Source organism: Drosophila persimilis, unplaced genomic scaffold, assembly GCF_003286085.1.
Source record: "Drosophila persimilis strain 14011-0111.01,24,50 unplaced genomic scaffold, DperRS2 tig00000676-arrow-arrow-pilon, whole genome shotgun sequence".
Taxonomy (NCBI): domain Eukaryota; kingdom Metazoa; phylum Arthropoda; class Insecta; order Diptera; family Drosophilidae; genus Drosophila; species Drosophila persimilis.
Genome location: NW_020825332.1, coordinates 493,673 through 610,000, shown reverse-complemented (window position 1 = coordinate 610,000; position 116,328 = coordinate 493,673). Strand labels below are relative to the sequence as shown.

General features: G+C 46.6%; 8 protein-coding genes across 22 annotated transcripts in view; 4 read left to right on the top strand and 4 right to left on the bottom strand.

Moving 5' to 3' along the window:
* Positions 1 to 42,061, bottom strand: part of LOC6599865 (hepatic leukemia factor) — a 54,538-nt gene extending 12,477 nt beyond the window's left edge. For 2 of the 8 annotated variants that reach the window (XM_026991435.1, XM_026991439.1), the window contains exon 1: positions 28,786 to 29,043. In XM_026991435.1, coding sequence (XP_026847236.1) covers positions 28,786 to 28,888 — 103 coding nt within the window. In that variant the 5' untranslated portion in view covers positions 28,889 to 29,043. Of the gene's footprint in view, positions 1 to 3,401; positions 4,102 to 4,200; positions 5,075 to 5,590; positions 6,152 to 8,586; positions 8,657 to 28,785; positions 29,045 to 42,027 lie in introns of those variants that run through there. The other 6 variants (XM_026991432.1, XM_026991438.1, XM_026991434.1 and 3 more) reach the window with 6 other exon arrangements.
* A 24,142-nt stretch (positions 42,062 to 66,203) lies between these two features.
* Positions 66,204 to 71,020, top strand: LOC6599867. Its single transcript, XM_026991574.1, has 4 exons — positions 66,204 to 66,215; positions 69,541 to 69,914; positions 69,979 to 70,379; positions 70,689 to 71,020. Exons 2-4 carry the CDS (start codon positions 69,559 to 69,561, stop codon positions 71,018 to 71,020), a joined length of 1,089 nt encoding a protein of 362 aa, XP_026847375.1. The 5' UTR covers positions 66,204 to 66,215; positions 69,541 to 69,558.
* A 385-nt stretch (positions 71,021 to 71,405) lies between these two features.
* Positions 71,406 to 72,469, top strand: LOC6599841 (eukaryotic translation initiation factor 4E1). Its single transcript, XM_026991527.1, has 3 exons — positions 71,406 to 71,872; positions 71,947 to 72,134; positions 72,207 to 72,469. Exons 1-3 carry the CDS (start codon positions 71,538 to 71,540, stop codon positions 72,365 to 72,367), a joined length of 684 nt encoding a protein of 227 aa, XP_026847328.1. The 5' UTR covers positions 71,406 to 71,537; the 3' UTR covers positions 72,368 to 72,469.
* On the bottom strand, positions 72,463 to 88,748 carry LOC6599842 (protein ECT2). 2 transcript variants are annotated; one of them, XM_026991525.1, is made up of 12 exons: positions 88,144 to 88,748; positions 83,345 to 83,558; positions 78,805 to 78,940; positions 78,623 to 78,729; positions 78,312 to 78,561; positions 78,063 to 78,132; positions 76,570 to 77,942; positions 75,102 to 75,233; positions 74,675 to 75,034; positions 73,549 to 74,601; positions 73,299 to 73,454; positions 72,463 to 73,219 (listed from the first exon to the last, which is right to left on the bottom strand). In XM_026991525.1, the coding sequence occupies exons 1-12, from the start codon at positions 88,172 to 88,174 to the stop codon at positions 73,076 to 73,078; spliced, it is 4,026 nt and encodes a 1,341-aa protein (XP_026847326.1). In that variant the 5' UTR covers positions 88,175 to 88,748; the 3' UTR covers positions 72,463 to 73,075. The 2 variants fall into 2 exon arrangements, with proteins under 2 accessions (XP_026847326.1, XP_026847327.1); XM_026991526.1 differs by lacking the exons at positions 76,570 to 77,942; positions 78,063 to 78,132; positions 88,144 to 88,748 and adding an exon at positions 86,537 to 86,714.
* A 992-nt stretch (positions 88,749 to 89,740) lies between these two features.
* On the top strand, positions 89,741 to 91,146 carry LOC6599843. The gene has a single exon (XM_026991477.1). The coding sequence runs from the start codon at positions 89,948 to 89,950 to the stop codon at positions 91,037 to 91,039; it is 1,092 nt and encodes a 363-aa protein (XP_026847278.1). The 5' UTR covers positions 89,741 to 89,947; the 3' UTR covers positions 91,040 to 91,146.
* LOC6599844 (transmembrane protein 43 homolog) lies at positions 91,056 to 92,478 on the bottom strand. The gene is made up of 3 exons (XM_002024957.2): positions 92,113 to 92,478; positions 91,453 to 92,045; positions 91,056 to 91,394 (listed from the first exon to the last, which is right to left on the bottom strand). Exons 1-3 carry the CDS (start codon positions 92,436 to 92,438, stop codon positions 91,183 to 91,185), a joined length of 1,131 nt encoding a protein of 376 aa, XP_002024993.1. The 5' UTR covers positions 92,439 to 92,478; the 3' UTR covers positions 91,056 to 91,182.
* Positions 92,479 to 94,943: 2,465 nt separating this feature from the next.
* On the bottom strand, positions 94,944 to 105,859 carry LOC6599845 (JNK-interacting protein 3). 7 transcript variants are annotated; one of them, XM_026991641.1, is made up of 15 exons: positions 105,098 to 105,859; positions 103,661 to 103,681; positions 102,902 to 103,138; positions 102,681 to 102,836; positions 102,188 to 102,602; positions 101,914 to 102,018; positions 101,661 to 101,696; positions 101,092 to 101,109; positions 100,601 to 100,658; positions 100,349 to 100,527; positions 100,054 to 100,276; positions 98,361 to 99,989; positions 98,081 to 98,298; positions 97,818 to 98,018; positions 94,944 to 96,443 (listed from the first exon to the last, which is right to left on the bottom strand). In XM_026991641.1, the coding sequence occupies exons 1-15, from the start codon at positions 105,197 to 105,199 to the stop codon at positions 96,340 to 96,342; spliced, it is 3,702 nt and encodes a 1,233-aa protein (XP_026847442.1). In that variant the 5' UTR covers positions 105,200 to 105,859; the 3' UTR covers positions 94,944 to 96,339. The 7 variants fall into 7 exon arrangements, with proteins under 7 accessions (XP_026847442.1, XP_026847443.1, XP_026847445.1 ...); XM_026991643.1 differs by lacking the exon at positions 94,944 to 96,443 and adding an exon at positions 97,634 to 97,698; XM_026991642.1 differs by lacking the exon at positions 103,661 to 103,681 and having other exon boundaries at positions 95,234 to 96,443.
* Positions 105,860 to 106,308: 449 nt separating this feature from the next.
* On the top strand, positions 106,309 to 107,022 carry LOC6599846 (signal recognition particle 9 kDa protein). Its single transcript, XM_026991647.1, has 2 exons — positions 106,309 to 106,482; positions 106,572 to 107,022. The coding sequence occupies exons 1-2, from the start codon at positions 106,342 to 106,344 to the stop codon at positions 106,662 to 106,664; spliced, it is 234 nt and encodes a 77-aa protein (XP_026847448.1). The 5' UTR covers positions 106,309 to 106,341; the 3' UTR covers positions 106,665 to 107,022.
* The last annotated feature ends 9,306 nt before the right edge of the window (positions 107,023 to 116,328 follow it).

Sequence of the window (116,328 nt, the reverse complement as noted above, 5' to 3'; positions counted from 1 at the left end):
AGGCTCGCTCACTTTTTGTTAAAGATACAAGAAATTCTATATTTTACACTGCACTACAAATAAATTGCAATCCAGGCGGGAGGATCGGGCGGGAGGATCTCCTCTGGCCAGCGCAGCTTCGGGGAGGGGGGCAAACGAAAGTTCACAAGTTCGCACGATTTCGAGTTCGAATTCGAAAGCTAAGGCCGTGCTAAAGACGAAGACACGCGTCGTATATTTTGTTGTATTTTATGGGTTTTTCGGCTCGTTTGCATCTGTGTGCAGAGAGTGAGTGTGCGGTGCGGTGCGGTGCGATGCGGTGCGGGGTGGGGTACGGTACGGTACGGTTGCGGGTTGGTGGTCTTCCGTTTTTGGGTTTTCAGTTTTGGGTAGCGCCGTAGAGACCGAGAAACGAACCGGTGCCGCCGGACTGCGAACGCTGAGTGAACGCGCGCGGCGTCGCCAGGCCAGCCTCATGCAACGCAGCTTCGATGGTGGGGATGGGGACCCCCGACGCCCCGCCCTCTCCCCCTTACAGAGGAGAAGCAGCAGCGGGAGCAGCGGGAGCAGCAGCAGCTGCAGTAACCGAAATGTTGCGACTGCGCAGCCAACGTCAAAGCCAAACTTGAAACCGAAAGCATAAAAGCGGCAGTCGCAGCTCTGCTCCCGCTTTCTCACTCTCTCTCTCCCTCTGTCGCTTTTTTGCGCATTCTCCGCCTGTTTACTTTCTTTCGTGCAGCGCAGCCTGCCAAACTTCGGGTCGGCGTTCCATCTCTGTCTTTCTGCCTTCGTGCGCTTCGCCACGCTTCGTGTGAGCTGCGCTGCCGCTGCACTAGATGCGGAAGCGTAGATTTTCCACACGCGCATGCCAGGCAGCAGCAGCGACGCCAGCGCCGGCGCCAGCGCCAAAGCTAGCGTAAGCGTAAGCGAAAGCGTCAGCGGCAGCAGCAGCAGCTTTGTTTTGAGTGAGATGAGCAGCCAAAAGCTTTCGCTGCGTTCGAGTGAATGTGAACGCTTTTTGCAAGCTTGCCAAGCCCTCCCACATTTTCCCCGCCCACGATGGATGATACGAATACGAATGAAAAGCTTACCAGCCAAAAAACAACACACAAATGTTTCAAAACTCACAAAAAACAAGAGCCATTCCAGAATTTTTCAAGTCGATTGAAGCTTACCTGGAAATGAAATAAAACAGAGAAATAGTTAGAAATTGTCCGCTTGGAGAATCATTAGAAAATTTATAGAATAACGATCGTCGCAGTCAAGGCTGCCAGATATATATATGTATATACATACATATATACTATATGTATTTTCCCATGCATGGGGGGCCCACCCACAGGCCGCTAAAACTGTCATTTATCCATTTTACTCGCAGCTTTCCCCACACTCGGAGCCCACACGAATCTGGCCGTACAAATTATTATTCATTCTGCCTTTAAAAGGTCATTTCCAGTGGATTCAATACAGCACAAATTTCACCGCTCAAATGATGAATAGAATGGTCGAACAGGAGGCGTAGGCAGGGGGAAGGGGGGAGGGGGAGGGGCGCACAGTAGGTGCAGTCCACCCACATTTGCCATTCATTTGGCATATGCATATTTCCATCACTTGCCATCAAAAATCTCATCAGCCTAATTCCGAAATCTAATCAAACCGAATGCATCATCCAACTGACCTCAGCGTGAAAGGAACAAAAAAAAAATGGAAATGGAAAATGCTGGTGGCAGCCTAGTCGCGCTTTTCAAAGGGAAACCAACTAAAAAATACAAAAAATACAAAAAAAGGACCACCAAAATTTGTGCCAAATGCATTGACAAAGTAGATCAAAAAGCGCTGAAAGGGCCAGAGAAAGGATCAAATACAATCAAAACAAAACAAAAACAAAAACAAAAACAGAACAGAAAAGCCAAGTCTTTTATGGCACAGACCGTTTCAAATGTCAGGTGTACATTCCATATAATTCTCATTAAATGGAAAATTTAATGGAATATCAAATAATTTTCCAGCACTAATTGCCAGCCATAAAATACAATGATGTTGGAATAGAAAAAAACACAGAGGGAGACAGGCAGACACCGATCGAATAGAGAGAGAGAGAGAGAGAGAGACTGATAACAAATTGAATTACAACGCAGTTTGTCATAGGTCGCCAGAAAGTCTTATCACACGAAAAGAAAATAAATGAAAGGTTCTTTGAGTTGAACAAATAACGAAAATCTCATTGCGGTAGGGCAATGAGGCAGACATTGGACCTGACAAACGCTTTAAAAAATTCCAAAAATACAGATACATATCTGCAGTGACAGTCGCAGATACATGTGCCTGCATCTGTATCTGTATCTGTATCTATATCTATATCTGTATTTCGTTTCGCATTCGATCCAGACGACAGACGACGTCAGTCCACTCACGTGTGCGCCGCAAGCTTTCTTGACTTTGAGCTGGAAATGCGCAAAGTTGTACGCCGCTGACGTCCGATGATATCAGCTATTGGAATGAAAGGGATGGATGGATGGGTGGATGGATGGATGGACGGAAAGGGGGGTGGGCTGGGGGTTGCAGTTAGAGACAAACAGCGAGGGTGTGGGAGCAGGAGAGCGACATCTACTTTGTAGAGTGAGTGGAATTCTCGGGATCTCCCCAATGGAAAATTTTCGCAAAAGAAAATGAAACATTCAGTACATTTTGAGCACCTTAAAACTTGTATATGGACATTCCTATTATATCTGTGTATTAGGGGGTCTCATTGGAGCTGCTTTAAACCACAGTTTGCCATTAAACGATACATTTATCTCCCTATGGCTAAAGGCTTTTCCACCATATTATTTAATTAACTTTGATCTGAAAACTTCATGTTTTCGGTATTTCTCGGTATTTTTATGGTCATGCTTCCCTTACTATTTTCTCCTAGAAGAAAGATGTGATGCTTGATCTAAGTCTTTCCCCAAATTCTCTCTAACAGATTGAACTATCTGAAGAAAATACCAGAAAATTCGCCCAATCTCTGTTAAAGGTATATTCCTTAGCCTGTATTAAGCCAAGAAATATCTGTGCCGTGCGACAGAGGTTTAAATTTCCTTTTTAAAAATCAGAAATTCGCATCAATATATGGCCTTGAGTTTACCTGAAATCGGAGCTTGAATTTGAATTGATCTCCGCGAAAACCACGTGTACTTTTGCCCGGTGCGAAGGCCTTGGTTTATTGCAAAAAAAACCTCGAAAACGAATCGAACTTAGAACCAATTATGATAGAAAAATCATTTGGAAAGTGCGTCTTACTTTGACCTTTTTAGCACTTGCAATGCGTACATCTGGGAAACACCCATAGATATATCTGTATATTTGTGCAGAGATATTCCCAATCAATGCCAATCCCGATCCCTTTCAATCCCTTTCAATCGCCTTCGACCGCCTCTCACCTGAGCTAGATGGCTGAAATCTCGCCTTGAGGCTGTTCAAATGGGTCTGATGCTCGTTGGCAATCACTGCCGCTGCCACTGCATTTGCCACATGATCCACGGAGGACACATTCGTGTTGGTGTTGGGGTTGCTGCTGCTGTTGTTGTTGCTGTTGCTACTATTTTGCCTGGCCACCACATTGCTGTTGGGATTGAGGGCTCCCGCTGATGGAGTGTTGCTGCTGGAGCTATTGGAGCTCGCATTGACGACGGCCTGACCGCCACCAGCGACATTGGCAGCCGCGGCCGCAGCTGCTGCTGCCACATTGCAGCCGGCAGCGGCCACTGCTGCTGCTGCTGCTGCCGCCCCATTCCCCTGGGGATCCATGAAGGCGCTCCGCTGGTAGTGGGGATTCTCCTGGTAGAGCCTCTGGTACGTGAGCGTCGGCAGGGTCCACGAGTTGTTGCTCTTGTAGTGGAAATTTCCGGTTCCGAAGATGGAGTGGGTGCTGCCGCTTCCACTTCCACTTCCACTTCCGCTGTTGTTGTTGTTGGGGGCGGGGGCTGCCGCTGCCGAGGAGAGGGTGTGGGCCAGTTGGGCGGCGTGATGTTGCTGCTGTTGGGCGTGTTGCTGCTGCTGTTGCTGGTGATGATGATGTTGCTGCTGCTGCTGTTGCTGTTGCTGCTGTGGGTGGGTGTGGTGCGGGTGCGGGTGCGGGTGCTGGTGCGAGTGGGGGTGTGGATGCGCTGGGTGGCTATGGGGCGGTCCATGAGGCGGTCCATGGGGATGGTGCTGCTGCTGCTGCTGCTGGGCAGCGGCATGCTGTTGAGCGTGATGTGTGTGTTGTTGCTGCTGGATCTGCGCGGCAGCCACAGCGGCAGCATGTTGCTGGTGTGCATGCGCCTGCTGCTGCTGTTGTAAATGTTGCTGCTGTTGCTGTTGCTGCTGTTGCTGCTGGTGGTGGTGCAACGCTGCCGTCTGTTGCTGCTGCTGCAGGGCCCAGGCATTCACGCCACTGGTGCTGCCACTGCCACTGCCACTGGCACCGCCTCCACCGCCAGCGCCCTCTGCACTGCTCTTGCCCGAATCATTGCTGCTGACGCTGCTGCGATGGTTATCCAGGGTGCCCGTGGATCCGGTGAGGCTGCCATCGTTGCCACTGTCGCTGTTGCCGCTGCTATTGTTGCCACTGCTGCTGCTGCTGTTGTTGTTGTTGTTGTTGTTGTTGTTGCTGCTGCTGGGGGCCCCGCCACTGGCCACGGCCGCAGCGGCAGCCACCTGAGAGTTGAGCTGCTGAAAGTACTGCGACAGTGTGGCATTGGTATGCTCCTGGGCAAAGAAGCTGGCGCACGAGTTCGTATCCGACGACATGATCGCTAATCACTGATTACTGATCACTGATTATTGATCTCTGATCACTAATCACTGGAATGTGTGGCCTATCTGATGCTTTAGCTGGGACTATCACTGGGTTCTGTCACTGCTTTTCGATTGTTAGAGCCTGTGGCCTGTGGCCTGTGGGCTGTGGGCTTAGGTGATCACCTCCTTGTGCTGGACGCTGTTGTAGCTGAACCTTGGGCCACGGCCGATAGTTGTGCGCATTGTTAGCCAACACTGGTATTCGTTCACTGTGGTTTCGTTAAGTTTATGTCTTGGTTTGGTTTGGCTTTCGTTCAGCTCTGAAAATAGTGCGCTTTCATTTTGAAAACTCAAATTAGATTCATTCCGGTGTTTCTCCCTCTCTCTCTCTCTCTATCTGTGCTCTCTGTTTAGCCAATTGTCGGGAATGATCATGAGGTGTGGCAGTGTTGGGTGATGATTCAGTGATTCGTTGATGATTGTTGATCGATTAAAGATCACTTCGATAGATTGATTATGTGTGTGTTTGTGAGTGTCCAACTGAATGATTGCGATTGTTGTTTGTTTGTGTGATAATGGAATGCACTTTGATTTTGAGTTTGATTTGCTTTTCGCTCTATATAGAGATTGATGATCGTTTGGCGATAACGAATAAGAAAAGGCATTTCTGTGTGTGTTTTCTTTTGCTTTTCAATCAATAATAATACGTTTTTCTGTGCAGTTTTCTTCGGGAAATGGCATTCTCTGCACTTTTCTTTTATTCCACATTAAAAAAAACACAACAAAAAAATGTACTATTATGTTGTTAATTAATTGAAATAGAAGTCTTCTTCCTTTCTTGTGGTAATACCTTTTCTTATTCCCTTAAGAAAACCTTGATTTCTGGGCTTTTCTTTTGCTTTCTGTTGTTTGTTTGTTTGGTTGTTGTTTTAGACACAATATTATTCCATCCGGAAATTGGATCCGTAACTTTGGTGCCGCTGAAGTTGCGAAAAAAGAGAGATCTTTCGTTGCGATCGCTGATAAGAGCCCCACTGGCTCTCTCTCGCCCTCCCTCGATCTCGCTCTCTCTCTCTCTCGCTCTCTCTTTGTCTCTCTATTTTTATAGTTTTGTTTTTGCACGCCCACATGCACACATTGGCTGGATTTCACAATTGTTGCACTTGAAAATGATTATTAATTATTTGCACATACAAAAAAAAAAATAGTTTTTTATTTCCATTTGCTGGCAAATTTCTTTCTAGAAAATTTCCCTATGGAGAAATCAATTAAGATTTATTTAGATTCGGTTGCGTTTTTCCTTAAATGTTACTACTACAAAAAAAAAATACAAAAAAATTTTTAGATTTTTGTTTGATTTCCGCTCGAGGAGGAGCCACAAAGAACGGAGCAACCGCCGACGATGATTTTCACATGAGAACGCGATGCGACCGAATGCCGGCCGCCGATCCAATAGCCAGGGTCTCCGGTCTCCGATTCTACGGGCCCTCTGCCGCTGCCGCTGCCACTGCCTCGGCTGCAGTCGCTGCCGCCAGCCAGCCGAGGGGTGGGGGGGGGGGCTACTCTCAGTGTAAATTACAATTTTCTGCAAGTAAGTCAAAGGCTTACGTAAAGGGCGGAGCGGAGGTCCACCAAAACAACAAGCGACTCCCTCTCTCTGTCTGATATTTGTTTTCTCAGTTTTATCAAATAAAATATTGGCATATACGGCTATATACTTAACAAGGAATACAACAAGTATTCATATATTAATCAGCCCCCAACAGCAGCTGCAGCAAAAGCAGCAGCTGAGACTGCGGCGGCGACTGCGGCGGCGGCTGCGACTGCGACTGCGAGAGCCCGAGTGGCCAGCGCAGCCGAGAGCTCGAGAGCTGAGGACAGCGGCAAAGTCACGCGGATTTCAATATGACCCAAAGCCCACTGTCTAGCAAAGTTCTAAGCACGTGTTGCGGACACACCGGCCACCCATACACGCTCAGAATTAATTGAGAGAGAGAGAGTGAGAAGCAGGGACAGGGAGTGCGAGCGGGAGAGGGAGGGCAGACAGCTAGCGAGCGAGCGATAGAGAGAGCAGGCAGTAGAGGGCACGTTGGACGACGCTTGCATTTGGCATACACTCACCGATACACAGATACAGATACACAGATACAAATCACTTTGACAAAAAGCTAGAAAAATTTCCAAAGCTGCCGCTCTCCCACTCTACCCTTCGCTCCCGTTCACGCTTACAGCTACAGTGGGCCTTGGCCACGCCAGGCCGTTCGCAGCAGGGCCTCCCTTCCGGGGACACTGTACGCAGGCCTCACTGTGTCCCCAGCCCACGGATCACAAGTGCGTGCCAATCTGTGTGTGGCATTGATGCGTGTGCAACACGTGACGTAGGCGCAATGTGATGCGACTGAGTCTCTGCCGCAAGCTGATTAAATGCCAAGTCATGGCGGTGGAGGGGAGCAAGGGCTAGCAGTGGGAGTGGGTCACTCTCTCTCTCCCTCTCTCTGTGTGCATGGTGTGGTCGCATCTCAAGGGGCAAGGCTGTAAGTGGGTGCCACTGCGCAAAATGCGTCATACAGAGCGTATACTTGATCTTTTTAGCAATTAAAAAATAGTGCTTTAAAGTCCCCTACCCCATAGCCTAGACGAGTTCGATATCCTGGCATTTCCAGCCCCCTCCAAAGGGAAATCCTTCGCATATTCTCGAATAATTCTATAAATATCTCGGGGAAAAGCATTCCGTTTATTCTATTTATAATCCCTGTCTTGAGACCTGTCGCACAAGCCCTTTTTGTGTTGCTTTCTTTTGTTGCGTCAAAAGAAAACCTTCTCCCCAATCAGTTGTGCACCTGCACCTGCACCCTTCCACCCTCTGGGTGGGGAGGGGGGGGTGTCACCTGTTCCGTCACTTCAAAATCGAACATCGGTTATTGGATATATCGTGTATACGCCCTGTGGTCCGGCCACTGCGACTATTTTAAGCAACAAGTCAACATTTAGCTTCGGCTCATCAGCTCCTCGGCTCGTCGGCTCCTCGGCTGCTCGGCTGCTCGGCTTCTCGGCTCCTGGGATCCTGCCAATGGCAGCAGGATGCGCCACGGTCGAAGCCCATTGGCCGGGCTTATGTGCCGAACGGCCGGAGCCAATGGCAGGCCACGGCAAACGGCAACAGGCATACGGGCGCATACACGGGCATACGATGCGGAAAAGCGACGCCAACAGAGCCACGGCGGCAGAGGCAGCGACGCCGGCCGAGACGGCCGGCGGCGGCCGAGGCAGCGACAACGTTGTCAGGTTTTCTGTTTGTTTTGTTGTCAGTTGTTGTATTTTGTGTTATCACGTTTCGCTACCACGTGCGCCGGCCTCTGCTTCTCGCTCTCCCACTCTCTCGTTCTCGCTCTGTGGGGAGCCGTGCAGCTGTGTGCGTGTGCTTCTGAGTACCACACAGATACAATGAGTGGCGCTTGCCAGTGAATGAATGAGCCCTGCCGTTGGGGCAGCGGGAGCGGGAGCGGGAGCGGGAGCGGGAGCGGGAGAGCACACAAACAAACTCGAGACGAAGCTCTACTGCTGCTGTTGCCTCTTCTGTGGGTTTGTTTCCCCCCTTGTCAGCTCTTGTCTCACTTCCCCGTTTATAAATAGCCAATTTAAAGCACACTCACACACACACACACCCAGTGACTCACACACACACACACACACGCACACGTTGGATGTTTTTTCAGATACGTTTTGCATCTGGGAAATCGAATAAGAAAACTGGCTATCGGACTGATGAAAACAAATTAATTGCCGAACAAATTGAGCAGCATAGAGGGCATCCCCACCCTCGCATTGGTAGGGGTATTTCCGCACCACAAAAGACGACTGCACTTCCAGGGCAAAGTCGCAAAATACTTTTCCATTCCATTCGGTTGTGTTTGTGTGTGCCGTCTGGGGTTCTCTCTGGGTCTCCGATTCTCAAGTTCTCTGGCGACGGCCATGGCTGTGGCTCCGGCTCCGGCTCCGGCTATGGCGACGTTAGTGTCGCGTTTGCACGTGTTGAGTGCAGCAGGTCATAAATTAACGTTTTGCTAAATAATTATTTAGAAATGCTGAAATGTTTAAACGCTTTTTACGACAGCCACCCCGTGTGCTGGGGCTTATTAAATCCGAAAAACCAGTTGACCCAGATAGGGGTTCTGTAAACGACACCACAAACGCCACGAGAGGTGTTAACGAGAGCGAGAGCCACAGTGGGGATGGGGATGGGGATGGGGAGGGCGATGGGGGATGGGGGATTGAGCAAAGGGTGACTTTTTGCTCTAATTACTTTTGTTATTTATGCACTCAGATCTACAGATCTTTCTGGGTTGATGATCGTATATAGATAAAAGATAGATAGATAAACGACTGATAGTACAGCAGATTGAGGTATCTATAGAGTGTCACCAGACAGAATCGATAGATGGATAGATCGATAGAATTCATTGTGGTTTCCCCTTTTCGTTGGTGGCACTTGGGACTCTTTCCTTTTGGACTCTTTGAAATGCCTCTGAACACGCGCGCTCTGTTGTCTATTGGGTCGTACATTTTATGGCCTCTCGTGAAACTAGTTGGCGATTTTTTTAGGTTTAAGAAATAAAAATTATATAGCAGGTCGGCTTATCAGAGGGGACAACCGGTTCGATCCATCGACTTAGTGCTGACCGCACGAAAGACAGCATAAAACAATAAAAGTGCTGCGATACGGGTATCAGTTGCCCCGACCATGACAGTGACAATGATTCGAGGCCACTTTCCATGCGAATGCGGTGCAAATTGGGGGAATCAGGTGAAATGTAGGTATTTCTAGAGCATCGGAAATGGAAATGGAAATGGATTTAGTAGGTGCTAATATTACAACCGTGTGGAAGGGGGCACAGGGTGGGAAAAACGCTGACGGTCTGGAGGCACTGGAGAAGGCACTGAAATTTGAGTAGTGTCCAGACGGGCCCATTCCATGGAAATCCAAGAAAAGTCCAAGAAACGTTCGACACTCTGCTGACGTCGGCGTCGAACACACTGCCCAAACATGTGACCCACGGCAGAAGGGAACGGAGGCAGAGACAGAGACAGAGACAGAGAGGCAGGGAGGCAGACAGAAAGAGAAAACAACAAACGAATAACGATGAACGAATAACGATGAACGAATAACGAGCGAGAGCCAACGTCAGAGATTTCAATTCTAATTGTTGTCGTAGGCAACGGCAACGGCAACGGCAGCGACAGCGACAGCGAAAACGATGAGGGAAAAAACAAAGATTCTAATTAATTGTTAACGCGGCGTATGAATGATATCGAGGCGGTGTGATAGAGAGAGACGGAGAGGGAGGCCACGTGCTACTGACTCTAGTTTAATGATGGCTGGCAGAGGAGGGGAATATTCATAGCAAAGCGCCAGACTATTTGCCTACAGCAGCGCCAGAGACCCTCGAACGGAAAGCACGCAAAGCTTTCTGCTGGCGGAGCTTTCCGCGTAAGCCCTAGTCCAGCCGCCGCCAGAGGGCGCACGCTGAAAGCTTTCGCTTGCGGTTCAAGGCATACAAAAAGCATACAAAAGAGCTTTTCATTGCATTCCCATTTCCCATAGAAATCTACGAACAAAAAGGTAATTCTAAATCACTCCAATCAATAAACAATGACATTCGAAATGGGAAACAAAAGCTCGGAATAATTTCCGACTAAATTTGATTTATTTCCCTGTCAATCAAATATTTAATTATAATTTTATACGAATTTCGGACATCGCCTTCAATTAGTAGATCAATTAGTATCCACTATACAATATATATGTACATATATATATTCTCGATACAGATACCCGAAAAAACCAACAATTTCGCCCCATTCAAACAATGCCAAACGAATTGGAGTGAAAACATTTTTTCTCATTAGATTAGGCATGAATTAAATGTGTTTTTTGTGTGTTTTGTGCGTTTTGTGTGTCTATATTTAATGGGCGGCCCTCTTCGGCTCGTTCTGTTTATTTATAACCGAAATTCATTCAGAAAATGTCAATGGTTGACGTGTCGTTGCCACTGGCAGTCGTCGGAGGGCGCCACACCGCTAGAAAATCCAATCAAATTTTTCGTTGGGCAGCTGCTGCCCAGAACACCACGCGTTCAAATATTCCAAGTAACAAAAGAGTTTCAGCAGAATGTATATCTACGGTATATATCTGCGGTTATTTATAAACGAAGATGAGCTTCCACTTTTCATGTGGTTTTATTTTCTGCCAAAGAATTTCCCCGAACACCCAACACCCAACACACTTTGTCTTCTGACAGTTTTCGAAATGTGTAAAACATCGTTTAAAACGCACAGCACAGAACAGGGCAGGGCAGGGCAGGGCAGGGCGCACAAAATCAAAGGCGCTTTTCCACGCGTTTTCACGCGGTTTTTCTCACATTTTTTTGCGCCTTACTAAAAATATAATTTCGAATATTTAAACATTTCTAACAATATATCTATTTGCCTGTACTTTATTTTGTGTTCTGTTTTCATAATTTCATATTTCGGCCTCAATGACAGTTTCCTCCCCCAACCCCCCCATCCATCCATCCATCCATCCGTCCGTCCGTTTCGCTCTCAATGAGCACGTAATGGGGAATGGAATTAACCCTTTGTTGCCGTTAACTATTTTGTGTTTTCGGTTCGGTTCGGTTCGGGTATCCATGATGTAACCGCGTTTTCTAATTGTCGTTCACATGACAAAACTACTTCGAACTAGTAAAAATGTCTGTTGCCGCTGCCGATGCATGCACATCCCCCACCCCCACCCTCCCTCCATTGCCTGAACCCCTCGTGAGTGGCGTTAATTGAGCTGTTTATTGTGGCTGTTTTTTTTTTTTTTTTTTTGTATTTTTGTGTGTGTTTTTTTATTTTTTTGTAATTGCCGGCGAGTGTTAATTAACTAAGCTGTCGGCTGGCATGAACAAAAACAAAAAAATGGAAGCGAAAATCTGCCAAACGGGGGCTGAGGGAGGGCTTTTATTTTGTGGTGAAATAAGGCAGGGGCTTTAAAAGGGTTAACAAGTCGTTCAGGGGTCTTGGCATATGCATAGGAATCCACATTAAAGTCTCTAAGTAAATCAGACGTACACCCCAGTGAAGGAAAAGCTGCCTAAAAGATGCGAATGGTGTATCCAGAGATCAATCAATCTCTAAATTATTACTCAATGCTTGGATTTGTTCAATTAATTCTATGAATAGAACATAGTAATTCCATTAATCAGAATAGAAGTCCAACCCATACAACTATTAATATTATTATTGTTTAAGGTAATATTTAAAAATAAAAATAATCAAAATTGTTATGATCTCATCTCGCAGTTTGTAAACACAATTCCACATAATCATGATTGCAATGATGTGTGCTGGAAACCCCCTTTTGGAGCCGCACAATGTCCGAGCTTGAGATCTTTCATTGGAATTTCACTTACCCCTTGGGACTCTTAAATCATATATTTTTCAAGTAGTATCAGTAGCGTCGAAAACTCACCTGCAAAAAGGGAAAGAGAGAGAGAGGGTGGATGTTTAATTAAAACACATTTTTAATTACCGTTTTATGTGGAAATCAAATAAATATACAATTTGCAGACCACAGAAATGACATGACAGAAGACCCCACATGTGACTTTTTTGGCAAAAATCTGATTTCGGGAATGCGTACATTTTTGGGGCAATTAAAATGTGTTAAGCAGGGCCCAAGCACCACCCCAAAAGGGAGAGAGAGAGAGAGAGAGAGGCAGCAATTAATTTTGCTGTATTTATTGCTCAATGGGCAAAGGCAAGGCAGGGAAAGGCACGGCAAGGCAAGAATTCATCAGAGCAAGAACATGAGAATTTTCATGTTCGAAAAGTGGGCAAAAGCAATCAAAAGAACAAAAAGGGCAATCAATAGGGTGAGCGAGCACTTGAGGCCTTTCCCAAGACATACATATTTTGAAATATTTCACTCCCCAAACCCCCTCCACATGTGTTTCCTTTTTCTTTTTTTTGACACTTTTCCAAGTAATTAACAACCCCATTCCACCCTCGAGCCCCATGTCTGCTCTCTTGCAATTGCATTTGCAATTGAGAAACCATTTAAGCCATAACAAACAGCAACAAAAATACTAAAACCACAAATGAATATAACATTTTAGAATTTATAAATACTGTAGAGGCGAAGGAAAGACCGAAGGAACGATACGAAATGAAATGAAACGATGTTTTTATTGATTTAGCTGTGGGGGAAAATGTGTACGAGGCGGCGGCCAACACTTTTATTGGCTCATTAAGTGTGCAAACATCTACGAATACTCATTCTTTCGTATTCTATTCATATTTGTATCTGGCATTTGTCCCGCGAGCGAAAGAGAGCGCACATTACGCATACGCCGCGTTGTACCGCTTTGAGCCGTTTACAGCACATTTCATAGTAATAAATCCTCTCAACAGCCCCCCCCTCCTCCAGCCTCTCTGTGTCTGTCTCCTTTTGGACTGCAATTTCATCTTTGATCAAAGGCCAAATTGAATTTGCCTCGTTTTTGGCATGAATTTGCAAATAGAAATGGGTCTTAAATATGTTTTTCCCAGCCACACAGCCGCACATCCATCTCGAATGGCATTCTCCAAGTAATGTACATACACATTTATTGTTCAGTTTTCACCGAGTTTTTCCCGTGCCCGAGGCAGGTGTACGGGCAAATAGATCTCTTCGCGTGGGTGGGCCCCAGCGAAATGTGTTTTCTATTTTCTGTTTTCTGTTTTCTGTTTCGCATAAATCTTATGGGAAATCGTTTGATGATTTACCTAACTGGAAACTAATTGTGCAGCAAATTAGCCGAAACGAAACATTTGAGTGGCCAAGGATTCGCCCCATTAAATGCGATATCTTTTGGCCCCAAAACCGGAGTGCCGGAGTGCCTGCCACTTGATCCACTTTCCTTCCCCCTTGCAGGCGGCATCCTGCTTTTTTCCTGGTAACCAAACAATGGCTTTGATTTCGGCTGGAAACCGCAACTTAATTGAAATGAAAAACAAATTTTAATGAAGCAAAGCCAACGCATGAAGCGACACCAGACAGTCCAAGGGGGGCGGCGGGGTTAGGGGGGTTTAGGGGGGGTTGGGAAGGGTGCCACTGAAGGGTGGCTGCATTTTCATTTCAACGTTTTCTCTTTTGTTTTTGTCTCCTTGCCCACTTTTTATTCTGTGTCCAACATTGTCGCAGTTCTCGTTGCCGCTTTAAGTGTTTTTCTGTCTTTCTTTTTCCTCCGTTTTTTTTTTTTTTTTTTCAATGAATTGAGTGTGGCAGTACAGTGGGCACCGGCTGCCCCCGACCGGCTCTCGAATCGACTTTCGTCAAATGGAAACCGTTTCGCAGCAGTCTCTTATGCAAATTTTTGCTTTCATTTCTTTTCCTTTTTGCTGCTCTTTCAATTTGCGGTTTTGTCGTTTGTTTTTTTAGTGGCACTTGCCACTTGCCACTTGCCGAATGCGTTTGCATCTCACTTTTTGATAGGCTGCGCCACCCAGAGGGGGATGAGGAGGAGGAACTCTGACCTGACCAGAAGTTTTCCCTTGGAACAGAGGAAGGCACTTAGGTCATCTCCGTCTGTCCTTTGGGCAGCCTTTTAAATTGAGGTAATCCCTCTCTCCCTCTCTCTCTCTCTCTCTGGATCAACGCAGGGATCCGGGGCAGCAGTGCAGAAAGGATTGGTGTCGCTTGTACGATAGTTTGAGGAGGCACTGCTGTCCATAACTAACCTTTTCGCCCCCGCTAAATGTCAAGGATATGCCACATTCTCTGTACTGTTTCCTCTCCCTCGTTCCCCGTTTCTCTTCCAGGTTTCTGTTCTTTCGCTGATTAAAACCATTGAAATTTGCATAATTCGTAATGCTCTTTCGGCCCGTAAAGAAGTAAAAGTTTCTTCCTATTTGGTTTGGCTAATTAACGGATTATCTCGATTACATGCAACATTCCACCGCCCCATCCCCACCCCTTACTGCCACTTAACCCTCTTTCAGCCAACCCCCTCGGGGAGAGGGTTCTTCTCGCTCTTCTTCTTTGTTTTCTTAACAAATTAAGTCAATTTTTTGGCAGCTGCCTGAGCTCTTGGCTCAAATTAATGCATGAACCCCCTGCCCTCCCACCGCCTCCGGGGCTGGCTCTTCTCTGGTCTTCTCGCTGTGTTAATTGAATAAAAAGCACGTGTGTGTGTGTGTGTGTGTGTGTGGGCCAGGGGCAGCCTTAGACGTGGCTTGAGGGCTGCAGGGAGGGGGTTGTGTGGCCAGAGTGGGGAGGGGGGTAGGGGAGACACAGGTGTGGCAGCAGCCAAATAGTTGAGCACGCTCTGCTGCTCTCAAGTGCTGCTGCTGCTGCTCTCGTCCCGCCAGCTGTGACCCAAGTCATTCACATATCCCCCACACCTTCCCCTCCCCTGGCACACCGCTCAGGTATCCATAGCTCAAGCCTCGCTTGCGCCAGTGCCAGTGCCTCGTGTGTGCATCTAATAAACGCAAATTGACAGCCAGAGAGAGGGAGAGAACTATAAAAGATGATGCGAGAAGGAAAGCAGAGAGCAGATCTAGAAGAGGGACAGGCACAGAGCACACTGGGAGCATTCGTGACAGTTCCCCCTTGGGGCACCACTGGACTGGACACACAATGATCTCAACGACTGGACTGGGCAAATATTACGAGTACTACGGTTAGAGGAAGGTGCCACAGTCATCGATGAGGTAAGAGCGAGAGAGAGAGAGAGAGATAGAGAGAGGTGCGCACCAGCCGATCCCAGACCGGGCGCCATAGTCCGTTCTCGTTGTTGCACCGCTCGCACCATAAATTAGTCACTGATTATTCTGTCGAAATCGAAATCAATCACTTAAATATATAATATTAAATATTAGCCACATAAAACATGCTTTATGGCAGCCCCGAGACCACTCGAATCGAATCGAATCGAAACCGAATCCGAATTGAAAAAAACTAAACTGGAAATTGATAAGCAAACACCGGACGAACAGAGGAACAGACGATGGGCACTCGACGGTCGTTCGAATTATTTACGATCCCATTCCCCCACACGGCACACACTGTATCCCCAGTGGATCCCAGTGGAAAGGGCTGTAATGCCACTCAGACCCCGGCCAATAAATTACACAAGAAATAGAAGCCATTGTACATTGTATTCCCGATTTGATGAGCGATACGTACACATATATAATCTGCTGAAATGAATCTCGTCTCGTTTGGCACTTGCACTTTCTGGATAGAATGGGCTCTACTACTACCGTATGCTCTGGGGAGCCACACCTCCATGACACCGAAATGCAACCTTTGTTCTACAAGTCTATGGCTGGTATTTGCACAGCCCAATTTATTGGCCCCATGCCAGGCAGAGCCAGCAATCTCTGGTATTGTATAATGTCCATCCATATCTCGCTCGTATCTATATCTCTATGGCTGCCACATTTGTATGGAATGTGTATCTGTATCTGTATCTGTATCTGTATCTGTATCTATAGAGTGTATATGGTGTAATCAACCTGTGTATATGTCTGTCTCTCTGTCTCTCTGTCTCTCTGTCCCTCTGTCGCTGATGATGACTGTAATCAAGACAATCAAAATAAACACTCGCGACCCACGGACGCAACGTCCGTTCGTCTTTTCACACTTTTATTGCCCCTCGACTGCAAGTGATTTGTTTTTTTTATTTGACTAATTTTCGTTTTTGGAATTCTCAGTATATCCAAGATATTTATTTTCATTTAATTTTTTCAACATTTTTCATATCGGGACGGACTTTCTTTTGTGGCTCCGAGGAATGGAGGAATGGAATTTATTTGGGCGTTTTGCTGCTGGCTGACATATATTTTTGATGGCAGATTAGCTCAAGATATAGACAGCTACTACGTGTATATATACTATAGGCACATGGGCACATGGGCACATAGGTATATAGACATTAGTCAGGGCCCCACAAACTGCGTCACGCAGTGATTTATGTTTTTATGTGAATTAAAGACCCAACATTTTCGAATATTCTTTCGAATTTCCGAATAATTTCCATGCCCATAATTGTTTGTCCCGTTATTTCGGGGGGGGGGGAGGGAGGTTGAGAGAGAGATGGTGTCCCCGTGTCCTGTCCTAAAAAGTTTATATTTTCCTTTTCTTTGCCATAAAAGTTTATTCCGCATAAAACTTGAATTCCAGCGGAAAATAATGTTTCAACTTCTGTTTCCGTTGCTGCTTCTACCTCTGTTTCTGCTATTGGGGCAATCTTATCAAACGTCCTTGACGGGGCCAGCAGTCGAAACGTTATATGGCCCCTAGAACCCCAGGCAGAAGTAGAAGGCCATCAAGAACCATCAGCAGGGGAGCGATGGTTCAACTTTTCCGGCAATCAACAATAAGCCAGGAGCCGAATATATTTCTCTTTTAATGCCCGATACCCAAAAAAAGGGGGGGTAAGTTGGACTATATCTACCAGATTGTCGAATCAGTCTCTATCTCTCTCACTCAAGTGTAATCGTCGTGCAATGTGTGCGTCCTGTGGCGGAGAGCAGCCATACTGACTGACGCAACGTTCCCCCTCGTCTTAAAGTCTTAAAGTAGGTTCAGAAAAGACTAACAAACGATTGAGTTCTATTAGGACTCACATAACGCGCAAAATCCGCAAATTTTTCACTGAAGACCGCTCGACGACCTCCTTCACACACTTGACCATCAGGCCAAGCAGACAAGTGAAGATAATGGGCAGTACCATGCGCAGTGTGAGCCCGTAGAGCCGAGATACGATCTCGCGCCCAATCAAACAGCTGTTGAGTAGGATCCAGGGGTGCATCAACAGCGACTTGGCCGTTAGGAGGGCCGCGATGAGCAGCATAGGTATCGGGTGCGACGGAGAATTTCCAGGTGGAACGTGCGGTGCCACATCTGCCGACTACATTGCCGGCATATCCAGAGCTTTGACAGTTGCATGTGAGTGAAAACGGCGACGATGCTTGTGCTAAAGATCCTGGTCCCACATTGATTACCGATTTGACAAACATATCTACATGACATACGACTCTTTGGGGGGAATTCCTGATCAGCATTGAGCCCTGTGTGTCCCTGTCTGTCCGTCCCGATGACCGCCTAGATCCCAGAGTCCGCAGAGTCGAAAAGAATGCCCATATCCACAAGACTGAAATCGATTTACACGTCTCGCTCTCACACACTCTTCGTCGTGCAATGTGTGTGCGCCCTCTGGCGGAGTATCGGGTACAAATTTCGAGTGTCGGTCGCAGCAGCGACTCACAAAAGCCCCCCTCGTTTCTAACTCGATTTAATGGTGGAGTGGAAAATTCCTTCGGTTTTGCCAAACTAGAAAAGGAAGCACAAGTAGCAAAGACAAAAGAACACACACAAATAAAAGCAAAAGCAAAAGCAGAAAACAAAAGCAAAAGCAAACGCCCCGAGCGAGAATTATGAGAGATGAATGACGTCTAAATGTTTCTTGAAGGTTGAAAGACAAATGGCACATGTTGTCGCAGCGAACCCCGTTGATACCCTCAGAAAATGCTTAATGCTTAAGAGCCAGCCCCCTTCCCCGCCCCCCTTGCTCCCCCCCTTTGCTCCTCTGGGGAAATGAAAAATTGCGCCAAGATAAATAATTCCAAAAAGGAAAACAAATTTGTTAACGAAAGCACACACAAGAAAAAAGAGACAAAAAGAATATCAAATAGAAAATGGAAAATGGAAAATAGAAAGGCGAAAAGCGAAAGAAATGACTCATCTGAGTGGTGGAGGTAGAGGTGGTGGCAGGGAGGAAAAGTGGGTGGCATAGAAAACAGCTCTCATATTTTCATTCTCAAAAATTGTCTACCAATTTCGACTTTTTAGCAATTCACAAAAAAGAAACTCCTTCGCTTCACTCCTTCACTCCACCGAAAAGTGTGGCCAAAACTCAAGGTGTACCCCCCCCCCCCCCCCCCCCCCCCCTGTCCCCGTCTTCTACTAATTTCGGGGTAGGTACACAATTTTGTAGTTTTGTGTGCACTTTTGCCGCTGGCTGGCGGGCTGGCTGGCTGGCTGGCTGGGAGCCAAGGCGTCTGCCATCTTGATAAAGTGTTGGCCAAAAAACGTACGCCACATTAGTGGCAGACTATGCAAGGGAGGAGAGGGGGAGGGGGGAGGGGTCTGTCCTGGCAACACACTAATACACTCGCCCAGGTGCATAGATATATGTATGTGTCTGTGTGTCTGAGTGACTCGAAGAAATAGAAATGTCATTTGACAAAAGCGAATGCACGAGATATTGTCGCAAGAGGAAGACAACCATCTACAGGGTGGTGCCACCGGGGTGTAGGGGGGGGGCTGGGGTGTGTGTGTGGCAGATGGTTGTATGGGGCACGGCAAAATGTCAAACGAATGCAAGCCAAACTAATTGCAGAGCCAACAACAAAGCAAAAAAGAAAGAGCCACAAAACGATAGCCAACTAATATAATGACCCAAAACAGAGAGACAGAGAGGGATAGAAAGGGAGCGACAGAGAGAGAGAAATGGGGAACCACAGTGTGTGTGTGTGTGTGTGTGTGTGTGTGTGGGGCGAATCATTCATTCTAGTGTATGGGAATGGCATTTTAAATATTTTATAGAGACCCTCCCCACCCCCACCCTTCGGTGGCAAGTCTCTGGCCGGCTTCGGGGCTCAGCCATCAGCCATAAGCCATAATCTTTGTGGGCTTAATGGCCAGCAAATTGTGGCTATGACCTGACTGTCAGTGCAGTCATGACCATTCTTACAGCCCCCCCCCAACCCACCCCACCCACCATCTTTGTGACCTTTCAGACAATGTACAGTGGCAGACATATTGATATAGCAGTCACGCACAGAGAGCACAGCGCACACGGAGAACGGAGCACAGAGCACGGAGCACAGAGCAATTCAGTGGCCCACTCAAAACAAATTAAACCTCAATTTGCCTTCGTTATAAACTAATCAATTTTTGATGCGTCTCCCCCGGCCCCCCTGTGTCCCCCCTGCTCTCTGTCTTGCACTTCAGTTTTTTATTGAAAACTTGATTGAAGGAACAAAATGAGGACACAGTCCAAGAATGACATTTAGTAGATATCGTTAGGAATATAGCTTGGGGATTGGGGATTGGCGTTTTCTGACAGGCAAACAAATTAAAGTTCAGGCAGGTTGACTTGTCTTCGACCTGAAAGAAAGACCACGCTTCAGTGCAAAGCCACACTGGGAGAGAGATAGTGAGCACGAGGTCACAAGGCGAGACGGGGCACACGATGGAGTGTACTTCTCTTTGAAGAAATCAATCTTCAACAGGAATACTCTCCATTTTCCAGTTTTCCATCTGGCTTTCCTTAAATATTGTACCCCCCCCGATTAAAGCTGAACTATTGGTAGAATTATTTGAATTTTTATCACCCGCAATACAGGAAATTGTATCTGTATCTGTACCAATTTCCATTGCAAATTTAAGCCCAAAAACTATATTTCGCAGATACGTTCCTGCACCTAGCCGGCGGCTCCTATCTGCACACCTATACACTCCACATATAGTGTATATATATTCGTTTGGTATTTCCTGTTTGGCGATGGTATCGTTTCGAACCCTCGGCCGAACGGCGGCGCCCGTCTGTGTCCATAATCATATTTCATTGAACCAAAAAATTTTTATTTCTCTTCAGGGTTTTTTCGCCTCTTTTTTTTTGTACTAATTTGTACCCATAAAACCCATAATCTTTTGTTTATAGTATCGTATTAAACGCAAATCGCCTCTCAATTGAAAAATAAACTCTACCCCAGCCGCAACCCCAGCCCCAGCCCCAGGCCCTGGCCCTGGCTCTGTCTCTTTTGTCTGTATTTTTTTCCGATACTCTGATAAATATTGCAATTCCTGCACTTTGATTTATCGTCGGATTGTGTATATTGTGTGTGTTTTGATAAAGCCTGTCTGTAGATACAGATACAGATACAGAACGGACACTGTTTATATCGAAAAAGGAACGCAGACGACGACACAAATTGTTTGTGCAACAAAAGGCGGCTTCGGCTTCGCTTCTTTTTTTTGACAAATGAGCCAAGAAGTAAAGAAAAACAAATAAAATTTCAGCTCAAGGAAGTCTGATTATGAAGATCGATGTGCAAAGTACATATATGGCGGACAGCTAGATAGGGGGGAACCGAACCGAACCGAACCGAACCTTTTTGAGTGAAAGATAAACACTAAATGAACCGATATCGTATTGCCAGATATCGAATGTACAATAGACGGCACAGACCTTCTGGTTAATCTAAGAGCCGTGCCGCCAGGCATTTGCTATATCTATAGAAAAAGTGTGGAGAGAGCTCTTGAGCGATTCCTGGAACCGCATTGGAGCCCCCCACAAGCCATAAAACAGTCAATAACAATGCAATTTGTGCCAGAATTCCACACGAGAGAACGATAAGAATTATTGAATTATGGAATTATGCTTGGGAACCGCAGCCCCGCCCCCCCCCCCCCCCCCCCTTCCGGCACACCCCTGCACTTTTGCTGCTTCCTGTGGAGCCTTATCAGCCTTATCACAAAACCCGCCACAGCCAAGAACAGACGGGCCAAAAGGAATGTCCATAATGCGGTGCCTATAAATAGATCGAAAACAATTGAAGGTGACGATTTATGCGCGCGGAAAACTCATTCGAAATGAGATTTTTTTCCCATGAAAAGGAAAAACAATTGATAATTGCGTCAGCGGCCAGCGGCCAGACGAATACTAATTGAAACGCAAAGAAAAGCAACGAAAAGGCCCCAAAAATAGATGCTCCAAAAATATTTTCATTTTCGAGAATGAAAAAAACATTTTAAAAGGTAAATTAAGCAAATGTATCTCTCGGAGGGGGGCGGTGGGCTGGAGGGGGGCCTGCAATTACTTGTTGCAGCAATTTCCATTTGAAATTATCTTTGGCTAATTTTAGTTATTCTTTAGCTCTTTTTTCTTTCGTCTAAAATGCTGTGTTCTTTGCTTGTTTTTTTTCCCCCCTCGGAATGGAAGAACATTTTTCATGCTTTCCTTTTTTCATTCTTGAATTCTTGAATAGTTTTTGCTTTATTTTGATTACTTGTTAGCACATGATCTGTCCGAGTGCCTGAAAAACTGCGTCAGCAGATGGGAAAAGCTGATTAGCGGCGAGTCGGGGAAAACTGATTAGGAAAATCCATTCGGCAACGATGGTGCGGCCTCGCGCATGTAATTTGTCAAAGGCTGGGGGCCCAGAGCCGGGACAGCAGTGCGTATGATTGAGCGGAAATTGCGCATACGCCGATTGGTACAGGGATCAGCAGCAGCAGAAGCAGCAGTAACCTTGAAATGGCTTGGGGTCTTGTTTACATCGTTGATTCCCTGGCAGATTAAAGGCTTTGCCAGCGTCTAAGGACTGCATTGCGTATACGCCATGGGTGTCTCTTCAAAAAAGCGGTGCCTTGTGATTGAGCCAAAGACTAATCGAAGAAACCGCACTTTGGGCTAATAATTCAAGCACGCTTTTTGCAACAGCGGAGGGGGGAACAGAGGAGAAGGAGGAGGAGGAGGAGAAGGAGAGGGTAGAGCAAAGCTCTCTGTTTTCTTAGTGTTAGTTGGAAAAACAAGCAAGAGGCGACGGGGCACTAACTTGGCTTAAGATGCTTAAGTTTGACTTACATTTTGCCCAAGGGGAAACGCACAGAGAGAGGGAGGGGGAGGGGGAGAGGGAGAGCGAGAGCGAGAGAGCAGATAGTATTACCGGCTCATAAAAGACAATAACAATTACAGACCAAAAGCAAAGCCACGCACAAAAACGAAAACAAAAACCGAAAAAAAACTTGGAGGGAGAGAGAGTGAGGCGATCTGCGCATGTGTTGCCTTCTCGCTCTCTCGCTCTCCACTTGCGGAGACTTTTACTCTCTCTTCCAAGTCTCCAGTGCCTCTCTCTGCTGTGCCTGTGTGTGGGCGCTGTCGTGTCGTGTCGTGTCGTGGGCGTCGTGTCTCGAACATGTCCTTCGAATTTCCGGGTTTTGCTACTTTGACATTTGCAACATGCTACAAGCAGGCGAGCAGAGCACCAGGAGGGGCACGAAGTGCCACCAAGGGGCACCGAGGGACAACGAGGGACAACGAGGGGTGTCGAGAATGTGGCACAACATTCTTCGTTCCTTCGCTCCTTCGTTCCTCGTATTTCTGCGGGGTCCCAGCTGCTTCGGCTTGTGCCACTGCCGCTGCCGCTGCCGCTGCTGCTTCCTGTTTACAACCAACACATGTTCAGTCTGAGGCACGGCTCTGTGGCAGGAGTGTGTGTTGGTTGCGAGCTTGAGAGCCGTACATTCCACACTGAAAATCTGTGCAAAAAGCGGTGGGGCCGGAGGGGCCCGAAGGGGGCCGGACGGGGCGGGGGGCACTCTGCCGTATGTAGGTCTGTGTGTCTTTTGTGTGCCGCGAGGTTTTTGGCCATTACAAGCGGGGGCTGGCAGGGGGTGGCAGGAGGGTGGCAGAACTTCCCGTTTTGTATTTTTTTAGTCGATTTTCTTTCTTTTTTGTTTTTTTTTTTTTTGCCATTTGGCGAACTTTGTATTTCCTTCTTTTCTTATTCTTTTTTTTTTTTTTTTTTGCTTTATTGTTGCCATTTCTATTTCCCTTTTTCCGGTTTCCTTATTCCTTTTCGCTTGCGTTTTTTGACGTCATCAGGCAAACAAATGAAGGAGCAACATTATTTCATTTATGGATTTTGTTATTAATGTTGCACGAACTGTGAACTCTGCTCGTTGTGCCAGCTTTTGGGTATTTTTAGTGCCTCAATTTCAGCCTCTTCGGGGGGCCCCCTTAGGCTCTGCCCAGGAGTGGGTTTCGTGACTGTTTTCCCATCCTTCCTGGCACTTCCTGGCAGCAGTTTGTTTTGCTGTGTGCCAGTTGTTGTTGTCCATCATTTTGCCAACAGAAATTCCGGTGGCAACGCCTACGTGAAAAAAAGGAACCTTTAAGCCCGAGCCAGAGCCAGAGCCAGAGCCAGAAGAGGAGCCACAGGAAACGGTGTGTGGGGAGGGGCGGTAGGGACGGTAGGGGTCTAAAACGAAGTCAGCGGGCGGGGCGGCAAGGGCAAAAAGTGTTGCCTGCTTTCAGGCGCCGCCAAAGAGGGACGACACGTGTCCGTGTGTATTCCCCGCGTCTGCAACGGTGTGTGTGTGTGTGTGCTTAGTTTCGGATTTAAGTTTCAATGTATTGGTAGAGTGTACACTGTGTGTGTGTGTGTGTGTGTTTGCTCGCTTTGTGGTATTTAACCTTAATTTGATTCGTTTTTCCTTATTTTTCTGCGCTTTTTTTTTCGCCCGCTGCCTGCTGCCGTATTCCTTACTTGAATTTCCAGGTAGCGACGTCCTTGCTGGCCCACACACACACACACACACACAAAAAGGACATATGTATGTATGGGTGTGTGTGTGTGTGTGAGTGGCATGGCCAAATGCCAGCGCAAATATTTCCCATAATTTCCTTTAAAGCCCAAACTCAGCTAAAAATTGATTAAACAAAGTCTCTGGTTTCTGGTCTCTGGTTTTTGGCATTTGCAGGAAACTTCAAGCGGCCCCAAAAAGCCAGTTGAAGATACAGATACCCATGGTGCATGGCTACAGATACGAGCATGTATCTTTACATATAGTTATATCTTTTGTTTAAAATAGAAACCATCCCCCGCCCCCTCGAAAACAAATTGTTGTGACCGCAATTTCGGTGTGTGCTTCAGGGGTGCTGGGGGAGCGGGTTAGGGGGGGGGGTTTGGGGGATTCTCGATTCTCGATTCTCCCTCCTCGCAAGCAAAGACAAAAAATGACCACCAGCTGCTGCCTGCCTGCCTGCCTGACTGCCTGGCGTGACAAATTTCTCACACGCCACACACACACACACACGCACACACACACACACCAATTTTCTTGTGCTCAGTTTTCAGTTCTTCTTCAAATGCATTTGACAAACAACCCCCCCCCCCCCCCTCACCCCTCTCCCAACCATAGTGTGGATATTTATGAAAATATTTTTCACACTTTGTATTCACTTTTGTGCGCGAGCTTTTCACACTTTTCACGCTTTTCACTCACTCGCTTAATTATGAAAATGCACACAAAAAATATCGCTCATACGCAAAGGCAAACTAAACGTGGCTCCTCCTCCCCCCCCCCGCCGAAGGAGGGGCTGTGGGATTTTTCAATTAAAACTTTTAATTGCCCCCAAAGAAAGTCAATGAATCAATGCAAAACTTTTCCCCCAAGAGAGAGGGAGAGAGAGAGGGAGAGACAGGTGAAGTTTCCACCGAAAGGCTTATCAATGCATTCCTTTGGCGGATTATATATATGTACATATATACAGTACTTGTACTGGCATTCCCTTATCAATTGACGCCACACGCTGGCCACAGTTGGTGCCCGGGTATTATGTCATTGCAAAATATTCTAGATTAATGATTAGCAGGCCAATTTGCAATCAATAATACTTGGATGGAGGGCGGCAGAGAGGAGACCAGTAGGAGAGAAGATAGCTCCACTCTGCTCCCTCTTTCGGCGTGTGTGTGTCTCTTGTTTACTCGGGCAAACAATACAACAATTCGCTCTAGAGCTCTACAGTTGTACAGTTCTATAGTTGTACAGTTCTAGAGCTGTCTGTCATTTATTTATGCCAATTGCCGACACTGGCGCTTCGTTTTATGCAACATTGACATGCAAATCAAATAAAATATAATTGCACATCGGTGCCCCCAGTGGAGCCCCCACTGGCACACAGAGAGAGGGATGGGGGGGGGGGGGGGGGGGGGGGGGGGGGGGATTGTTGTCATTTCAGTTTTCCACTTAACATAATTCATTCGTTTCATTGCATTCCATATTTCAATTGGCCAAAAACGAATGAATGGTGGATGGTGGATGGTGGATAGTGGCCTGGCATTCAATTAAATTCCATTTTCAAAATGATTTAAATAATGCACAAATCGTGGAGATAAACGGCAGATAAACAGGTGGCAGAATCATCGGATTTCTTTCAGCAATTACCAGGACCTCCATGGCCCATTCCTTGTCCTCTTCGGCATTGATTGCCCAAGGCTATTCATTGATGATGGAATTATGAGAAATAATTGGAAACTGCATTCGTGGAAACTTGAAAACTCTTGAAAGCGCTCAAGTTTCTTTATCTATGGGTTTCTCAATCAATCTCTGAGTAAGATGACTTTGTGTGCCAGTGTTCTTTGGTTCTTTTTCCCCTGGAAAATCCACCTCAATCGTTGGCTCTGAAGTGGACTTGCGTTTCATTCGATTTGGACTTTTGGTTTCGACTCTTCCCCAGCGACTCATCGGCGAACTTTGCACTGCCTCGCCCACTCCCCCTCTGCTGTTCTAGCGCTCTGTTCTCCTCCCTCGTTCAGCCTCTTGGTGGATGGCTAGATACAAATCAAATGCTTTTGCTTATCAAATAAACTTAATCAACTTTTGAGCTTTGTACTCGACGGAACACGACACTCGCGTCCAGCGTTTCTCTCGCTCTCTTGGCAGTCGTCTCTCTTTATGGTTTATGGGGCAGTCAGTCAGGCCATAGACGTAGACGCAGACCCAGACCCAGACACAGACGAAGACGGAGACGGAGACTCCTTTCCGGAGAATTAACACCGAGTCCCACTCCGATTCGAACAATCTTATCTACGAGACTTTTGATGTCCATGTAAGATTCTCCTAGTTCCAGTTGTGGCTATGGGGCTTATCGCTCGATTTGACCCTTCCCTCCGGCACCCCGGCATTAGGCACCCCTTCCTTCTTATCGGAGCAGTGGCTTATCAGCCCCCTGTTCGCCCCTCTGCCCTGTCTCCGTCTAGCCTGTTTGCCGTGGAGCATTTCATGTGTTCTCTTCTTTCTAATGCGGCAATCAAACGCTTGTTAACACACAGAACGACACGGCCCACGAGGGAGACGCATCGAGCGATAAGAAAAAGAGTTGGCACTGGAAAAAAACCTCAAAAAATTATGCTACAATAAATTCCAAAAAGAAAAACGAAAACCCAAAAACGTGGCGCAGAGAAGCTTTTCCCCCCATATAAGGGTTTCCGCATATTGATTTATGGAAAGCGACTTGAGGGACGGACACAGAGAGGGGTTGAGGGGTGTACGAATGGCTGGCACTGTACGGGCGAATACTTTTCATTATGCTGACCGATTATGACACTTTTTAATGGCATTTTCTCGTTCTGCTTTTATGCTATTGATTTCTGGTTACGTTGCGGCCCAGCAGACAGCCAGAAGGGGGCAAGGGGCAAGGGGAGAGGCGAATGCTTTCCCAATTGAACATTTTTCCCCCAGCACCTCCCCGCCACAGAGAGAGATGTACATACATGCAACATTTTGTCTGGGTTCTCGGTTGTTTCTTTTTTGAAGCCATATGCTGGTCAAGTCCAATTTCTTTTCTTATGCAAATGCCTTTTCGAACAGATGGAGAGGGTCTCGGATGGTGGGGGGTGTGAGGGGGGGGGGGGGCCATCCACAAACCAAGACAGTAGCAAAAATTGCTGTGTAATTGTTTGGAAAAAAGATTGAGGGAGAGGAAGGGAGAGAGAGAGAGTGGGAAATTGGAATTGAAAGTGCAATGAAAAATGCAGATGGAAAATTGATGCAAAAGATAAACGACAGCCTTGAGTCCTTTCCGCCCAATGGCGAACGAATCTCACGATTCTTAAATGGATTTATCCCAGAGATACAAAACTGCACAGATGTGCTCGGGCTGCCCAAAAGCGTAAGTAGTTTCCATTCAATATTTTCTAAAAAAAAAAAAAACAGCTCCCGATTTCCTCAAAAAATTCCATTAAAAATAAGCAATTACAAGTTTGATTAGCCATTAAAAAAGCACTCGTACAACCCGCACTACTCGGCGTTCTGGCATTCCGATTACATCGATTGGTGTCCCAATCGGTTCGTCCCCCCTTTTCGAGGCAGTGGGCTGGGGGGACTGATAACACGCCTCGCTCCGAGAGTGGCAGGGGCGGGGGAATTGGCTGCTGAAACGGGGGGTCAACTCACGTTCAATGTGCTTCAATGACCTCCAACCTCCTCCGCCTCCTCCTCCTCCTCCTCCTCCTCCTCCTCCTCTGGCCCATCCACAACCGACAATCACTGCCGGCGACAGATACTCTCGTGCTCTCGTGCTCTTGTCCTCGTGGATGACCATATGCCACACTTTAACCTTGTGACAACCCTCAGCGCCTCAGTGCCTCAGTGGCGGCAGTGGCTTCTGGCTTCGTGGAGGAAGGGGGTTAATAACCTTATCAATTCGGATTCTGACTTTGATACGTCCCATTTGACATCCCATCCGTTGTCGCATCTATTGGAACTGTACGTTAGATCATCGCGTAAGCCCTGGCATTGCTCCCTTAAATGGGTCATTACGGGTACTCGCGCTCACAGCCCCCTCCTGCATACCCTAAATACCCCACATGCCCCTGAATTCCCTTGATGGCACCACCCCCGCTCCCTGCCAGTGATTTATGTTGTTGTTTTTTTTTATCGGAGGGGGGCATGAGAAATGTTTTGATTTTATACCAAACATTATTTTGCCATTAATTTGGAACGTGTCTAAATCTGCCACTCCTTACCCTCTGCCTGCCCTCTACTGCCCCTGTGCTTCCCCACTCAAACATTTTGCATATTTCCGGTCATGCACTGACCCCCCAATCAAAGAATAATTCATTTTTTATGGTTTTTCTTGGCTTTTTTTAGAATTTTATTTGATGTGGCTCGCATTTTTGGGAAGTTTTTCAAGTGGAAACAGATTGCCAGCACTTGGCATTACCCTTCGAATACTGGAACCCATTAAAGTCGGTATTTTTTAGTATTTTTAGTAGTAAGTAACGTGGAAGGGGGACATATCAACATATCAGTATCCTGAAGATCAGTATATATCCTGAATTGAGGCACTCTCTGTGGTATCTGGTATTTTTCGTTATATTTCGGTAGTTTTTTCTTTTTTTTTCTGTAGTATTTTCTTGAGTATTTTCACTGAAACTTACCATTTATGCCGCTGATCAGTGGATAATTACCATCACGGCCGCCAATTAAGTTTTTTAAACCAGTTTCGATCAGTGTTGGGGACGATCGCTCCCTGTCGCTCATTTTTTCATAAAAATTTTCGAAATTTTGTGATTATACACGAACAAAAAAAAGTGTCTCGTTGCGGTTGGGCTTTTGTTGGTTTTTTGTTTGTTTATATTTTTTTTGTAACAGTATTTCGAATATCAATTAATTTAGTATCTCACAACAATAACAATTATTTTAAATATAGAAAAACAGAATTTGTTTCTCACTTTTGTGGCTGTTTTGCTTTGTTTGTTGTTGTAATATTGATATTTTGATTTGTTTGCTTAGAGTTTAGTTACTTGTTAATTTGTTGGTTGTTTTGTTTTTTGTTTTTTTGTTTTTATTTTGAATCACAATTGAAAATTAATTTAATTAAACCTTTGAAAATATTGCACGTTTCCGTTACGATTTATTGCTTTGTCTATATATATACTATATGTATATACTTTCTCTATATAGGTATATGTATGTATGTATGTGTGTTACTTGATTTGTTGTTAAGACTTTGTTTCTTTTCTATATGCTGGCTATAAATAAAGGCACCGCGAATTCATTCAACAATTTATACGCTCTTTTAACTTTTGCTTTTTTTTGGTTTTTTTGTTTTGTGTTTTTTGTTTTTAACTATGTAAAACTATTTTAACTTTCTTTGAATAACAACATTTGCGAGTACAACAAGAAATTTCGATTATTTCTATAGCTTGGCTGTGGTTTTTTCTATATATCTTTTTTGTTTTTTGTTTTTTTATATTCTATTCTATTCCGTTTCGATAGAGGGAGGAGGTTCTTTCTGCTGACTTTTTGGTTACTTTTTAGTTGAGTTTTGTCGTTGCTGTTGCTGTTGCTGTTTCTGTTGCTGTTTTATCTTTTGTTTAATTGAATTTGTTGTTGTTTCATTGGCTAATTAAGCTATTTTTATAGCCTTCCCTCGTGCGTTCCTGCTGCTGTTGCTGCTGTTGCTGCTGTTGCAAATGCCGAGTGCGTTTTTGCTGGGGTTTTTCCTTTGGGGCGATTTTCTTTCTCTTATTTTTTTTTGTTGCCTTGGCTATTTTTTGGTTCTTTTTGTTGACAATTTTCCGTTTCGAAAAACGTTTAACGCTGCTGCTGCTTAAATGGTGTGTTGTGGTTGTTGTTGTTGCTGCTGCTGCTGCTGTTGCTGTTGCTGTGATTTTTTTAGTGGCGGCACTAAAAATAAAATCAATTGCTTTTCTGTTGTAGAGTTCTCCTTCTGGTGGTGCTGCTGCTGCTGATGCGGCTGCTGCTTTCTTTGATTTCTTGTTCAGATGTATGTGTGTATCTCTCTGTGTGTGTGGGTTTGTGTGTTGTCGATATATATCTTATTGTACAGTTATAAAGCACTAATATGGCATTTGCATAGACTTGAAGTCCCGCTATTTAGCCCGCACGCTCGTCACTGGTTCGCCCGGCGTGCGATAGAGATGGAGGCAGAGCCAGAGTCAGAGTCAGAATCAGAATCAGAGTCAGAGTCACAGCTAGAATCAGAGCTTTGGCTGTGGTCGAGCTTCAGCCTGGCTGGCGTGGGTGTTGATCAGGCAGGATGACAGCCCCGGAGAGCCAGAGAGAGACGGAGAGGCAGGGGGAGAGAGTGTGTGAGAGAGAGAGAGAGCGCCGAGCGTTGGAAACGAACTACGAACGACGACCGCACGACAGGGAAAATCGATGGAAAATGTTGACAGCTCCTGCACACACACACTAACACACTAGCACACACGGACGCACGCACAACCACAAAAAAAAATGTTACAAGACACACACACACGCGCGGAGTAGGCGGAGTGGGCGGAGGGGGCGGCAGTAGTCGTACTTTTTGCTTAAATATTTTTGCAAAAATTATTGAAATAACTGTAATTGCTTCTGGGGGACTATGGTTTACAGTTAACAGTTAAAGGTTTACGGTTTAAGGTTTAAGGTTTAAGGTTTACGGTTCGGTTGGTTGTGTTACGGTTTTCTTGAACGCGCGGCGTATCCGTGGGCCTCTCCCGTGGAAGTATGTTTGTATCTCAACGAACGCTCGACTAGTGTCGACCGCTTCGTGTCGCTCGCTCGTTGTGGGTGTCGTTCGTGTAGCTGCTGCTGCTGCTTCTGCTGCCGCTGCTGCTGTCGCTGCTGCCTCTGCTCCTATCGACTGAGCGCGCATGTGACAAGCGCCGCTGCTGCTTCTGCTGCCGCTGCCGCTGCTGCTCCCCGCGTTTCGAAGTTCGAAAGGTCGAAGAGGATGCGGAAGCAGAGAGAGCACGGCCAAAAGTCTACACAACTGACAGAGAGAGAGAGAGAGGCAGAGGGAGCGAGAGAGCGAGGAGCTTCCGTTGCAGTTTTAACGAAATGCACTTTTGACAGACAGAGAGAGAGAGTGCGCACAAGTCAGCTGATTGTTGTTTCTGTTTGTTTTTTACTTTGCTTTTTGCACTATGAAGCACACACTCTCACGGATACACCACACACACACACACGCACGCACACACACACACACAGATACACACTCTGGCAGAAACACGCGCGCCGTGTCGTGTCGTTCACTTTGTAGCTTTTTTGGTTGTCAGGCTAATTTTTTGTTGCCTTGTTTTTTTTTTGTATTTCTTTTATTTTAATTCTCGTACTTTGTGTTTTACTTTGATTTTCCTTACTTTTACTGCTCACACGTGCTCTTTTGGCAGCGGAGAAGCTTTTCCCTTTAGCGGAGAGTACTCAGTTTTCATTCTATTTCATTTGTGCTGCACTTTTTGTGGCATTAATTTTGAATTTTAACAATATTTTTGATGCTGTTTTTCTTCTTTATTTTTTTTTTTTTGTAGTGTAGTTGTAATTAATTTGCCTTTAGACGGCACTGAATGTTGAACTAACTCTGACTGGCACACGCGCTCGTTGCAAAGTGTAGAAACACGCCGCTGCCGCTGCTGCCCGATGCCCGATGCCGATGCCGCCAAGACAGAGAGAGAGAGAGAGAGAGAGAGAGAGCGAGAGCGAACGCAAACACAGAGCTAAGGGCAGACTCACAGATACACGGATACACGGATACACGGATACGCGGATACACGGATGTGCTCATGCTTGAGATACACGGCGACAGCTTAGAACCATGTGCTGCGCTGCTCTCTCTCTCTGTGGAGACACTCTCTCTCTCTCTCCCTCTCTCTTTGTGGAGGGGCATTATTTTTGGCAAAGTTTTTGTCGTTTGCATGGCGCGCGCATCTAACTAAAAGCAACAACAAAAGCTACAGCTGTGGAAGATTAAGGCAAAGGGAGCTTTGAGTTGAGCTTAAGTGAAGCTCTCGCTCTCACGCCGCTCTCCCTCTCTCCGCTTGAAGCACACTTCTAATTGCCTTCTAATGCACACGCACAAGCACACACACACACACACACACATAGATCTTTTGGCATTTTCCACTGCGTCCCAAAGTTCAATTTGATATTCGCGTGCTCTCTCGCCAGGCGCTTGCTCTCCCTCGTTCGCTCTCTCGCTCTCTCGCTCTCTCTCTCTCTCTCTGAGTGGATGGATCGCCGGTCGGCCGCTTCTGGTGCTTTTTGTATTTATTTTACTCATGCAAAAGTTTTTGTTGTTTTGTTTTTTTTTTTGCTGGTGGCTTGGCTATTACGTCAATGGAACAGAAACGCTGACGTTTGTAGTTGTATCTGTATCTGTATCTGTATCTTTTGCCTGTGTTTGGCACTGCGGCAACTAGCGTTCATTTCAATGTTTTTACGTTCCATCTCCCTCTCTCTCTCTCTCTCTACCTACCTCCCTACCTCCCTCCCTCCCTTGATTTATCTGCGTTTCTTTATTTTTCACTATTTCGGTTGATTTTGTTTCTTTATTTCTTATATTATTTCTAATATGTATTTGTGACGACGTCGCCGCTGACGCTGACGCTAACGCCAACGCTGACCGCAGCAGCGCTCACGTGAGTGGATTTCAGAGCTCTATGAAAACCTTTTTAATGTGTGGAAATTTTTGTTTATTTGGGAATATTTTTTTGCTCGTTTTTCCTCGCTGTAATTTGTATAAATAAACATTCGGCGGAACTCGCACAGAGAATCATCTCCACCACGAGAGAAACGACAGAACTTTGTTGCAATTCACGGGGTGAGTGCCAGAGGGGGGGTTTGGGGCGCACGGGGTGTGGCAGCAATTAGAGCGCCTTGAAATTCGTCTGTAAATGAGGGGCCAAAACACGAAAAGTCTCACTATTGATAAGAGCCTCTCCCCCCCCCCCCCCCCCCCTCCCCACGATCCCCGCACCGCAGCGTGGAGGCCCCCACAGTAAACAAAATGATTAAAATATATGTACGTACAAGTGTTAATATAATAAATTCCTCGACGAATTTGTTTTTAATAGTTTTTATTGAAATTTCGTTAAAGGTACAGTCACCGCATGTCTCACAGCTCGACCACATGACTAATCGATTAGTTATCGATGGAGATCGATAGACGGTAAGTGTTAGAAATATGTATAAGCGTTTAATTATCGATAGGCATTTAAATTATAAATACCCGAATGACCTTTGTAATGGCTTTGATCAAGACATTGCCCGATCTCCACCAACTCCAACCCAGTGACCTTCCCCTAGAGCTAATACTTCCACAAGACAACCTTCAGATCGGCCAGAACTAGAACTACAAAGCACATCAAATGCAAATAGTTTAACCAAATTTGAACGTACCGAGAGACCCACTGGGATGCGGGATGGGGGGGGGGGGGATACGTACTATTTTGGCCATTTGTGAGATGGGGCGATGCTGGTGATTCAGGGCTGAGCTATGCCAGAGAACATACAGATACAGAATATACAGATATGTTATGGCCTATGGCCGAGGGTGGAAGGTAGAAGGAACCCAAAAACTCAATTTCTGGGAACGAAACAGAACGAACACCCCCGAAAAAGTGTCGCCTGTCATCATGTGACATGAAGAACTAGGAAACGACGCGACGACAGGAGAGGAGCGCCATTGCCTTCCGAAAACTACACAGAAATATCTTCTATATATTCCCATATACTATATGTGTGTTTGTGGGTATCTGAAGATAAAGATGTATTTGGTGGATAGATGGATGTACTTTTCGACTGGCGGAAACGTCATTCCCATTCAAAGTATAGCCATAGTCCTCTGTCCCTCTGAGCAAAACGAAACGAAACGAAACGTGTTCGAGCGCAATAAATTATAAATGAGCCGAGCGACGAGGCGACGCAACTTTGGCAGATGGGTTTGACCCCCGCTAACCCCCTTCCGGTAAATGCAACAAAGGCAGCACAAAGCTAGAATGTATCTCAAAGTGTGCGGGTGTACAGTGTTTTGGTTGGAACGCATTTCGAAGAGGAATTCGGAATTTTCAAGGCAGATCCATCCCAAAAATACGAGTAGTTCCACCACCACCACCACCATCCCACACCACGGCCGCCCATCACGACGACGACATGTCACGACTGTCAAGGAACTGGCTACAAACACCTACCTATCTTTCCCCAGATATACGTACGTACGTATATGTAGTGTATCTCTATATACATATCGTGCATATATCCATGTATATCTGCAGCACCTAAAACGAAAACTTATTTGCTTTGGCATTTCATTTCGGAAATGTCGCAGGCAGCATTTCGAATGGATTTTCGGTTTTTTTCAGACGGACGAGGTATGCTTAAGTACTGCTCTTGTTGCTGTTGCTGTTGTTGTTGCTGCTGGCAAATATTGTCTCGCCCACCTTATCGCGGGGGGACTACCATCAGAACACGCATTGCACGCATATCAGTTGGCAAACATCAGACCCGAAAACCGAAAGCCGAAAGCCGTACACCCGAAAAACCAAAAGCCAAACAGCATTATTATTTTTCTTATCAAAATCCATCAGCAATCGTCCAGCCTTGGGAACCCATCACATCACAACTTGAGGTTGAGGAGTTTTTTGTGAAGAAAACCGAAAACCGAAAACCGAAAATTGAAAATTGAAATTCGTTTAATTAGTGGAAATTAACAGGGTCTTGTGAGGGATGGATCCTACATAGATGTTCGTGTTTAGCGATCATCTGTGGGATCATCTACTAGAGCAGCCCGGCCAGCGTCTGCCCTCTCCCTCCCTCTGTTTGTTTCTCTAATTTGTCTCACACACACACACAAGAGATTACCCATTATCAGCGTATGCACACACACACACACACACACATGTACAGACATGTACTCGTACACAGAGATCTCTGAAAGATCTCAACTGAACTACATTTTGCTCTATTTGAAATCTCGCACATTTATACGAAACGAAACGAAACGAAAAACGGACGACGACGACGACGACGACAAGTTGTACAAATTAACGTACAAATGAATGACGGAATTAGTACGTGTGCTCTTTGTTGATCTACAAAGGGGGCGGTGGGTGGGGGGGTGTGGGGTTGGCGACTTAGATCTCTATCTAGAGGGTCATCACAGCAGGGCAAGCAGGGTGGAGGGGAGGTAGGGGAGGTAGGGGAGGTAGGGCCTCCTCCCTTTCGTAAGTCAAGCAAAGTAAAGTGGTCTTTAATCTGTAATCTCGATGTAGAGCACTATCTTTCGGTCAACGTTGCATCTGTGTGCCGGCAGTGTGTACACTGTACAGTGTATCTGATGGATACACTTCACTACTGCCGTGGCAATTCATTAGCAACACGCAAATGAATTAATAACACCAAACTACGAGAATATCCAACATACGAGTATCTTTCAAGTTTTTCCCTTTTGTTAGCACATTTGTCGAGCGGGTGCGGGATGGGGAACAAGCATATGCAATGATATTTAATTCGTAGATACATTTGGATCTGTCCGGTCGAATAGATTTCTAGAGATGCACGGATACACACACACACACACACGTCTGATGATTAGAATTAATTATGATGAGAATTGGGTTTTTACCCGCCATTTGCTAGGGGGAGGCGCAAGTCGGAGGTGGGCACAGCAGCAGGTGGCAAGAGATACATACATGTGTGGATAGAGATAGAGATAGATAGTAGATGTGCTGGTATCACGAGTGAAGAGAGGTCGTTTAGAAGAGAGAAGAGCGGACATTGGACACTACTTCACGAACATAAGTAATCTCATTTTCCCCTCTTCCAACGATGCCACATGTGACCCCACATCAAAGAAACGTTCCTTTTGGTCCATCTCTCATTTTTGGTAGCACGATTTATAAAGTGTCACGGAAATCTCTGAGAAGTTTCTTGGGCTTTCCCCCCTCCCTTTCCACCCACTCACTTAAATGCTCCACAAACAACACAAAAAACAAACAAGCAAACCGACAGACGAGACGAGACGAGACGGGAAGGAAGGAAGAAGAGTAAATTTTTATTTTCCTCCCCCGCCGCCCACTCAAACATTTTTCCAACTAACTCCAACAACAATATTGATAATTTCCACTGCAGCCGAAAGGAAAGACGACAAATGCAAACAGCGGCAGCAGCAACAGCGGGGAGGGGAAATAAAAGAAAAGCTCGGAAAAGCGTCAATGCCAAAAAAGAAAAGACCGAGATAGCGGGAGAGCGGGAGCACGTGACGGCAGCAACAAAAGAAAAGTAAACATGCACCACACACGCAGCCACCCCACCCCACCCACTCCCTAGCCCTCGCCCTCCCACCACTACCACCCACGCATGATCATTTATAAACTGTCAGTGTCAGGGGGGAAGGGGAGTGGGTGGTGTGGTGTGGTGCAGGGCCGGAAATGCCTTAAGTGGAGGCTCACGCACCCCAGAGACCAGTGAAACCTTGCAACTCAAACAAAAGAGCCAAGAAGCCAGGGCCAAAAGGAGCACACATATTTGCCTAACAGCCTAAGCACGACGACGGGCTACACAAATGTGAGATACAAAGATACATATGTATGTATGTATTTTGCTTGCAGTACAGGTGCTCGTGAGAGATTCCGCGATTGCCCAACTCCCCCCCGCCCCCCTGTAATCGCACTTTGCCCCTCTATCAACGGCAGCCCGTGGTCAGTCGAATGGGCAATCGTTTACCGTTTTTATTGGGCAAACTGTTAATTGAATTAGTTTTTTGTTTCCCTTCTTTCGTTATACTTTCGTCTTATCATTCGGCAAAGAGATATGGATTCCCCGCCTTGCCTCCAATAAGGTGGTGGGGCGGAGAGGGGCGGGGCATGTATGTAAATTCAATTAAAATTTTGCGTGTTACGTTGGCAAGACACTGGCGCGTGTTTCAGGGGCAGGGGGGTGGGGGGATAGGTACGATAGAACTATGGCCACATAAATTATTTATACACTCTCCCCATACATTTCACCTTGAACCGCGAGCATTTTTCGTAAAAGTTTCATTTATTTTTGCCAAAACCAAAAGAACAAATAAATAAAGATCTCTGCGATGGATAGAGGGGGAGAGATGAGTGGGGGGGAGGGGCTTCATAGATACATACATATGTATGTGTGTGTAGCCCGCTCTGTTGATTGCTTTTTGTTGTTTGTAATTGTCTAAAATATTTTACATTTGCTTTATTTTTGAGAAATCTCAACAATTTTTCAATTTACTGTCAGGCAACGTTGACGGCGACGTCAGCAGAGCAAGAAGGCAGCCTCAGCCTCAGCAGCGTCAGCAGCGGGCAGCGGCATCAGCAGCGGGCAGCGGCAGCGGGCAAAGGCAACTGTCAATTAACGCAGAATTTCATGGGTATGGGTTGGAGAGGGGGACTTGAACGGGGGCGTGAGTGGGGTAAGACATGGGCTTAGGTCTGGTGATTGATCTGTGCGGCCAGTTCTCGGTTGGGGGCGTAAATGAGAAAACGAAAATGTCGAAGCCCCCGCCCCCCGTCCCCCTCCTGTGACAAGTGTCACTTACACTGAGTTTTCTCCAAAAAAATAACAAATCCCTGCCACTCTCAACGTCACACGACGCTCACCTTTCACACGCACACACAGAGAGAGACCATGGCAGAGACAAGCACACAACCTTTCCCTTTCATTGCCATTGCTCCTGCCAATACATCAACCGAAAGAAAGACGGAGAGTGGGAGAAGGAGAAAACGAAGCCAGGAGCTGAAGCAGCCAGCAGCAGCATGGTCTGCATGGGCCAAGGTATATGCATTTGGGGTAGAGTATTGCTCTCACGATAATTGCATGTTTTTAGAAATATCCGCCTTGAAGTGCACCCTTTATGAATAGACCTTGCCCTGGCACATGGCTCTCAAGTGGCACATTTTTCATCATCTGTTGACACTTGACGATGCTGGAGCAGCAGCGCCAGCAGCAAAGCCAAAGAGAGTCCGCGATAAGAGACGGAGAGAGTTGCTCAAGCAGCAAGAGAGGCGCTCACAACTCCACCTCCACCTCCACCTCCAAGAACAACCACACCATTCCATTGCTCCTCCACGTGGTTTTCAATTCGACTTTTGCCGGGCGTTCGTTCTCTTTCTCTCACTCTGATGCACAGTGGAATGGGATGCTGATGCTGATGCTGATGCTGTGGAGGAACACATGTGGGTCTGTGGTGGGAAAGCAATTGAAAGAGCGTGCTTCATCCAATTTTATTTGTATGTTTTGATAGATCAATTTCAATTGATGATAATATGTACAACATATCTCGCAAGAGGGGACATTGTGCCATCCCTCATTATTGAACCCGCATAGCAATTACTTTGATTATCTAAACGGTCCCACTGTGCTCTATTTGGTTTACAGCTAAACCAAACTTGTTATTAAAGCCGCTCTTGCTCTCATTCTGCTGCTGTCTCTCTCTCTCTCTCCGTCTCGCTCTGAGCTTGGCCTTGTCTGCGTCGTGTCGTGATATGGAAATGTGTAAATTATGTTTTGCAAGTCTCTCCCCCACCCCCCTGCCACATCTCTTTCCATTTGGCAATTGTTAATATTTTTGCTGAGCAAATTTTTGGTTTCTGCATTTTATTTTTAGTGCGAAATTTTATGGCCAATATAATTTTTGTTTATTCTGTTTATTTTTCTGCACTCTTCACACAAACACACACACAGACACACACACGCAGACAAACATACTGGCTCACGCACATTCGTCACGATTTCTGTCATAAATAAAAAGCTCTCTGGCTTATTGGACGTTTTCATTAAGTTTTTGTTGCTACTGCCATTTCTCTGTCCCCCTCCCCCCTCCGTCCGCGCTCTATGGCGGTCCAATATATAGTTTTGCGGTCTGTCTGGTGGCTGCTTTTATCGTTATTGTTGCAAATTGATTGCTTGCAATTTGTATGCGAGAGGCATCCGTAGGCAAATGTACCGTTTTTGTAGTATGTGCTTTATATGGCGCCTTTTAATTGAAGCGCCGCCTGCCTCTGTCTGTCGCATAAGTCTCTCTCAAGGTAGAATAACCAGAAGGTAGGGCAGTCCGTGAGCAAACAAACTAGCGAACTCGAAGAGAGCACCTGCCGTACCTTTCTAAGCCCGAGCTCTTTTGCTGCCTCTCTCGGCTGAAGCCTCGTTTACGTGGCAATGAACGATCGAATCCATCGTGGAGGTCGTTTTCTCTCTGTCTTCCCTCAACACGTGTAGATTGACATCGGCCCGATAAAGCTCCGCTCTCTCGATCTCCCACTCTCTCTTGTAACGTAGCTCTAATTAAGCACAGACTGACACACACACACACAGGCAATCACAGATTACGCCGCAGACCACAATACATGTGTATGACATAATAAATATTAAACGGTGGCGGTGGCGGTGGCGGTGGCACTGCCGCCGGCTTCGCGTCGCCTTCCCCTCCCCAGCCTCACCGCCATTTCATTTTAAGCCCCTGTTCCGCACTCCCCCTCAAAAACCCATTTCGCATCGCAATTTGCATGGACTGCTGCAAGTGCAAGCGAGACGGACGACTGCTTATTACAGCACTTGATGGCGCTGCAGTTTTGTTTAGATTTCTGTTATACTGTTATTGCAGATTGACGTAATACCAGAAGATGATGGCCGGGGATGGGAATGGCGAGTGGAGAGTGGAGGGGGGGTGAAAATAACTGCACAAACAGTAAACGGAGAGCTATCCTGAAGAGAATTTCTGTGGACTTTTGCTGAGTTTTATGATTATTTTTAGCTCATCGTATAATTCCCGTGATTCAGTTTGTGATTCCGCTGCAAATATTCAATTATTCTGCGGTCAATCGGAGGTTATTGAAACCCGTTCTAGGTCGAGAGACCACTTAGCAGTGATAGCCCCCGCCTTCGTATACGAGAGGAAAGCCCCCTTAAGCATGGTTTTATGGCCAATCATTTATCTAATCCGACTGGAACTCCCCCGTCACTACGCACTCGAGCACCATAGCCTACGGGGGACTGTACCCTGTGCCACGCCAATCTCGAAACAATCGACATCATCACGCCACTGAGAAACCAAGTCCATGACTGACCGCCCCGAAAAAACGCCTGACTCAGAGAACAGCTCAGAAATTTTCCAAAACAGCCCCAGACGAGGCGCGTGCCAAGGCTCGAAGGGGAGTCGCGTGTTCGAATGACCCGAATTTCGGAATAGATTAATGCTACTCAAAGATGATAATGCTGCCACAGATCAGGTCTTGGCAAGCTGCATGTTTTGTTTTCATTTGTTTTTTTTTGTTTTTTTGCATTACCCCACAAATTTTCCATGCCGCGAAGTGTGCGTCGCGATCTTATCAGGTAAAGTAAAGTGAATGGAACGATCGGATCCAGCCCCCGACCTGACCATGTGATCTGATTGCGAGAGCCACACCTAAGTGAGGGATAGAGAGGGAGAGAGAGAGGAGACGAGAAGCGACGAGACGCGCTCTCTGAGCTTTTGTGGAGCTTTAGTTGCTAGAGTTGCTAGAAAATGCTATTACAGTGGGTCTTAAATGGGGCTTTTCAAAATAGTAGGGGGCTTAAGAGACCCTATTTTCTAAACGTGAATGATGAATGGTACGAGCAATTTCTGTGTGTATTTGTCGTAAAAGTTTATAATTAAATTCGTCTTCCCTTCATCAAAATTCTCAGCCACACAACTCATTTTTTTATGCGCAACTATATCATCATGAGGGTAAATATTTATAGTCGCCTGGTAACCTCGTCGTCGCTGCCTGCCTGCCGGCTCCTGATAACGCCGACGACGACGACGACGACGACCATGATGACAGTGCAATTGATTATAGAAGGCGACGTCGTCGTTTATATTCTGGTTTTCTATTTCACAAACGTGGACAGCAGTCCGTCATGGCAACCCAAGGAGTCTCAAAGGTTTTATCGAATTTCCTCCCCACCATTTGATTAGTCTGATATCAAAGGCCATAAAAGCCGACCGTCGATCCAATGGGGTCAGCTTTGGGTGTACCCTCTAGCCCCACTACTCTATGCATATCGATAGCAGGTGATCGGACTGGTTAAATACGGGTTTATCTCACGGGAAGTGCTTTGGAGAGGGTGGATAGGGTTTTTGGAGGGCTGAGGCTATACAATATATCAATTAGGCGGCATCTGGAGGGAGCTAATTAGTGACAGCATGTTGTTTCAATTATGAATTATTCATTGCAGTACAGTGGGCACTCTGTCAGGGCAAATTGTATGAAAATTAACGGAGAAACATCTATAAATTAAACGGGTAGTATAGGGGAACCATATGATTATATAGAAATACATATGTCTTCTGCTTCGTGCCACTGTGGCAAGTGCCAAGTGCCACTGTAGCAATTGCGAATCGAACAAACACTCTCACTCCCTCTCCCTCTCTTTCGCCAATTTTGCATATGTATATTAACCGCTATTTGCCAGAGCACCTCGCCGCAACCACCGAATAACAAACAAAGAGGGGATACAATAAAGAAACCAATTTTCAACAATCAGAAAAGCAAAATCAAATAATTTGTCACATGTTGCCTGGAAATGTAATGGTGGGGGGAGGGGGGAGTGGCGGGACGGTGGCGATGGTTTAACCCGCGCAAAAAAATACACGCACACAAGCACACAAAACCGCGCTCAGCTCGCCGCACAATCTCTTCTCTCGCAAAATGTAATCGAGAGAGGCAATGCGAATACGAGTGAGTGAGAGAGGTAGAGTAAACAAAATCAGACTCCCACACACACTAAAAGGGAATTGCACGTGTTTCTTTCTGTTTCACTTGTTCTTTTTGCTGTACTTTTTGTGGGCAGACTCTGAATGAGCGAATGGTCGAGTGTTTTGAAGAGGGGAGTGAGAGAGAAGCAACGGCACTCACCTCGAATTGATAAATCCATGATGTTCCCCCGTCCCGCGCCGACGCCGCTGCCGCCGCCGTTGACTACTATTAATTTACGCTCTAATCCCAACATGGCGCTCTCACTGAATAATCCTAACTGCCGGTGCGGGGGCGAGAGAGTCGAAACGTAGCCGAAGAATCGATGGAAGAAACAGTTGTAAATTGGAAATCAAAACAAGAGAGCGGGCAAGATCCACAGCGTTGCTCTCTCCAGCCATAACTCTCTGCCGGGTGAGGTGACGCTGCTGCAGCCGGCGAAAACGCATCACGTGGTCGGCGACGGCGACGCTGACGCTGACGTCGTTGCTGGAACATTATGGCGGGTGGAGCGGGTGGACGGGCGGTCGGCTGAGAGCGAACGGGAGAGAACCGGAGCACATTTGAATGTCTGCCAAGTGCCTGCTAGCCGTCCCGCTCTCACCTATTGCGCTGTTATATAAGCTTATGTAACGGTGAGACGACCAGGCATGCGCACAAAGGAACAGTGGGCCACGAAAATAGAAATCTATATTAGATAGAAACCCCATTGCCCCCTCCACTGTGTAGTCATGTGCTGACGTCTGCTTCTGATGACTAATCTTCGGATGGTTCTATTTTGAGTATCCGTCGGGTCAAGTTGCAAAAGGATTTTCAGTCTACGGCAAGGCGAAATCGAAAGTCGGAAATCTCGAGTACAGTGGGTGTCAAAAGGGAATTACTTTACTTAGATAAAGGCGCAGGCCCCAAAATCAATTTGATTGGCAAGCTGTCGTCCGCCCATTTAGATACCATATAAAGCAAAGGGGAATTAGTTTTGGGGATTACTTGACTGTGGAGCACGAAGAGTGTGGGAGGGGGTGGGGCTGGAATGGGAAAGGGAATGAACGCTAATACCACCTCCGCTGTGGAGACAAATAACAAATTTAGATAAGTCAAGTGATATTATTAGTTCTAATAGGAATTGTGCTGCAAGGGAGGTCGGTCGGGCCACTCTTTCGCCACTTCAACGAAGTGTGTGTACCCTTTTTTTGGAAAATGAAGGAATTATATTCGTAGATAGCATTGATAATGGTTTTTCTGTTTTTAAAAGTATTCTCCAGGAAGATGAAACACAAATTTTGAAATTTTTCAGCCTATTTTTTTCAGTTCTTTTGGCACTCTAAGAGTAGTATCTCAAAAACATGGCTTCATCAACCTGCAAACCGGAGACCATTTTGTTTGAATAGGTTTCGATTTAAAACACTAATACCATAAATTTCTTTGTTTTTCTGTTCTTTTTTATTCTTGACCACTGAGAGAGTGTCCCCAAAGGAACAGCGTCGTGTAGTTGTGCCAGTTTGCTGGTGTTCGTGATTTTCAAGGTCTTGTGTCTTGGTGTCCTTGGTGGAGGAATGGGTTCCATGCTTCGAAGTGTCTTTGGGCTGTGTTCGGGTGAAGGGCCCTCTATGTCCTTCTCATCTGTGGGAGCATACAAGTTGGAGTTAACCTTGGATACCCTGTCTGCACAGGTCTCGAATGTCGGTAATTATTCTATTGTTGCAGTTTAAGTGTTTTACAATTATATTATTATGTTTTATAATTTACATCAGCTCACAATTAAGATTTTAACTTGTTTTAAAAATTTAAAATTAGTAATTTATGGCACAGTGGCGCCTCGCAACATTTAGTAAATTTCAAAAAAGTTGCGCCACACTTTACATGTTTTCTACATACATAATGTAAATTAGCAACGCGATCGATTGCGTGGCATAAGTTTAGGAGTAAACGTAAATAGTCCCACTGTACAGACAACAGCAAAGCTTACTGCGCAGCTGTTAGTGCTGTTATTTTCTGCATTCCGTTGCCATAGCAATGATTTCTTGCCCGCTCCACTCTATTCTATTGCGCTCTCTCTCTTTTCTATGGCTGCCCGTGATGTTGTTGTTATGCTTCTGGACGCTCGCTGTTAACACAAAATGTTAACTAAATTAGAGATCTGTTTGTGAAGGCTGTTATATTAAAATTTTTTTTTAATTTAACTTTTCTATACATTTTTGCCATCGAAATTGAGTGAAAATTATCATATCATAAGATATCGTGAAATACTAGGCTAACCAGATGATCTATCCAAACAGTATATAGATGCTAGCTAGATGCTAGCTCAGATAAAAGCTAGCAAAATAATTTTTTTTTATGTACAGAAGAAAAATGGATCTACAAGAATAATTTACAAACAGCATTATTTTCCGCGGTTTAACTCAAGTTTTTCACCTGTTGATGTACAGATGTGGTTAAGGGGGGCCAAGTTCGTTTTTTCAACGGTATTTTTTGAAAATGAGGCGGTATATTTCTGATCGCACTGCTGCTCTCTTTTGCTTACACATTCAACGAAAAAATGAGTCGGGAGATCGTAGTTTTAAGGGTATAGGGTATATACGCACGCTTTTTAATTTTCGGTATCTCAAATCGTGCTTCCGTGCATCATTTATTCCAATGGATTGGATTTAAATCCATGTCGCTCGACTCTTTTTGCTCTCTTCAAATCGGTTAAAGCTCTCATTTTTGCACTCTCTGAATCGGGTATGAATCGGTAGCAACAATGAGTCTCATTCCATAGTTGATCATCCCATGCACAAAAGATGCGGCAACATTACATTTGTATGGGCCAGACTCATGTGCCGAGAAAGCGACATGGGCAACATTCCGCATACCCTAGGCAGAAGAATATTATAGAATTAAGGAAATTTTTGTCATCCAAGGCTCCACTGAAGGCAGAAACTAGTCTGTCTCCGTTTTAAAGCTATCACAATGATATTTCGCACTTTATTGTCTTCTTATGGAGACCAAGAATGAGTATCGGGATCAGGATATATATACAGGAAACTTATGCAATGCGTGAATACGAAAAAAAAATATAAATTTGAGAAAATTACTTTTTAAAAGCAGTTTTGAAAACAGTATCTTCATATTAAATGACCAAAATAGGGTATACGAATACCCATACTCCGGTTGATAAGCAACAAGTCTTTAAATACCAGCAACATTGCCGTGACAACGTTGTGACTGTCTTTTTGGTGTATTTTGTTTAAAACTTGTTTTAGTCAAAACAAAATAAAATGGAGTACTTAAAAGTAGTTAATCTTGTCGAAAGTGTATCCATCAATGGATAGTAATATGCAACCGAATATCAAAATCGAGAAAATATGATTTCCGATCATGGACAGAGAACGATTAACCCATTATAAGCCATGGGGGCATTATAATATTCCACCGTAAATAAATAAAAATTGATACATTTTAGCGCAGTTCAGGAGAAAGATAGTTTTCTTAAGATCAGAGTAAGATGGCATGAACCTACAATCAGTAATAGCCATTTACCTCAAGAAGTTGAACAATTTAAATAGAGGGGGCTTAAGTGGGCTAAGTTCGATTTATCATCATACGAGACGCGATATTGTTGTTGAGGAACCAAAATTGAGGCAAAAACAATCAAAGTCAAGTATTCAAAACAAGCCAGAAGAGTAGAAAATTGATTCATTAATCGGATAAAAATATGTGGGTAGGACTGAAGGTTTTATCTTGCTAGTAATATTTGACGGAATATCAAAAACGAGCAATATGTATGATGGAACTTGGATAGTTTGTCAGTATTTTTACGGTATACTTCGAACATTAGACGGTATGTTTCAGTATATTTCCGAATGTCAGCCGGTATATTTTGTCAATGGGCCGCGGTCACAATCGTCAAGAAGCTCGAGCGCGAGCGTTGTTCGTTATTTTTTTTTGTTGTGCGCGCGTGGTTTAAAGAAGTCGCAAAAAACTGTAATTGCTTGATTGTGATTGAAATTGATTTCCATTAAATGCGAATTGGAAAAATTGTTAAAGTGTCAAAAACGGATAGAGTGTGTTGTTGTGCACGTGTGTTTTGAGTGTGTGTGGTGGAAGTGCGTGAAAAAATGCACTAAGCCGAGCAAAAGCAGCGAACGGGAAAGAGAAAAACATCAACAATACAATGCCAATTTGAAACGGACCCAAAGACAGGAAGAGAAGGAAAGGAAACTAGATAAATAAGTACGGCAACTTGGAAATTCCTTTGAGAAGCACACGCAGAAAAAAACCAACCAAAAAACAGTTAGAGCTATGCAGCAGGCAGCGCAGTCGCAGTTGGCATCGCCGCCAGACTTTGATTTCCAGATGCCGTGCCGCTATTTCAAAAGTTCTTTTGCGCGTTCGCTTTCGCTGAATGGCGCCGGCAGTGGCGGCGGCAGCGCAGCCTTGGCATTGCCCAAGAACAAGAAACCGCAGACAAACGAGGTCACGCAGCAGCAGAGGCAAAAGCAAAAGCAATGGCAGAATAAGGAAGAGCCGATAGAAGCAGAAGTGGAGACCGAGGAAGAGCAAGAACGCGAGAAAGAGGGAGAACAGGAATCATCCTGTTGTTCTACGCCGCCTCCGGCTCTGCCAGCGCGACGTCACACGTCTGGCCACAACAACAACTTGATGCATTTTAGCAGTGCTGCCGCTAATCAGCTGCTGCTCTCTCCGCAGCCAGCTCCCATGCAAATGCAGATGCAGACGCAAACGCAGACGCAGAGGAATCTCAATTCTGTCTGGCCAATGCAGCAGCCGCAGGCGTCGCAGTCACCGTCGTCGCATCAGGTTCGTATTAGTTTTATATGCTTTCATTCCGTTAAATGTGTCTCTGTTTCCCCCTCCCCACCCTCTCTCTCACACTCTTCACTTGTGTCGTCTTGTACTACTCCGCATTCCTCCCTCTCTCGCCTCTCCTCTCCTCTCTCCTGTTTGTTATGTTGCCTTGGAGAGAGAAAAAAGTTTAGTTTCCTTTTTCGGAGCAACTGGATATTTATGTCACCTTGTTGTTGTTTGTCACGTAGCCTTGACGGAGCCGCCGCCACTCCCCCTCTCCTGTACAGATCTCCTTTTGGTGTGACCATGCCATGACAAAAGTTTTTTCATTTCACATTTTTTTAAGGTCACCTCATGATTTATGTGCGAAAAAGTGTGTTGGCTGCCTGTGCGTGCGCGTTTGCGCGTGTGTGTGTGTGTGTGTGTGTGTGGGTTGATAAGAGAGACGAAGGAGGAGGAGAAGGAGAAGGAGAAGGGAGATGTGTGTGTGTGTGTGCGATGGAGAGGTGGAATATGTAACAGTTATCAAGTGTTTCCAATGAGTGCAGTGGAGCTCAAGATTTGAATTCAATTGAAAGACATTGCCGTAGGGTTACCCGCGATAAAAGACGATGGAAGGTCTCAAGGAATTGGACTTACCTTCTACCACCTTCTTCCCTGGCATTCACCTAGACCTAGATCGCCCCTCAAATGTTTACATTCCCCCCCCCCCCCCCCCCCCCCCCCCCCATCCACCTCTGACCTTCTGGAGTGCCCAATCCCACTCACAATGTTTCCCATCGAAACAAAATCGAACAAAAAGTTTTTATTTTGTTTATAGAAAACTTGCAGCAAGGCCCAGGAGGCCTCCAATATGAGGCCTAAACTGTAATTAGCCAAAAGAATTGTTTCTCCATATAAGAATATGTGTGCGTGTGTGTGCGTGCGTGCCCGAAAGCATTCATTAGGGCGGACCAAAACAAAAAAAAAAGCGAATGCGTGCAAAGGTCAGGCCGTAAATTTAATGATTGTTAAGAAAACCGAGAGAGAGAGAGGGGAAGACAGGAAGGGCAAGGGGGTGGTGCGGGGTGGTGGCACCCTACCAATTCCATTTTTCAATGGCTTTTCTCCGTGGCAACACGAAAGACAATCAAACAATCAACAAGTTGATGGCCTTTTGTGTTGGGGCCAAATGCAAAAGCTCTGATGGCAATTGGATACCGTACCCGAATGGCCTCCCCCTCCCCCACCCCCTCCCCCCGTCTCGCATTCCACCCGGTTGCAAGTCTCATTACGAAATGTCGCCAAGATTTTGCGGCTTTAATAGACGCCGATAAAACGTAATGAGAAAAAGTAGCGACGGCGACGGCGACGGCAGCGACGGCAGCTTCCAACTGCAGTTTATTATTTTTCCTATTTTTCTTTTCTTTATTTATTTTTCTTTATGATTGTCACTTGATATTGTCGCTTGTTCGATGTTTTGTGGCCTGTTGCCTGCCTGCTGCCTGTTGCCTGCTGCCTGCTGCTTGTGGTGGCCTCTTGGCCACACTTGAATGGTCTCCGGCTCTGCCTCTCGCTCTGTCGCATAATTTGAATTTTTCTAACGCAGCTGCCGCTTGCTTTCGGAAGCTTTCCCCCGACTGTTGCAGCTAGGGGTGTAGGAGTCGTGTTGCCGTGCAGCGTGCACCATGCACCATGCACCATGCACCATCCTCCCAGAGAGGAGAGTTCATTGCATTGGCTTTTCACTTTCAATTGTGGTATGGAAAACCAAAGGAAAACCAAAGGAAAACAACAACAACAACAACAGACCGCAGTCGAAGTTCGCGTAGCGTGTTGACAGCTGCTGCCTGCCTGCCTCTTGTTGTGGCATGTTGCAGGCGTGAATAGAAGTCAAATTACGATGACCTTAAGCGGGGGTGCAGGAGAAGGAGGAGGAGGCGGAGGATTATCCAATGTCTCCTCTGTGAAAATGCAGTAATCGATGGGGAATCGATGAACTCCAACGAGTCCCTGCTCCCCATCTCTGGCTTAGCCTTGGCCTGGCGTCTCCCCCCCGCCTCCCCCCACTCTTATATCATAATTTGCGGCCTCCATTTACCCTGAAGATTGTCGTATCAGCCAAAATGCCACAGAAATGTCTTCATTTAAAGGAATTATAAGACCATGACCGAACCACTTTCGGGTAGTACTTGTATTAGCCATTTGCCAGTCTGTCAGTCTATCTGCCAGTCTGTTGGCTAATGCTTGTCGTTTAGGGCTAATTGAAGGGTAATTTTCCCGAATAATAAGGTGGAACGCCACCAGAATAAACGACAGAATTGGGTTATTCCTGAAATGCACTTTTCCGGCTTTATGCAAATTTTCTACACAGAAATGTACTTCCTTTGCCGCAGATGGAAAACACTTTGTTAGAAATCCCCCGGGCCCGTAGAGGCATCATCATCGTAGCCATCATTTCTACAATTTATGGATGGACTCTGCCGAGAGAGAGAGAGAGAGCAGTCCCGTCCGTCCGTCCATCCGTCCGTCCGTTCCATCTGCTCGTCAATCGTCCGCAGGGTGGGGGCCACTGAGTGTTGCCCCCAGGTTGCATTACGCAAAAATCCAACGAGAAATCCAAAATAAAACGAATGAAATATGGCAGAAACGAAGGGAGAATTTTGTAGACGGAAAGCAGAGACGAGAAATACACTGCCTCGGCCAGAAGGTGGTTCCAGGGGGGGGGAGGAACAGATCTCTTAGAGTAGATCCTTGGATGGGGAGATCCTGAGTAAAGGATCCAAGCAGATGGTAGAATGAGAACTGCAGCTCCTTAATCCCGGGCTAAAAGTGGATGGATGCGGGCCAAAGGAAAGTGCCAGAGAGTGTGGAAAATGAATGTTTCTGTTGATTTGCATCTGCACTTGTGGCTCCCCGAACGCATGGGGCGCTGGTTGCCCCTGCCGCCCCGCAGGACAGCTCCCACACGTAAATAAATCCCCAAAAGACACAGAGAGAGAGAGAGAGAGGGAGAGGGAGAGAGGTGGCGGAGCGGAGGTGGAGAAGAGTGTGATATTTATTTATAGCCAAGTTGTGCGGAAAAAGAAGCTAAAAGAAAGATAAATGCGCCAAGAAATGGGTTAACTTTGCTGCCTGGCGAATGTTTTATTCATACTTTATTCATATGTTATTCAGAGCTCCCCCCCCCCCCCCCCTGGTCCCCCTCCCCCCAAGCAGATGCAATGAATGAAATGTGCACTTTTGCAGTGCAATCTCGAATCAAATGCCAAATAAAACGAAAAGAGAATCATAATCATAATAATAATCTCTCTCCTCTCTCTTTCTCTCTCCCTCCTCTCTTTTCCCCCCTCCCCTCTGACAACAATTTTCTAACGATTGAATAACCGTAAGACCGTAATTTCTAAGATATTTTAAGAGGAGCTTCGTGTCTGTGTCTGCGTCTGTGGCATCATTCGTTGTTTTTGGCCACATTCCACTGTGTCTCTTGGCTCTTGGCTCTGGCTCTGGCTCTGACTCTTTACTTGGCCAAGACTCAAATCAGCGGCGACTAACAACGTGAATGATTGACTGACTGACAGAGTGGCTGATTGACTGATTGACTGACTCGTCGTTGAACGTTGCCCGTTGCAGAGCATTTTGCATTTTGGTCTGATCGTGAAATCGTCTGGCCTCTCATTAGGCTGCATTTTCCCAAGCCGGAAACTATTTGGCCATAATATTTGGTCATCTTAACCATCTTTCCCCCTCTGTTTCTCTCTCTCTCTCTCTGTCGCTGATTGACACATTGATATACTTTGTGTCCACTGGAGGAGGGGCTGCCCCCCTCGTTTGGTTTTCCACTTTTATTTGCGTTTAGGCCATCATTTAAATGCCTCTTGGCCAACAAACGGCGACCAGGAGGCTGGGCAAAGTGGTTTGCTCATACAATTAGCTTTTGGCCATTGAAAGATGTGGCTTGCCCCCCCTTCCCCGTCCCCGTCCCTGCTGTCTGCTGCCTGCCTCCCCCTTTGATGGATTGTTGGCGATGGCCATAAAACGGTTTTGGAAATTTGTGGAAACTCTGGCGGAGGTGCAGATTTTTGTATTTAAATCGTTTAAACATCCATTCCCTGTTCAAACAAATTTTCCATAATTTTCCTGCATTTTCGCACTTCGCTGGAAGCCATAAAAATTAATTTGTTTAAATTTTGGGAAAACATTTAATCGGCTTGTTGTTGTTTATTCGAAGGAAAAGGAAACGACAGGGCAGGGGTACAGGAGGGCAGGAGGGCAGATCCACGTGCAAATCGTTCTACAGTGGTGGCCCAGAATTAAGGTGCAGGCTGGGCAAAACTGAGGGGAATGGCAGTACCTTTCCGTGACAGTGCTGGACAGCCATAGAGGGCGTGGTGGGGGGGGGGGGAGTACACACTGCTGTCCGCAATAAGGTGTGCGCCTAACGAAAGGAACTGGGGGAAAAGGGGGCACACTGCAGTCCGAAATAAGGTGCATGCTTAACAAAAGGGCGCAAATGATTACACTGGTGGCAGAAATAAAGTGCACACTGTCCGAATATCGATGGCGCACCTGTAGAATCGTTGGGGCATTCTTGGGCCACACTGCTGTCTAAAATAAAGTGCACGCTTAACAGAAGGGATGCCCGTCGTATTACCGATCCAAAATAGGGTTTAGATTGATTACACTGGTGGCAGAAATAAAGTGTCCAGTGTCTGAAAAGTGGTGCCCCCCACCTGTAGAATCGTTGGTGAATTCTTGGGCCACACTGCTGTCCGAAATAAAAGGACAGCAGGGTCTAAGCGTGAGTCTGCCAGACCGTGAATAGTGGGGAGAGGGGGGGACAAGTTCTCTACTGCTTCCCCCCGTCCCTCCCTCCTCCTCCTACAGCCACTCTTTCTGTGTGCATTTTCGGTTGGGGGAGGGGAGTGGGCAGAGACGGGGGCGGGGGCGGGGGGCGTTCATCAAGTGTAAAACAATAACAACGAAAACGAGAAGCAGAAGCACAAAGCAACAACAACAAAACGATCAGCAGAGCAGCAAATTTCGAAAAAGGCGGAATTGCGCCGATAACAGAATAGCAACAACAACAACAACAAAGACACAAAACAATAGCAAAAACAACAACAAAAACAACAACAAAAACAACAACAAAAAACAAGGTAAACCGAAATTAAAGTAAAACATCGTCGAAAAAACAAAGGTAGAGCAGGAGGGGGGGGGGGGGGGGGGGGGGGGAGAGGAGTGGGGAGAAGAGCCACCGAAAAGCCGCAGTGAACGCGTTTCGCTGCGTTTGCTCCGCGGCGTTCCCCTTCAGCGGCCACCCCCAGCGGCAGCGGCAGAGGCAGCGACAGAAGCAGCGACAGCGACAGCGAATGCTGAGCGTTGCGCATGCGTACCTGTTGCCTCGCTCTCTCTCTCTCTCTCTCCCTCTCTCTCTGTTGTACTCTCCTTCCGCCGCTTGTCAACGAAATAAAAAGGGAGTTTACGAAGCTTCAAGCTGGCGGAAATAATAAATTCTAGACTCGACAACAGCAACAACAACAACAACAACAACAACAATAAATGTAAGGAAGAAGCGACAGACGAGGGTCGAGGCGGGCGGTAGATACTCTTTCCCCCACCGAAGCTTTCCACTGGCAGGTTCTGCTTTGTTCCCATGAAATAAACCATTATACACTGGAAAAAAAGGGTGTCCCCCCGCCCCACACTACAATCCCCCATTACACATGCCGAAAAGCGGGAATACCCTATGCTGCCTTCCCTCTTTTTCTTTTTGGTTTTCGCTCACATAACGCTTTTTCGTTTCTTTATAAAAAATGGCTTATATTTTATCTAGATTTTATTTCACTCTCTGGTTTTGCTCGTCTCTGCGTCTTGGAATGTCTCTGAAGCGTAACAACTACAAAAATTAACAGCGTTTAGGCCAACAGCAGAGGCCTTCCCCCATCCCCCCCCACAAAGAGGGGTGAGGGGCGGGGGGGCGAAAGGGTTGAGAGCGTGTGAAATGCGAACAAGATTCTAAAGAAGTTTAATGGGAAAACAAATTTAAGGGGAAATGCTCCTCGTTTTTCCTCGCCGAGCAAATACGAAGGCTTAAAAATCGTTCAGTTTTCAGTTTTCAGTTTTGCAGTTTGTGGAGCAGCTGAAAAATGGAAAACGGAAAGCCAGCCAACAATTAGGGTCAACAGAAGAGCTTATAAAGGTCAAGGGACAATGGGTGGGAGGATGAGAAATGACGGAAGGAAAGGGGAGATTTCGATGCTACAGCCATACACAAATGACAGAACGAAAGAGGAAGAGAAAGAGGGAGAGGGAGAGGGGAAGAGAGACAGAGAGAGAGAAAGAAATAATGATAGCCCCGGGATATCTAGAGGGGCTGCTGGATGGATGCTGGGGCTGTGGCTGTGGCTGTGGCTCAAATCAGAATACGGCCAAAACAATGCGAAAGGCAAAACAATGAGGCAGCAGCAGAATAGACCACGGGAAGGTTGTGTGCCCCACAATGCATGGACCCCCTCCCCTCCCCGCACCCCAACAGACCATTAATGAAAATGGCCAACAGAGCAGCAGCCCCCCCCTCCCCCCAGCCAAAGAAAATGCACAGGAAAAACAGACGAAGAAGCAGAGATGGCGAGAGATGGAGATGGAGATGGAGAGACCTGCCCGCATTGTTTTCATTTGCTTCGTTTTCGCATGCTTAATTATGGCCATTGACATGCAACGTGTTGCACTAGTCTCGTCACTAGAGCCTGCAACACAGGGAGATACGTAGAGGGGGCAGCTGTATCTGTGAGATGCACAAACTAATAAGCAAAACTTGGCGGCGGATGTACGAATGTGCCACCACTCTAGGCCCTATTCTCGTATCAAATTAATCATTCCGTATCGCATTTCGCCAGCTCCAACAGCAGCAGCAGCCCCAGCGGGGGGGTGGGAGCGGGCAGTGGGGAGTGTGGAGTGGGGCACGTAACGGAGCAGTTATTTCGTACATTTATAGCTCGTATTTCCCCCAGTACAGCACTTGGCTGCATGGAATTTATGGTATGCCTCTGCGACGAGTATCTTTTTTGGCTGCGACATAAATTACACACAATTTGCATTTGCAGAGACACAGAGAGAGAGAGAGATGCCGAGAGAGAGAGAGAGAGATGCCGAGAGAGAGCTCTTTAAATTTAGTTTATTTTGCCGCTCTGTCCCTTTCTGTGGCACACATAAATCAGCTGCCACCATGCCCCATGCACAATATTTTAATTGCCGCCTGCTGGGGCTTCTGCTTCTACTCTAAATGTATCTGTATCTGTGGCTGTAGCTGTAGCTGTATCTGCTGCTGAAAAGTATCTCAAGAATTGAGTTGCAAAACAACAACAAGTGTGTGTTCGTGTATCCGTGTATCCGTGTATCCGTGTCTCTAGTGCTCTTTTAGTGCAAACTTTCACTCGGATTCTTGCGTGGAAATGTTATAGTTCTACCACCAGAGAGAGAGACAGAGACAGAGAGAGGAGGAGGAATTTCTGGAATGTGGGAATGAGAATAGAAAAAACCAGATACACGTTGGAAGCGGTATTTAGTCGGAATTTACAGATACAGTATCTGTATCCATTTGTGAATGGTGGGAGGAGCCATCTCTGCCCTAATTGGCGCACAATCCTCCGCCTCCTCCTCCGCCTCCCTCCCACAATCATCGGTGCAATCATCTGCACTTCCTGCCCCAAAAAAAAAAACTTGCATCAATATTCTCGCCTGGTGCTGCCTTTTGGCCAGAAGTTAAAGCGCTAATGAGCCGCAGATTCGTTCGGCGCATTAAAAAGTAAATTGAAAAATATTATAATTAACAAACAACATTCTCGACTCCACCCGCCACCCTCCCTGTCCGCTGTCCCCTCTCTGGATTACCATTTTCCCCCATGTCCGAATGTCTGCGTGGAGAGGCAATTAAACGGAGAGGCAATTAGCCAATTAGCCAATGGGTCATCAGGCGACAGGCCCCACAAGAGACCCAAAAGCTGGCCAAGAGCGAGCGGCAGCAGCGGCGGCAGCGGCAGCAACAACTTCCGTTAGAATCAAAAACATTTTTCAGTTTTTTCCCCCCAGTTCCCCCCTCCTCCCTCCTCGCTGTTGCTGCAGCGAGCGGCGTGCAAATTGCTGTCCCAATTTTTCAAGCATAAAAAAAAAACAAAAAAAAATAAAAAGCGTCTCGTGGAGCAACAGAGACAGGGCTATGAAGTTGGACACGGTTAGAGCAGGATAGACGGAGTTATTTGGACACGGCTAGAGGGGGACAGAGCGAGACAGACAGACGGTGGGGGGGGGGGGGGGGGTCGCAATGGAATCGCTTAAAGAAAAACACTTTAAAGATATTTACAATATTTTGCAATCTACGAAAAAAAAAAGCGAAAATCCAAGCGAAACGACACATAAAAAAGAATTATTATGCAACTTTATTGTTGCTGTTGTTTTTCTGCTTTTTCTTCTTTTTTTTTTATGCATAATATTTCTTGGTTTTATTTTTTTTGGTTGGACAATCATCACGCGGCGGTTCGGGGCGAGATTAAGGGAGTGCTTCGGTTCGGATCGGATCGGGTTATATAAAAGGTGTGTGCGATATATAGACGGATAGAGATCCTATTAGATGGTGGCGGGGGGTGGCTTTCGGGGGTTTGTGCAACTTGAGATTTGGATCTGGGCGTTGATTACTTTTTGTCAGCGAAAAACTTAATTGCATGAAATTATGGGAGTTTTTAAGGTTAAGTGGAGATATCTTTGGGTATTTCGTAGATGCGTATCTTTGAGGGGCTTCCTAATGCTTTTTCCTTTTATTCCTTAACTATACGTTGATTTAGTATTTTTAGTATTTTTTTTAGTATAATTAAGTATTTTTTAGAATTTTCTTAGGATAATTTAGAATTTTTTAGTATTATTTTAGTATCATCTAGTATCTTTTAGTGCTATTGAATATTATTAGTGGTCTTAGTCTAATCTAGTATCTTTTCAGTGGAGCTTAGTATTAGTTTAGCATCATTTAGTATTATTTTAGTACCATTTAGAATTTTTTTTTAGTATCATTTTGTTTTTATTAGTTGTTTTTTTATAATTTAGTATTTTTTGTAGCATAATCACGATTTTTTTTATCATCACTTAGAATTTTTGTATGATCTCCTAAATGATCATTTATTTTATTTTAGTATTATTTTAGCATCATTTCGAATTTTTTAGTATTTTTTAGTATTTTTTTTAGTATTTTGTAGTATCATATATTACTTTTGTTGGCATCGTTTAGTAATATTAGTATTTTTTGGTAGTATCCCATATTTCTTCAGTATTTTTCAGTGGTATCAAGTAATATTTTCAATGAAAACATGAAGACCCCCTCGTATTTGGATCTCCTCTTCTAAGGAAATCTATTTTAATGGCTTTTCATATGTGAAAATCCCCACTCGATCTTCCTCCCACAACACTCGTTAACGCCATATATCATAGGATCCATCCATCTGTTCCACTCCGTTGGGGCTTTCGTCTGGTTTAAATCGCTTTTCTCACCTTTTGTCCGTCTCCGAATGAACTTTGATTTGATTTGCGATTCAGTGCATTGAACCCCCTGCGAATCGCTGAAACGCCGAAGCGCTGCCCAAAAAAAGACTTAATTCTGGCCAAAATAGAGACCATATAAATGCCATATACAATACGTAATGGAATCGCTTGAGATCCGCTCCCAGCAGATCGCGTGTTTAGATAAATCATGTCTCTCTCTCTTTCACTCTTTCACTCTCCTCCGTCTCCGATCTGCGATCTACGTGAACTGAAACTTTAAGTCGAAAAATTGTTGAAAATTATGCAAAGAAATATCATAAAAATAAAATTAATTCGCCAACATTTGGTGGAGAACGAGTGTGGCTCCTCCGGCACCCCCCTCCCCTCCAGATTTTTGTGTGAGTGGCCTTGAAGCAAATGTCATGCCGGTAGAAGGAAAAGGAATGGACTACCATTCAGAAGTCCTTCGCAGTCCTTCGGGGGCTCCACAGCCAGAGGAAGAGAGAGAGAGAGAGAAAGAAGTTTGCTCTCCAATTAAATTGCATTTTCAGGTGCATTGAACAACCGGTGAGTGGGGGCTGGGGGCCGGGGCGGGGGTAGCTCCTGTGGCAGCCACGAAAATTAATGTTGCCCCATCGCATCGCATCGCATCGCCCTCTCCCGCCACTGAATTATGAGGCAGCCAGCCACAAGCGGCGCATAAATAAAATCATTCCCAAACCGAAATCGAAGCACAAGAACGAAAGATCGAAGCAAATGATACCCTAACTTTTGGCAGAGATTCAAATGGGACCTATAGGAATTTGTAAACGGTTGAAGGAATACCCCCTGCAGGTACCGCATGGAGTACCATATAGGGTGCCACATTGCCCCCTTCTTCTTCGCCTTGCCTTGACTGAAATCACGATACCCTGCCTTGACCAAAAACAACAAGAATCGTGCCTGAAATCTTGGCAGAGTCGATGGAGGAGCTGGAGTTGGGGCACAGTGCACTCATCTGGTATGCAGAGGCCGTCCCTCGAACACCCTCCTGGCTGCCCAGCCCTGGCAGAACTGAGCAGAGCAGAGCAGAGCAGCGGTAAAATAACTGCTGCAGCACGAGCACGAGCACGAGTGTCGGGGAACGTCGAACATGGAACCTATTTGTAGTTATCAGAGAATTAAAAAGAACGTGCCACCAGGCGGGCACTGGATTTACTGCGAAGGAAGGTGGGTGAGGGGTAGGGTTCAGGGGGGAGGGGGAAACGGTCGTGCCAATGCCCATAACTGTGAATAATTCCCTGCCGCTTGTAGGCCGCTGAGTGAATTATTCAATTGATGAGCCGACGAGCAGCCGAACAGCAGACGCCACAAAATAAAAGCAGGAGGCGTACAAGGTGGGTAGCAGGGCGGTAGCAGGGGGGTAGCAGGAGAGGCGGAGGATAACAGAGTTAATGTAAGCGTTAGCGAGGCAGGAAGCAGAGCAGAGCAGGCGAGATTCAGATCATTTTAAAGCGGTTTACAGTGGCAGGAAGCAGCGCAGAGCAGAGCTTGAATGTTAAAGGCGGATGTTAACAGAGAGCTTTAAAGCAGAGAATCAGATCATGTCTATTAACAGTGCTTCCAGAGGCAGGGAGCAGAGCAGATGGCGCAGATGTTAAACTAACAGAAATCTGTCCAAAGGCTCATCGGTTAATGTTAACTATTAACATTTCTGTTAAAGGGGCTTACAGAGCGCGGAAGCAGTGCAAATACCAGAAATCTGTCAAGCAGCGATTTAGAGAGCCAAAGGGCGATCAATTGTGGGGGGGATAGCCCTCTCCCTACCGATTCAAAGATCTCCGTCTAACTGTTGCGCTCAAGGTGCGAAAACAATCTCTTTTGGCCATTAAATATATGCACATTGCATGCGAAAGTCTTTTGGCCATAAAAGCAGAGGCTCTAGCGTGGCTCAAAGCACTTGACGCTGACGCAATAATCCACAGAGTGGAGAGACGACGGAGAACTCCAATAAGGAAGAGAAGTGCAATTACCCTGCCACTCCCCCTTCCCACCCCCCTTCGCCGGGGCGACAAAACGTGGCCTTTGTTCTGTTCTGTGAGTTCTGGCCAGGCCCAAAACCATTCCCATTCCCCCCCACCCATCCGTCCATCCATCCATCCGCTTGCTCGTTCGTACACAATTTTCCAGTTCCGCTCTTTGCGCACTTTTCCGCCTTTCGTCTTTCTGTCGCTTTGCATTTCCGTTCTCTGCCATTGAAGAGATCCCCAACTCCACGAACCCCTCCCCTTCCTACCCCTTCCTCTTGTTGCAACGCTGGTCATTGAAGGCCAATGGCTTATGGGAACAGAACAGGTCTACAGGTAACACCAGGGGATCTACAGAAGGGGGGGGGTCTCCAGGAGGTCAGAGGTCACAGGTTAGAGGAGAACGATCAAATGGCAGGTCGTTGAGCGCTGAATCGTTTTCACGCCTCAATCAAGTGATGAAAATTGAATTCCCATTCCGTTGGCCCCAAAAAGCGTCTCGAATCCGGCCAAAAGCCACTTGAAAGCATTCAGCCGAAAGTTGGCCAAAAAGCGTATCTGTGGCAGTCATTCAGGCTGTGAGTCTCTCGTGTCTGTCCGTCAGGGATCCCAACCACGAGGCAGGGGCAAGAATTCAATTGCTGTGTTCCCCGCTCCCCCGCTCCCCCCCGCTCTTTGGGGCATTCAGCGTTTCTAATCGAATCGAAGGCGTATTCCAATCCATTTGCGTGATTTGCAAGAAACGTTCTCCCTCTCTCTCTGTCTCTGTCTCTGTCTCCCTCTATCGCGAAACGAACGCTCAAGTGTCCGCCCCAGGGAGCGTGGCAAATTCTGCTGGAAATGTTCCTGTAAGATACTTTCTGCGCCCCAAGGGGCACTCATTGAATATAGAGAGCGGCACAAAATGTATCTATAGATCCAAAAAATAGCCAAAGATACATATATTCAAAATAAAACCAAAAATCTATTGAAGTTCAACGAAAAGAAAGATTTATAGATACAGATGTAGATCTAGGGATATATAGCTAGAAAGCTATATAAAATAATCCTTAATCGGAATAGATTTCCAAATATTTCCTTGAAGCAAACAAATTTCTACCTTTTGCTGCTCCCCAAATGGCTCCAAAGGCCAAACAATTGAAATATATTGTGCGTAGAGGGGCACCGCAAACAATGGAGGGCGTGGCAGCACACAGGCACACAGAGGGGTGAGAGGGGGGGGGGGGGGGGGGGACTACAGACAATGAGGAAGTGTAACAATGAGGGCCTAAAGGGCCACGTTTCAGGCCCCATTAGAGGTCCATTTGGAATTCATTTAACCCGAAGGCCTCCCCCTCTCTCCCTCTCCCCCTCTCTGTCCCTCTTCAGTTCCCCCGCTCGAATGGCTTAAACCCGAAATCAGTTTACACAACAAACAAAACAAGAGCCCAGCCACAGGTCTCCGCCTCTGGCGTTGTTTGTGGCTCCACTGGCGGCTGCAATTGTCGTTAGTGGGTGGGGGCGGGGGGAGGGCAGGGGAGGAAGAAACACCCATGATTGGGGTCTCAAATGAATCCTTTCAATACTCGAATGAATATTCAGCTGGGAATGGGATTCACCGAGTCCATTCGGTGGCACCTGCATCGGTAGCCCAATGTACCGCCCATAGCCGCACATTGCCACCTTGCCACCTTGCCACACATTTGCCGGGCCCCGAACCGCTGCCCCTTGAAGGTCAAATATGTTGACAGATATCCATCCACGTCCACGTCTCCATCTTCAACTCCAACTCCAATCATTGGCAACAATTTAATGGCGTGGCGTGGCATGGCGTGGCTTTTGCTTTTGCTTTTCGTATCGAAAAGAGTTCCACTTGAGGGAACACGAGGCAAATAGCGACACAAACGACACAAGCGACACGCAACATTCAAATGTGGTGGAGGGAGAGGCAGAGAGGAAATTAACCCAATTTCCGTGCCACAGAGAGACACAAACGAAGGCGATTCCTTGGCCAAAAGCCATTGGCCAGAGAGCCCCCAAAGCCGTAAGCCCGTAAGCCTTTAAGCCATAATAATAAACAGCAATCAGGCATCCAGGCAACAGATCTTTGGGGCAGCGCGAAAAAAAAAAACAAAACAAAGCACAAATTCGATAAAAATTTTGTCATTGTTTGGGGGGGAGAAGTGGGTAAGGAGGCTGAAGTGTGAGAAAGTCGTGCCAAATGCAGATCTGCCGAATGACGCCCCCCTCCTCCCCCTGAGGATGATGGAGCGAATTCCATACCACATCGGAGTACTTTCCAGGGGGGGCGGGGGGTGGGCCACAGCCACAGCAAAGCGCCACAAATTGTTGAACAAATCAATGCAATTTGTAGCCTGAATAAAGGAATGAATGAACGAATGAATGAGTGAATGAATGAATGAGCCCTCCTCTGCGCTCTTTTCATTACAGTTTTCATCTCATTATAAATGGGCATAAGACATATTTTCATGCTTATTTTATGCACCCCCCCCCCCCCCCCCCCAGACCCTCCCCCCATGCCCCCATGGGCATGTTTTTTTGTGGCCAAAATGCGATGCGATTGTGGCCAACAGAATGAATGGAATGGAGTATCCAATGGCCAGGAGACCTTCCATCGAATTAGTGGCGGTGGAGCCCTTGGGGCGGGGGGAGCGAAACGGGCAGGGAGGGAGTGCCGCCTGCCCCCCTCCACCCCCTATAGGGGACCGCCAGCGAATGGCGGACAAATGTGCTGATCGTTGGGCAAAAAATGTTGAAAATCTGTAATGAGAATGCGATGGATGGATTCGGCCAGCGATGCATGAAATGCTATTTGCCCCAGCAACCCATGACCCGCCCCCGCCCCCCCCACACACACAGATGCTCCCCCTTCCCCCCGATGATGCACTGACTCTCTTGCTGGCGCACAAAACAATTTAAATATCAAACAAGGGACAGAACAACAGACAGGCAGACCTCGTGGAAGGTGGGTAGGGAGGGAGGGGGGGAGATGGGTAGATGCCAGAGGCCTGGGAACCCGCCATTCCATCCCTCTCTCTGCCACATGTGGCGACCCTTTTTAGCACACTTGTTGCATCCGCTGCCTGTTTGTGCCCCCCTCCCCCGCCCCCTCGTACGCCCCTCTTTGGCTGGAAATTACTGGAGCATGCAACTGTTTGTTGCTCGTTGCTGTTGCTGTTTTCTGCTGATTTGAAATGCAGATTCCTGCATCGCATCTTGTGGCTTTATTTCATTTTATTTAAATATAAATAGCCCTCATTTGAGGACAGGGGAGGGGCGGAGGGGTGGGGAGGGGTAGGGCTTCTCTGTGACCTGCTGCTGTGTCCCGCCTACAGTGCGTTTCAAAAGTGTAACTGGAGGAGCGAGAGAATGTTAGATATTTCGAAGTCAAGGGAGAAAAGCTCTCCTACGAGTAGCAAGGAGGCTGTCCCAGATACAAAGATACATGGGACATACACTCGACAGATGTACAGACAGACAGATACTGCAGGGGTAAAAGATACTATTTGTTCCTTTCTATCTGTTCTTCAATCAATCGGAGAATATTTTGCTATGCACCTGCAGATACAGATACAGATACAGATACATTGTACCCGATATCGATGTGAATCTTTGGGATTGTATCGATTGGAACGTAATCCAGGGATTGAATAAACTGCGATCACTTTTGACTTTTGGAAAACAGCAAGGAGACATTCCCATTGCCATTGGCTTTTCTCTGGCTTCGAAGATACAGATACAGATACAGATACAGATACAGATATCTGGCAATGCAAATGGAAATGCTGGCAATTGTCAGTTAATTTTGTTGGCAGCCGAAGCCGAAGCCTCGAAGGCAAACCCTCGACGTCTTTTTCCCAGGCCAAAAGCAGAAAATTCTCAACTGAAATCAGGTCGTACTGCTCTCTCTCTCTCTCTCTCTCTCACAGTCTCTCCCTCTCTCTGTCTCTCCTTATCGCTTGTTTGTCTGCGAATTTGCATTAGATTTGTTTCAGGTCTTGGAACCAGAACTACACCCACTCCAGGGGGGGGTCGGAGGAATGCGGGGGGAGGGGGGAAATGCAAATTAGTTTTGAGCCAAGAATCTCGCGGGGGAGCACTCATACACGTGCGAGTGAGTGTGCCACGAGTGTATCTGTATCTGTATCTGTATCTGCTGCTGCACATGTATCTGCATCTGCATCTGCCTCTGCATCTAATTATGCATTAAAAAAGTGTTTGGGAAATGGTTTTCTGATTGCACAGAAAAGGCCAAAGAGGCAGAGTGGAAGGTGGCATGGCCCCCCCTGCCCCCTTGCCCCATTATCTTTGATGAACTAATTTTCGTGGCAGGCTTCCCCTTCCCCTCTCCACCCCTCCCCTCCCATCCCCAATTAAAACTAAAACAGAAAATTCATTAAAAATAAACGATAATTGGATGATTCGGTTCCTTTCCTTCTTTCTTCCCATCTGCTGGGAATACTTGGAGCAGGAGGGGGACGGGGGGGGGTGAAGGAGATTCCCTGGGAATATTCTCATATGCAAAATTATGAAAGAGAATGCAAGGAAAATGGAGAGAACGGGGGGGAGGGGATTGGGGATTCACTCAAGAATGAATGAAAGAATGAATGAAACGGTTTTCCAACCAAAAAAGGTGTCAAGTGGAACGGTGGGAAGGGGGGATTTTCTTTGGGAACGGAACTGCTTTTCAGCTTCTGAAAGAACTTTTGGGATCTTCCACCTTTGCAGAGGCAGCGGTGGAGGTGGAGGCTTCTTTTGGGCTGTAAATTCGATTCATTTTAAACTCGCAGTCCATGAATTGCAGATTTTTATTATTACAGTCGAACTTCCATATAAGGGATTCTATTTCAAGGGCACCATCAAATAAATTATAAAACAAAATGTTAAAGAATAAATAATAAAAAAATAACAAATAAATAATACAAAATAGAAATGAATAAACAATAATTCATAGTTAAAAATAATAAATAAATAAATAATACATGAAGAATAAATAAGTAATAAATAAATATACATATAATAAAAATAAAAAATGAATAAATATAAAAATAAATACTAAGTAAAATAAATAATTAATAAATAATAAGTAAAATAAATAGTTAATAAACAGTTAATAAACAATAAATAAATAATTAATAAATATTAAATAAATAATAAATAAATAATAAATAGATAATAAATAAATAATAAATAAATAAATAATAAATAATAAATAAATAATAAATAAATAATAAATAAATAATAAATAAACAATAAATAAATAATTAATAAATATTAAATAAATAATAAATAAATATTAAATAAATAAATAATAAATAAATATTAAAATAAAAAATTAATAAATAATAGATCCAAACTTTGGCTATCCAATAATCTCGATAGCTTTCCATCGTACAAAAACTGATGAATACCCCAATTTTCACCGCTTTCTGCAGCCTCCAGCCAGCTCCCTCCCTCCCTCCCCCCCAACCATCCCTGTCCATCCCCCCCTCCACCTCTGTATAAAATGCTGTTCACATAGTTGTCTCTCTATAACTCGTATAAATCCAACAAATCCAATAAATCAAAACCAAACCAAACCAATCCTAAAACAAAAAACAGAAGACGAAAAAAAAAACATTAATTAACAAGCGTAAAATTGTACCAAAATTGGAATTGGAACCGACCACAAATTTGGTTGCACCACAAAAGCAGGCAGGCAGGCAGGCAGAGAGGCAGAGGCGGAGAGTGGGAGTGGGCAGGGGGCTGGTGGCAGGGGCGGGAAGGGGAGGGTATCTGCTGCAGTGGCTGCGAGTGGGCGTGACAGCTGTAAAAAGCCGCAAATGATAATTTTACAGTGCGGCAAAACATTAAACAATTGCAACAACAACAACAACCATTAGGAAAAAAATGAAACAACAAAAATTTCCAATCAAATTTGATGAAAATTCATAATTTTGTTTTTCGGTCATTTGTCTTTTTTTTTTGGGTTTTTTTTCTGGCTACTGGAGGGGCCATGTGGGCGTGTGCGAGGGCGTGGAAAATGGGCTAAGAGTCTCAGAGAGAGAGAAAGAGAGAGAGAGAGCAAGAGAGATGTTACATCATGGCCCAAAAAAAAAAGAGTAATAGAGGTCGAAATTGCAATTGTTTTTCGGACAGTAATTGTTTTTTTTTTTGTTTCTTTTGCTTCGGTTAACATTTTGTTGTTTTCTTCGGTAAAGCCCACACATGTGCCACACTACTTTTTACCCTGTAAATAGGAGAGAGAAGGGTGAGGGTGTGCAATCATTGCATGAAGGGTACTCTGAAGTATCTTTCATCTGTTGATGGAACATGGAGTGCCGCGGAATGCCCAATCCCGATACCCGATGCTCAAAAAGAGTATTGGGGTATATTCGATTTGTGGGGACTGTGGCTGCGTGCAATGCCCAGATGGAAGCGTTTCCGACCCCATAAAGTATATAAATTCTTGATCAGCATCGATGGCCGAGCCGATAGAGTCATGTCTGTCTGTCCGTCTGTCCAGATCCGTCCGTTCCAGAAGGAACAAATCTATTTTAAGTGGCTCTTCGTCGTGCAATGTGTGCGCCCTCTGGCGGAGGGGAGCCACACTGAGTGAGTAGTGACTTATAACGTTCCCTTCGTTTTTTTTAAATACATATATATATTTTTTTTTGTATATTATTTTATTTTATTTTTGTTGTATTTAATTTTTTTTTTTTTATTTAATTTTCTTTTTGTTTTTTGTATTTTATTTTGTTTTTATTTTTGTATTTCTGTATTTGTTATTTCTTTTGTACTTAATTTTTTAAATATTTTTTTGTTGTTTTTATTTATATGTTTTTATTATTTATTTATATTTTTTTTTATTATTTATTTATATTTTTGTTGTATTATTTATTTATATTTTTATTGTATTATTTATTTATATTTGTTTTTATTTTATTCTATTTTTTTTGTTGTTTTGTATTTAATTTTAAAAATATAGTTTTTTAATAATTTTTCTGGTTGCTTGCGTTGCACTCTAGGGTATCCCACAGGTCTTTACCCCTGAATCGTTGCCACCTGCGGCACTCTTTTTTTTCCCCCTCTTTTTCGGTGGGGTTTTCTTATGCGAGCTGTGGGTCAAAGTCTTTGAAAAAATGATGTTGTAAAAAAAAAGAAAAAGTAAACCGCGACGACGGGACGGGACGGCCACTAAAAAAGATACGACGATACGAAAATAAAAGCCAAGTTATATGAAAATATGGACAGGGGACAGGGGACATGGGACATGGACTTAAACGAGTTCTGCTCTCCCTCCACACCCCTCCCCCTCCCCCTCCCCATCTCTCTCCCCCTCTCTCTCCGTCTCTCCCTCGAGTGGAAAATGTTAAGTATACCAGAAATTTATTTATTTTATGTACAAAAACTAAAGCAAAAATAAAAACAAATTTCATAAAGCCAACAGAGGGGGTGAGGGGGGAGGGGGGAACACACGGGGGAATTGTAAAAATAATTTTCTCTAATTAATTGTACAACATTTGTTTAGAGGGGAGGGAGGGGTCTTAGGGGGGTCTAGAGGCGGGGCGGGGGGTGTGGGGGGAAATGATTTATTTGTGGGGCTCTGAAGTTGCTTTTTCCGCTTTTGGGGGAAACATACCTCCGGCATGGAAAAGCGTCGAGTGGAAAAAAAAAATGCGGTGCCACCGGCGGACCTCCACCGCCGAGTGGTTGTCCAACACTTGGACAGCATTTTTCACATTGCTTTTGTTTTAACGCGCATTTCTTATGCATTATTGAACGACGATGGCCATAAACAATATTTTATGTATTTATTTGTGACAACATTTGCAGGATTCCAACAGCCACAGCCACAGCCACATCATGACGATGAGAGCTGCCGCACCCAGCTGCCACCAGAGCCAGAGCCAGAGCCAGAGCTACCACAACCAATATGACTTGCAACAGCCACTGCCACAGGCACAGGCACAGCCACAGCCGCAGCAGCCACTGCCGCAGCAGCCACTAAATGTCGAGGCTGTCATATTGCAGAATCAGGTGGATACATTGCATTGGCAATTGAAACAGGTGAGTGGAGCCACACAGCAAACGAATGAACGAATGAACGAACGAATGAGTGAGTGAGTGTGAGTGAGTGTGAATGAGTGCCATTCGAATGGGCATTCGATTTCTTGGTCCCCGGAATAAAACAACAAAAGACTCAAGACACGAACGTGACTTGTGGATACATATCTTGTCCCCCCCCACCCCAACCGGCACCCCCCTGCACCCAGCCAGGCTCGACTTCTGTTCTCCATGGATCAACCTGTTTACCCCCCACACCGCCCTCCCCTCTATATCTCTTTTTATTTAAATAGTTCTCACGCTTAATTTACAAGTGGAATGGAAATGGAAATGTGTGGCATGAGATGTGTGGCATGAGATGTGTCCGAGTGTGTGTGTGTCTGTGTGTCTGTCTGTGTGTGTGGTGTAGAATGATTCCCATTCCCATTCCGGTTTCGAGGCTTGTTATGGCATTTCCTTTCCATTCCATCTGCTGTTCCTCTCTGCTGCCACTTCTATGATGTTCTTCCGTCTGTTGGGGCATCCCCCCCCCCAACCTCCCCACCCCTTGCGATGGCAATTAGGCGACGCGTCGCGGCGGCAAAATTCCGCCTTTGGACGCTGCTTAATTATAGACGAGACTCTGGCGGTGTGGCCCCCCCACCATCGACTTCTTCTAGATTGCTTTCGGCTTTGTTCATCATTTCATTGTCTTTTGTGGCCATTTCCTGGCATTCATCTTACACTTCCTTCAACAAAAGCAAACAAAGGCTTTGTTAATGGATCTGCAGGAGGAGCGAAAGAGGAAACTCCTTCGATTTGGGGTTACTCTTGGGCGAAACCTCTGTGATTTGATCGGCTCTCAAGAGCCCACAAATGATGGGGAAATGCATAATTATAGAACAGAAAGTAGCCCCCTCCATGGATATGGATCAAGTCGGGATTCCTTGGAACTCCAATCGGAGATCGAGAGTCGGAGATTCCATTGAGACTCGAGGCTTGAGACTCGATTGATTTGGCATACTAGGGCTACAAGGAGATGCCTCATTTGTGGATCTTTCATGGAAAAATGTGCTAGATGGAAGGGAAATGGAATTGTATGAAAATTTAAGTATTTTCTAAAGTATTTGCTAGAATATATGGTAGCATAAGGTATTGATGGGGAGGAGACGGTGGAACCTCTGTTCGGAGGTGTCCACATTGTGCCGCAGGGAGATGGCACCACCACCCAGGAAAGGGCTCCCAGCAAGCCTGGCAGCCGCCTCTACCCAATCATATCCACAAAGATATATGTGCCATGCAGAGAACGAAAGAAAACTGAAGACGACGACGGCGACGGCGATGGCGATGGCGATGGCATGACCCCAATCTCTGATTGGAATCAGTCGTGCCCCGGCCGAAACGGGTAACAGAAAACCGAAGAGTCACCTTCAGTGTCACTTTCCACCGGCAGTCCCCCCCTCCCCACTCGACGGACCCCAGCGCTTTTCTAACCCACTTTTTGTGGAGGCCTTAAGCCGTTCTGTGGTCTCATTTGTACGGCACTTTGAACCGGCGGACTGGAGACCAATGGATGACCTTCAGCGTGCAGCACGTGCGGCGTGCAACACTTTCAATTCCACGCATACGAGACCCCAGCGGATGTCCAGATACAGCCAGAGATACAAAGATACAACAGATACAAAAGATACAACAGACACCGGAGATGCAAGAGCGAAAATATTTACGCTTTCGTTTCGATTTAATGCGCTTTAAATGAGCCCCACAGCCCCACAGCCCCATGCCGCAGCCCCTTGCCCCCCCACGATTGAAGGTGACGCCTCTCTGGCTTGATGGAAAGCCGATGGAAAAGTGCAAACAAAAACAGAATGAAAATATGAAATATATTCCGTTTCTTGATGATGGAAAAGCGCAAAAGTGGGTTAGAAGTGGGTGGACCCCCGATTGATTGATTGATTGATTGATCGATTGATTGACCGGCTGGCTGGCTGGCTGGCTGGAGAGGAAAACAAATTTTGAATGTAATTTATGCCGAGCGAAAGGAAGCCAAGAAGCCAGATTTAGAGCTGGTTTTGGCCGCCTAAAAGGTGGCCTAATGGAGGTGCCACAGCTCCATGCCCCAGCCAGGAAGTGCGTTGCAGGGGATGGGGGAAGGGGGATCTGCTGCTGCCAGACAGAGCGTAAACCCAATCGGAGGGGGCGGCCGGAGTCCGAGAGCTGCGAAAGTATCTTCTATTTCAGCTCCAATTGTTCGATGAGTGTTTTTTTTTTTTTTTTTTTTTGTAAGCCAAAAACCATTAAAAGCCATAACAAAATCACTCGAAATCACTCGACAAAGCGCCAGCGAATTTCCACACATAATTTTCAAATAAATCTCAGACACACACGAAACGCGAAACGAAACGAAACGAAACGCGAGACTCGGCGAAACAATTCGCGAAATTCGCAAAAGGAAAAACCAAAAACCCAAAAGCCAAAACCCAGACACGCATCGAGGAAAACTCTGTAAACGGAAAACGTCCAATGCAAGGAAAATTAGCAACAATTTCCAAACTGCAGCCGGAGTGCAAGGCAGTGGCTGTGGCAGCGACTCCCATCGTGGCGGTGTGTCTGTGGCAGCCACTTACATAATCAGTGGCAGAGCCAAGAGACCAGCAACATTTTTGGCATCGTGTGAAGTCATGAAGCCCCCCTCCCCCCTGGCTTTTGGTGGTTTTTGGCCAATTTTCAAATGGTCTTTCGGTGGTGGGCGTGTGCCAGGTGGATTGGATTGGATGGCAATCTTAACGCCTATTTGAGGTCTCTGCCAATTTGGCAAACGACAGACGGGCGATGGCGATGGCGACACGAATGGCAGTCGATAATTAGACTTAAATTTGGCCCAAGAAGCGACGACACATTCCAGCGAGATGCTGCCCCACAGACCCACACACACACACACACACACACGCACAGAGAGCGGCAGAAAGAAAGGCCAGAAAGAGAGCCAGCCGATAGATAACAAATCAAGTGAAAGTTGCTGGTGCCACAGAAAAATCATGGAAGCATTAACAATTAACATAAATAATAAATTAAAGTCATTGTCATTGTCGATGATCGGCTGGTCGAACGCTGGTCGTCGTCGATGGTTGTCAAGGCAGTGACGTGACTCCCCCCCCGACCCCCCAACCCCCCCATGAACTGGCCGAACCTGAAAGAACGATAAAGATGGAGAGAGAGAAAGCAGCAGTAGAACGCACATCCTGCCCCCATTTCCCCCCCACCACCACCCACTTTCCTGCCACCTATATATGTAGTATCCATTCTGATCCTCAAAGAGCCTCTCCTTTCCTTTCTCCCCTTTTGACAGACCGAAACCAACTGCGAGATGTATCGCGCCGTCATGGAGGAGGTGGCACGCTTCTTCGAGCGCTACCAGCAGCAGCTGCATCTGCAGCAGACCCACCGCCACGGGGAGCAGATCGCACGCTCCAAGAGCCTGCACCATGTCCACGGAGTGGGAGTGGGCGTGGGCGTGGGCGGTGGCTCCTCGCTGCAGGGCGACCAGCGTGGCGATGCCCTGCTCCTGCACGATGAGGACCATGGAGCGTCTGCCTCGTATCTGCGGGCCCGGAGCAGCACCAATCTGATGCTCAACAAGTCGATGCACGCGATGAACGAGGAGCACAACTACGAGCCGATCGCCCCAGCCGGCAGCTACAATGCCTTCAAGGATTTCACATGGTAAGTGGATGCCCCCAACCCCCAACCATCTGTATCCGTCTCTGACTCTCTTGTTGACGCTCAGGCGACGCTCCCCGAAGAAAAGTGGAGGCTGCAAGGCCCGCCTGTCCGGCCCAGAGGCAGCCGAGGAGAAGCTCAACCAGGAGGCCTTCCGCCTGGCGCGCACCATCAGGAATCTGCTGCACACGTCCGAGCAGCAGCCGGATCTCACGCAGCCGCGCCACTCGCTGGCCTCCGTCTACTCGCTGCCCGGCAGCGGCAACGGAAACGCCAACGGAAACGGACACGGAAACGGACACGGAAACCACATGCCGCATCTCCATCGGCTGTGCAAGGCGAAGACCAGCTCCGTGATGACGCTCCTCCAGACGCCGCCGCGACACAACTCGACGAGCATCATGAATGCCAGCCTCTCGATGGAGGTGCCCTCGCCCTGCCCCTCGGCCTCGACAGGCGGCGGCTCTGGTAAATCCCATGCGGAGATGCTCTTCCTGCGGGCCAACACCATGCGGGACTCGCGCCTCTCGCTGCGCAGCTCCACCGACAGCTCTGTGCATTCCACCATCTCCTCGACGGCCTCCTCCGCCTCCTCGAAGATCGAAACGGACGAGGACACCAACAACAACAACAGCCAGACGAACAACAGCAACAACAACAACAACTTGACCACCACCACCACCGTCGGGAACAGCGGCAGCAACAGCAGCAGCACAGCCGCAGCCGCAGTCGCAGCCATGAGCCACAAGAAACAACAACAGCAGCCCACCAATGGAGGGGGAGGGGGAGGCGGATCGAGCAGCACAGAGGATGAGAGTGGATTCAGTTCCATCAGCTCCTTCCACGACGTGGGCCTGCCCCTGAGCTCCACCCTGATTGCAGGAGGAGGGGGAATCAATCACCAGAGTCGTCCTTCTGTCACCGCCACAGACAGCCGCAACTCGACGCTCAAGTCGGGGGCCCTGAATGTGCTGGGGGTGCCCGTGCCCCACCCGAATCCGCAGCAGAGCAATCCGCAGCCCTCGAAGACGACGTACAGGAATGCAGGCCGCTATCAGCGCTTCTCCACTCTGTCCAACGAGGATGCAGCCGCTGTGCTGTGGGTCTGAAATGCCCTCCATATCATTACTATTCTAGATCCTAAATTCTGTAGTTTGTAGTGTTTTTTTTTTTTTTGTATTTTTTGTATTTTGTATTCGCCAGACGATGAATCTGCAATGACCACACCCACACCATACACTTGGAGGAGAGGAGAGGAGAGAAGATGAGAGAAAAAGGAAGGAACAATCGCATTTTTATGTTAACATTTCGTGTAAATTTCATTTGAATTAAGTTTGACACTATTTATAAAATAAAATGTATAATTTATATAACTTTAGCTACGAAATTCCGAATTTCGAGTATTTGCGTAGAACAGTAGTCCGTGACTCTGGCGTCAGTCGTCAGTCGATGTTTGTGCGTGAAAGTGGATTGAAGTACGTTTCAGTCTACTGTTAGATATATATCCCATTTCGAAGCATTGGTGTTTTTATTTAGTTCCCAGAAATTCGTTCGCTCGACACTCGATAAAAAGTTTTGGTTTTCGGTTTTTGTTTGGAATTCGGTTGTGTTTTTGCCAAGAATACGATGGCCAGTGCTCAAGGAAAAGGCGGAGTGGAGGAGAACCCCAAGAAGGAGCAGAAGCAGCAGGATAAGCCGAAGGAGCAGACCAACGGTGAGAAGGAAAAGGACACCACCAATGGGCCGGCGGCAGCATGCCCGCGACACAGCCGCCATCCGCTGGAGAACGTGTGGACCCTGTGGTACTTGGAGAACGATCGCAGCAAGCACTGGAAGGACATGCTCACCGAAGTCGCGAAGATCGACAGCGTGGAGACCTTCTGGAGCCTGTACTACACCATCCGGCCGCCATCGGAGCTGAAGGTCGGATGCGACTACTCCATGTTCAAGCTGGGCATCAAGTAGGACAACCATCCTTCATCCTCCACCCTCCATTGCTTTTCTTCATCTAAACGACTTTTCTCCCTCTCCCAAGACCCATGTGGGAGGACGAAGCCAACAGCAAGGGCGGCCGCTGGCTGATCAGCGTCAACAAGAACTCCAAGGCCGAACTGGATCGCCTCTGGCTGGAGATACTCCTCATGATGACGGCGCGCATCTTCGAGAACTCCGAGGAGATCTGCGGGGCAGTGATCAATATTCGATCCAAGAACAATAAGATCTGTAAGTGCCCGAAATGGGATTCGTATCCAGACACAAAACACCCCCTAATGCCCGCTGCCGCTACTCCTTTAGCCGTTTGGACTGCCAACGGGAGCAACGAAGCAGCCATTCTGGAGATTGGCCAGAAGCTGAAGCTGTTCCTCCGCCTGCAGTCGAACAATCTGCAGTACCAGCTGCACTCGGACGCCATGTGCAAGTCCAATTCGAGCGTCAAGTCGATCTACACCGTCTAAGAGAAGACGACACTCAGATATCTTTCGATGTAAGGGCCAAAATTGTTAGCGAGACTTAAGTATTACAAATTAAACGAAGAAATGCCAGACAATTGTTTAAAATTAATCTTGTTTAATTATGAAAATTAATATTTTTTTGTAAAATTTACTCAGTAAACATTCACAGCGTGTTGCAGTGTGTGTTGCAGTGTGTCGTGTGGCAATCAAAGCCGACCGATCGGTCGATCAATGGATGGGAAATCGGATCTCGATCTCCAGACACTACTCTACGATTGTGTGGTGACACGGACACGATTACGGGTTACGGGTTACGGGTTTACATATACGCATCTCTCTCTTTCTCGACAGAGAGAGAGGGAGGGATAACTATTTACAGTTGGATCATACAATCGGTCATAATCATATTCGATATTCGATATTCGATGGTCGATATTCGATGGTCGACGGTGTGCGGCGGCAAACGCTTCAACATTTGCCATCTGCTGCTCATCGACAAGCGACAAACTTAACGATACATTTGTTCTACGATCTAAACAATTAATACGAAAAAAAAAAAATGTTTAAAAAATACAATTAATTTCTGCTTCTGTTTCCGTTTCTGATGTGTTCTGTGTTGTTGTCTGTGAGATTACGAATTCGAAGATGCCTCGAGTTGTGCGGCATGGAATTGGGAGAGATATTGGGAGGCGATCCGAATCGATCCCGACTCTAAATGCGGCCCACGCTGACGCCCACGCCGGCCTTGCTCTTGCGCGTGGGCTGCACAGACATTGGGGGCACCACCAGCGTTTCCGACTGCGTCGATGGGGAGCTGCTTCTCATGCTGGAGCAATCGTCTTCGTCGGCCACTTCCTGTGAATGAAAGATCAACACAAAGGGAATGAGAACACCCTTAGCGGTGGAGGGGGGATCGATCGATCGCTTTGCTTACGTTAATATTTCTGCAGCTGTTTGCTGCCAAACGCATCTGGGCCAGCTGGGAGGAGGGCGTCAAGGAGTTTGTGCTGCCAAAGGGCGAGGTCATCATGGTGGAAACGGCTCGTTTCAGCTTGTTTGGGGTCTTGTTGAAGGAGAAGGCGCGACCCACCTAAAACAGCAGACAGGCAGAGAGAAGGAGAGAGAGAGCGCATCAGTAGGTGTATTTCCAGAGAGAGAGAGAGAGAAAGGGGGGGAAAACCCACCTTCAGGCGCGTCTTGGCTGCCAGCTTGAAGGCCTTGCTCAGCGTGCTGACATTCACATCGCTGATGTCCACGTCCAGCTCCTGGGAGGAGTGGCAGAGCAGCAGCTTGTCCGCGTCCGTGCGGCACATGTGGGCGGCTATCTGGTTGCAGAGCTTCTTCATGTAGCTGATCTTGTCCGTCTCCTCGTCGTTGATGGTGAACGTGTAGAGCTTCTCCTTCTCGCCGCGCAGCAGCAGGCCGAAGGCGCGCGGGCTGTCCGAGATGTCGATCACGAAGCGGATCGTGTTGAGGGATATCAGCTTGAGGTGCTTGTGCGGCTTGCCGGTGCTCGGGGACTTGACGGTGTTGAAGCCGCGCGAGCGTCGCTTGCACAGCTCGATGGAATCGGAGAAGAGGTACAGCAGAAGGCTGTCCCCCCGCCCGCTCAACGAGTCGGAGAGCTCGTTCACCTCGCACTTGGCGATGAAGCTGCGGTTGGAGCTGACGAGGTGCGCCGGACAACCATCGATATCGTTGAATATATCGAAGATGGCCATGCGCGACTCAGTGCGCCGCTTGTCCTCGTTGATGTGCAGCGTCACCTGCTTGATGGCCTTCAGGGCCTCCTCCAGTCTCTCGTGGTCCGCATTGCTGCTGCCCGTGTGCTTCAGGATGTCCTTGAGCAGCAGACTAATGCTGGGCAGGCGCTGCACGGGCCTGATCATCAGGTCCTGCAGGCTCTGGCGGCCGCACTCGGGCTTCGTCTGGTTGATCTTGAGGAACGCATGGAAGCGGGGGTACTCGCGGTCGCAGTACTGCAGCTGCTCCTTCATCTGCTCGTAAAAGTTCACGTACGGCGGATACGCCTTGATCAGCTCCTCCTGGTGCCCGATGATGATGTCCCCGATGAGGCAGTCCTCCCGCCAGTTGGCATGCAGCTTCCGCAGGTGCTCCAGCATGCTCTGGTGCACCTCGTGGATGGGCAGAAAGTTGCCAAACACCGATTTGATCTCCGACTTGTTCAGCAGCGGATCATTCGTCTCCGCCAGTTCCTCCAGTTTGTTCTTAAAGAGCTGCACAAAAGGGCAAACAGCCAAGAGATTAGACCTCGAAGGGGAATATGGATGGGATCTAGGGGGCACCTACATTCAAAATGGTATCCAGTATGCCGACATAGTTGGATTCTGTGGTGAAGAAGTCCATGAAGTGGTTGAAGCGCATGGATCTCTTCACGGGCGTGCCATCGATGGGCTCCGGCTCGGAGTGCAGCAGCAGCTTGTCGTCGCTGTCCAGCAGTTTGTCCGGACTCGTGGTGCAGTCGAACAGGCTGTTGGAGACGGACAGGAGGCCGGCATCCGACACAGAGGAGCGTCGCTTGCCCGAGCCCAGCGGCGTGCCCTCCAGCTGGATGCGCTGCGACAAACGCTTGCGTTTCCTCTTGTTAAAGCTGACGGGCAGCGAGTCCCGACGGTCCGTGTTCGGGGTATTCGTAATGCTATCCAGATACTGGCCGAGAAAGTGTCAATGACAAGTGAACAAAGTAGGGAACAGTGACAAAGCTAAGGATACTTACGTCTCCGAACAGATAGTCCATCTCGTTGGCATAGCCATTCTGTATGGTATACCAGAACCAGTCTGATTTCAGGATGTGTGTGTTATTGCTCTTGGTGTCGGGCTTCGCGACGGTCGTGTGCTCGTCCACCACCTGAACGGACGATGGAATCGATTTAATTAGTTTCCGAGCGATCCATTGATCACAATTTATTCGCGAGGATTGAAAGGGGGAATGCAGACAGAAAAAATGTTTTGTTTTGCTCTGCCTCGAGGCAATTTTTAATTATACGCAAAGTCTCAATCAAGCAGTCAATCTATACACTCGATAGACATAGATATATATAGATGGATGGATGGATGGATGGATGGATAGATGGATAGATGGATAGATGGATGGATGGTTGGGTGGTTGGGTGGTTGGGTAGTTGGGATAGCAGAGCAGCACAGCAGCAGCACAATAAATTTTCTGTTTCTCGAATTGAAAAATGCAAAAAAGGACAAACAAAACATTTTTAGTGCACATTTTTCTTGGGGCAAACAAAAAGAAACTTTGAAACGGCAAATGGAATGGCAGGGCATGGCATGGTGATGGGGCGGGGAGGGGTAAAGGTGCAGAACATAAATGCAAATTGTTTATCCATCGAGAGAGAGAGGGCGAGGGAGAGGTAGAGGTAGAGGTAGGGGGTGGAGAAACATTTGTGCAAATATTCGGGTAAATGAAGCAAAAACAATAATAATATTCACCTAAATGGAAACGAAATGAATTTGTTGGGCACCCCGGACCCCGCGTTTCCCGTTCCCATTCCATTCTATTATTTATCTACTTTTTTTGGCTGCTGGTGGTGGCATTTCTTTTTTTTTAACATTTATTCAAGCTGAACGAGGAATTTCTGTGTCTGTCTGTGGATCTGGATCTGTATCTGTCTCGGTTTTTGTTTGTTTTCTTAAACAAATGGCTACTTGAAGTATTTATTGTGCCGCTCTATTGTGTGATTCTGTGCGCTGGCTATGCAGGTGGAAGTGGAGGAGGAAGTGGGGCTGGAGGTGGAGCTGGAGGTAGTAGTAGACACCAAAAGAAACCATAAATAAATTATTTACAGAAACTACAGACACCGCACCAAATTATAGGTTCAGACTTAAGCTACACATTCATTAACCATTAAATAACAATTAACAATTTCTTATTTAGGAGTGGGGGATGGGAGGGGAATGGATATAGGGTATGGGGATTGGGGGGCAACTGAAAAAATGCTCCAAAAAAAGTCAAATAAATGTAATGGAATGGAATGGATTACAAATGACATAAAACCTTAATATTTATAGGCGATATACAAAAAAAAAAAAAAACACACTTGGATCCCTAAGAGGAGTGAGGAGTGAGGAGTGATTCCCTGTCCCTAGATATCCTTTGCCGTTTCAAAGACTTGTTCCTCCCATCGAAAGCATATAGATAGAAATATTTGGGAGGAGGAGAACATATAAAATACCATTTGCATGGGCTCGCTTGCCGACCCTTCGGGGGAATCTTCTTCTTTAATATCTTGAACCGCGCTATGCCCAGCAGCAGCAGCAGCATCAGGAGCAGCAGCAGCAGACGACGATGATGATGCGTTGACGACGACTGCAGCAGCACAGAAAGCCATGATCGATGACGATGTCGTTTTCGATGTCGGTGTGTATGAGGTGTCGTTGGTATCGCAGCTGGCCTTTGCAGTGGAATTGAGGGGGAGCTGGGGACTGGGACTGGGGGAGGGGGAAGGAGCGTTAGTGAAGGCCAAGGCAGACACGACACCGGAGACGGGGCCGAAGAGGCGCTTGGAGTTCTTCGGCGTGGCAGAGGATCGTTGCTTGGGTGCCTTCGGAGTCTTGAAGCCGCTGTCCATGGGCTGCGGCGGCGCGTAGGAGCACTCGGGAGTGCCTTCACGATCGCGATCGCGTTCCTTTTCGGCGCGTCGAGTGCTGCTTCGTGTGATGCGGCTGCAGATGTTGCGGAGCCCCTTCACGGGCCGCTTGATCGATTCGTTCAGCGAGGCCATCGAGCAGAAGGAGTCGTCGGCCACCTCGCTGCCCAGAATGTTGTAGGCATCGACCCCCGCAATCGAGCTGCGCCGCGGCCGCAGCACATTCTTGAGCGGCTCGGCCACGAAGCTCACGGAGCGACGGAGGGTGCGCGAGATGGAGCCGTGGCGGGTCAGCTTGGGCTTCTTGGTGCTCGCCGGCAGGACGTACGAGTCCACCGAAATCAGGGACAGGTTGTCGATGCTGTCGCGCTTTCGCTTGAGATCATTCTCAGTGGCTGGCTCCGCCACCGGCTCCACCTCCGCGAACAGATCGTCCGTCTCCATGTCACACTCGTCGATGGCCTTCAGGATGGGCGATATGTTGGGCGTGTCGCTCTGAAAGTCCAACGCCATCGCCATTCCCATCGTCGCCTCTTTGGTCTTCATTTCAGGGGAACTACTGATGGGCGTCTTAATGGGCGTGGCCGTGGTGAGGCTGATGCGCGGCTTGCTCGTCTTCGGAGTGCTGGCCTGGACATCCTCAGGGTCCGGCTGCGGCTGCGGCTGCGGCTGCGGCTCTTCGTCCTCGTCGGACTCTGGCAGCTGATCGTCGCCAGCATTGTGCAGGACAGGTGCCGTCTCCACGAAGAGACGCTCGTCGAAGAAGATGTCCTCCTCGTCGTCGTCCTCTTTGGGCTGCCGCTCGTTCTCCTTCTCCTCGAGCGCCTGCTCCAGGGCCCGCGCCATGCGTCCTCCGACTCCTCCTGCACTATCGATCTCCGCCTCATCCATGGGTTCGTCTTCGTTTGCCGCCCCGCCTGCTGCCCGCGCGCTGCCTAGCGACGTTGTGGGTGTCTGGAGGGAGCGTGGCTCCCCGCCGACGCTTGTTGTGGGAGTGGTGGGTAGTGGTTGTGGTTGTGGTTGTGGATGTGGTTGTGGTTGAGGGTTAGTTAGTGAGCCTAAGCCTGTGCTTGTGCTTGTGCTTGTGCTTGGGTTAGTATCAGTGCTAGAGCTAGTGCTTGTAAGTACAGCGCCCGTATTGGGCATCACCTGGAAGACAGACACGTGGAGTTTATGGCTAGTTGATGTTTGTGGCTAAGAGGGGGGCATTCCAAAGGAGAACAAGAGACCCAAAATGACACTACGGCATGCATTCTACGTTCTGGGAGGGGGGCGGGAGATGGAGCTACGGGAGGGGGGATGCGTTCGGATTGGATGGATTCACTCACAACATGCGAGCACTCGGGATCGTCCAGGTCGGCACAGACGCCGCCGTTTTCCAGCAGCACGTCGACCATGTGCTGGTGCTCCTCGGCGGGGAAGCCAAAGAAGCAGACCTTCTGGCCCTCGAACGCCTTCAGGCGGTGGTTCTTGGTGAAGCCGTCCTGCGTGGCCTCGAACTGCACGTTGTCGCGGTCCGTCCAGGCAGCGTACACCCAGTCGGGTCGAACGACACTCAAACGGAAGGTCTTGGCGTATCTAACGAGAGACGGACGATTAGAGAGTGACAGGGGAATGGAATCAAGGCCGCTCTACTCACTGGTACTTGGCGCCGCCGCTGTGACTGCAAATCAAATGCGTTGTCTTGGGGTTCATGTCCTTCTTGATGCAGCCGCCCATGGAGTGGATGAGGTGCACCAGTTTCGTCTGCAAAGGGAGGAAGAGGAGGATAATCTAATTGAAGGATCCTCCGGGGAGAGAGAGAGGGAGAGTTCCACTCACCAGCTCATCCTTCTTGCGTATGCCCGTGAAGCAAGTGACGACGCCGCGCATCGCGTAGTTGTAAATGGGCCGCGAGTTGTGGCCCAGCGTCTGCTTCATCTCTGCCGCGTACTTCAAAGCGGGCGGGCCCAGAATGCTGCAAAAGATAGACAGAAGCAGATACAGATACAGATGCAGATGCAGATGCAGATACAGATGCAGGGGATCCCGAGAGACAATTAAAATTAAATATTTATGTGGCACACTTTTGAGTTATGCAAGGCAATCTGTTTGTGGCGGCTGCAATGCTTTTATGCCCGCACTGACCTTGCCGCAGCCGTGATTCGATTGCGAATCGGTTGGGTATCGGCTATTACCGATAGCGATAGCGATAGCGGAGATCGATCCCTTTGGCGGCAACCTCTGAGGCGCAACTGAGGCGAGAAATTGATTTCAATTTGTGTGGCGCTGCGATGCGAGAGATATTATTGAACTTTGACTCGGATGGATGCCCATTGCCCCAACGCCCTCTGGCTTTTTCCAGTGTTTATCCGACGGCCAGCCGCAGCCAATCCTCGGCCTCGGCCTCGGCCTCGGCCTCCCTTCTTCGTCCGGCAGAAGCCGGAAGTTTTTATAAACAAATCAATCGGAATGGAACGGAAGTGCAGTTGCAGCCTGCCGCCTGCCGCATGCCGCATGCAGCCGCCACTCAAGCATTGTTCCCATCTCGTTGCCCATTTTTGTGGGCGTACGAGGCGTATGATGCACGATCTGTGATGCACGATCTGTGATGTGTGATGCGGCGTTTATTTATGATACATTTTTGAAGCATGCTCCTCTGCCCCTTAGAGGAGTAATTTAATTTACGAGTATCCCCCCAATCCCCCTCCCCCATTCCCCCATCACGGGTGGGCGGAATTGCAAAAACAATCTGCGGTACACCCGAAAATTGAGTAATCCCGAGGGTGGGGGGTGGGGGAATTCCTGTTAATTTATTTGTGGAAAATTTGAGGGATACTCTGGAAAGGCAGATGGAAGCATTTGGAGGTTCCACGGGGTTCCGATCTCCCCAGAATTGTTCCACATTCACATGCCTCTAAAGGAAAGGCGTTTCACTTGCAACACACACACACACACACGCACACACGCACACATTTACACTTGATCTTGGACTTTTCTCGTGTTGCACTTCCTGTTGGCTTTCACTCATTTGCCACATATCATCTTACAGATTTACACTTTGCCACACAGCCACAGCATGCCACAGCATGCCACAGCATGCCACAGCATTTCCACAGCATTTCCTTACCAACAAAGGAAGATTTCCATATGCACAAATATTTGTCACTGCCAGACGAAAGAATCTGTGTATCTGCGAGATTCTATTCTGTTTTGCTGCTTTCTGTTGTCACTTGTTCTGTTGTATCTTGTATCTTGTATCTGTGATTCAGCCCGGGAATGTGTGTATAGGTCGTGCCTGATTCTGGCCGTATCCGAGCGGAGCAACTAAACAAACACAACTGCTGCGGCGACTGGCACCCGTTGCTGGGTATTGAATGATTGAATAAACGATGGGGACGGGACGATGGAGACAGCAGCCCCACAGCCGCAGCGGCAGAGAGCGAGCGTATGGAAAATGGAAATAGAAAATGCCTTGTCCACCCGCTGCTCCTCCTCCTCCGCCTCCTCCTCCTTGTTGCCACTTAATATGTGAAGCATTCTCACAATGAGAGATAGATCTCTCACAGAGAGAGAGGGAGGTGACAAATCCACAAAGAAAGCTAAAGCCAAGACAGACACAAGTTGGAATCTCCCCAGAGAGAGAGAGAGAGAGAGAGAGAGAGAGAGAGGGAGAGACGTATTTTTCACAAAATTCCAAAGAACAATTAAATAATTTTCAAAAGTCGACTCAAGGAAAACCCAGGAAAATTCTCTTGTGCTTAGTCAAAGCATAAAAATGCGCATCGCACGCGCCAACAATGGAGCGGCAGAGGGCCTCCTTCGGATCGCAATGGATTGGCCTCCACAATGGAGGAGGGGGTCGAGGGGGCTGGGGGCAGTTCTAGGGGGCAGATTGATGGATGTGGCAAAGGCAAAGGCAAAGGCAAAGGGGCACTCTTGGGGCACATTGTAAAGTGCGCCGATCTTTGGCTGCTGCTCTGCCCCGACACTCCGACACCCCGACACTCGGAGGGGCACTCGAACTTTGCGAGGGTCAAAACTATAGAACAGTCAATGACATGTCGTTGGCGGACTCGCACTCCTCAGTCGTCCCCATTCCCATTCTGCGTTCTGCCTCAATTAATCTGCCATATACATATATCGAAACTTATAAATTATATTATATATACAAAACGTACAATACGTATTCGTATTCGTATTCGCATTCGTATTCGCATTCGTATTTCATATAAAATGAGTTAATAAAACTGTGCGTACATTTTTCTTGATTTTCTTTGGATTTTCTTTGGGGTTTTTTTTTTTGTGGTACGGCAGGAATTTCCGTTGCTGCTTTCCACACCACTCTCCTCCGTACGATTTGACATCGTTCGTTTGCATTTTTATAGAATCTTGGCGCCAAGAGATTGCTGCAATGCCAGCACCAGGGGGGCTCCTCCGCCGCTGGCCCTCCCAGGAGAAGACCAAATAAAAAATAAATAAATGCCCAACAGCAAAATATAAAAACAAACGACGATTCATTTTCGATTTCTGTAGAAATACGCAAAGTTCTTCATCCGAAAGTGTCATTTATTTATAATTTATAAGATGTATTTGTATTTGTATTTGTATTTGTTTTCACAAGTTAATGTTTTTATTCGATGCCAAAATAGGCAACGACTTCCCCCATGAATGGATGAATGGATCATCGAAATGGGGGATTTGCCAGCGAATTCCTCAATGATTCAGATACTCAGATGCTATATACAGAGGGATACTCTGTCTCTCTTGTGTGTGGCATCATTTTTGGGCGGAGGTTAAGTGGCCGTTAAGTGCTTTTCTGGGTTTTTCGCGCTTTTCCTGGGAATTCCTCATTAAAAACTGTTCGATTCGATTCGATTCGAATTTCCCCTGCCCCTGCCCCGAATCGCTTAATCGTGGAATTGTGCAATGACAATGATCAATAGACAGTTTTCCATTCTCATGACAAAATCAAACAAAAAATATTTGTTTACGAAAATAATTAGCAACTTTCTTGCCAATAAATTATCTGTTCTACGTTGTGTTCTAGTTTTAGTAAACAGAATTTAATTCCAACTGGAAATGTATTTTTCTTCTCTGAATTAGTATCAACAAAAATAAAACTTGTACAACTTTGGGAAGTGCCATAAAAAATACATTCGAATGCGAATGAGAGCATGAGAGCATGAGAAACAGAAACATAATTAGCAAAGAGCTGAAAGAAGAAGAAAGAAAAAACAGAAGAGCCGAAAGCCCGAACAAAGAAAATCAAATGTTGAATATTTGCAATAACAAAACGAACAGAACGGAACGGAATAGAATAGAACGGCGAAACATGAATGAAAATCTATGAAATAAATAATAATTCTTAATGGGGGAACGGTAAACGGGAACGGGGGGAAAGGGGAACGGGGAACGGAGAACGAGCGCTTCTTCCGCTTCTGCAGAATTCCCTTACGCTTACGGCGTTGCAAAAGTGTTGAGAACATGAAAAGGAAAAACAGACGCCCACCCACCCAACACACCACCTCATCTTCCTGTGCCACCCATACCCATTCCCCTCCCCCTCCCTCTCTCTACCACCCTGAGTGTACGTACGTACGTACATAACAATTTCCACGCATTTGGTGACCTCCACGAAGCGAAAAATGCTCGTAAATAAATGTTGAACCAGAGCTAAAGAATCACCAAAAGTTATGTTTAATCACTAATGAACGAGAGAGCATGCCTGCCAGGGGGGAAAGGGTGCAGGGAGAGGGGTATTCCACCATTACTACGCAGCAGGCAAATTAATCAAGCGTGCAAAAAAAGAAGAAAACGAAAAAAAAAAAAAAACAAGAAGAACAGAGCAAACACAACAACAGCAAAAGAAAAAGAACCACAAATTTGCGCAAGTTTCAAATTTGACAATTTGTAGCCATAGAAACCACAACACAAGATCCAAAAGTCGACTATCGGATACGCTACTCGCTCCGCAGCTGCTCCATCAGGCGAGTAAATATGAGCAAGGCAGAGCACCGCATAGAGTTTGTGTAGAGTATGTGTACCGGTAAATGCATCGGAGTGTGGACTGAGTGTGGACTGCTGCTGTGCGTGGCGTATGACGCGCTGTCAATAATGGGTTCCACAGGAGGGAGAGAGAGAGAGAGAGAGAGAAGCAGCGGCAGCACGCGTGTGTCTCGATTTCAAATTCAATTTGTTGTCGCCGCCGATGATGGTTATGGAACTCTTTGGCTCTTTCGGGGAACACATGTGACAGATTTGTGTCTAATTTAAGCAGTACTGAGACTCTGACTCGGCCTGGCCTGTGGCTCTTGTTGTTGCTATTTTTGGGGACGGGGCTAATAATAGCCGCCACTGTGGACCAGTGACTAGTACTCACCATTCCTTCTGCTTGTGCAGCGCCTGAAAGTTGTCGCCCTCAAAGTCTCCCATCACGTAGAAGGTCCGCCATTCCTTGTCGTCGGCGGTGTCCAGACCAGAGTCGGATGTTATAACGGGCAGGCCGAAGCTCTCGGCTGCCAGCAGCGTGTCCGCGTCCTGGCCAACGTTGCCCACCAGGCAGATCCGTGTGGGCAGCGTTGTAATGAACATCTCTGTGGAGAGGGAAACGGATCAGAAATGGGAATAAGTGCATGTCGGGCATAAATCAAGCAAATCTATACACCACCAGCCCGGGCACAGGGTCTACGCAATGATACCCTGTAGGTGCTGCCTAGTATCTGTTATCTGTTGCATCCCTCAAATACTGATTCAAAAGTCTATTTTACACATTTCTTCGTCCATCTCGGAGCAGGCCCTCCCCCTTGGACCTGTCTTGTTTACAGGGTATTGGGAAAAGTTTTTGTTGTGATTTATGGCAAAATTTTGTGGATTTGTTTGTTTATGCAATTGAGTGAGTGCGGGACAGAGACACACAGACAATGAGAGATGAATGGATGGAGAGAGGCAGGGAGGGAGGAAGCAGGCAATTGTGCAAAATAAAACGAGGGGGAACGTTGTGAGTTGCTGCGGACACCGCAACTCTACGGTTATACCCGATACTAAGTCAGTATGGCTCTCCTCCGGCAGACGCCGCTAATATTTAACGACACGACAAAGAGTGCGTGCGAGAGAGACAGAAAATCAGTCTGAGCGTGACGTCGGGCGCTGCGTAGCCAGTGCAAATTGATTTGCTCCTTTTGGCTATGAAAATGATCTGATCTGATCCAGATTCAGCAACCTGATAGATATGGTTATTATCTATGATTCTGCGTTTTTAGTTTTCTCAAATCTGCAATATTGTGGATGCAACAGATTTTCGTCCTTTGTGGGGGCGGATGGGGGTGGGGCGAAATTCTGAGATATACGTTTTATAGTGACATCTTAAAGGAGTGTGTGTACCAAATTTGGTTACTCTAGCCTTAATAGTCTCTGAGATTTGTGGTTGCCTCAGATTTTCGTCCTTTGCGGGGGCGGAAGGGGGTGTGGCGAAATTTGGACAGGAAACGGTCAAGGTCCGATATCACAGGAGTGTGGATACCAAATTTGGTTGCTCTGGCTTTTATAGGTTCTGAGATCCTTGAACTCATATTTTGCAATTGGCAAAACCGACCATGAAACCTGTGTGTTAGAGTGAGACAGAGCGAGAAAGAGTGAAATTGTTTTCGTGATTCTGGCTGTAATAATTATACGATCTGGTTCAGATTTTGCACTCTAGAAGATATAGTCATCTTCTACGATTCTGCGTTTTTAGTTTTCTCGTATCGTCAAAATTGTGGATGCCACAGATTTTCGCCCTTTGTGGGGGCGGAAGTGGGCGGGGCAAAGTTTTGAAATATTTTTGGAGCAGTGACATATCACAGAAGTCTGGATCCAAAACATCGTTGCTCTAGCTCTTATAGTCTTTTAGCATTAGGCGCTGAAGGGGACGGACAGACGGACAGACGGACAGACGGACAGACGGACGGACGGACAGACGGACAGACAGACATGGCTCAATCGACTCGGCTATTGATGCTGATCAAGAATATATATACTTTATGGGGTCGGAAACGATTCCTTCTGGACGTTACACACATCCACTTTTACCACAAATCTAATATACCCCAATACTCATTTTGAGTATCGGGTATAACAAACAAAATAGAGATACGAAATAGAGAAGAAACAGAACAGAGCAGAACAGAACAGCAAAAACCAACACCAATATAATCCACACACATACACATGCACAGGGAAGAGGAAAGCGAAGAGCGGAGGGTGGAACGTAGGTGGAGAATGGCAATGTGGGCTGTGTTTTTGGGACAGAATCCTCAAGCAATGGGCTGTCGATCATTAGGAACGGAACCACAAATTGTGAGCTGTTGACATCAATTTTAATTGTGCCGAAGAATCCGAAGGAGAGGCAGCCCAGAACAGTGAGGGGGGGCGGGGTGGAGGAGGCAACTGCAAGCGGGCAGGGCTTTTAGCTCAGCCACCCACATAGGGACAGGCACGGGCACCCACCCAAGTGCAGAGAAGCAAAGTACAAGAGCACGATGGGGGCTCTAGAAAACGTTTTCAAGTGCAAATCATTTACCCCCAATCGACATGAGCGAGGAAAGTAAAGAGAAAGGGGGTGGGGGAGGGGGCAGGAGGCAGGGGCAGAGGCAGAGGCAGAGCCAGAGACGAGAGAAATGCGGCAGCTTTTGTGGCATTAATTTTATCCAGAATTGTGCAGCTGTAACCGATGCCAATTGTATCTGCATCTGCATCTGCACTTGTATCCGTATCTGTATCTGTGCACTGGCGAGACATTCGCCACTTGTGCAATTGAGGCAAAGTCCAGGAACTGCAGAAGATCCCCCAACCAAACCGAACAGGGGAGCGTGGTGGGAGTGGCAGTAGGAGTCTCTCCTGCTCTCTCTCTCTCTCTCTCTCTCTCTCTTGTGTTGTCGTTCTCCTACGTATCGGCGGAATCTCCAGATGGATTATAATTCCAGCAATGCAATGCATGCCCGAAAGCAGCAAACAGATGCACTTGCCACTCACCTAATGGTTGGGAGGGGTCGCGGAGGGGGGGATTTATGGACTAGGAACATTTCTCAAATACATGGAATGTCTGCAATCCATACAGAAATAACTTAGGAATGTCGAACCTTGAAGTTTGTACAACTTTAATCTTGATCGTATTTCATCAGGGGAATCGGAGAATATTCTGGGAATGCCAGATTCATTGGGAATTCCGAGAGAATAGTGCAACAGGGAGGAGGAGGCCGGGCAGGGGGGGGAGGGGGAGGGAACTGTCACAACAATTTAGAACAATTGTTTTACAGGCTTTGATTGCTAATGGTTTTTAAACACAGAAATGATGTTGCTCCCAGAAATGATTAATAACGATCACGAATTCTATGAATTGCAGTCGCGAGTGGTGCGTTTTCCATTTCCCCTGCAAATTTCCATGGAAATAGATCCGCGTTTTGGAGAATGTTTATTTTTTGTTCTCGGCTAAACTCTCAACCTCAACCCCGCTTAAGTGCTGACCCTCATTGATCCCTCCACAGTCCACCCCTGAGCCTGGCAGGGTTACACCCCCGGGCACTCGTAGATATACCTGTAAAACCCTCGTACACCTGACAGATGCCCTCCTGCCGGAGCTTTGTCTGTCTGCTGGGCTCCTGCTCGCCATATGTGAAGTACGAGGCAGCCTGCCGCTGGACCGTGACCAATTTCTTGCTGTTGCTTTTGCTGTGGCAGCCGAATGAGAGCCGCGTAACGGGCAAGTGCAACATGTTGCTTCTTCCACACCAGATCCTCAGGGATCAAGCACCGAACTGTAACTAAAGTCGAGGCAGAATCGTGAGACCTGCAGCAAGCTGTTTCGCACAGCCACAGGTGTTCGCGTCCACCAAGGGTCCAAGGGGAAAGGGAACGAAAGGGAAAGGGAAGGCACGGCAATGGAGGAATATCGCATGCAGAAACGGCCCTCACAGGTGGTGGTGCGGCAGCGCAGGATTCTCCCTTGCGATGGGAACCATTTTTCGCCATTTGGGAATTTCTTCGTTCTTCGTTCCGTTCTGCCTGAGCGGATTTCGCTGTTGTTTTCTGATCTCTTTGGCTGCCTGCCAGAAACCTGATGAAAAACTAATTGAGTGGCATTTGAAAAATGAAAAGCCAAGTGAAGACATGAGTGAAGAGGGCGGCGGATTGTGGGCGGCCGGCCTGGCCTGGCCCGGCCTGGTCTGTTCGTAGTCTTTTGTCAAACAGCAGAAAGAGACTCATCAAAGAAAAATCTTGTAATAAAATTACGTGTCCCGAAGAGGAGAAAGCCTTGACGTAGAGGCGAGCAGAGCAGAGAACCTAGAGACAGACGGCAGGCAGGCAGAGCAGACCTTCGAGGCATGTAAAAATGCCATTAACATTGAGGCAGACGACACGAACGACCCCTCTTCTCTGAATATCGGCATGTGCGCCTCTGTCAACATGTGTAATAGGTAGGACAGGGAGAGAGAGAGAGTGAGCGGAGGGGTGGAAAATCAAAGGACGAGCAGGCGCAACTGCACTACTCGCACACGCACACGCACTCGACCACAGGAAGAGGATCTCTCTAGCGACCCTCTACCTGAGGGAAGTAGGCAAGGCCAGTGGTGTCTGGCTTGCAGCTAAATCGTGAGCCGCAGAGGAAAGGAATGCTAATGCAGGGCGAAAAAAAGCTAAATGGCCAGCACTGATAGCAGGAACTGCCGCTATTCTGTTGTCGTTTCTTCCTCCTTTTCTTACGCCAGCCCTGCTTTGGGCGGTACGGAACGGTACGGTACAGTGCCGGCGGTGAGGGGCGCACCGCATTTTGCACACCCAAGAATTCTTCTTATGCGATAAATATTTTCTACACAGAAATAAATTCAGAAAATAAAAAGCTTAAGATTCCCTGACGCGCTGCCATGGGCTGTATTCTTTTTTTTAGTCAGTGAGTATGTACTTGTGCACATATACATACATACGTGTGTGGATGAGTGTTTATTTGCTGCCAGAGACATTTTTTATGAGGATCTTTTGGCCCCGACTGTGGTTTCACCCTCCCCCCCTGACTCCCCTACTCCACACCGTGCCTCTGGCGACATTGAAAATTGAAATATGCGTTTCGTTGTGGGCTGGGTCGAGGTGTGGGGGAGGCCAAGGAGGTGCTGGCTGGCCCTGCCCTGTCTCCCTCTCAGTACTCACCGCATTTCGATTGCTCCTCAATAGTTTCCATTTCGATAAAGACACTCACGCACACGAAAACGGAACACAGTCAAAAACAAACCCAAGGAGTTTTTCGGAATTATCTAGTTTGTGACCGTCAATTTTGTGAACTATTGAAGCCTGGCCCGCTCATGCATGCGTCGTCCATTGCCAGGGCATCGTTTTGTTTAATATCTTTCTTGTCAATTGCTCAATTAAAAAGCGGCGCGCAAAAGAACAAAGTGCGCGCACACACACACACAAATAAAACACACAGGAACAGCCGGCGAACGGGGACACGAACAGAGAGGCGGGAAAGGGGTGAGCGGCAGCGTCCGTCGCTTTATATTTACAATTAACACACTTGCACCTCGGAATTTGCTCAAATAATTGCAACAACTAAAAGATAAACCATTTAAGCGGCTTGCACTCTGCTAGGGTACGCGCCACGGCTGCGCGTCGAAATTAAAAATCAAAATTCAACGGCCAAGCACGTCCGGTTACTCGCACTTTTGTTTCCCAGCTGTGACTTGTGGGCTGTATATGAATCTTCCGATTACTGAAATAATTTGGAGAAACTATCTCGTTTACGTCGCACCCGTGAAAAAAAATAATATTTCTACTTTTCCAGCTGTCTAGACGACAATTTTAACAATTTTGACGAGGAAACATCGGACTTATCGATGAGGTATACGGTCTGACCCTCGGAAATATACCGAAACATACCACCTCATTTTCAAAATATACCGTAAATATACTGACGAGCTCAAGTTCTATTATACATATTCCTCGTTTTTAATATTCCGACGAATATTACTAGCTAAATAGAACATTTAGCCATGCCCACATAATTTTAGAACAAAGATGAATCAATTTTCTACACAATTGGTTAGTTTTTAGTTCTTGCTTTTATTGTATTTTGACTAAAACAAGGTTTAAACAAAATAGTTCAACAAAAAAAACAGTCGCAATGTTGCTGGTATTTAAAGACATGATGCGTGTATAGCCCTTTGTACACCCTATTTCGTTAATTTTATATGAAGATCAAACGTAATTTATTAAGACTTTTTCTCAAATTGATATTCTTTAGACATATTCAAGTACATAATTAGTATCTTGTATACATTTATGTCGATCCTGATACCTACTGAGCCTTGGAAGACAAACGTATTCATAGTTCTATAACATCCATTTCCCCCAGGGTATGTGTGCATGGAATTAGCAACATGTTTGTGCATGGAATGGGACTCATTGTTGCAATATCGAAACTGCGGCGAATCGGGTATTGCCTATATTTCAAGCTATATAGATTTGCACACTTAGCTTTATCCCATAGATAAATGTATTTTCTACAAGATTGCTTCTTTTAATTACCTTTATGTATTTTATTTTGACCAAAAAACGGTTTTCAAGTAAATGTTGCTGCAACTTTTGTGTATGGAATGCGCAACATTTGTGTGACCTGATGTTTAAACTGGCAATCGCAAGAATACGTCTGGCAGCACAATCAAACATATCGATACATCGATTGCAGGCGATTTTTTGACAGCGCTGCCACCCCGCAGACAACTTGTTGCTGTGACGTCACAACTAACACGGACACACCAACACACGCATGAATTCGGTCAATATGGCAAACAATCTGTCAAACCCACAATTACAACAACAACTGCGCATTGACAGTTCGTCAATAGGTCCATACATAATCCGTGCCCCCGAATTTTCTCGGCCCCTGCGAGGAAAGTGGCACTGAAATCGCGATCCAAACAAACGGCAAAAGCCCAGCCCGGTCCAGCCCCACGAAATGCTCCCCCAACCGCCGCCGCCCCACACCTTCAAAGTAATGTCGCGCCCCGACGAGTGCCGTCACTACCTTCGCGCATTTATCCACACATACCGCGACCTGCCCGTGCTCTGGGACACCTCCATGCGCGACTACACGAACCGGGAGAAGCGGGCGGAGGCGTACCTCCGGCTGGTGCCCATCTATCATTACCTCAAGCGGGACGCGACGGTCGAGGATGTGAAGAAGAAGATCAACACGCTGCGGACCAACTACCGCAAGGAGCTGAAGGTGATGGAGAGTGCCTTGCGTTCGGGCACTCATCACAGTCCCCGCTGCTGGACCTTCCAGGAGCTGGACTTCCTGCGCAACTCGGAGAAGTTCCTGGCCGTCAATCCGTTCTTCAAGAACGAGCCCTCCTTCCTATTCAGTGAGAACAGCAGCTGCTCGACGGCCTTCCTCGACCAGCACGGCAATCCCCAGCAGCATTATCCGACGCCGCGAGGAGCGGGCGGACAGACGCCAAACATCAATATTTCCGAAATGTTTCACAAATCGTTCGGGCATGCCCAGCGAGTGGACAGCCTCCCGCCACCGTCGCAGCCCCCGCCGGGCATCGGGCATTCCGACTACGGGCCAACGAAGCGGGCCAGACAGACGCCTCCGCTGAACAACGGCTCTGGAGGCGGATCTGCCAACACGGACGAGCTCAACATTGCCTGCGAGTACTTGGCCGGAACATATCCCGACGAGGAGTTGGAGTCCATAGCCCGCACATGGACGCATAAGCTTCGCCGTCTCCCACGCGAGCAGCGGCTCCTGGCCGAGCGCTTTATCAACGAGATTCTGTTCGAGGCCGAGTCCAACAATCTCCACCGCGGCTCCCTCCAGATCAACAATAGCTTCGAGCCGTATGTCCGCTATGACGAGGCCTCCGCGGGCCAGGAGGAGCAGGACAAGTCGCAGAGCCCCAGTGTCCACACGTCCACAGAGTCAAAGGCAATTGTCGCAGCAGAAGCAGCGGCGGTAGAGGCTGCCGCTGAAGCGGCCGCCGGCAGCGGGCTCCCGCTTCTGGACGAGCCAGGAGCCACGGTGGAGATTAGAGAGTTCTAGGGAATACCGACTAGCCTTAAGTGTTATTAAGTTTTTATTTTATTGATTGGACGTAAAACGTGAAACGTAAAACAAGGAATAAATAAACCTGTAAATAAGTAGCCAAAGGAACGAAGGAAACAAATCGGAAACCGGCAATCGAGTCAATCCAGGCGATGGTAGTCGACCAGGCTGCGGGTGAACCAGAGGTAGGGCGAGGCTCCGGCCAGGAAGAGGCAGGCCCCGATCAGAGGTCGATGCAGGATCCAGGCCACGGCCGCATTGATGAGCGCCAGCGAGAAGGCGATGACAAAGTTTCCGGTCATTGGGAACTGCGGATCGGGCGCCAGACAAATGAGTAGAGGAACACGCAGCACTGAAAGCACGGACACAAAATCTAGAGGAGGTAAATGGAAAAGCTGTTGGACACTCACGCAGCAATCGGAGTATCTTGGAGTTGCAGGTGACGCCAAAGAAAATGAGCAGCCAGCCAATGAAGCGCCGCCACCAGGTGTGCAGCACCTGGGTGCGAGATTCGAGCTTGAACACCTCGTGTACGGTCAAGGGCCCCGGATAGACCAGCAGCACGCGAACTCCGCGGGAGGTGACGTAGGGAACCAGCTTGTTGCCCTCCAGCTTGCCCACGACGCTGTACGTCTCCCCCTCCATGGCGGCGAAGCTGAAGAGGATGCGCAGGTCGCCCACCACCGGATTGAACACATCGTTGGTGTGATAGTAGAGGCCTAGGTGGAGCTTGATACTGCTGTCCTCTGGCCGAATGTCCGACGTCAGCTCCTGGTAGTCCTGGAACTTGTTCTTCAGCTCCGACCCAAGCTCGTATCTGCCAATGTACACGGCGTCGGCCACCTGCACGTTGCTCTCGATGGGGAAGTGTGTGGGATTGGTGTGGCCATGGCGATTGTAGAAGTTGCGCGAGTCCACGATCTTGTCCCGCCACTCCCTGGTGTAGTAGTAGGTGCGCGAGTCCGACTGCTCTGTTCCCACACTCTCGCCATAGTTGTGCTCGCTGCGGGTTATCGGAGGGGAGGGATAGTTTTTAATCCGCATTCGCATATCTTTGTTTCGTTACTCACATGGACTCCTCCACCCACTGATACATTTGCACGCGCCTCCGCAACTTGACGGCCATCAGCTGGATGTTGTAGTCGGGCTCGGTGAGCGGCTCCCCAACCAGAATGGGCCCCGAGATGTGCACGATGCGGTTCTCGAAGGTCTGGTCCTGCTCCTCCTCCGTGAACTGGATAGAGTAGATGTCGTCGTACGCTTCATCCAGAGCCATCATTGCGTGCACCGCACGGCCCTCATTCCAGTAGAGCACGACGGTGCCTGCTAGGAACAGGGCCAATCCGAAGATGGAGATGAGCCAGTGTGAGCGAAAGGTCTCGTTCAAGGTGGCCATCAAAATCCATGTGGGGGTTTGTTGTGTGTGAATTGTAAATAATACTTAAATTTCCATTAGACAGCTGATGCTGTCAATCAGTGTGGCCGCGGATTTAGCGATAAAATATACCGTCCGACCCTCAGAAATATACCGCCTCATTTTCAAAATATACCGTAAATATACTGACGAATTCAAGTTATATTTTACATATTCCTCGTTTTTGATATTCCGTCGAATATTACTAGCTATATAGAACATTTAGCCATGCCAACATAATTTTATACGATTGATGAATTAATTTTCTATATAACTGGTGTATTCTTAATACTTGCTTTTATTGCATTCTGCGTAAAAAGAGGTTTTAGGGAAATAGGTCAAACAATCTATAATTGAAAACCGCTTATACAAGTATTAACATAGCGGTTACAAACAAAAGTTTGAATATACCTTAGATTGGCCACACAAGAACTTAATTTTCTCCTTATGTTTGTGTGTGATGCTATTCGACTCAAAATATCAACATTGCAAGCCTTGCAATGAGCATTGACTGCATTTGTACTTCTGCAGAGCCATGTCTTTGTATTGGGTCTTTGTACTCCCACTCCTGTCTGTATTTTTGTTTAAAATCTTTGCTCATTATTTTGTATAGCTCTTGTTAATGGCGGGAGTTCCCTAGCTTCATGAGTCGAACAATTGATTGAATGGCGGCAAAAAATACAATTTAAATTTATTTACTATTTTCTGAATCGCATCGGTTTCTATTTACAGTAGTGGTACATATTTGTAGGGTGCGTTAATTTGGTTGGTATATAATATATATATTGTTATTATTAATATTTAAAAGATACTCCTCGAGTCGAGTCAAGCCAAAGCCAATGCCTGTGCGTATGCGCATCCTGGAATATTACATGAACTTTCCGTAAAAACATAAATATCACTTTCCTGGCGCCATTGGAAATCATTGTGAATCAGAAAACCTATGAAACACTGATGTTTTGGGGTATTGGGGTAAAGCAAGAATTTTGGTCTGGTTGTCGATTTATTGTTAAAAATAGGCTCTTTCTCTTACAAACAAATGAATAACAATAAAAATTAAGGCTTGAAACGTTTCAACTAAAATTTAAAATTATTTAACAAAATACACTATATCTAAACGCGGCATCGCCTCATCGCGACACACAAAAAAAAAACCCATAAAGATAAAAAAGAAATCAATACTCTACAACATATTTGGACAAAAAATCACGCAGAAATATCCCCTGAAAAGGCAGGCGCACTTTTTCTATATATATCATCATCATACTATTATATCATATCCTACGAGCAATAATATCTCGTAAATGTGGTGTTTTTTGTGTGTTGTTTGTTGTCTCCCTGCAGAGCAGAGGGCATACATACAATTTACACGTTGTTTCCTTCTTCCTTCTTACTTTTTTGTTTTTGTTTTTTTTTTTTTGGTTTGAATTTGAAGCAATTTGAAACAATTGTGAGAGCCCCTCGAAAGCTCAAAATCGGATTTGTTTAACTAAATTAAGAGTACGTGGTACGACTGCTAGAGAACCCATTAATTATTATTAGTTGGTATTTTGTCATCGTGTGGATTTAAGGGGGTATGTAGAAGGGTATTGTATTGTTAGATAAATACTAAGGTTTAGGATTTAGGGTTTAGGTATTCCATTCGCTAGCCTGCTGCACAATAAAGTAGATTATACATTATGCGTATTTAGATAGTACTCGTAACTGCTATAAATATTATTAATTATATCATTTGCACTTCTCGTTCAAGCCGAAGAATCGTATCGATCGGATCGCATCGGATCGGCCTCAACGTTGACTAACATGCCACACAATCAAGTAGCTCTTGTCGCCTCGATTCTCGATCGTTTGATTTGGTTCCAGTTGAATACTGTTCTCCATGTCATTATCATCTGCAAAATATATAGTTCGGAAAACATTAATCGACATGTGGAAGCTGTATCCGAAAGATAGGTGAGTGACAAAAACTACGGGGGGATGAATTATTTGCATTTGAGATTTACAGGGATTTCCACATTATACCCGGTACTCCATAGAGAATGACCATAACTAGCAGAATGCCGAATCTGTATCCGACCGGATCATTAATATAGCCAGAAGAAACAAATTAAATTTACGCGCTTACTCATTCTCTCTCTATCTCTATCTCTCTCGCACTCACTATTCCTCGTGCAGTGTGCGCAAACTGGCGAAAGAGAGCGAGACAAAACGGCTGGTGTTGGTGTGAGAATAGAGAAAAAGAGACAGGTGTACAAAATGGAAACAAATAAATATTAAAATATATAAAAATCTCCCAAACGGTTCCTTTTGCAAACTGCGATACCAAGCGACATAATTTTATACGATTGATGAATTAATTTTCTATATAACTGGTGTATTCTTAATACTTGCTTTTATTGCATTCTGCGTAAAAAGAGGTTTTAGGGAAATAGGTCAAACAATCTATAATTGAAAACCGCTTATACAAGTATTAACATAGCGGTTACAAACAAAAGTTTGAATATACCTTAGATTGGCCACACAAGAACTTAATTTTCTCCTTATGTTTGTGTGTGATGCTATTCGACTCAAAATATCAACATTGCAAGCCTTGCAATGAGCATTGACTGCATTTGTACTTCTGCAGAGCCATGTCTTTGTATTGGGTCTTTGTACTCCCACTCCTGTCTGTATTTTTGTTTAAAATCTTTGCTCATTATTTTGTATAGCTCTTGTTAATGGCGGGAGTTCCCTAGCTTCATGAGTCGAACAATTGATTGAATGGCGGCAAAAAATACAATTTAAATTTATTTACTATTTTCTGAATCGCATCGGTTTCTATTTACAGTAGTGGTACATATTTGTAGGGTGCGTTAATTTGGTTGGTATATAATATATATATTGTTATTATTAATATTTAAAAGATACTCCTCGAGTCGAGTCAAGCCAAAGCCAATGCCTGTGCGTATGCGCATCCTGGAATATTACATGAACTTTCCGTAAAAACATAAATATCACTTTCCTGGCGCCATTGGAAATCATTGTGAATCAGAAAACCTATGAAACACTGATGTTTTGGGGTATTGGGGTAAAGCAAGAATTTTGGTCTGGTTGTCGATTTATTGTTAAAAATAGGCTCTTTCTCTTACAAACAAATGAATAACAATAAAAATTAAGGCTTGAAACGTTTCAACTAAAATTTAAAATTATTTAACAAAATACACTATATCTAAACGCGGCATCGCCTCATCGCGACACACAAAAAAAAAACCCATAAAGATAAAAAAGAAATCAATACTCTACAACATATTTGGACAAAAAATCACGCAGAAATATCCCCTGAAAAGGCAGGCGCACTTTTTCTATATATATCATCATCATACTATTATATCATATCCTACGAGCAATAATATCTCGTAAATGTGGTGTTTTTTGTGTGTTGTTTGTTGTCTCCCTGCAGAGCAGAGGGCATACATACAATTTACACGTTGTTTCCTTCTTCCTTCTTACTTTTTTGTTTTTGTTTTTTTTTTTTTGGTTTGAATTTGAAGCAATTTGAAACAATTGTGAGAGCCCCTCGAAAGCTCAAAATCGGATTTGTTTAACTAAATTAAGAGTACGTGGTACGACTGCTAGAGAACCCATTAATTATTATTAGTTGGTATTTTGTCATCGTGTGGATTTAAGGGGGTATGTAGAAGGGTATTGTATTGTTAGATAAATACTAAGGTTTAGGATTTAGGGTTTAGGTATTCCATTCGCTAGCCTGCTGCACAATAAAGTAGATTATACATTATGCGTATTTAGATAGTACTCGTAACTGCTATAAATATTATTAATTATATCATTTGCACTTCTCGTTCAAGCCGAAGAATCGTATCGATCGGATCGCATCGGATCGGCCTCAACGTTGACTAACATGCCACACAATCAAGTAGCTCTTGTCGCCTCGATTCTCGATCGTTTGATTTGGTTCCAGTTGAATACTGTTCTCCATGTCATTATCATCTGCAAAATATATAGTTCGGAAAACATTAATCGACATGTGGAAGCTGTATCCGAAAGATAGGTGAGTGACAAAAACTACGGGGGGATGAATTATTTGCATTTGAGATTTACAGGGATTTCCACATTATACCCGGTACTCCATAGAGAATGACCATAACTAGCAGAATGCCGAATCTGTATCCGACCGGATCATTAATATAGCCAGAAGAAACAAATTAAATTTACGCGCTTACTCATTCTCTCTCTATCTCTATCTCTCTCGCACTCACTATTCCTCGTGCAGTGTGCGCAAACTGGCGAAAGAGAGCGAGACAAAACGGCTGGTGTTGGTGTGAGAATAGAGAAAAAGAGACAGGTGTACAAAATGGAAACAAATAAATATTAAAATATATAAAAATCTCCCAAACGGTTCCTTTTGCAAACTGCGATACCAAGCGACATAAAAATTAAATATGGTATAAATTATATAAATCATAAGCTCACATAGAAACCGACTGAGTACCGGGTATAAGGACGGGTTCCCGCTCGTTTTAGTAAGCGTTTTAGTGAAAGGTGCACCCACATTATTTGGTAGTTTGTAGAAGTCTTTTTACAATTGGAAATGATTTCAAATTGAGTAAAAATTAAGTAAATAATTATAGCTTAAACAAATGTACAAGTATCCATTCCGAACCGATTAAAAGTGCTCAGGGGACAGGGGACACGGGACACGGGGACACACCAATGGGAGCATGTTTTGTGGAGGAAGAACATCCATTTGGCTGCAAGTGCAAGGACAGGACAGGAGGTGTGAAGGTGCGCGTAACATGTACAGTACAGTACGTTTCATAGCTCTTCAAAATTGAACGCACATTCAAAACATGAACCAAATAAAAGGGAAACTTGCTTAAGTTCAGGTCACGGCTGACACAAATGCTGCTGCATTTCACGTGGAACTGGAGTACGCGCAGGAGGAGGAGGAGGAGCCCATCCCCTCATCCCAGGGCGGGCGTACTACAAGTTGAAGGTACTACGGGCAGAGGCGGCAGAGAATGCACAAATAAATCGGATTAAAAGAAAGGCAGAACAGAAATCAAACAATCAAAGACGTAAACAAAAAGCGGATAAAACGAAAGAAAGGGAAAGGAAGGGAAATCAAGTCAATCATAAATCAAAAGATACGAAATAATAACGAAAGAATAAAGAAAGGCTTACGTATCGACTTTCCAAACTATCAAATGCGCTGCATTATCGCTAGCATCGAATTTATCATGTCCTGGAGATGGGAGGATATGGAATATGGAATGGTTATACATATGTATCCATAGCGTAGGCTGCGTTCCAGCTATAGCTTGGATGCCATGTCCTGTTCTGCAGGAGGAGTGCAGGACTTACTTATGCGAAAATCGATGTAGCCTTCGCCACCGCACATGACCAGCATATCGGGCCGCTTGTTCACGAAGGTCAGTCCGCCGTTCAGGTTCGGCTGCTGCAGCATCGGCACGGAAACAAAGAACTTGACCGCATCGCGGTGGCCGTGGAAGGAGAGTTGAGCATTGGCCATGCAGCACAGCGGCATCTGGCCATGGGGATCGGCTGAAACGGAGGAAAGAGACATTAGGATTAACCGATTCTCTTCCACACTATCCTCCACTCACATGTCTTCTGCTGCACCTCGGCCAGTGGCACCGAGATGATCACCCCGTTGCTGGTGCCGATCCACAGGCGGTTGCAGGACACCATCAGAGCGGTGATGCGGACAAAGCTGAAGCCCAGCTTGCCAGTGCCGAGCATTTTGGACACATACGGCTCAATGTCCACGTCCTGCTTGTGCTCGAACGTATGCGTGTTGTACAGACGGAGCGTCGAGTCCAGTCTGAGGGGGGAAAGAACATTAGCATCCATTGAACAGGGGCTCTAAGTGTGTGGGGCTCTTACCGTATGGATACCCAGACACCGGCACCTGTGGCCGCCATCTGCCTCACCTGGCTCTCCTTGCGCGGATGCGCGTCCAGCGAGTGCACAATGTTGAGCGATATGGGGTCCACAATGAAGATCTTGTTGCGATGCGCCGCCCAAATGCGCTCGCCGGCCACACAGAGGCAACGTATCGAATGATTGCGATCACCGAGCGTCACCAGGTGATAACTATTCAGATCCCATTGGCCGTCTGTTTGGCGGCGGAACACGGCCAACTGGGCATTGGCCAGCGCCACAACAACCCTCGCCTCCACATGCACAATCGCCAGGACGGCATCCGGCAGGAGAACGCGGTGCAGGCACTCGTGCCACCGCCCCACCCCGCTGTGGACGTACAGCCAGCCGTCTTGGGCCCCCATCCACATGGTCGGTCCCACCGAAGTCATCGGCGGATCCTCGCGCTCCTTCGTCCCCAGAATGGGGTTCAGCGACTTGGTGGCGAACAGAACGCTCCCGCTGCTGCTACTGTTGTTGTTGTTCGCCTGATTACCGTCGCTGCCGCTGTTGCCGCTGGAGAGACGCTGAGGGGCGCCGGGCAGGGCCTGGCGTATCTTGATGGCCTCCACATTGACGAGTGGCTCCTCGGCATTCACGGGCGGCAGTGGCTCATTGGATTTCTCCGTAGCCTCCTTGGCTTCCTCCTCGTCCTGCTGCTGCTGGGGTTTGCTGTTGCTGTTCTGCTCGTCCTCGGACTTGGGCTTCACGCGCACAAACTCCACTTTGCCGAGCAGCTCTGTGCCCTCGCCGGGCCGCTGCAGCATCTCGCCCGCCTTGACCACCTCCGACTGCTCCAGCAGCGCGTAGTCGCTCTCCATGGCTCCCTGCACGGAGGCGATGCACAGCAAGTGGGAGGAGCAGATGGGAAAGGCATCCAGAACGGTGGCCGACTGGTTGGCATCCACCACACTGACCGTGCTGGCCGCGTGGGTGCTCGTGCAGATCCACACGAAGGAGCTCAGCTGCGTCTCCGGCTCCAGGGTCTCCAGGCTGGCGCGGGCTATCTGTCTGTCCAGCGCCTCGACGCTCTGCTCCGCCGTCGGACTCGTGATCTCTGTGATTTTAAGCGTGGACTTGGGGGCGTATGGCGAGTCGGCGGGTATCAGCGATTGGCCGTCTTTGGTGAAGCCTCCGTGGAGATTGACGCCGGCCGCGCAGAACACCTTCATGTGGGGCGAGGCCTCGGCCAGGGGATTGCAGTAGACGGGCACCGGAACGCCGCCCGAGTGCCGGCTGGGATTGGCCTCTTGGTTGGCCTTGTTTATGGGCAAACTCCAGCCATACGCGTGCAGGCGTCCGTCCTCCTTCTGGACATGGGCGCGCAGCTGCCGGTACTGCTCGCGCCTCCTCGCACTGATACGCTCCGAGCCCCCGTCCTCGGAGTAGTCCTTGGGCATCACCAGGGCATTGGCGAGCCCCGCGCTCGCGGGATGCATGGGCGGCTGGGAGCCGGCTAAGGTAAGGCGATTGTCCCCACTTCCACGGCTTGGGGATCCGTGGCTGTGGGCAGGACTTCCTCCCCCGGTATTACGAAACATCGGCCCCCCTCCCAGCCCGTCGGCGATGCGTTCCGTCGGGCGATTGGAGGGGCTGTCACGAAACAGAGTAGAGACATTATCAGAATGAATCCGGGCTCGAGGAGGGGATAACTCACGTGAAAAGATTACTAAAGTACTTCCAGATGCTCTGCTTCGATTTCTTGTCCAAGTTGTCGACGGTGCGCGAGGCGCGCAGTATCTCCGTGAGACGCACTGCCTCCTGCAGCTCCATCAGACGCTCCTTGTACTGGTTACGTTCCATGAGGACCATGGCCATCTCGACGCGAGTGAAACGCTTGCGCTGTGCGAGCGGCACATCGTTCTCCTCCTGTTCGGTGTCTGGTGAATCGAAGAAGAGAATTGCATCAGAAATCGGTTTGCATTCAGCTGCAGCTGGAGGGATCGGCTTACTTTGTTGCTTCACCTGCTCCTTGGTCTTCTTGAGCTCCTCCTCCAGTTCGCTGATGCGCTGCCTGAGCTTCGTCCTCGACTGCTGCATGGCACTCAGCTCCTCGCGCACAATTTCCACTTCTCCCGTCAGCTCATCCACTTTGACAATCAGATCATCCTTGACAATGTTCAGGGCATTCCTAGAGAGAGAGGATGGTATTGGGATCATTGCAGAGAGACAAGAGCGAGAGACAGAGAGAGTGAGATATTTACTTGGTGGCCAGCAGCTCATTGTTCTCCATGATGAGATTCTCCACTTCCTTGCCCATGCCTGCAACGTGTACGAAAGGTTCATTAGAAAAGAGAGGAACGATCAATAGACAAAAAGAATGAAAGCATCCCAAAAAGGAACTCAAGGGCAGAATAAATAGATGATAAATGATAAATGGGAGACCAAAAACCGAAACTAAAGAGAAAACTATAACCAAATATGATATATGGCTAATAAACCAAAGGGAGAACAGAAATAACTGAAGAGCTTTCCAATCAATGTCCTAAAACCGAACACAAACACCAAAAAGAAGTCGAAAATTAACCTTAGAGCCGAATGCCAAAGATGATTCTACGATAAAGCTACTTACGATAGAAGAAACAGAGAGTAAATGGGGTGGGATTGTAGGATTGTAGGATTGTACAGAATCTACTGATTAATGATTAAATGATTCAGAGATCTCTCACGATCTCTGCCGCTTCTTCAGACTTACCAAAATAGTTGTCGTTTGCTTCAGGGATTCGAATGTACAATTATTTTCGTATGGTGGTGGGATTTGGTGGGTTGGTGGTTTTGGTTGTGGGAGGATATACAAAATGTGGTGTTTGTGGTGGGGATAAGTAGAGTTCGGCATAAAAGAAAGAGAATTTTCATTAGATTCGGATTCGGATTATACAATTTTATTTGTCTCAAGTTGTTTTTTGTTTTTCTTTTGGTTTTTGTTTGCTTAATGGATGGGGATACACTTTCTCGAGCACATAGTAGGGTTCGGACATCACAAAGAAGAAGAAACACACACACACAGAAACTAGAAGAGCAGAAGATCCTTAGCTTTCAGCTAACAGTTTTCAGTTTACAGTTTTCAGTCGATTCTCGCATGATATTTGATGTATTTACAGGTTATATAGATGAAACTATATATGTAGGAGTCATATGGCTGTGCCTGTGCCTGTGCCTGTGGCTGTGGCTGTGCCTGGGGCTGTGCTTGTGGTGCACTCTCTTGCACCACTACTTGTCTGTCTGGGGTTTGATTTTGGGTGTGGTGGTCGTGGTGGTACCTACCTGAGGACGCGTACTCTCCGGGATGTACCCAGCAGCCTGTACCAGGGAAAGGAAGCGTTTCACCCGAGTGTAGCGAGGTGTGGCGGAGGTGGAAATGGAAGAATAGAGAGAGAGAGAGAAAGGAGACGTGACATTAAGTAATGCTGGGAATAGACCATTAAGGAGGGATCTTTAAAGGGAGAGATATCCGGAAATCCTAGACACATGTAGTCCCCTCTCCATTCGAAGTGCGAACATTCGATTCCTCTCTCACCTGTAACAATCTCATTCTCTTCGCTCTCCTCATTGTCCTGGAAGGACAGCTCTTGGTAGAGATTATTGTCCGAGCGCTGCTCCTTTTTGGTGGTCGAGCGACCAACTGACGGACGCAAAGGTTGGGGGCAGTGTTTGGGGTTTGGTCGAGGTTTTAGTCGAGTTAACACACAAATCAAAAACAAAAGAGAGCAAGAAGTAGACACATTAGTACGGTGTGTGAGTGGCAGAGTGGAAGATAATCTTTTGGGCCTCCCAAAGGCACCCGAACCTACCATTTGCGGGAGGCACGTTTGGCACAACGGGACTGGTGTCGGGGGGACTCTGGGGCGAGGTGGCCTGATGCTGCTGCTGCAGCGAATCGGTGGCTGCGCCCCGCTCCGCCGTACTGGGCAGGCTCATGTCCAGCTCATTCTGCAGCGACGGCGGCCCCGAGTCGTCCGACTGGCTGCCCACGCTGCAGATGGTCTCGGTGTCCAGCATGACGGAGTTCTCCAGCGAGGCGAAGCCGTAGGAGACGGGGCCCGAGCTGCGGGCCACGGGATTGAGGCGCGCACGACTCACTTCCATGCGGTCGGAGGCGGTGCTCATTTGTGAGTGCGTGGAGCCCATCAGCATCTTGGTGCGTTCCATGTAGTCCACGTGATTCTTGAACAGCTCCGTGTACCGCTCGTGCAGCTTGTTGTATTCCTGGAAACACAAGACAGGGTGGCGCAGGGGATTGGTTTTTTGCACTTTCCCTTTCAATCCGCCCCGCACAGCACTCACCTTTTTGAGGTCCGTCTCCCGCTCCTCCAGGCGACTGGCATGCTCCAGACTGTTCTTGTGCTTCAGCTCCAGCATCCGCACAATGCTCTCCACGGACTCGAGGCGTGTGGCCAGCTCCTTGTTCTCCTGCTCGGCCAGGTCCTCAGCCTCCAGTAGCTGCAGGGGACAGGGGGATTATTGAGATTTTGAGCATTGCCTTCGTTTGCCACCATTCGACTCACCTTCTGTTCGGACTGTTTGCGGGCGCTCTTCTCCCGCTCGTACTGCGTCACCAGCTGCTCATTGTCCTCGCGCAGCAGCTCCAACTCGACATCCTGCTCCTGATTGATGCGATACGAGGCGTCCAGGCACTCCAGCACGTTCACCAGCAGCGGCATCAGGTTCTTCACCACGTCCTCGTCGTAGCGATTGATCATCCGCTCGAACTCCTGATAAATGCTCCCCGCCAGCTGCTGGACCTGCAAGGAGGCGCGTGACAGAGAAAGAATAGAAAGGGGTGCATCAGTCTCAATTGATTTTTGCGGTTTGCGTTTCGGTTTGTGGTTTGGGGCTTGGGGTCTGGGATGGTGCAAAATGGGACACGGCGGGGCGCAGCAATCGATTGATTAGTAGCTTGAGGCGGAGGGGCGGGATCTGTAGTAGCAGACAGACGGATTTATAGAACCCTTTTGTTCTTTGAAAGATTTAATGGTTTTCATTTTGATGAATGGAAAGCTCTGGGAATGTGACCTAAAGAGAACACCACGAAAAGTCGGACTGTTATAAATTTATTAATTGCGAAACTCCCCCCTCCCGCTGTTACCACTCAAAATTGTTAGTTACAGAGCAAAAGGAAAACAAAAATGCAATGTTATTATTTAGAAATTATTCTAGCGTGCAGTTTATACGAAACAGAACAAGAGAGACGGAAAATAGTGAAAGGAAAGAACAGAAAAGAAAAGAAACACCAAATGAATAAATTTTGGAATAAGATAACTCACGATGCTGACAACCTGATCATTCTGAAAGAGAAAAGAAAAGAACAAAAAACAAGGTGTAAAGAACACATAAAAAACCATAATTTGAAACTAATTAAATAACTAAATAAATTAAAATTTAGACAGAAACCAAAAATAAAAACCACAAATGTTTTTAAAATATATACAGAAAAAAGGAAGAATTTAATATTATTGCATTAAAGTCATGGTTTCTTCCGGGAATGATTGAGTGATTGTGATGTGTGTATAAATGTATAAATAAATAGGACAGGGGTTCCCCAGGTACTAGTGCCTCATAATTTCCCTACTTATTTTCGCTACCGAAACTCCGCTGCTGGTGGGCCAAGGCTACGGCTACGGCTGCTTGGAGCCCACTTATGAGGCCGAAAACTACTCGTGGCTATCGTCATTGGTCATGTCTTGCTTAAATATTTATAAACTTATTTGGTGAGACCCGTTTTTGGAATTATCTTCGTGTGGTTGCTGTTGTTGGCCCAAGAAACGAGTTTCTGCCGCTCGAAACACTCCTCGGCCTCTCATTGCTCAATTAGCAGTACGAGTACAGGTGGTGGGGGCTTATCAGGTGGGAACATGTGCTCGAAGAACTGACTGAATGAATGAGCTCATTACTAGAGAGAGGGAGAGAGAGGGGGAGGAAGTGATTGACAGGAAGAGGAGAGGGACAGCTCAACAGCTTAAATTTGCATAGCACACACGTCGATTAAAGGTAATGCTTGGAGAAGCTGATAAAGTGCAAAATCAATCGGGGAATTGGGGTGAAATGAAATCGAATAAAAATAAACTCTGCCGGCGGAAAGAGAAGGGGAAGTGGGTTGGCAAGGGATTGCGTGAGGCGGTCATCAAATTTGAGGGCCGACGCCGACTGACTGACTGAATGACTGACTTTATTGATTTGTGCTCCCCGGCAAAGGCTCTCCTGCTTTCTGCCTTGTGCATTTCTTGCGCGCTCGCTCTCTTGCTCCCTCTTTCGCCGCTGGGTTTTGCTTTGCTTTTCGCCAGTTTGAATGTCAATGACCACAGATGTGGGGGGTACACTCGACCCCCACTGGCCGCAGTCACTGGCGTCAGCTGATGCATGATAAACAATTCTGAGATGCGTTTTTACATAATGATATCCACATACAGAGAGATACAGATAGAAAGAGAGAGATAGAGAGAGAGAAAGAAAGAACTGTAGAGGAGAGGCATGTTTCCGCTTGGACACTTTTATAGCCTCATTATCTTTCGCTTGTTTGTGGAGAGCCCCGAATCGAAATACAAGAAAAGATTACACACAGACCACCAGAAGGGAGTAGTCCTATCAAAGTTAAGGAAAAATCACTGTACCCACCCGCATGAATCATTTACATTTACGGAGATTCAGTGCACAAATGATATCATTTATGGATCACACATTCGTATGTCTATATGTATATGTACCTTCTCTGACATGACCATATTGTTGTCCTCCGTGCCGTAGACGGTCTCCGCTCCCGACTGCGGGCCACCGTTGTTGAGCAGCGCATCGTCGTTGTCCATCATTTTGAGAGAGGGGAGGCGGGGCGGCCGTTCTCCGAAAGGGTTTGAGAGAAAGGTGGGGTGGTGGTCACCCTTACTGTTTTTGTGTGGGATCTCACGTCACGCGTTAACCGTTATGCAGGCAATAGCTTTTCAACCCCACCAACAAAAACAACAAAATCAAAAACAACAACAGCAGTTATGCTACGGTACTGCGTGTGGGTGGCTGAGTGTGTGTGTGGGCTGCAGCGACCCACTCACTCACACAGTCAAGGAGAGACAGTAAGGGGAGCGTGAGAGTGCGAGAGAGAGAGAGGGTCACACTTGATTTGAATGCTCGCTTTTGTTGCTCTCTATTTTTGTTTGGTTTGATCTCTCCTCTCTCTCTTTTATACTATATTTTATATATTTTTTGTTGTATTTTCTTCCTGCGTTCTGCGTGTCACTTTATTTGCGTTTTTCGTTTCGGTCGTCCAGTGGTTGTTGTTGTTGTAGCCTCGTCTCTTCCCCATCCATTTACATCGTTTTCTTGACTAGATTTCATTTTTTTTCGTCTACGTTTTTCGTTGCATTTTCGTTAGTGTTTCGCCCGGATTTCACTGCACACGCCTGCCCGACCAGGTGATGAGTATTATTACGCGCTATTTATAGCTAAACTATAGACTTTTAACGCATTTTTGCAATAAATATTGCAGGCGAGCGACGAAATTTGTGTGACCGCGGATTTATCGTTAAAATATACGGTCTGACATATACCAAAATATACCGTCTCATTTTAAAAATATACCGTAAATACACTGACGAATTCAAGGTATATTTTGCATATTCCTCGTTTTTGATATCCGTGGAATATTATTAGCTAGATAGAACATTTAGGCCCTGCCCACATAATTTTATCCGATTAAAAAATCAATTTCCTTATTGACTGGTTAAATTTAAATACTTGCTTTTATTGCATTTTGCGCAAAAAGAGGTTTTCGCGAAAATGGAATTTAATAGATACCATTATATATCGATATACCGTAAACGGTCACCTGAGATGCACACAGTATATTTACGGTATATTTTTAAAATGAGACGGTATATTTCTGAGGGTCGGACGGTATCCCTAGTGCCATTGTTGTTGTTATTCGTTTCCTCATTTTTTGCTCCGTTCCTGAATTAAAATGGTTTTTGTGAAGAATTGGGAAGACTTTGAGATTGCCGCCGAGAACATGTACATGGCGAATCCACAGAACTGCCGCTACACAATGAAATACGTGCATTCCAAGGGCCACATATTGCTGAAAATGACGGACAATGTAAAGGTTCGTACGAGAAGAAGAAGAGGAATCAAGCGGCCACGACTTTCGCTGGCCAGAAATTAACAATATAATACCAACCATTATTGTTGCAGTCCGTACAGTACAAAGCGGAAAACATGCCCGACCTGAAGAAAATCGAAAAGATCACCAGCAACCTGGTGGGACATATGGCCTCCAAGGAGTAAACGTCGAAATACAACAAAACATTTGGCCACGGCGGCACTTTGGACCACAGAAGTTGCTCCACCTCGTGTGTCGTTTCCACCCGCAATTGATTTAGTTTATAAGCGCACCGCTGGCTGCATTCCGGTGTGGCGATCAGAGTAGTTTTTTCCTGTTTAAATAACATTTTATAAATGTTAGCTCTGTACACGCCGGGGCGCCCACAGGCAGTTGGCTGGCGGCGCACAAGGATTTTTGAAAATACCAATATATATTTTTTGTATTTATCTTAATGTAAATGGTCACTAGTACACATTTCCATGAAATGGTTTCCTTGAAATGAAAATAAACCAGGGGAAAATCGTACAATTGGAAGGAAGCCAGCCAGTTTTTATTGCGTTTGCGATGTTATATCCGGAAAAGTGCATGTTTATTCTATTTTTAAATATTCAGGCAGGCTCCAGTTTTTCCTTTCGCAAAAATGTTCCGATTTAACTGACACTATTACTATTTACCATTTTTGTTTTCCTCGCCGAAATGAAGAGTAAACAGCTTTTTTCCTGCAAAAGGAAAAAATAGATGCCTTATTGATGCATTAACATTAATTTAACACCATTACCAGAGCAACTTATCATGTCCCTTTTTTATAAATAATTTTTTGTTTTCCATAAATCATAATAAAATCTCTGTTACAAATAGTGCGTTTAGACATTGGTATATAGCAGCCAGCTTCTGTAGGACAGCTTTTTCGGGCACCGCTAGATGGAGCTTCCGTAAAGTAATCGAAAATTTAAATTTATGGCGGTAAAAATGTATGTTCCAATACGAATTTCCTAAAAAAAACAACTATAAATTGCATATCCATTAAAGTGATTAAACAGCCCCAAACAAACAGTTTACAGGGAAGAGAGAAAGAGTTGGTTTGGTGGGAAGGGGAGGAAGAGGAGGAGAAACCCAGATGGGAACTGAGAACTGGGTTTGAGAATGAGAATGGGAATGGGATGCTGCTCACTTAATAATCCAAGAGCAAATATTGAATATTTGCATGGAAGGCACTCGAGTTTATTTGCCGCAGGAGATTGACAGCAGAGATTGATGGAATGAGTCGCTGCGGATTGGCCAGAAGAGATCAGTAGCCGGCAAGTGTTTGTTGACCAACAGAATGCCACCAGAAGTGTTTGCCTCCTGCAGAATGCAGTACTCGGGAGTACTCTATCCGCATCTACTACCTGCTGGGAGCTGGGAGCTGGCATCTGGGAGCTGGGGAGGCAACTCAGTAGCCACTTTGGATTAAGGCACCTTCCGCGACACACTCGTACTCGTACGCGTACGTTTGCTTGACCCACAGACGCTTGGATGATGCGGCGATCAGAGGCGATCCGCTCGTGCGCGGACCTTTTGATCGACTCCTCCTCATGGCAGCCCTACAGTTGCAGCTCAAGCGACCTCCGGAGGCACCACCTAGTGCCTCCTCCCAGTACTTGGCTTTGATTGAAGATACCGTCGAGCCACCGAACAGTTTCCGGCCCGACAAGCTCATTTGGCTTCTGTTTGATGTGGCTCGAAGATGATGTGGCCTGCCTCTCTTTTCTCCTTATCGGATGTTTATGTTTGCTGCTGTTGTGTTTGGTGCTTTTTGAATATCTCTGAATGTCTTTCTCCTCACTCGTCCATCGGGTACGATTTCTGTTTGCTGACTTTGGGCATTGCATTGCATTGCAATCACAATCAGAATCACTTTAGGCGGCTCGGCTTTAACGCCCCTTTATCTCTGGGCTGCTACCAATTTCGTAGCATGCCCTCCAAGTGCTCAAAGATCGGTCAGATACCTCCCAATTGCATGTGGAGTTGAATGATCTTTCAGTGATCGTTGGACATACTATTTTTATGAACAGGCTCCTATCGGAATCAACAAATCAAAAGATAGACTTGGAAAATAAACAAGCAATCGGTTGAGATTCTCTATATAGCATACGAGTACCATATCTGATATATACCTACTTATATATGGACGATTATAATGGGGCAACGGTTACGGCTACGGCTACTGGTATTTGAAATTGAGCGGGGGGGTGGGGCTCATAAAAGAGCATAGACGTTGCACTGTTGCGGTGGCAATAATTTCGATCGTTACAAGACGATAAAGCCCACGGTTTAATTAGGACCCACACACACCCAACACCCTCGTGAACTATCGTGAGCGATAAACTTGACAAATAACATAAATACCATTTATTGCGGGTGGTTGCTGATGGCTGGATGGATAGTGAGTGATTGTGTGTGTGATTGGGGGGCGGATGGGAGCGGCTCGGAATGTTTCGATGTCTCCACTCTTGAGGCCCACCCCCCGTCCGCAGCCCCTTCTCAAATATACCTACTAGTATTACGCGCTTCTCCGTGTCCGTGTACGTGCTTTTTACGACACCCCCACTGTGGCGTCAATTATAAAGATATTTAAGTACATTTAGCATTCAATTAGACGACCGTTCGGCCAGAGGTGCTGCCCAGAGGGAGCCCATGGCCTCATGGCCAGACATGGTCGGTAAGTCCCACTGATTTAATATATTATATATTATATTATATATTGCATGTGCTGTAGACCCGTAGAGCTGTGGACACCCCCTATCATATAACTAAGTCGCGCTGATTGCCATAACTAGTCGGTCATATGACAATTAGTTGTAAATTAAGACCCGAATGCTTCTTCCAATCGCACGACACAACGACCGTTGGGTGCAGCGCATGTTGAGGATTTTCAATCTAAATAATACACATAGAGTACAGATAGATACGACCGAAAGATACGCCATCGAATGAGTGGAAATTGATCCAAACGGGCTTCCCGATAACCATCCTTATTCTGGCAGTAAAAATGATTCGATTGGAATGATCGCGGTTAGATTGGATACCAAGTGGAGTGTGAGGTGGGGCTGGCAGCTGGGGGTTGGGGGTTGGGCGGCATCTTTTGGAGTTGTTCAAAGTTTGCTTTACACCTCCACCACTCATCAGCACTCACCTCAGGCAGACATAGCCACCACTCCACTCCGTTCCGTTCACCACTTGATTTATGCAAATAAGCCACGTTTAATTATGGCCATTAGCCACTGTTGAGCGGCTTCCGTTTTGAGTCAATAGAGCGGCGCAAGGGGTGGTCCAGGGGGCTTTTAGTCGGCTTGTAAGCCTTTGTTGTGCCTCCCCAGAAGGAAGGGTGGGGCCGAGACTGGGGCTGAGGCTGGGGCTGCCCCGAGAAGGTTCGCGGAGACAATGAAGCCTACCTTTAATGAGTTTTATATTGACCGAGGCTATTGACCAAGCTATGATATGGAGAGAGACAGAGAGAGTGACTAATATCAACTTGGAATAGAATAGCGATTTATGGTACCCCTCCACGTATTACTTCTGACGAACACCAGCCGGAAGTACTTTGCCTGGAGTCACCTGAAAATGTCTCATAATCATAATCATATCATCAATTTGGTTTGTTTTGGGGTGACAGCATGTCTATAAGGAACTGAACTAATTGCCAGAACCAACCAGATATCAGTTTCATTATAATTGAATCACAAAAGTTTAACCAGAAATTGCACAATCTGTCGCTGCGATGACAAAGTATGAGCCACAGATACGGAAACAATTGGCTACTCAGAGATTTGTCATGCTTGGGTGTAAGAGGGGGGCGCGGAGGGCGGAGGAGGCACACGATCTATCCCTGGAACCCTCGCCCTTCAATGAAACAACTCCTCCTCCTCCTCCTGCTCCACAGCGACTTATCGCAGAGCACAAATCAAATAAAAGCAGAGAGCGAGAGAGGGATAGAGGTAAAGCGATTTCAAAACTGTTGATAAATCGCAATTGTTATTACTAATATACGATTGGGGGCTTGGTAATGGCTTATTTATAGGGCGAACAGGGGTCTCGTCTCTGGGCTTCTGGGCTGGTAAATCAACGTCTATGATTAGAGGTTAATACATCTTGATAACAGAGTCAGTCGAAGGCAGGAGGCAGGGGCGGGGACAGGCGAAGAAGGTAGCCAGAATCAATTGATAAATCAAAAAAATGTTAGCTTTCTCTCCACTCCACAGCACAGCCCTCGCTGCTTCGGTGGTTATCGCGGAAAACCCAATCTAGTAATTCCGCAATTGAGTTGATTAACTAGCTAATCGAAAGATTTGCACTTAGTTCGAGTGGCAATTTCCTTGAAAGTTTTTCCGCGTTTAAAACGCGCCAGAAACGTGAGACGCGACTCCTCCGCAATATTCCCATCTCCGCTCTCCGCTCTCCGCTCTCCGCTCTCCACTCTCCACTCTCCGGTCTCCGGTCTCGTCTACGACCGCATCTGTGTTTACCCATTAGCGTTTTTCGGGCTGGCAGCTTAAAATGTTTACTCGAAGACGTTGCTCACCTCTCTATAGAGAGAGAGAGAGAGAGAGCGAAGGAGAGGGGGAGGGAGGGGAATCACAAGAGATGTGGAGGGTGGACTGGGAAGGGGGGGAGGGGACTATCCGCAAGGTATAAAATCATCTTTATTTTCTGGCATTTTTGTTTGCTTTCGAATTATTTCGGTTCGTTTTTTTTTTTAATTTTTTTTGTTTTTTTGTTTTTGTTTTTGGCGAATGTCAAATACGCAATGCGTAAGTGAGGTAGCTCCACAGGGTAGAGGGGTAGGGGGGCAGGGGGTGGGCAGCAAAGTGGTAAGGCTAGATGGCGCCACAGCGACACTTTGTCGGCCATCGTAAATTCATTGAAATTCCCTTTTAATGGAGATTAATATGAGCAGCGCCGTCCCCGAGGCGCCTCCGCTCCCCGAAAGTCCGAATTTATTGACTTTGCTAAATGTTTTTGAAAAAGTTTTTTATATTTGCTTGGATTTCATTTCATTTCATTTGATTTCATTATTTTATTTGCCTTTTGTGTGCCATTCAGCCAGTCCTGCTAATTAAGAACGTGGGAACGTATCCAAGGGGCACTTGGCATGACCCCAACTGGAGATGAAGAGATCTCTTCATTTGATGGAGTAAACACACACGAAATGACATTCCTTTAGGGGCGTATAGTAGGTACAGTAGGAGGAAGGGATATACGATCGATCGATCCGCTTTCATAAAATTTGAATTTATTATTTTTTCTAATTTATAATCCTTTTTGTTCCGAAACCTTTGCCCCGACTGTAGCGGTAGTGGTAGCGGGAGCGGAGTTCTCCCCTCCTCCAATTAGCAACAAATCAACCCACAATCGGTGGGGCTAAGCCCCATCGAACAGTAAAACGATTAACAAATGGAGAAAGGGGAGGGTGACCGACGAGAGGCCGAACCGTTTTATGAGCAAATCAATCAATTTCAATGCAATTTCAATTAGGCCAAGATAAGCCATTCGAATCGGTGGCAGAGGAAGGAGAGGGGGGGGGGGGGGGGGGGGGAGTGGAAGTGGAAGTGCCAGGGGGAGGGGCAAACCAATCAAATGAAGGAGGAGAGTCAAACCAAACCAAGTCTGAATTCCCTTGAGGATGGTTTATCGGCCGGAAAGTGTCCCCGTGCGTGTGTGTGTGTGTGTGTGTGTGTAATAAACAATTTTAATATTTTTTAATTATGAAAACAAGTTGATTATATAAATTAAATCGCTGCCACGTCCAGAGATTAGATTACCGCCGAATTCTCGACGACTTTTGAGTTCTAAAATTTTCGAGTGATGTGACGACCATTTAAACGGCTTTAAACAAATTTCTATAATTTTTCAATATTAATAAATTAAACGGGGCACATGTATAGCCGAAGGGGGGCAGACGGGCAGCTGATAAGGTATTTTGAATTAATTGAAAATTGATTATTAGCGATATATATGACCCACGCAGCGATAAGAGCAGTCCGAGCCGAAAACCGGCAGCTCCTGAGATAAGCAGTTCTTTTCTTCTCTTTTACTTTTGGTTTTGGTTTTGGTTTCTTCGATTCCGGAGGCCTCTTTCATAATTGAAATTTAATCCATCATAATAGACGTCAAAGGCGAAAGAAATTAAATTTTTGGGAATACGACTGGGGGGGGGGGGGGGGAGGGTCTACAGGCGGCGGCCATATCCCAGGGGAAAGGTGAGAGAAAATATGGTAGGCATAATGATAAGCAGAGATAATAAATTATTATTATAAGGAGAAAAGGTAAAGCAAATACATATATGAAAAATATTGATATCATCAGCAGGAGGATACTGTGTGTGTGTGTGTGTGTGTATCTGTCTGTAGGCAAATAAACAGGACTGAGCCAGATAGCAGGAAGGAACAGAAGGATTGGGGAGCAACAATCATTATCTGGCAATTGAATTCACTTAAGCAAACAATTACAAAATGCAGGGCAAATAGGAAGGAACCCGACCCGGACCCTCGCCCTGTATCGCTGTATCGGTAGTATCTGTGTATCGGTGTATCTGTGTATCTGATCAAATACGAAACACAAATCAAAATGCGATTTTCGTGCGTCCTTCTTATCGGAAAGTGCACGTTTATGTACCTACTGCTTACCATTCCCATTCCCATTCCCTACTCTCTACTCCCTCCCCATCGTATCCCATCGTCTGGCGCTACCCGCACAAACACCACACCGCACACCGCATACCACACACATCCCATCCCATCCCATCCCATTCCATCACACATCACATGAAGGAATCCACGTATCAGGAAGTATCTCAACCTCAGCCAGAGCTCGCTCTGAGGTTAAAAAACTTGGAATGTCGCAACGGCAGCAGCTAAATGTATCTCAGTATCTCAGTTGTGTGCAAACAAAACCTCCGATCCGCGCTTCTGCTTCTGCTCTTGGCTTGGAATGGGTTCGGATGAGATGTGGATGGTCTGGCACACGGAAATTTGTTTGCGCCGAGGCTAATGAGGCAACCCAATGCAGATACAGATGCAGCTACAGATACAGAAGCTATAGATATAGATACAGATACAGATACTTATAAAAACGAATAGTTAAAGCTGAGGCAAAAACTAAGGTCAGGCATTGCTTTGACTGACTATCAATCCATCGCTTCATCGCTTCATCGCTCCATCGTTTAGTCATACTTTTTGATTATTTTGTGAAATCTGAAAGCATTATCGCGGCGATTAAAGTCCCACAAATCACTTGTGACATAAATAGCGAGCTGTTCTCGGGCACTTGAGGAAATAAATAAATAAATAGAGGCAGTGCGGAGGACAGAATCATTCCGTTGTCTAATCGAAGCAATAATTTGCAATCGTTCATCAGACAATTTCCTCTCTAAATCCCAAGGATTATCAATCAGCGATGGAGGATGGTGCGGAATGGGGAGGGGCAGGGGCCATACTCTTCCGCATGAATATTAATCTGGAAACAAACAAAAACAAAAAAAAGAAGAAATATGAAGTTGAGTTTATCAGTTTTCTCCACGAACGGCCCAACCATAAAAAACATTGTAAAAACAGGCAAATCAATTCGCGCACTTAATGAACACACACACAACTCAATTATAACCCTTTATCTGGGGGATGGGGGCGGAGGGCGGGGCCATAGTGGGGTGTCTCGCATACATTTAAAAGTTCAATTAAAATGGTGTGTCAATAAATGAAATATACTTTATTATCGCCGTATTATTAAATATTTATTCCATTTCGCACTGCCACTCCCCTCCGTTGCCCCTTGGTTGCCCCCTTGCTGCCCCTTCGTTGCAATCAGATTGTGTACTTTAGTTGATTTATAATGAATATTTAAAGAGGAATGCACTTCAAATGTTGGCTGGGCGATTGCTGGCTGGAATTTCCCCTGGGCAGAGGGCCATAACTAAGAGACTTTGGTAGAACATGGCTCAGCCTCTGCCTCCCAGAGAGTTGAGAAATCTTTTGGTCTCGTATGGCCCCCATAGATAGTGTGGCAAGAGGCACAGCCCAGCAGTGTGTGGCACCTCTGTTTGCTTTAAATATTGCGCAGAAAATGAGGGAAAACGAGGCAACGGGGCAACGGGGCAACGGGGCAACGGGGGGTATCGTAACTCTATAAGCGAATGATAAATACCAAAGTGCAGTAATAATTTTGCATAAAAAGTGCGTGTGCGGATGGATAATGATACTCTCCCGTTCCCGTTCCCGTTCCCGCCCGACCGCCTGCCAACTCTGTCAATATGATGAACCAATGGAGGGCACCACCCCACTGGATGCATGGATACATGGATACATGGATACATGGATACGCTGTATCTGTGTATCTTTCGAGTGTATCTTTGCTGCTGTTTATGGCCGTAGCTCGATTGTAAAAAATCATTTATTGATAACGCAATTTAATGCCAATTATTTGTACATCAATATTTACCCAATATCAATTGTGCCACCCATGGATCTGCTCGGATCTGATCGGGAAGGGGTGCGGGACTGTGATTAATGAGCAGCTAATGGCAGGACCTCCCTCTCCAACAGGGTGGCTCTTCCACTTTTCCACTTTTCCACTCTTGTGTTTTGTGGTTATTGTTTTTAGAATGTTTTCAAAAGTCTTTTACACTGCACACTTTACACTTTTATCCCTTTCGCACTGTGTTCTTTGTTTTGTTTAAATATAACAAACACAAGTGTCAAAGTCAATTCAATCAACCCTCTAGGCTTTACCTCCCCCAAACCTCTCTTCCAATGCCCAACCCTCGGGTTCGGGTTCGGGTTCTACCCTTCTCTGGCTTTTCCTCTGGCTTTTCCTGCTGCCTGGTCCTGGTCCTGGCCCTGGCCATGGCCATGGCCCACGTTTCAATGCTGTTTACTTAGCTAACTAAGGCCCCTGGAAATCTGTTGAAATTTTTTGGCATTATTGTTCACTTATCGGCTGAATTAACACGACACAAGGGAGCGACAGAGGCAGCGAGTATCGAATAGCTCTCTCTCTATCTCTCTCTCTGTTGACCACAAATTCTAAATTGCAGCAGCATATGTGACAATTTATTTTTATTGGCCTTTTAGACTATTTTCATTTGTGATATTTGCTGGCAAATTTAATGCCTGATTAGCGTTTTGCCTAATATACCGGAAAATGTTCACTTAAATGGAGGGAAAGCCAGGGGGTTGCTACTTCAAAGGCAGGGGCCCTAAAGGAAAAGGAAGGAAGGATGGAAGGAGGGAGTCCCTTTGAAAGGGTTGAGCATGAGCTTTGTATTATCTCATTATCTCATCCTCTAGCATCTCTCAGTCACGAACTCCTTTCAATCATGAAGTTGAACCCTTCATCTATCAATTCAGTGCTCATTCCGTCCATCCATCCAACCAGCCAACCATCCATTCAAAAATTTCAACTCTAATTGCATATTTACGCAACCATTTCCCCAAAATCAAAATGAAATCAGGCAAACAAACCCCAGCTCCAGCGCCAGCTCCAGTCCCCAAACCCCAAACCCCAGCCCCCCCCCCAATCCTCACACCTTCACCCACTCGCAGACGAACTATCCAACTGTTCTGCCTCCTCTCCTGTCTGTCTTTGTTTGTGCTGTTATATAAAATAAACTATTCTGAAACAACACAAATCATACGGAGAGAACAATGCCATGCTCCTCCGTGGCCTGGACCATTGCCAGGTCATGTCTGGCCCCCCTCCTGACCACCCTCCCCACCCTGTCCACCCTGACCATCTCTGCCGGACTCCATCCCATAAATGTTAGTTAAATGCACGTGGATGAGTAGATAAATATCGTATAATGAAAGTAAAATA

Coding starts and splice junctions, on each gene's coding strand:
- LOC6599867 (XM_026991574.1), top strand. CDS start 69,559: ATGTATCGCGCCGTCATGGAGGAGGTGGCACGCTTCTTCGAGCGCTAC. Junction 69,915..69,978: donor GCCTTCAAGGATTTCACATG/GTAAGTGGATGC, acceptor GTTGACGCTCAG/GCGACGCTCCCCGAAGAAAA. Junction 70,380..70,688: donor CTCGACAGGCGGCGGCTCTG/GTAAATCCCATG, acceptor CCACCAATGGAG/GGGGAGGGGGAGGCGGATCG.
- LOC6599841 (XM_026991527.1), top strand. CDS start 71,538: ATGGCCAGTGCTCAAGGAAAAGGCGGAGTGGAGGAGAACCCCAAGAAG. Junction 71,873..71,946: donor ATGTTCAAGCTGGGCATCAA/GTAGGACAACCA, acceptor CCCTCTCCCAAG/ACCCATGTGGGAGGACGAAG. Junction 72,135..72,206: donor ATCCAAGAACAATAAGATCT/GTAAGTGCCCGA, acceptor CTACTCCTTTAG/CCGTTTGGACTGCCAACGGG.
- LOC6599842 (XM_026991525.1), bottom strand. CDS start 88,174: ATGGAAACTATTGAGGAGCAATCGAAATGCG. Junction 74,602..74,674: donor TACTGGATACCATTTTGAAT/GTAGGTGCCCCC, acceptor CCTTTTGTGCAG/CTCTTTAAGAACAAACTGGA. Junction 73,220..73,298: donor ACAGCTGCAGAAATATTAAC/GTAAGCAAAGCG, acceptor TTTCATTCACAG/GAAGTGGCCGACGAAGACGA.
- LOC6599843 (XM_026991477.1), top strand. CDS start 89,948: ATGCTCCCCCAACCGCCGCCGCCCCACACCTTCAAAGTAATGTCGCGC.
- LOC6599844 (XM_002024957.2), bottom strand. CDS start 92,438: ATGGCCACCTTGAACGAGACCTTTCGCTCACACTGGCTCATCTCCATC. Junction 92,046..92,112: donor CAGTGGGTGGAGGAGTCCAT/GTGAGTAACGAA, acceptor GATAACCCGCAG/CGAGCACAACTATGGCGAGA. Junction 91,395..91,452: donor CAAGATACTCCGATTGCTGC/GTGAGTGTCCAA, acceptor CCGTGCTTTCAG/TGCTGCGTGTTCCTCTACTC.
- LOC6599845 (XM_026991641.1), bottom strand. CDS start 105,199: ATGATGGACAACGACGATGCGCTGCTCAACAACGGTGGCCCGCAGTCG. Junction 100,528..100,600: donor AATGAGCTGCTGGCCACCAA/GTAAATATCTCA, acceptor CTCTCTCTCTAG/GAATGCCCTGAACATTGTCA. Junction 96,444..97,817: donor CTACATCGATTTTCGCATAA/GTAAGTCCTGCA, acceptor TATATTTTGCAG/ATGATAATGACATGGAGAAC.
- LOC6599846 (XM_026991647.1), top strand. CDS start 106,342: ATGGTTTTTGTGAAGAATTGGGAAGACTTTGAGATTGCCGCCGAGAAC. Junction 106,483..106,571: donor AAATGACGGACAATGTAAAG/GTTCGTACGAGA, acceptor TTATTGTTGCAG/TCCGTACAGTACAAAGCGGA.